Below are 144179 nucleotides of genomic sequence, written 5' to 3'. Positions count from 1 at the left end.
AACAAAAACATCCCTATGTTGCACAGTTTCCAGCACCAATCCAAAACACAGTCCCATGCTTCCTACTATGAAGAAATTAGCTCCATCCCAGCCAAAACTAGCACAGCCAGTTCTTATAAAAGCAGTGTTTTACTTAATGCTCCAGCTCCTGGAATTCGGGGAGGATCTTTTTGTTGTTGTTGTTATTGTTCTAGTCTCTCTAGCTTTTGTAGTTGCTGAGATGTGGGAAAACATGACCACTGTAGTACACAAAATGCTCATTAACCAGAGCCAAAAATATCAAATACCTACAGAAGTTTTAAGATTTCTGACTGTAAACCAAAATCAGTATTTCAGGGACATTTCTTTTCTTAGAACCATAGAAGGGTTTATTGGAACAGACCATAAAGATCATCAAATTCCAACCACCCTGCCATGGTCAGGGATGCCTTCCACTAGGCCAGATTACTCAAAGCCCCATCCAACCTTGTCTTGAACACTTCCAGGCATGGGGGATACACAACCTGTTCCAGTGACTCACCACCCTCACAGAAGAAGAATTTCTTCCTAGTATCTAATCTAAACCTACCCCCAGTTGAAAGCCATTACCCCTTGTCCTATCACTCCACCAACTTGTAAAAAGTCCCTCCCCAGCTTTCCCACAGGATACCATTAGGTACTGGAAGGCTGCTATATAACTTTTTTTAGCTGCTTTAAAACTTTATAGCCAGCAATTGTGAAAGCCACCCCAGAGAGCTTGAGCTGGCAGTCCTCACACAGTATTCAGTAACTGAAGAGGCAAGAGAAGGTCTGAAGCCCAAGCTGACAACAGGGCTACACAGGGTCAGCTTGAGTTTTGACAGCACAGTACTGGGTGTCCACAGGTCTCTTTAAAAAGAGGTTTCTCACAGGACTGCTGCTTCAGGATCCTGACAACACACATTTTACTTATCTCCAGCCATACGGAAGAAATGGTTCAGGAAAAATGTCAGTACTGATTCCACTTCACCCTTAGATGTTCACCTGAGGTTTCATTGGAGGCTTTAAAATTGGCAGGATCTGAAAGGTAGTGTTAGAACTGTTCACTCTTATTTACTGCAAACCAGCACACAGGCACCAACTGGACTTGATGAAGGAATCACTGATTACCAATGACTTCTGTTTGAGAAAGATCTCTTTTAAGGAATCCCTTCTCTGTTCATTTCCTTTTGTTTTTCTGATGCTTCTGGGCTTCTGGGATCAAGCAGCAGCTGGAAACACTAAAATGTCAGGGAAAAAAAGCTGTTTTTCTTATATATGCTGAACAGATTTGAAAAAGGAAGCCCTGGATATCTCATGAGAAAGTCTGTTAGGGTCCTACTGCTGTTGGCTTGATGTTATAGACGTGGGAGCAGAGCCAAGTAAACATTTCACAACAAATAAATCATACAATGAATGTCGCCATTTCGGTACTTATGAAATGTCCAGAGGCAGATTGGAAAACTCTCAGATGTGTTTGTTATTCACAGTTATCCATGAACTTTCCTAGTGAATAATTAGCAGTTAGCTGTTCATTCCAGTTGTGAGTGGTGCACTGTTATATTCACATTTTGCCATTCACGCCCTAAATTGCATAATAACATAGAAAAGTGGTGCAAGAGCAAACACAAGGAGATGTTCAGCAGAGTAGAGCATGTTTTGAAGGTAAATTAATGAAATTTATTATGCACTTTGAAGGTACACAGTAAAGAGTATTTGGGAAGCATAAGGAAATATTATTGTGAAGAATATTTTTTGCAAACAAAGTAAAATTCAATTTTGCCTGCCAAGCTACTTGGAAAGCAGTATGAGGAAGGCGCACCAGTCACCCTCACCCTTCTTTCCCTTTGCTGCTAATATGAATTAGTGCACTGACCCTATCATCCAAGAGTCTGGTTTTGATTTTCTGATTAATGGCATGATTAGCTGATGCTTAATCAGCAATAACCTGCCTCATCACACTTTTCTCTCCGTTCTTACAGATCCACTTCACTGCACAATCTTTGGTTGGTCTTTCTGCCTCAATTGACATCTGGCCACATCACCGATTCAAGAAAGAATACAAGCATGTAGTCCTTCCTCCTAATCTTCAGTGGATTCTTAACTAGCCAATTAGCCCAGGAGGTATGTTTAAATCAGTTTAAAGATGAAATCCTTTGATTTCATGAGGGCCAGTCTCTCATTTCACAAACAAATCTTCACAAGTTCTACATGCTCATAAGAAACCACAGTTGGAATGTTTGTTGCATTCACATCTTCTTGGCAGTCATAAGGTGGTTCCTGAAATCTTTCCACACAGTAGAGTCAGCACGAGCAGCATCAGTGAAATTATCTCCTCCTCATCCACTGCACAATGTGTTGCATTTTTAATAGCAATCAGAGGCAGTTAAGAGGTTCAGCTCTCTTCAGTGATTGCTTCTGTCCTGGCAATCTTGCAGATGGATGCCAAAGCCAGGAACAGACACAACAACAGAAGGAAATAGGAAACACCCTGCCAAGGAAGTGATAAAAGCTCATGCACTCTGTGCACACAACTTCATGTGTCACCGTACACACAGCATGGCAGAAACACTTCTCAGTGTCACCCCAATGCTCCTTAGTCTTCCCAGCAAACCTGTCACCAGGACTCATGTTTGGGACAGCACTTACATGACCCAGTTAAGCTAATGAGACCATTTAGGCTCCCTAAAGAGACCACATAGTGAGAGAGGCTTCTCCATAGGCATTGCAGAGCCTTCCAAAACAATTGACCTCTGGGAAGATTACCAGACAAGCTAAACCCTTACAAAAGATGTCCCTAGAGATGCATGAGTTCTCCTTCTTCTCCCCAGTGTATATTTTTGTGGTGCAATTTGCCACATGATTTTCTGTCTATCATTCTTGTCTCTTACAGTTCCAAGAAGCAAAGAAGTTGCTGTCACTGCCGGACTGGGCTAAACCTGAATTGTCGACCTTCAAGGTGAAAGTGTTTGTTCACTACTATTAATCAGGCCCTTGAACCATCCACTGTTATGGACAATGAACCTTTTCCATGGTCACGGCTTACAAACCCTCATTTACAGAATGACTCTCACAAAGAGCCTGACTGAAGGTTCAATAAAGAAATCTGTCAGGGCCTGCCTTCTGGGCCATGACACGTGGAATACAAAATCAGATTCATTAGCTCCCAAGCCTTTGTTAGGTTCCCTGCTACTCTCTTTAACAGCAAAAATTATGACATTACTATGTAAAAAATGTTTTAAAAATCAGTGTTGATTAATAAAAGTAATTGCAAGAATCTGTACTAAAGAGTATTCAATTTTAAATTCATTTCCCCTGCCTAATTGTCTGAGAATATCTGAGTAATGGTATGGGAATATGAATGCATTGCCCATTCAGTCCTGGGTAAGCCTGTCTTCTTTGATGGCAAAAGCCCCTCACCCACCACCACTCCACCTCTAGTTTACAGCTGCTCAAGGGCACCTGACAGGAATGATAAGAATTTTGTTGTTCCTATTTTGCCATTGTGCAGAGTTAAAGCTCACTTTTTAGGTGAAGTGCTAGGTGCAGGTATAGTTTTAAAACAGCACATGAGAAACTAATACTAAAGGACATCTGATAACTACAGAAACTGTTCTGACTTCATAGTAGCCATGAGATCCTTACAACCGAAAGCAGCAAAAACAGTGTGTTCTCTGTTTGATCACAAAGGGACCATTTTAGCAGTCCGTTTTCTCTTTAAAAAAAAAAAAAGGCAAAAAACTTCTCCAGCTTTTTCCCTAGTTTTGTTGCAGGTCCTTGCACATGATATTCTGAGTGACACTGATGGTTCTTGTCTTGTCCAAATCACACAGAGCCTTCCAGCAATGCCAAGGAGCACTGTGCCAGCAATAGCAATTATTTTCATGGGAGAGTAACCATCTGGAAATGCTCATTGTGTTTCTCAGCTTTTCTGGATATTAAACAACAGACCACCAGAAAAAGAGGAGTTACTGATGCATGTTCTGTGGACAACCACTGTGTAACAGCAGGATCCCCAGCACTGAAACTGGCTAGAAAAGGACTCCAAATGCAGCCAAACATCAAAGTTTTGGATTTCCTGACCAAAGATTCTAGTGCATTTTATCTCTAGGAACATTTGGAGTCAGAAGTGTCTTCAAAGTCAAGGTCATTTTGGCATGATCCTATCTCCAGAAATAGCTCCAGGGATGGTGGGTTTTTTTCAAGAAAAAGCTTCAAAATGCTCTATAAACTTCAAAACATAGGGGCAATTTAACCACATGAGTGAAACCCCTCAGGTAAGGAATGTTTTAGCTGTTCAATAGTTCATGAGGACAGTGTACAAGAATACAAGATAGGAAGCGCAAATACAGGGAAGAAGGAAGGAGAGAGGCACATTTTAGGGGAGCAAAGATATACAACAAAATACCTGAACTCAAGTCTAGAGTTAACCTTGAGTTTACCAATTTCCTCATTTAGTGTCACTTTTTTTATCTGGGAACAGAAATGATGGTACTATCTGCTCATATTTGCACAATAACGTGAGATCTACTCCTGAACTGTGACAGTGAGCGTAAACTCTTAGTAAGATCAAAATCAGCGAAAACAATGATAGTGAAATTGTTTGCACTTTTTTGTCAATTGTATTTTAAAAGGCATATGAGCACAGTGTAAGTGGTACCATTGCCTCAGGGCAAATATTATTTGCTAATATTTGCCACCTTTTTCCATATAGAAATTTGACTGAAGTAACCCATCCTGCAAGGTAGACGCATTTGCAGCAGACAGTTCATGATCACCGATCTTCAGAAATGGCCCCTATTTCATAAGTCTCTTCAGTAACAGGCAAAACTAGATGCCACATGCAAAAGAGAGACACCAAAACACTTTTTATATCCCTGAAGTTTTCCTAGCAGCCAGGGATTTCTTGTGTCTTTTGGGATCACATCTGACTGTTTAGTTGGGCTAAAGTGTGAATAATAAAGTGTGAAATAAGACTATTTCTCCTGTGCATAGTATGGCCCCTGGCATGCAATGGCTGAAATGTCCCTTTCAGCACAGGCAGGCAGTTTTACCTCAGGTTAGAAAATAAAAACTGTCACCTGTCACCTGCAATGTGGGTGTAGGCAAAGCACTTTGGAATTCAAAAACTCTACTGTACTCTGATTATCACTTTTAGCTCCTCTCTTCAGATGAGAAATAACTTTATTTCCTCTCCCAGCTAACAAAATATGTTGTGTGAAGGACAGAAAACACCAGAAGGAGACAGTGAGATGCAGAGACCATCTCAGATGTAAAGATACTCAAGATCAGAACAGGGAAATCCATAGCCGGGATCATATGATAACAAGGAAGGAGGAACAGAAATAGGTGGCAGTGTTTAAAAAAAAATAAAACTGAATTCAGGCAATGCAGATGGGCCTCTACAGGAGCAATTATCTAATCAAAGCTATTCTGAAAGACAAACAAGGAGCTGGGGTTTTTTAACTCCCACCAGTCAGCCTTACCTCCACTTCTGTGTAGAAAAGCAGAGCACACTTCAAACTGTGCCACCTCAGCTGTGCGTGGGAGGCTGCTGCGGAGCCAGCGTTGCTAGACCTTCTCTCAGACAGCACCACTTACCTGCTGCTCAGCACCAGTGACGTGTTCTCTGAAAGGCAGAAAGAGGAGACCATGACAAGCTAAATGTTGTGGGAAAACTGGCTGTTACTCTCACGACACTCAATGGGGGGGCTCTTGTATTCTTTGTTGAAGATGGTAAACAGTGAAACAAAGAGTGGCAATTCTCTGTGATTTTTGCAGGTATGCACAAATCACAAAGCATCAAATGTATTGCTGATCAACTTTCCTCCGTTTCTGTTCCAAGGGTCTGGTGGTTCTGAGCTTCCCATGGATAACTGCACACTCCAAAGTGTTGCTCAATCTGCAGCGAACAGATATAGTACTAATAATAATAACAACAACATATCTGATGTGGCATGACCTGTACCAGAGCAGTAGTTCAGGTTTTGCCTAGATTCAGAAGGTTTTCACAGGTGCAAATGGAAGAGATCGACTTCAACCAGAACAAAACCTCCATAAAGACACCTTGCAGAGGTGCAGAAAGAGGTTTGCACTGACTGGTTCACGTAGTAATTTAACAGTCTAAGTTGCCAATGTTTACTCCCCACAGTGTGCTAATTTTGCTCATTCTTTCAAGGTGTCTCCCATGTTTAATACAAGGGATATTAGAGATCTTAGCAGACAGAGAGGGTTACATCTTACAACTCCCTGTAAAGCATAATCAGTAACAATATTAGGCTTGAGACAGTGAAATATGTCCTGGTGGCTCAGATCCCAGAAAGCATGAGATCTTTCAATCATTTATAATTTTAAAAAGCTTTTCAATTAAGATTTCCAGGCCTGCTCTCTGCAGGGCAATATTTTTATTTTATTATTCATTAGAATTCTTTGAATAAACTGTTCAGCAGCTTTTGAGACGGAAATAAAACTAGACATCCTTAGCATGTATTCTCAGAAAAACCTGAACTGCAACATTGAAGCAAACAGTAGTGAAAATTAAGCACTGGCATGCTTCCCTCCTTTGGGAGCAAAACAATTTGTAATCCAAAAATCAGGACTGTGAACCTGAACTGTGAAGCATTTTGCGAACAGCAGAGCCGGAAGGAAAACAAAATCTGGTCACCTAGTCCAGCCTTCTCCATCACAGAGACGTTAGGGCTTTCCTGATTCATTCCTGTGAATGATCTTTGGCTTGATCTTTAGAAAACATCTAGTCTGGATGGCAGCATTTTGCTGACAGAGGTGCAAACCTCTCACTAAGCACCTGGTGCCTGTGGTAATAACCACTGCAGGTAGAAATGCCTGCTCTGTTTTCAGATCAAACCCCTGGAGGTGCCCACCTCAGTGCTGCCAGGTGTCTGCTGCTGAAGGAAAAGCATCCTTCATGCTGAACCCCTACACCAGCAAGGGCAGGCAATACACATTAAAAGCTACAAACGGGCTGGTGAATTTACTTTCAGTACCACTCAAGCCTCATCCTTCACAATAGCAGTATCAGTGTTTTGCAGTATTGGACAAATGCCTGCAGAAACATTGCAGAATCATTATATTTCATCTCCCCACATTTTCTGCTGAAGATGAAGTAGCAAGTGATATTTTTCATTTACTTTTCAGCACACATTAAGCTGCACACTATTAAACGACCGCTTTGTGTTCCCTGCAGGCAGTCTGCAAACCTCTCTGAAAGCCTCTGGGAGAAAAGGAGCTTTCCAACAAAGTTTATTCCCCTTCATTATTGATTGTTTAAAAGATTAATAAAATATGACTCCAAAATCTAGTCGTGTTAGGCAACCTGAGCAAACAAAGCTGTGAATCTGAGACTGCTCTCTTCAGAGCTGTAACAAGTTCTGATAAAAGGGCATTGAATGTTGGAGGTAATGACTCCTCTTGGAGATGTGGAGCTAAGGAAACCCTTGTGCCTGGATTTACCTATTTCATTCAAGAGAGGAGAAACATGAGAGCCCATTGTGCAACTGCTGGGTGTACATCAGGTCTTTCTTAGCTTCCCCCTGAGGTTTCAAGTGCCTGTGCCAGGTCTGAGATGCTAAGCTAGAAATATCTTTGAAGGTAAATCATTTGTTGTACAGATTTTAGCATTTCTATAAAAGACCAAGATGGTTTTCATTATACACATACCTACAATGCCTTCAATATGCACATTTTAGGGCACCAAATGGGATTAGGGATAATTCTCCTCCATCTATGTAGCATCTGGTTGTACAGCTATCCAGTGCATTACAGGAGAGTCTGTCACCTTTGAATCCCATGGGTATTTTGTCATTAATTCCGTGAGGCTGACATTTCAACACTATGTTTTTTCCTACTAGTATTTGATGCAAGTCCTAGAAAGAAGGTAGTGAGCTTGACATTAGCTTTTGCAAAATGCACCTTCTCTTTGATAGAAATGTGTCCTTGCCCTACAAAGCCCAGTGAAATAAATGAGTGGAAACACTTAACAATGTGGCTCATTTATGGGAGTGAGGGGTCAGCCCATCATTTAGAAACAGTGAATCTATAATGTCTTGCTTTGTCATTCTGAGTAATTTAGTCCCAGTAAGCACACTGAAAAGCTGCATTTACATTTGAAACACTTCTTGAGCAGGACTTCACAGAAATCATAGAACATCATTTAACAGTCCATTTTCCTGGTCTGTTTTCTTTCTCCACCCCCCAGCCCAGTGTTATTTTTCTGTAAACACATAAATCAGCATCATCTATATTCATTAGGTTACTCGATCTGTTCAGTGCAAAATTACCCGTTTTGCATGAGTCTTCCCCTTTCTGATTAATATAAATGACTTAAGTTAATTATGTTTCTCTTCATAGAAAAATATTTGTCAAACTGTAAAAGCATCAATAAATATAAAAATATAGAATTTACAAGGGGACAGATGTGTAAACAAGATCAGGATGGCTCATATCACACTCTAGTCTTATTTCAGAAGTGGCTACAATCCCATCTAATCCAATCACTGCCAAGGAGATCTTATCCTCAGTTAGCTGAGAACACAAATTTGACCTGAGACTGATGAGGTCAGCAGAAAATAATTAACCTACTCAGATCTATACTATTAATCTAGAGCAAACACGAGACCTTCTTCCTTCCTTGTGTCTGTTCTACAAGAAATTTCACCTGAAAATCCCACAAAATCTTGCATGGGTTTAATGCATCAATAAGGTCAACTTTATTTCTTTGTTCCTTATGTTCTTAAATCTGGAAGGCTTCTGAAAATGTCAGTTCTCTGTAAGTTTCCTCATCTACAGCGTCCTGCTCAGTTTTTGCTCTCAGGAACACTCTATAGCACAAACTGCTGAGCAACATTTGAGCTTTAGTTTCTTTCCTTCCTTTTTTCTAGGCATTCAGCTGTTCTTCCTCATCTTTCTGATGGAATTAAATAAATAAATAAATAGAATAAAAGAAATCAAAAAGAATAAATAAAAAAAATTCTACAGATGAGAAAAAAATAGACCAAAAAGAGAGATTTTACCATCATAGACTGGGGAGCAGGAAGTCTGACTTTCACAGGAACAAGCCAGCCACATTCAAATCCCTCTGTGTCAAGACAAGGATAGCTCTTCTCTCCTGCATACAGGTGTCACAAGAGGGCTGGCAGCTCCACAGCCTGCAAACATGACCCATCTTCCGCTGGGGCACCATTGCATTCTAAAATGAGTTATTTCCCATGGAGCAGGATGCAGAGTAAGTTGCAGATGGTAGAACCAAGCCCAAAGCCACTTTCTTTTAGTACCATTTGCAAGTGTATGTGAGGCTGCACCTGGACCCCATCCTTGCACTGCACAGCACAAAGTCTTGAAACTGTTTCTTCACTGAGGGCAGCAGCATTCCCATTAGAAACATGGATATATCCTATAGCCTCATCTGGGACAGGAAACTTCCAAGGAGCATTTCCAGAGTGAAGAAATGCAAAAGATATTTATTCATCTAAACACTTCTCTAGTCTCCAAACCATGTCAAGCCAAGCTGATTACTAAGTCTGAGGATTTGGGATGGTTTCTATTTGTTCCAACTCAGTTCTCCCATCCTTGCTTTATTCCATCTGGCCAAAGCAGCTTTAAATCTGAGCAGGCCAATGTGCCTGACATTGGATTTACTCAGCCCAAAGACAAAATGATTTTTGAAATTTAGTAAGGGAAGAAAAAAGTATTGGCTTCTGATTGACTTAATTCCCACTCAAGCAAAAAGTCCACTGACTTGTAATTGAAAATCAGTTTTACCTTTCAGGGAAACGAGGCCCAGCATGAGTTGTCAGCTGGGGTCTTAGACAGGGAACCTTTGCTCAAGAAGCCACTTTTGTGACCTTTAATTGTCACAGAAAGCTAAATGTAGAAAAAAGAAAAGCTTGCGCATCTGATAACAAATCTATGGTCACTGTTTCTAGCACAGACATAGGTTTTCCTTCCTTACTGTGAAGTGGCACTTCTCCCTCTCTGATTGAATAGCTATTCATCACAGTCAGTCGGTGTTTACTGCACACAACTCTTTACCTTGATAGGGCCAGCTGCTTTAAAAATCATATGACAGAGCTGGTTTCTTTTTTTTTTTTCAATTCCTGTCCCATTTCTTCGTGCTCTCATAAGAAAATCCAACGACATGCTCTGCCATGATTAAATAGCACACACACCCACTGCTGCCACCACAGTCAAAAGTGGAGGGTCAACATGTCCAAAAATGATTTATTTTCATCTGCACAGGTCCAGCACCACATGTGCCAGACTTGCTACATATGTGACAGAAATCAGCTATGTGCCACCACAACAATCAACCTTCCAGGATTTCTGGATAGCTGCTGCTACAGAATAATGCACATAAGGAATCTGGGATGTCTTGGGCTGTGCCAGTGGGCTGGGACATGATGTGTAGAAAAAACAATCTACTTTCCAAATCAGCATGCTCACAATTATGAGTTTAGAGAGAGAACTAGAACTGGTAAGAGGAGAGTTTCTGGTTTGGGGCCAGGAAACACCACACTGAACTAAAACACTACGAATAGGGATTTCAAACCAGATGTTGCAGGTTTTATCCCTAATCCTTGTAGACACTTTTCTCCACAGCTCCTAAAGCATGTTTTGAAGAAAGGATTTTGTAGTGGAGGAGTTCTAGGGTACAGGAATACAGGATGTGTTTTCAAAGGTACAACTGGGAGTAACACACCAAATTTGCCCCAACTTTCACCTGAAGAAACCTTCATGAATGTGGCTTGTCCAGCTGCACAAAGAATATTGGCATCACAGCTGGCAACAGGATCAGATGCTTGCTGCTCCCTGCCCAGAGATCTCTCCACAGGAATACACTCTTCCTCTGTCTGGTTTCTAACACAACCCAAAGAGTGTATCTCTGCAGGTTCTTGCATCCCTCCAGCTTCTGATATAATTGATATTAATCTCCCAGTGTTGTAGATATTTGCAATGCACCAGATGGGCCATTGTTTAATTAATAGTGCTGCTTTCATTCAGTATGAGTATGATTAAATGAAAACTCCATCTGTGAAAAACCAAAACCTGCAGGCAGAATGCAGGAGAGTGATGCTGCTACCAACTCTGATGATTTTAAGAGAAGAGATTGAATGGGGTAAGGCTATACTTCCCACCATTTTTATCCAGGAATAATGCATGTTCTCTCTCTAGGCTGACATTAAAACTTGATGTTAAAATAGACTGGGAAGGAAAGGGAAAAAGAGTGTGTGACTGGTGTTGGGAAGAGGAAAACAAGAAGGTGGGATGAGAGGGGAAACAGGAAGCTGTGCTCTGCCTGAAAGGATGAAACCCAGGGAGTAGTGGTGGACAAAGAAGGCCAGAAGTCATCTTTTTGCCTTCAATATTTGGAGCTCATAGCTGAGTGAGCATGACTTGTGGAGCCCCTGTTCCCATCCAATCTTATTCCCTTAACCTCTGCAGACCTCCCTGAAGTTAAGATCCTTTGGCCTTCCAGCGCACACCATCATCCATTTCAGACATCCCATCCTTGGGAAGCAGCAGAGCACAACCCTGTTCACTTTTGCACTCAGAAAATTAACCTGTGGCAAGTGAGAGAGTGCAGGAAGGAGAAAGGCTGTCAGAGAAACAGCTGAGTCCAGGGTGACCTGAACCAGTTGGCCTGAGAGCACCACAGCCACTCCAGCACCTGCCAGTTCCCTTGGGACTGGTCTGGAGGAATGCAGCACCTTTTTCATACCAATGAACACCAGTCACTGTTCAAGGGTGTGGAAATGGCTTAGACCTCCATGCAGCCCAGCACTGTGTAGCCAAATGTGCCAGGGGCAATTTAGCTGCCCAAGTACAGTTCTCTAAATGCCTTTGGTACCTGGGACATCCACACTAGACACCTGCCAGCCCTATGTGAATGGCTTCAGTGTGTATCAATCTTTTGCAGGGAAAACAATTTGCACTGCCTGTGGGTTTTGGGGGTAGCTTTCCCATAGTGCACACAGCCTAAGTAGCTTTCCTTCTGTTCCTGGCATACAGCTTCCTTGCTGCAATCCCTTGTTATTCTTCTGAAACCAAAACAGGTGAGCTCTGAGGCTTGATTTCAGAGGGCCAAAAATAAATAGCTTGTAAAGGGTGTGTTATTTCAGCCCCTAGCAACTGATCTGCATTGCAAATCGCAGCATGCTGCTGCTGCTGCTTCCAGCCCTTAGAGAGACTCCTTTAGTCCAAATTAAGGGGTCTGAACACTGAGGCTGATAGAAGCTTGTTCTAAGCCTCCCTGACAATTTAGAGCAAGGGTTGTTTTAAATACTGCCTTGAGCTCTTCCAGATTCAGAAGGAGTTTGAACCTTGGCGTATATAGGTGCAGAAACTACACCTCCATACGTGGAATTCATACAAAACATTGTTCACTTCCATGGAGAGATGAGATGTGATCTCAGAGCAATAAGGACCCAAAAGCCATAAACTGTGACTGACTCAGATTTTTGTACCTGCAGCAGAGCCCATGACCATGGATGGTAAACCCTGACTCTCCAAGATCAGTTCCATTCATGGTAAATTAAGACGTAAGGGATGGAAATTTCTGGATCCTTTGTTGATTCTGAAGCCATAGAGGAAGGCTTTGAACTTATAGATGAGCAGAACACAATTGGCTGCACATTCCAAATTCCAAAATTCCTGAACTGCAAAAATTCCAAATCCTGAACTGAGACTTTGCTTCACTGTATTTACTCACTGCCTCTATACCCAGCTGTTAGGTTCTAACAGCTCTAGACTGTCACCAAAAAGTCAGTCACAAAAAAAAAATTGTATTAAAAAGATTTGTTACAATTTCTAAAATTTATGTAAGTTTAAGAAGTCTGAATAGGCTGGATATCAGATTGATTTAGGGACAAACATGCTAACATACACACACTCTGTGAACAATCAGGAGAGCAGAACCAGGAAGCCAGACAGTTTGTCAGTGTAGTATTTTTCAGACTGTGCTCTGCTTCTGTAGCCCCAGAAATTTCCTTTATAAACCAAACAAGTAAATGAGCACTCGTTGAAAGGTGATAAACACAGCAGATAGTTATACTAAAGTCATGCTTCCCAGGCAAAATAGGAAACTGAACCTGCAAATTCAAATGTTCTACTCGGAACTTTCAGCCCAGCTATGGTCCTCCCCTAAGAATGTGCATGGATTTCCAAATGGTTTCAAGTTTGTATGCTCCCAGAACTGTCCCCTGGGCTTCCCATCTGGCATCATTCCCAACCCTCCTTCTGGTTGTTTTCTTTCCCCCTCCTGTGGAATTTTATTTCAAAGAATTAATTACTGTCATCTTACATTATCCTTGACTCATTACTTCCAGATTGTTCTATTATTTTTTTTTCCCCAGCTACACACAGAGTGTTGTGGCCATTACTGAAATGGAGCCAGCAACAGCAGGGTAAGCAGACCCCCCTCTGTACAATCAAGGACTTTAAAGACAGAAAAGCCTTAACAGTTTTTATCCACTTCTTCATTTTGTCTCCTGAAAGGATGTTCCTCTTTTCTGTATGTTCCCTCTTAAAACATTTCCCATTTTTCCTCTGACTGACCTTATATTCTCCAAGCATCTGATTTCAGTGTCTTCTTTGCTTCTTTGCTTCTTTACTTCAGTCTTGCACCAACAGATTTCCTCATAAGATGCTCCCTGCTATTTGGACTGACTACTCTTTTCCTTACTCTTCCCACAGTCTGGTTCATCTCTCTTAGTGGGTAACTGTAATTAACCCTCATCACACAGATGGGTTGGGGAAGGAAGAGACATGAAGCTGCAGAGAGGAGAGCAGATTCCACAGCTCCTGTCCACCAGGAGTGATACAGATGCAGCCCTGCCACGTCCCAGCACCAGCTCCTTCATTGCAGCTGTAAGTGCCATGCACAACCCATAGCCCTCTGATAGCAGGCTCCTGCTTCACTTTCCCCAGCAGTGAGGCCTCTGTCTTGCCCTCAGTCTCATGGCAGTGGTCACTCTCCCACTCCAGGGTGTCACACACCACTTGTGTGCAAGGGGAGCATTTTGCAGGACTCCTTCTGACAGATACATCGCCAGCACTGGTCTCCATCTCACAGGTTAGAAGACAAGGTGAATGAGAAGTTTGCCTTATTTGTAGTTATATCACTGATCAACCATGAATGTAGGATATGTCCTTGACCCTATTTATCTAATCTCCAGTCCTTCTGGAGCACTGCTGTGGTCTAGAATCGGACTGCATGGAGAGACTTTCCATTTTGCAGGCCTGCTGTAGTTTTTGCAAGACCTGACTGACAGGGTTAAAGAGCTTGTTTTATCCCAGCCCAGAGTTCATAGGACACCTCTACCTTTTTCTGCAAATAATGAATGAGATTATTAAGACAGATATATGATACAACTGTGTTGCAAGAAAATGCATGATCAAAAGGGCACCCGTAGTGCTACACTGCAAAGCTCTCTGAGGAGGATAAGAGGATCAGAGTCCTGCTGCGTGAAACCAATCTCCTCGCATGATCTGCCCATCAGAGCACAAAAGTCACCACTAGCCACTCATGGAAGGTGAAGTACTATTCAAAATTACACTTGCCGTGGGACTTGCAGCAGCTGCACCTCATCGGCAATCACCACATGCACCTTGAGTTCTGTTCTGTCTCAAGCAAAACAGTGGTTAAACAAAACTCATGAAAGCAAAAATTTTCCCTATTTTGCTCTGTGCGTGTGCTTGTGTTGATGAATCATTCATCAACTAGTCAAAGAGTTCAATATTTATAAGCAGGGACTGAAGATGCAAAAAATCAAGGGAAGGGAATATTCCCAAGCTCCACTCATCTTGCAGGCTCATCCTACTTATAAATTGCTTCTTGCTCCAGGTTTTCCTAGTCTTTAAAATGTGGCCGTCTCTCATACACACCTTTCCTGCAGGCTTTAATAAACAATGGAATACAAATGTTAATATTTCAGCCATCATCATTCTAAAGCTCATTAAATTTCAAATACCAGGTTCATCTGAGATGAATGAGACAATGTCTTGCAGGTACCAGGTAATTTGTGGGATCAGAATGGCATTACTGTATTGGTTATATCCTGCTCATATTTTGAAGATTTTTTTCCCAATGGCACAGACAAGAGACTAAAATTTTATGTGTTTATATATCATGTATCCTAATCGAAAATGAGATTCTTGGACAGAAGAAGAAAGCATCAGGGAAAGTACTGACTTGCTCCAAACATGGACAATTCAAGTCATGTTTATAAATCTTTGCCAGTTAGTACAGATAAATAATTTCCAAAATGTAATTTGTTCACAAATGGCTCACTTTGGTTCCCAGTCACTTGTGATATGTGAATAGTCATATGGCATAATTTTTGTTCTTGGACTCAATGTCTGAAACTTTTATGTGAGATATGCCTCCAAAAATGAGGCCAGTGAATGATAAATAGCAAATAACTCATTTCCAGAATGTATTCTTCAACCATTTAAAATTTGCAAACATTTTCATAAATTCCCAGTAGTCAGTGGGATACTGGTGACTAATGAGTTGCAGTGCCTCTGCGAATAGCCATGAATCTCATTCAGGAGGAGAGAGTCATCCAGATTTCATCATTATTCAACCAGCTGTAGCACACAATAACTCTGGAGCAACCCACTAAATTCCAGAGGAAGGTTGATCATCTCTGGCAACAAAGTGTAAAACAGTCTGGGTTAAATTATCAAATGCTGGTTCAATCTGCAAAGGTTGAGCCCAGATCCCTGTGTTTGGAAAATTAACTAGCAATGGGAAAATCAAACACCACTAGAAAAAGACATGCACATTTCTCACACCCAAGAGAAATGGAGATATCAAGACCCTTTTGAGTTTTTCAAAGACATTCTTTATCCTTTAGAAACACAGAATATATATTTTTCATTTTAGCCCTCCTACACAGGTGGGAAAAGTCCCTAATACACTCTCCTCCTGAGCAACACTAACAGAGAAAATACATACCCTTAGGAAATCATATTCCATACATCTATTCCACAAGAGGTAGAGACAGCAGAATGCTCCAAGTGTTTGGATAGCGCTTCCAGAAATTCACCAGAGGCCGATAGAACAGCAGTGTTTATTTAATAACAGAAGCACTCAACCAACAGAGCTAGGCAGGGTAATTAGCACAGGAGCAGACGTAGTCACAAGGTGGATTCATGGGAGAATGTGATGCTGTGGTTGCAGTATTCTCTGTGGGACCCCAGAAAGTGACAGGATAAGAATTAGAGCTTATGAATCTAGGAAGGAAAAAAAAAGGTGGCTGGGTCTTTATTACTTAGTACATCAAAAGTCACTTTCCTAAAGTAAGAGGAGCAGAGGGACTAACATCACCATGACGTCTTTTGGGCTCTGAAGATAGGAATGGGATGGGGAAAATGCCCTCTTCCCCCAGGTACTCCAGCTCAGTTCTGCTGTATAAAAGGCATAGGGACCGGGTTAGGATGCTGAGAGGCATTTACCTTAGGGAGGTAAAACAGAGGGCATGAGGTGTCTCTGCAGGTGAAGGTGGAAGCAGGGAAGCCCACAGGGTGACTCACACCATCTGCATTAGTCTTCAGAGAATTCCCATGTCTTTCCCAGTACACTGCATAATTCACCATTTTCTGAAGTCTCTTCACCAAGCTGGCCTTGTGGGAGCACAGAGATGATCTTGGAAATACTCCAGGCTTTTCTCTTTTCTCATCACCAGCAGAAAACACAGTCCTCCCTGCAGACCCATCTGTCTGTGTAAGCAGAGAAGTAGGAGATACCCCAGGATACCAAGCCACATAGGCACCTTTTCCAAGCCAAAATTTTCAAGGGGCTTTTATGTTCATCTTATGAACATTTTATTACAGTTATCTGAGGTCCCTCCAATGCTAAGGAGGTGTGATCTGCAAGTTCAAGGGGTGCTTGCCCTCTTGCAGATTTAGCAATACTACCCAGAGAACTGACGCAGCAGCAGCAGCAGCTTTGGGGCCAGATACCTGGCTGCTCTGAGTTGGCAGGAAGCTTTTCAAACCAATGGGAAACCCCAGTTTACACCAAGTGGAGATGCAACTTTATCAGCTTTGGTGTTGTGTGGCAAGGTTTTGGTGGCAGGGGGGACTACATGTGTGATTTCTATGAGGAGCTGCTATGTCTGCCATGTCTGACACGGTCAATGCCATCTGTCAAGACAGATCCACTTCTGGCCAAGGCTGAGCCCATCAGTGACAGTGGTAGCAGCTCCAGGATAAATACATTAAGTGGGAAGGGGGAAAAACCATTGCGCAACGGCAGCTGGAGAGAGGAGCAAGAACATGTGGGAGAAACAATGGTGCAGACACCAAGGTCTGTGAAGAAGCAGGAAGAGGTTCTCGAGGCACCAGATCAGAGATTCTCCTGCAGCCCATGGTACAGACAGTGCATGGTACAGTCCCCTGCAGCCCCTGGAGGTTCACACTGGAGCAGGTGCATCCACATGTAGACTGTGGAGGACCCCACACCAGGGCTGGTGGATGCCCAAAGGAGGCAGTGACGCTGTGGGAAACCCATGCTGGAGCAGGATCTTGTCAGGAGCTCACAGGGAAAGAATTGCACCCTGTATAAGGGACTCCCACTGAAGGAGAGGAAGAGTGTGAGGAGTTCTCTCCCTGAGGAGGAAGGAGCAGCAGAGACAACGTGTGATGAACTGACCACAACCCTCATTCCCTGTCCCCTTGTGCAATTGAGGAGGTCACAAAAATCAGGAGTAAAGTTAAGGCCAGGAAAAAGGAAGGGGTTGGGGAAAGGTGTTCTAAGATTCAGTTTTATTTCTTATTACCCTCTTCTGATCTGATTGGTAATAAATCAAACTAATTTCCCCAAGTCTGTTTTGCCCATGACAGTAATCTGTGAGTGATCTCTCCCTGCCCTTATCTTGACCCACAAGCCTTTTGTTCTATTTTTTCTCCCCTGTCCAGCTGATGAGGAGAGTGATAGAGCAGCTTTGGTGGACACCTGCCATTCAGTCAGGGTCATCCCACCACATCATTTTCTCAGGTTTTCTCCAGAAAATGCATCTATTATACTATTTAGGGGAAGCAGCTGAATACTGCTGCATGGACTGATGTTCTTTAGATGTTGGTACAGCTGCAGATCCCTCATCCTTGTAAGATCAAGCTGCTGAAAGAGGTTTTACCCTGTATCTAGATCAGCAATATGTTTCCCTGGGGGAACCCCCATTCTTCCTGCTCTTACCCACGTAACTGTTTTCACCTCCAAGAAAGAGCCACTGTTACCTCTCAGTAAGGACTGTCTTTAGTGGCCAGCTGGTCATTAGCATGGCTACGTGCCCTGCTTGTCCTCCTGCCACAGAGCTGACCTGCAGACAGCAGGTTTCATATTTAGCGTGCAAATGTGATCAAGCCCAGGGGATTATGGATTCCATTCAGCATGCAATGCGAGGATGGCCTTAAATTATGGGATAGACCTACCCACTGGGACCATGAAACTTGCACAGAATAGGGTCAGAAAGTGGCACTTATATAGCATCATATTTGGCATTTATTTAAGAGAAGACAAATTCTTTTTCCAGGAAAACCAGAGGACAGACGGAAAGAACCCACGCTGCTGTACAAAGTACAGTAGGTAATACAACAGATTCCTTCTCAGGTCTTTCCTCTAAGATGTATAGATAAGGATGCTACCATAAAATGGTATTTGTGGCTTCAAAAAGTAACCTGAATTTCCAGAGGGGTTTGGTTCTCTTTCATTTTGCATTAAAGCAGCAAGAAAAATACTGTTGCAACCGAAGTAATCTTGCTTTGAGATTAATTTAGAAGTTACTGTTTACCCCAACTCTGTGGCACTGCCTGAAGTTTCCTGTTGTGGTTCAGCCAGAGAAACAGGGACTGTGGAGAGAACAAGAACTTTATGCTGGAAGACAAAGCGATGTAAAAGCAGAAGACCCAGAGAACTCATCATGGCTCACTCTATGCTCTGTATCCAAGGGGAAAAAAAACAACAACAACAACAAAAATTTTAAAAGGCTGGGAACAGCACAGAGAAAGGAGCTGATCTGGTTGAAATAAGCCCATGTCGACGTGACAGACCACCAGGTTGTGGTACACAGTGTAGGTAGTGATGGACCCAAAAGTCCCAAACTCTCAGCACCCTACGACACTCTCAGAAAAAATTAATTCCTTCCCAAAGCACAACACCACCCAAACCAACTGGAAGCAAAGGTGCATAGATACAGGGACTAAAAATACAGCAGAGGTGTCCAGCTCTGGTGATCACTTGCTGGACAGAACACCTACCCAAAATTTCCATTGAGGCTAAAATCTGGCTTTGCACTGAGATCCTCCATTTAACAATATCTGCCAGAAACAGATAAGAAGGCATTTTGACCCCTCTAGTGTGGGCATGGTGTGGACAAAAACACTAAAAAGACATTGACAATCACTCATAAACTGTGCGCAGAACAAGAAGGGAATGGGCAAAGCAGCCAGTATTTTCTAAGAGGTGATTCATCTGTATCAGGAGAGGGCCCATCAGGAAGCTGGGGAGGAGATATTTTGAGCTGCTATTGCTCATACTGCAGAGAAAGGTGCTAATTGTCTAAGATTTTTGTACTGCTGTCTTCTGTCCCAGAAAACTGTCTGAGGTTGTCTTAAGCATTAGGTTTCTTAAAGATGAAGGGAATACTGGGGAAAGGAATGATGACTAAAAAAATTTTGCTAAGGTCCATTGAGCAAAGCAGAACTAGGAAAAAGCAGCAACAAACCTCCTCTGCCTTCTACTTTCTCACTTAATAATTCCTACATATATATATATACAGAGCGAGGAAAACTGCAGTCCAAAGAAGATTAACCTGAATTATAATCATAGAATGGGTAAGGTTTTTCATTTTCTTTTTCCCTGAAAGGAACATGTGACATAATGATTCAAAAAAAAAAAAAAAAAAAAAGCAACCAACAAAACCAACCAACAAGCTGAATCTGCTTTAGTCTGAAGAACAGAGAAGTGTCACTGCAAACTTGAGCAAGGAGGATATTATCTGGGGCACTGTAATAAAACCAGGTGACTTAATTGAAGCATAGCTTGGACCACTACAGGTATCCATGCCTGCAGCTCACCACCCAGAACTGTCACATGTCTGAACCTACCAGCTCCAAAAGGTTATTCAGCAATTCTTCCTCTCTTTTCCCTTTGGTTTTAATTTCTGTGCTCCTCAGTTTTACTTTGAGGGGCTTTCATTTCTCTCTCTATTTTTGTGTGCTGTGTGCTGCTTTGGAGGTTGTGAAAGGGCAGCTGGACTTGCCATCGCCCTTGGCAGGCAGGCAGGAAGCGCGGTACTGCTGGTGCATCGGAATTAGTTTGCTTCCTTCAGTGAGATTTCTCCTTCTCCATGGCACATGGCAGCACACCCTGGCCCTTCTGTTTTCAGACAATCCCCAGCAATACACCTCACAGGTGCAATGCCTTCGCTGCTCGTGGTCTCTGGAGTGAGCAGAGATGCATCTCCTCCTCTGAGCAAGTCATGGGGCAGTGACAGCACCAGTCTGGGCTCTTCTCCTTTTTGGTGCCCATATTGCCCACTTAAAGCCATATACATGAACTCTACAGCAATGTAAACCTACCCTTTCCTGTTTACTGGTAAAAGGATGCTCTGCCTGGTGCTCCCTGTGCTTGGATAGCCCATAGAACCTGGTAGTGAACATACACATCGCTGATCGCTCTCATCCTGGGGGAGATCACAACTGGATTTTCGGACTGAGGGCTGACTTGTTAACTTTTAAATAAGAACCACCTGCACAGACCATTTGAATTTGTATACATGTACTTCTCTTCCCAGATTGAAATGCAGGTGTTTATTCCACCTTGCAGGTGTCAGCAAAGTCTAACAACTTGCACTCAGACAACACAAGGCAGTGGCTTTCACTTTTTTCTTCCTTTGTTATTAATGAGATAGCTTTCTCTCTGCGTATTGTGAGTGACAGGAGGTAGAGACCTGCCAATCAAAATGTTAAAAGGACATTGTCAATGTCACCCTTCATCCTCAGCTCTCCATCAGTTTAAACACAGAAACAATGTGGAAATTACAGTCCCATTATTTGCAAGGTGAGAACACAAGGTCTGCCCCTGCGTGCAGAAACATGAAAAAACTCCAGCTGCTGATTTTGTCTGGAAACTTCAGAGAATACAAACTATTTATAGACTTCTCATGACAGCTTATCTTTGTAAAACTACCATCTTGAGCATCCTCAGCCAACAAAAGGCCACATTTGCTCCCAGTTAAATCAGTGTTCAACTTCTTAACTTCTTCAGTGGAAGTGTTTGCTAATACTATATAACAACTTCTGAAGCAGTAAATATTTATTTGTAGGGAGAGTAAATGGGGACTCCTCATCCCTGAACATGTAGTTCAACATGTAGTTCAGTCTTTGAGGTTTCTTATGTTTTCTACATTAATGGTTAAACAGGTCATTTCTAATGTAGCCCCTTGTGATGTGGAGTAACACCAAATCCATTTTCACAGCTTCATAGACTTGGATACATGGAGAGAAGATACTCATGAAAAGAGAGTCAAAATCCATATTCAGTGTAATGCTCTGGAAACATATCACTTACGTGGCAGGCTCTGATTTTAGAGAAACCAATACACTCAAAGGCTTGGATTTTGTCCCAAATGCAGGGACTTATTTTAGGGCCATGACGTTACAGGCCATGTCATGCCTTCACAGGGAAAAAGAATAGGGGAGGGGAAGGGGAAGGGGAAAGAGAACGGGAAGGGGAAGGGGAAAGGGAAGGGGAAGGGGAAGGGGAAGGGGAAGCGGAAGGGGAAGGGGAAAGGAAGGGGAAGGGGAAAGGAAGGGGAAGAGGAAGGGGAAGGAGCAAATGAAACAGCGGACAAAAGCCATGTGCATTCTCCTAAAAGAACAGCATCAGTAGAGGTTGACCCTGGCTGGATGGCAGGCACCCAGCAAAGCTTCTCTCTCACTCCCCTCCACAGCTGGACAGAAGAGAGAAAATATAACAAAGGGTTTATGGCTTGAGACAAGGCCAGGAGAGATCACACCCCAAATACCATCATGGGCAAAACAGACTCAAATTAAAGATACTAATTGAATTTATTCATAACAAAATCAGAGCAGGATAATGAGAACTAAATACAGACCTTAAATATACCTTCCCCTCACCCCTCCCTCCTTCTCAGCTCTACCTTCCCCATCCCACCCAGCAGCACAGGGAGATGGGAAGTAGAGTTATGCTCAGTTTATCACCTGTTTTTTCTGCCCCTGCTCAGGAAGAGGAGTCCTTCCCCTGCTCCACCATGGGGTCCCTTCCACTGGAGACAGCTCTCCGCAAACTTCTCCAATGTGAGCAATCCCACAGACGTGGGTCACTCTTCCATGGGGTGCAGTCCTTCAGACACAGCCTCCAGCATGGGTCCCCCATGGGGTCACAAGTCCTACCAGGAAACCTGCTCCAGCAGGGGCTCCTCCCTCCATGGGCCTGCAGATCCCTGCCAGGACCCTGCTCCAGCACAGGCCTCCCACAGGGTCACAGCCTCCTCTCAGGCATCCACCTGCTCCGGTGGGTCTCCTCCACAGGCTGCAGGTGGATCTCTGCGTCCCCATGGACCTCCATGGGCTGCAGGGGCACAGCTGCTCCACCATGGTCTGCACCACAGGCTGCAGGGGAATCTCTGCCCCAGAGCCTGGAGCACCTTCTCCCCCCCCTTCTGCACTGACTCCCCTTGGAGTCTGCAGAGTTGTTCCTCTCACATTCTCACTCCACTCCTCTCTGGCTGCAATTGCTTCTGCAAACAACCTTTTTTTTCCCTTCCTCTTAAATATGTTATCACTGAGGCATTACCACCATTCCTGACAGGCCCAGCCTTGGCCAGCAGAACATCCATCTTGGAGCCAGCTGGCATTGGCTCTGCTGGACACGGAGGAAGCTTCTGGCAGCTTCTCACAGAAGCCCCCCACTACAAAAACCTGGCCATACAAGCAAAATACAGCATCTCATCACATGAAGGCTTCTACAAGTATGTTCAGAAGGAGCATCCCCCTCTTGATAGCAATTGCTGTTGTCACTACGAGATTGTGGCAATAGGACTACTGAGCCTTTGATTATTCTCAAGCAGTGTGCCAGATTAGACATAGCTCCCCAGAAGGAAAGCTTGGGAGTGCCTGATTTAAGCACAGCTGAGGAGAACATTTTCTGTGCAGTTTTTGCGCAGTAAAGTAGAAAATGTGCAGCTCAACCATTATGTGTTCTGGCTCGGTCATACAGATACTCCTCTTTTTCAGGCTATGCTGAGCAGTTGCTTCCATGTTGGCATTCAGGAGACAAAATTGTCCTTGTAATGAGTCCTGGCTTTGCATAGTTGTGATGCTGCTGTGTTTCTGTGTTCAATTTACACCCCAGAGTGGGTTTTGCAGCCAGTCCTATTATTCCCATTACCTTCCAACCCAGCTGTCAGCAGGATCTACTACTTTTTGGGGCATACACAGAATTTCTCAACTGTCAGCCTGAGTTACCATGTACTATAGCCATGAGTACCCAAGATGGCTGAAGTTACCTGTGAGGTAGCAGCTTTAGTATATGAAACATTATTTAAAGTAATTTTATTTTTCTAAGCATCTACACTGTTCAGGTCCTGTGAGTCTCAGAGAAGTATAATCATGACCTTCTTCACAGCTAAGTCAAGCCCTGTTTGACTCTTGAAAACGAATTCCTCACACAAATATAGTCTTTTCTGTCCTGCTGCTGTGCACTCAAACCTGCGGAGCTAATGCCCTCCAGGACCACAGGCAGGATCCTGTCAGAATCACCCTTGTTCCTGTGGAGTTTAGTTTATTGCCTTTTTCATGAAGAAGAGGCATGGCCTTTTTTGGGGTTTTTTTACATTTTTATTCTAATTTTTTAGAGTTGCCTCTTTAAAATGGTGATTCAAGATGTCACCTTCCTGCAGGTGTGAGTTGGTAAACAGTTCATCTCTGCTTTAGCCCTGGAAAGCTCTTAAGACCATTCTTCCTTTTTCTCCCTGACCCTCATATTCCCCCTAAAGGGATTTCAGGCCATTTTCTGCTCTCTCACCAGCCAAAGGTGTTGTACAATGTGGTGCTGTTTACTGTCAGGCAGTATCTTCCCTCTGTTTGATGTCTCTTACCCGTCCAAGCTTTTATGGTTTTTTGTCTTTGATGAATGACCAGCACAAAGCATGGGCATCATTCTAAGTGAAAGCTGGAAAGAATTTGAACAAGTTATTTGGGTTGCAGCAAAGGATACAGATGCTGAAAACAAGCATCTGACCAAACATCTAGGGATTTTCACTGCTTTGCACCCTGCTTTCTGTCAGAGCCCAGCTGCACTTCCTCGAAAATAAAAAGGTGCACTGGAAAAACACAGCACCCTGACTTTCCACAATGACAAACAGAACAAATGGCATCAGCAGTTAGGTTAAATTGATCTCTATGTCAAGGACTTTCATAGCCTGTGTAAACGATATCTCCTCCAGCAGCAGGACAATGCTCCTCTGAAGAGTACTGTGGTGCTAGTATTACTGATAGCAACATTGCAGTTGATGGTCAGTCTCAGAGAATTTTCACTGGACACAGTTCCTCTGCAAGAAGCCCTTCACCAAAGAAAAAGCATGTTAGAAGAATTGTACCACCAAAGCAAACACTGTCAGCTTATTTCATGACATCTTTGTGGTTTTAGGCAGCAGCTGCTAGCTTTTATAGGATCCTGACTGGTATGGCACAATTGTCCTTTCACTCACACCATAAATGGACTCTAGAAGAATTTGGACTGAGTAAACCCAGCCTGACCACTGCATGCCCCTTCCAATCCAAACCTTTCTATGATTCTGTGATTCTTACTCTGCACAACTCAGAGAGCATTTCAAAGAGGAAATAAAGCAGGAGTGATGAAGGAAATGCAAGGATTGGGTGGTCTGGATATATCTCAGATGGAGAGAACCATAATGTTCTGAGTTTCAATTAAACTGCAATGGAGGAGATTTTCTCACATTATTTCTTCAATGAAGTCACAGGTACTCACTTCTGGGCACTGGAAACACAAGTGGAAATATGTATCATCTCATCTCCACTTCTCCTGTGCCTATCACCTTTTTGGATTCTCAAGGAGAGACACAAAAAGCAGTACATCATCCTGGCAAGACAAACAAAGCACAAAGGAATATTTTGCTCCAATACCGAGCATGGATTACTACTTTTCTTACACTGAGCTTTCATATGGTTTTTCACCTAACAGAACTTTGTGGGAGAAGCCCATGTGGACGATACATGTAGATCCAAGCCTGACCAGAATTTTGGGTCAGGGAGTCAAATTCACATTAATTTTGTTGGGAAAAGCTCTGATCCAGAGTTTCTGGCAGTTTTGGTTAGTCTATGGTGTCCACAGCCTCTTCTCCTCATATTTGCTATTTCCACTCCTGAATACGCCATGCTACAGCATATTCCTCCTCAGCTTATAGTAAAGAACAATGAACACTACCCACTTCCTCAAAAAGCATTAGAGGCACGAAGAGAAAAAGTACTTCCTTTAAAGTTAGATAGCTACAGGTTAAACAAGGTAGATATGTACATGTGATCCAGACATCCTTTACTTTTTTGGGTCAAAAGAAAACAAAACAACCCTCAAGTACTTTTAGAGCTCTGTAAAAGCTCAAAACTTTGATTTTTTCCAATTCCATCAAATGGTCTAATACAAGGTATTATCTTCTTCCTATAAATCCTGCCTTAATGTGTGGGTATCTGACACTGTGGAGATGATGTGTGGAGATCTTTACTAGGTGAGACAGGGATCCTCTGTGGAGCAGAAAAACGTAGCTCCTGGTGAATTTTCAGTGGCACCAAATAGCCTTCAAGCAGTCTGGGAACAACACAGCCCCTCCTGGTTTCCATGACAGCTCTAGCACAACCACAGAAAAAACCAAGGCCTTACACTTCTTCTAGACATTCTGGGATTAATTCTTCATTGCTTGGCACCAGAAATGGTCTTTTACAGCAATATAAAGTAAGACAGCTCCATATACACTGTGTCTGTGGTTCTGAGAGAAAGACAGTCTTGCCCTGACTTATAAAGAAAACAAGTTGAGCCTAGAGAAAATCAAGAGTGAAAACACACAGTATAGAATATGCACTGGAGGTTGATGGGCCATGTCCCTGCTCATTTATACACTGAGAAAGAAACGCAGAATGAGTTTGTGCTTTTACCATGAGTAACTACTGCTCATGGTGATGAATTTTATTGTCTCCACTCTGACCAGCCTCTTGTAAAGCTGGGGGCTCATTGTAAAAGAAACCTCGATCAAGCTGCTAAAATATGAGACAGTTTATGGGTAATTCAGAGTCTATCTAGACAATGAATATTCATGATCTAGCTGGACAATTTCACATTCATGCTTAGATAATGCAGATTTATGCTCACACACAACAATGATTTGTGAATATTTATAGGTGAACACCTGGACAGTATTTCAGACAACCCTGAATATTTATAATTACATCTGAAAGAAAGAGAAAGGCTCTACCTGAAGTCTAAACCACAGACAAAGAGAAAGGCTCTACCTGATGTCTAAACTACAGATACAATAATCTAATCCTCTATATCTATTGCACCTTAATGACAATATGTACCAGCCAAAAACAAGATAAAGGAAAACATTACAGGTAGGGACGGGATCATTCAAAGGATCAGGAAAGAGACAGGAAGCTTTTCTGAGCTGCTACAAAAATTCCCACTGGTTTAGTCTTCTGATGGAAGGTTTCTGATACAGCACCTTTTCTATATGAAAATATCCTGGCTTTTTGGGGGGTCGGGTTTGGGGTTTTTGTTGTTGTTGTAATTGTTGCTGTTGTTGTTTTTTTTCTAAAAACTTTTTAATTTGTAGTCATATAAAAAGATTAAAACACTTATTGTGAGGAAAAAATGTATGCAGCTGAATGTGTGTGCCCACAGCTGTGTCCATGTGTAAAGGGTCTTCTTTGCCAAGCTAGCCTGTGTCTTCAAGGTTCATGTTTAAGTCCATGCTGCACCAATTCAGATCCATTGCGCATGGTCCTCATGGAGACGCTTCCAAAGCCAGCTGAGATGAGTTCAAATCATCACCTGAGGCATGTACAAGTCCTAAGAACCTTGGTGTACCTTGAGACAGGATAAAGACTCAAAGCAGAGATACAGATCAGGATTCCAGGAATGAAAAGGTGGCAGCAGAGAGGCCCAGGTCTGGGGAAGGACAACTGCTAGATTCAGGTCTGCCCATTCATGTGAATTGTCCTCTTAGGAGGCGAGACGAACCTGACACTGGAGCTCTCTCTAAGGGAAGGAAGAGCTTCTTGCTGGGGATTTACCAGAGCAGGAGGAAGACAGATCGCTGTCTAGTAGGTGTGTCAGCAACCAGTTACTCTATCTCTGATCACAAGCCTCTTGCCAGTCAGAATGCCAACTTCTAAATAACTCTATATTCAAGCCCAAAAACTGATCATAATCTCCTCATTCATAAGATCACCAAAATCTTCCTCTCTGCTATTTCCACTGCTGTTCATCTCATTAATGCAGGATTAATTAAACTCTCTCTCTCTCCTTGTTCACTGGGAACAAAAGAAGCAGTGATGACCTACTTCAGCAGCTCACTATCAGCCAGAGCACAGATCCTGGGCTGGGTCCAGTCACATTTGGCCATGCTCTGTCACATTTCACCCTGCCTTAGAGAGGGACACAACATATGGGGCAGCAGAACTAAAGTAAATGACATCACCCTTTCCTTGATGCTCCTCAACAAGTGTTTTCTACAGCCTGGTATTGTCTGGGCTAAGCTGCATAGCAGGCTCTTTGACCTAAATTCATTGAGACAGCTGAAAATTATAGCAGTTGAAAATAAAAGCATCTCCAGGCCAGTAAATAGCCTGCTTCTTCCCATTTCTTCAAATTATCTCAGCATCTGGCACTTTTCTCCTGATACCACCTCCCTGTGAGAGGAAAATCCAGCTATCTGCTGGGATGATTAAATGGATGGCATGCAGCAGTCAGATGTCAACACTGGGTGCTTGTTTCTGTCCCAGGCAGAGATGAGTTGCCTCGGCTGCCCTCTGCTCCTTCCTCAGATTTGAATTCTCATGCTCCCTACTCACTCTGGTTTTGCCTCTGCTTGCAATGAAATCCAGCAGCCTGAAGAACTGCCTGTGCAAGCATCTGTTCTCAGTTCATGTTGAACAAACAGCCTTTATGAGACCTGCTCAAGGGGGTGGTGCCCCTACAGTGGGCTGTGGCTGTGGCTGTCTCTGAAGGCTAAAAGTGAACAGGTGAACAGCTCTGTCTTCCTCTGCTCCAAAATTAGTTCCTCTTGGCAGCAGCTGGAAATGAAGCAGCTCTTGGTGCTGGTGCAGCACCACATGCTGGTGCAGCTGGGTCTCTCCTGATGACACTGCACAGCCATTCCCCACAGAGCACTGATATAGGACGGACAACACCAAATTTTATCCAGAGCATAGCATGTGAACCCTAAAGGATTAAACAACTGCAAACAAATGAAGCAAAGCTTTATAATTTCAAAACTGCCTGATTTTTTTAAAGACAACCTTATGCTTACAAGGATTTGTTTCACAATGTCTGATTAATCATCTTTGGATGTAAAGGACAACTTGATGAATGTTACGTTTTCCGTCCTCTCTTGTTTTTACCTTTGTTGTACTTTGCATCATGAGAAATGGAAGAATTTCTGTATCAGACGACTGCCTTTTGCTCAGTTTCTAGCAACAACCACCCAAAACATCAGAGGAAATGTAATGTCCTTTCCCCACTCCTTAATTTCTGAATTCCCATTGGACATGCTATTCTTTTTTTTTCCAGGAAACTTTCTTTCCAAGCCCATTTTAACTTTAAAAAAGGAAAACACAAACCACAGTATAGAAAAGGTGAAATTACAGAAACATTTGGTTACCAGTAGTCTCATCCTTTCTTTCAATTCATATGTATATTTCTAATACCTTAGGGCCAGGACTGTCTCTGTGCCTCAGTATAGCATCTGCAGCAGTGAAACCTCAGATAAGAACAGAAGTTGTTCATTGATAAATGATTAATAAGCAGTGGAGGCTACCTCCAACTGAGTTTAAATCTGTCAAACAATTTTTCACTGATGTCTCTCCCCTTTGAACCCTATTGCCAGTATATCCTGAGGCTGTTAATTCCATGGGTCTGTCACATACTGTGGAATAAAAGTGGCTGCTTTCAACAACTGCTTCCATAAGTGCTGCCCTTTAGGTTTACTGTGTGTCTTCAGTGCTTCCTGCTATTGGAAGTGATTCCTGCTTACAATGGGAGGGTTTACATTGCATCTGTCAAGGTCCTTCCACTGACACCTTGCAAACACTGTCTCCACACGATGACTCAGGGACAAGCCTTCAGCTGGACACACAGTCCAGAGCTTGGTGGGAACCCCCTGTGGAAGTGCTGTGTTTGTGCAGTGCTGTGTGCCAGTCGTGAGTGTGAAACACAACATCCACCAGCTGCAAGAGTCTGCAAGTGGCAGCTCTTCCTTTTTGCTGCTCTTCTTATGTGCATCTGAAATTCAAAAAATTTGCAATAGTACTGCAATTATCTCAATATCTTTAGAAATAAGAGCAAGGGATGAGAAGGGTGAATTCTCATGCATGCTCTTCTCTTTCCAAGCCCACAACATACAAGTTTGCACCACCTCTCAGGATTCCTGAAGACCAAAGGAAGAGCTCATTATCTCCATATTTAACAGGAAAGCCTGCAGAAATAAGTGTCAACCTGCAACATAATTCTGGTCACAGCAGCTGCCAGCTTTCACAGTAGCAGCTGCATTTACCTCTGGCAGATAAAGGCATGGAGAGACAGAACCACCCTGGCTCAAAGCAGGACACACCATCCCTGCACCTGCTGCCTCTGAAAGCAGCAGCAATTCCAGCGTGCATTTGACCAAGAGTAGCAGTGTCTGTTAGCCATCAGCTACTGAGCTCCTGCCTCGATCTCCACAATCCCATTTTGTCTCAGTTCCAGCATGGCTCTGCTGGAATAGTAACCAACCACGTCACCTGAAGCAGGAGGAACTTTAGAGCATTTATCTTCCTCTGACATCTGAAATAAAACAGGCCCAAAGGCATATATTAATGAATGTCCTCACTGCATCTGTCTGGAAATGCTTCACTGCAATCGGCTTTTCAGTGGAAAACACTGGTTTGATAAAACCACTACTCTGCTTGGGACAAGCTTGAATTCAGCAAAGTACTGGGCTGGAAACATTTTTGAAATCTGGAATTACAGAGTCTCGGAGATGAAGAGAAGGAAGGATGGAGAAGGCACAATTATCATCCTATTGACTTCATGTGGCCAACTCTATCCTGTGGATGAAAGTCTTTGCCCTGGGATACTGCTAGGCCTCATTGGGGGGACAGTGGCAGTGCTGATGATGGTATTAGAACATTCTGAAAAGAGAATTCAGCCTCCAGCTCTGCCAACACACTCTTTGAGCATTAAATTCATGCACGCACCAGGAAGGAGTTAGAGCAACATATTTACTCACAGACTCTTATTAAAAATGCCACACAGGGCTTAAATAACACATTTCTTTTGGCAATATTACCCCACAGCTGCAGCAAAATCTGGTTTTCTACAGCATTCTAGGGCCAAATTCTGCAGTAGGTTACACCCAGATGCATCTGCAGGGTGTTTCATTCAGCTCAAGCCAGTATTTACAGTGACACAAAGCAGAGCAGACTATGCCCTTAAGGTTCACCAGATATCCTTTCTCTCCCAGTTTTTCTATTTAGCTTGTCAGTAACAGAGGAAAACAATAAAAGTCTCATATTGCTCCAGCCAGATGGTGATTCCATTTCCTCCTGTCTAGCTGGCTGCATGGTGAGCTGAACTTGTGCCTGAATGAGTCTGTAGCTGTGTCTTTTCTTCTCTATCTTCTACCACGCTCCTTTCTGCCCTATGTACTCTGGTACAGACAAGTGGTTTTGAAGAGGGGTTCTGGAAGCTGTAGGCACAGTGGGGCCAATGCTCTTCCCAGGGGCAGGATCCGCTGGGAGCACAGGAGGATCATGACCTGACATCTAATATTTTTAAGTTTTCTCACTGAGATACCCAGCTGGGACAGATCTCTGGTTCTTTAGCTCCTTGATCTGGTCTGCCTGGAGGACCAACAGGAATTCCGGAAGGGAAAAAAGGGATGCTAGGGAGAGAAAACAAGATGCAGGTTGATCATTTTATCCACATTGTCTGGGTACCATCAGAATACATTAACTCCTTCATTTATCACAGCACTATCATTAGAAGTCTCAATTATTTGTGAATGCCACACAGGCAAAATGTTTAATTAGCTACTTTGTTGCATTTATCACTTCTCAGAAGCAAGGAAGGACTAGAGGCACCCATGCGGGGCCCCATTATTTTTTATAGAAATGTGTGGAGAGTGAGAGAATCTGTGATAAATGTCCCCATCATTGCACAGAGATAAAGGTCAGACACCCCCACAGCATTCATATATCTTATGGCTTTCATAGGTAGCACATGCCTGCCAACTGCAGCCTTCTGTGCTAGTGACAGGAGAACATTATGTGATGCCTCGGGACCAACGTGCAGAAACAGATCAGGCATTTTCCATCTCCCCTCAGGGGCTGATGCTGGTCCAGCATGACAGGATAAGTAAGTGGGGCTGGAAAGCAGTTCAGAAGTTACCATCAGAAACCTTTTACAGACAGGTTCTCTCAGCCTTTCAGGAAATCTGTCTGACACTGCAGGTGCCATTTTACTTTACATTATAAAAATCAGTTGTGCATGGGCTGGATGATATTAGGAGTGAAAAGAGCTGTGTTTCCCTTTTGCCTTGAAGTCACACAACCTACTGCTGTAAAGCCAGTAGCCATGGATGAGCCTGACCAACATTCCCATGTGACCCAGAACAGGCGCAGCAAGGAAGACAACACGCGGATGCCACACCAGCTCCTGCAGAGGCACAGCACCATGATGCACCATGATGAGAGACAGGTTTGCTTCAATTCCAGAGCCTTTCCCCTGCTTTCCATCCAGAGGCAGCAGGCATTGCAAGCAGAAGGGATTTGTCTAACCATTTATATTACACCTGTCTGTTGAGAATAAGACACAAGGTCACTTCTCATCATGGAAACACATGTCTCTGGCTGGACTGAAGTTATCATCTCATATAAATTACAGCCATTGAGTGACTTCAGATTATGACAGATTACCTCAGGGCGAGACCAGCTGGACTACAACCCACTTTGGGTAGATATTTGGCATTCAAGGCTCAGTGAGAAGCACAGGCAACATTCTTTCCAACACTTAAAATCAATCAGCATGCTCATTTTGGATCACCAGAGCTTCCTAGTGGTCTAATTGCATGAGTTCCCTGGAGTGCCACATCCAAGGTTAACAGGTACCAAATAGTTGTTTGGATTCCCCCAGGGACCCAATTCATCAAGTGTCCTTCTCTCCAACATGCAGAGAGAGGAGAGAGAGACAGAGTTCATGTTCTATTTCTGAGACACTTCCCTACCAAGGGGGCCTTCCAAGTGTCAGACCCTTCCCCAGCACTGTTCATGCATTAATTCAAACTGGTTTTAATTAAAAAATGAATATGTCTAAGGTGATGGCATTAGAAATTCAGCTGTGGTTATTTAAGAACTGCTTAGGTTTTTCTTAAGCACTGGTCACCCACACACATCTCTGAGGTGTTTGTAAATGACTCACATTCATGTAGCACCCAAAGGCCTTTGTGGTGCCAGCAATCCTGTTTCCACTGAGGCACTGAAGTCTAAGTGTCAGGGAAAGGATTTCTGCATAGCAATGATATGCCCTGCTCAGGATGCTGCTGGGTATCTGAGAAGACTTTCTACAATGTGCTTCGCTGCCAGTCGTCCTGGCTGGTTGCTTTTATAAAGTTCTGGCATTCATAAATCTGTGTAGTATCTTCATTTCAGGAGTGGCCTTCATAAAAGTTTGCAGAGAAGAAAGGAGAGAGCTGAGGTAGCTGAGCTGAGAACACACAAAAAATAAGAAGCATTTAATGATTGTTTCAGATGGAAAAATTAGTGCAAAGCATTACAAGAACATACACAGGGCAAAATGGGTTACATTTTGACTTATCAGTCATTTCTACATTTCTTTCTTTTTCGCCCTTTTTAAACCACACACAGCCTCAGAGCAAAGCCATCAAAAGCATGTGATTTCTGTAACAATCATATTAAATGGAGGGAGATGTTCTGGCTCACAAACCCCAATTACTTCTAATATTAGACCGCCCATAAAACATACAGTCTCCCTTGCTTTCCCCAACTGATAAACATTATCAGACAGGGATATAAATATAACTCATTAGTTTGTTGACACTCAATGGCTAATCTATATATGTAATGCCATCCTGCCATTATTGGCATTTTGTTAACGGCACAGTATCATTAAGCAGTAATGTTTTACTTCTATTAATATCATTTGGGCTGGTTCTTAATAACTATGCCAGAGCGACTGCAGCATCATCTGTAGGCTATAGATCAGCACACAATATATTCCTCACCATATTTTCGGCATCCTCCATGGGCAAAATTCTTCCAACTCCAGCTGTCGCTTTAGGAGACAAACCTACCCCAAAACTTGCCTCTTTGTTTCCCAAAACCCATGATGCCAAAATCCAAATGTAGTGACAGGTTACCTCTGTTCAGTGGCTTGGTGATGTGCTGTACCACAGTCAGATGCATGCAGGAAATAGCTGAATGGCTGGACACGGTGCCACTGTACAGAGGATTTTTCACTATGGCATGGGAACAGGGCAGGAGTTCGCCATTTCTCCAAGGGTATCTTGGCTGCAACATTCTTAGTCTCTTGGTGGCCTCTGAAAAGTTTCATCAGTTTTTCCCTGACTCCTCTTTCCTGTTTGTCTCTTGGTGAATTCACATTTTCTTTTGAAATACCCCTCATTTAGGAAATCTGGGTTTTGCCCCATGTTGCGTTAATGCTCAACGAAAGTCAAAAATGCACCATACTTTGCTCCTGTCACAAGTCAGATTGCAGAAGATCAACTTCTAAGTACAAGACACTTTCCTCTCTTTAAGTGGTCCAACCCTTTATTTTCTTTGCTCCAATCCCATTATTTGTCAGCTCGGTCAGGGTAAATTTGGAGATTGCTGCAAAGGCCTGAGGAAAGTATACTTAATTGTGAATCCTCCACTAAATGCAGGAGCTGATGAAACATCCACCTGGGTTTGAACTTTCAGGAGCAAATCATAGAATCATAGAATCATAAAATCATAAAACGGTTTGGGTTGGAAGGGACACTTCACACTAGACCTGTTTGCTCAAAGTTCCATCCAAATTTACCAAGAGGCTACTTATTGCAGCCCCTGGCCTCAGGCTCATCTGTGCCCAAGTGCTGTGCCAGGGCTGTGCAGGAGCTGGGATCAGGGACAGCACAGCCAGGAAGCCCACTCTGCTGCAAACAGAGCAGTCATTTGAGATCCTTTCTCAATGTCCAGCAGGAAGATCAAATAAAAGGCTGAGAGCAAAAGAGAATCACCCCCACAGTAACACTGCAAATTATGGGAACACAGATTAAATGCAATTGCCTGCTAACCATCAGCTCTTTAATTACATGTGCTGGGTAGGGTACAAAATGCTGATATCAGTTATCACACTGAGTCCAGTGAGTAATTCCTGACCTATACCAGCCTAAATTGAACAAATTTCAGGCTTATTTTGCTTTTTTCCCTGGGGAAGAAACAGGCACCAAAAAGGAACAAATGCTTTTTTGGGCACATGAGCTTGATCAGAAAAGACTCCAGGCAGCATCTTCTCACAATGCCCATCCCTAGCCAAGTGGGGGAGAGAGAGAGAACCAAGCACTGACCACCTGACAGTGCCTGTGGGTGCTGTGGGTTTAACATCTCAGGCCCCAGCTCCAGGGATGATACTTTACTATCTCTGCCTGTCTCATGGTGACTGTTAAACCCACCAGCTCTAATGACTTTGTCAAATCTAACACATAACTGCAGTTACTGCAGCCAGTAATTACATGGTGTTCTCCAGTAATTCCCTCGCAGCAGTTCTGTAGAGGAGTAGGTTTGCATAGTATTTGTGCTCAGCAGCTGAAAAAGACATTATCCAGTCATTTAGGTCTACTTTTTCTCAATGCCGTGTGTGTGGGAGATTATAAAATAGCTTTTGTTTTTTAAAAAAGCTTCTTTTTAATCAAAATGTCATAGCTTTGTATGCCAAGCTGAAGGAATAACTCTTCAGCTCAAGCTGTAGAAAGTTGTGCTTTGGCATTTGCTTTAAAGCCCTTTGCTCTGCAAGACAGAATGGGATGCCATAAAGAAATAATTTTCTGTGCCTGAAAGCCAGATATTCTAGCTGACATGAAGCAAAAACTGCAAGAATTAAATAAAATGGCCAAAAAGCAGAGATGGTATTTTCAAAATTGGTGGCTTTTCCCACAGGAAAACATAATCCTGATGGAGACAGACCATACACAACAACAGGTTCAGTGAAGTCTAGAGTGCATCAGAAGACCCTAAAACAGTCCAGTCTGTCTATGGAAAAAAAAGATTGCCTGAAGTTGGAGGGGGTATTGTCATACAGCTCCAGCCACTGAACCTGCACAGGCTTCCTGTGAGAGCAGGGAGTGTTCTGGAGGTTTCTTCTCCAGTCTAAGACGGTCTACTCTTACTTGCCCCTCTTCCTCTGAAACAGGTCTGAAAACCTCTCTCTATAGGCAGAACAGCTGATCCTGATTATGGGAAGATCAGACATTTCTCTTCTCTGCTTTATCTCTTCAGAGCCTTTTATAAACATTAAGCAGGGAAATGAAGTGGCCAAACTAACCAACAAAAAGAGCAGTCATTATCTTTGCAGGTGTCCAAGGTGGCACAGCCCTGAAATGATTGAATGGTTAATGACATTTCTGGACTCGGTGGTTTTCTTCTCACCAATGCAAAAGCAAATGGCTTTATAGCACCCAAACACTCATTTGCATGATGCAGAGGACTTAGGAGCTCCTTTTCCTTCAGCTGGCATTGCTGCCATCTGATTGGCACACCACATCATTTATTTACTTTACTGATAGAACCTCATTAGGTATAATTGCTGAAGCATCTTAAATAATTCTAAATACAGGAATTGATTTGGGGATTAAATGGAATATGATAATTGTGTAATTGAACAAAGTAGCTGGAGTCCTCACCCAGCTAAGTGGATTTCGTGATTGTGGCTGATTGCATCAGAATATAAATCAGTCTGATTTGCATGGCTGACATCAGCTCCCCTCCTCCTCTCTAGAGCTGGCTTTAAGTAGGTCACATCCTGCAGATCAGAGAAAGGGAGCAGAGAGCTTGGAGAGAAACCCCTTGGATTTGGTGCTAGGTGATGGATCACTCCATGGTCTCTGCTCAGGGGAAACTATGTTCCTCTTGGGGGTGGGTGCTTTTCCCAGGGGTTTTGGGTGTTCTGTCACCAGCCAGGAGCTGTTCAAGTCCTGATTGGTTCTGGGGGAATTTCTGATGCTGCTTCTTTAATTCTTAAATCCCCCAGTAGTTTTGGCCATGGTTTCCTGGGAGATCTCTCTCAAGATAACCCTATCAAGGGTAATTTTCAGCAGAAGTGATGAAATTTAAGCAACTTCACCCCAAGGGAAATTGAGCAGTTATTTAAACACTTGGTGAAAGAATCTCTGTCTCTAGGATGTGCTTCTAGCCCCAGCTGAATTAATCCTCAGCTTGGATCTGTCACCCTCCTTGTTTTGTTGGAGGATTCCAATTTTCCAGTGGGAGTTGTCCAAAACAGCTGGCTGTGGCTGGAGGAGGGCTCTTCAGGAGGATTAGTTCTGTGGCCATACGCCAGTGTAATTAGGAAGGCTGGAAAGTGTGCAGTCCTTACAAGTAGCTCTACATGAGCCCTGTGGATTTTTTTTAAATTAAGACAAAACATATGTGGTTCTAAAACGGGAGCTTTACATTGTCAACATCACGATTCATATTTTATAAATAATAGCACATGCACATCAACATTTAGAAAAGCATCATTCGCAAAAGTTTTCTTTTTCATTTCATCTGTGTGTTTGTGTGTGTCTATGTGTGCAATTTAAGCTCCAGCTATTGGTTCACTACCTTTTCGTGAGAGTTTATAACATTCCACATAAATGTTTATAACCACATTACTTCATGACTGCGTTGGCTGTTAAATGTTTGTTAACATTATAAAATCAGTTATATCAGTTGTGTACCTGCATTAGAAGTACCATGAGGAATAGAATGTCACCTCTATAAATAAGTTGTTTCTAATATTAAGAATGGCACTAAATTCTACTAACATTATTAATTATGTGCATGTATATCACTTTGTTGCCAATGAAGCAAAACATTTAGAGAAAGATGGAAGTTTCTTGTGTTTGATCAGTCAATCTGAACATATCATCACTCATTCCTAAGTCTTTTTGAAGGGAATATTGTCCTTCTTTCCCACCCAAAGTGGCCTGATTGACATTGATTGCTCCAGTGCAATGAAAATGCTAATCAAAGGAAATGAAAAGAAGTCTGAGGCTTTGACATGCTCGTCTCTCCTTGAAACATTTCTGCTTCTCTTTGCATTCACACTTGTTTGCTGTCCTGCGCATGCCAAAGTTGCACTAGCAGAATGAAGACACCCTCCTGAGAACACCAGACCTGGTTTCAAATTAAAGGAAGGACCTGTTGTCCTTCAGACTGAGGCTTCTTTCTCTACACAAGGAAGGATGTTAAGTTCCCTGGGCTGCTCCCTGGCATTTGAAGCTGGAAGTCAGCAAAAGTTCAAAAATATACTCCTGCAAAACTAATAAATTACAAAATTTCAATCAGGCTGAAAACAGGGAAGTGTGTATGTGTGTAAATTAGAAAAGAAAAAAGAAATCCTTATTTTGGGGCATCTAATAGCTATTTCACTTTTTTAGGCTACACTTTATTTTTGACTTTGAAACAAAAAGAAGAGGAAATGATAGCTAATTGGAGATGTCCTGCTGAGCCAGAAGAAGGATTCGTATCAGCAGGGATTCTCACCATGTTTACCTCTGGCATGGGCACGGGTAACCTACCCATATTTACAGCATAAGCAGAGAATGAGCTTTGTGATAGGTACACAAAAAGAAAGTTGGAGTAGCTGAGGCCTCACCTTGCACTTCACAACCTGCTTACCTTCAGTGGGGATTTCTGTCAGCAAGGAGCATCAATTTACACTTAGTGAAGGCACCAGTCATTTGTTTCCAGCCATCACTAAGCTTAGAAACCATTTTGAAATTTAGGGAAAGTTTCTTCCTGCTAGGCAGGCCACCTCTCAGTGCTTCTTAACATCTTGGAACATATATATATATGCAATAGCCTGTAATGTTCCTATAGCACATTTTTATTCACATGCTGAATTCCACAGATAACCTTCTTGACTTGAAGTCTATCAAAACTAGTTTTTTTGATTATTTGTTTTGAGGGATAAAATTTAATGTCAAGAAGATCAGTATATTTAGTCCATATATTTTAGTATATTCACTGAAGGTACCATTTCTAGGTTGGTCAAGGATGAACATTTGGAAGGGAAGGCAGAACGGTAAATAAACACAGAAACATACGTCCATTGTCATATTTTCTGTGGTACCTACCCAATTAACTCCAAACATGATTTATTACCCATTTTATGTGTTGTGGGACACTGTAGAGCAGCTAGTATCACCTGTATCATACTTTCAACTCATACTGGTATGAGTGCTCACATAAAGGTATAGCAGAATAAGGTTTAAAGGCATTCCAGATTTCTCATGTCAGTCTGTGGTACACAGAACCATTGTGAGAAAAAGCTTAAGGACTGGTGAAGTTCAGCTGACTGTATACTGATGCTGATGTTATATCCAAGCCTTTGGTTACTGTAAATTCTACAGTTTGAAAATAAAAGGACAACTACTCTGGCTTACTGACAGATCTCCATGATTCCACTGGATGAGGATGAATATTTGTATCTGAAGGGCCTAACTGACCATTTGCGATTTTTGCGACATTTTCTAGGCTAAGGACCTGGACCAAAATGAGGAGCTCAGTTTCATGCTGCATTTTCTTTAGAATATGCACCAAGAATAAGGGATGATGTTTATAAAGGCTAAAAGACCAAAAGGACTTTGTTATTGTTCTCTGCCTTCAAGTAAAACTTAAATCTAATTTCCACCTTCACTTAAAACATATTGGTGGTCAGATGTTTAATATGGGCAAACCTTAGAAGTCCCTTGATGGATTAAATGCCCTATATTTAAGGCTGTTGGACTTGAAGATCCAGCAAGAAATTAGCATTTTTAACCTTTTACTTTCAAAGCCTCAGCACTAAGTCACATAGCCAAAAGAGCATTAGCAAAATGAAGATCAGTGTAGGTCCCTTCCTATCTGCTCACAGGAGCAGTTCCTGTATAGCCCTGGTAAAGGCTTTGCTAATGCATTAGACACTAGAGGCATTACAGAAGCTTTAATGATGGTTGAACTGTTGACACCAGCCTAAATGACCTAAGGATAAAATAAAACAGAGTTTAAACACCCAAATCAGGAGGCAGGTAAAACACCAAGATGCAGGAAGATTGAAACTGCATACAGAAGGTTGTACTAACTTTTCTGAAAGACATAACTTGCTTTGGTCATTTAGGGAAAGAGCAAGAAATCGTGCAGATTTCTGTTGATCCATGGGATGTAGTTTTGAGCTAACGCCTTAATGCAGCCATTCATGTGCTACATCTCAAAAAAGCAAGCATTCTCATACCTTGCCAGCTGTCATTATCGAGGTCTGTGAGCCTACAGCATGCATTCAGATTAAGGCTTTAGCCAACTGGAGTTTAAAAGGCTGGTTTATGATCACAGTCAGGTTACTGATGCAACTAGAGTACTGAAAATAAATGGCTAAAGACGTATTGTTGCTCCACCTACAAAGATCCCTGGGCTACTTTGAAGGCAGCTGAGATGTGAGCACATCTCAGAAATACACAGCAACTCCTTTCATGCTTACATATTTCCAAGGCAGCCCCATGCCACTGTTTGAGCCATTTTTAGTCTGAGAAAATGTTGTAAACAATCTATTTACGGTTCTACAACAATGGGTATAACCTCTTATGCATGAAATGTGGTACAGCAGGTCCCAAGAGGTCACGGGACATTTCTAGGCACTGGACTTTGACAGTATCTCCCAGACACAATCACTGTTGGAGAGATACCTGCTTTTTCCAAACAGAGGTGGGCCTCATAGTTTTAAGAATTACTTTTGGTAATTGGTAAGGAGGTCTTGACAGTGAAGACACCACTCCCATCTTCAATGACCAAAAACCTCATGTTATATGCCCACTGCATATTCAAAGGAATTGTTTAACAATGTGTTTTCTCTGTGCACATAAAGACTCAGGCAGACATTGTCTATATGTAAATAAAGTGGACATTCATTCGTGGTATTGTCTTTTTGCTTGATGGTTTTATATCACTCATTTCGTGCCCTAAAGAATATTTGGAGGCTGCAGAACCTAGAATGGATGCCTCACTTTCGCCACTCAGTAGAAACATATCTCTAAATTCCAGCAGGGCCAAGAATTGGAAGTATGCAGATTGCCACTGGAGTAACCTCAGTGAGAACACGCTCATTCTGCATCAATGTCTGTTCTCATTAAAACTCCCCTAAGTCTTAGGCTGAGAGGGGCTCTTAATGAGATGAGATTAGGTCTTAAGATTTTGTGACAACTCATTTTCTTGGCAAAGACAGCAACAAAAACCAAGAACGACACAGCCTTAATCTCTTTCTCTGACAACTTTAAGGCTGTAATGAGAGCAGACAACTGCAGAAAATTTTTCCCTTTGCTTCTGGAACTGGAGTAATGTGTCCCTGCTATGGAGCACTGGTAGCAAGCAAAAATGACGATAATATTAATGCCAAAACAGCCACTGGCTTAGGCCCCTCATGAAGAGTGCACTGGAGCTTCTTCATTATGTGCAGCCTCCAGCACAGGTTTAGTACTCAGTAAAGCTACAGTCCCTGCCTTCAACTGCCTTCAATTCCCAGCATCTCAGCTGATCCATGAATATCGTTCTGCCAGGAGTACTTGCCAGGTCAGAGAAGGAGCCACAAGAGGCTGCATCAGCAGAGCTACAATCCAATATTGCTTGCAGTATTGTGGCCTGTGAACATAAAATTAAGAGAGAGAGAGGCCTACAAAAAGCACACTGAAGTAGACAAGTTAATTATCTACAGCAGATGGTGTCACGCAGAATAATAAAAAGCCAAAGAACCCAAAACATTTGTTAAAATGTTCAGCAGACAGGCCAATATTCTTCCTGTGTGGAAAGAACTGTGCAGGTTAATGTCCTTATTTGGAAGCATACTTAGCCCTTGAAAAGAAGAGAGGATTCAAGAGGAAAGATTCAGTCTGGAAGGAGAAGGCTGAGATGATGTGTTGTAAGAGCACATGCACAAAGGGACTCACTGTAACAGAGCGCTTGCCTAGGATTTTTGCAGCGCACGTTTTGCAGAAGGCTTCTCTTTGGCAGATCTTCAGGGTAAGGCAGTTTGCACAGCTACACAAGCAAAAGGGACTCTACACACATATGCACAGATGAACACCTATTTATATATATTTAGATATATGTACACACATAGTATATAATAGATAATTCAATGTGACTTTCTGAAAGCCTTTTATGTAGAGTGCAGACATTTTTCCAAGCGATCCAAGGCAGCAAACAATGGGTCAAGCAGACCTCTGAAAATCAGGCAGCCTAACCTTTCTGTAGGCTGCACAAAGAGAAGCTATAACGAGAGCCCTAGCACAGGATAATGAGGTACTTGTGCATGTTTACATGAAATCCTCCAAAATGTGAAGAATAACATGGGGAAAAAAACTTACTGAGTACCTTTGCCAGCAAAAGATACAGAAGAGACTATCCTTGAGGGCTGATCAGAGGCAAGGTGAAAATTCTCACCTTGAAAGAGGAGACAAGGTCATGCTTGGTGGAAGAGAGAAGGGGAGTACCACTGCTGCCCTGCCATTCTCTGGTGATTTCTGCTGTCTGGACCCTGCTTTTTTCTCTTGTTTTACACTCAGAGTTACACTTTTTTCAGGTTTGATCTTTGCTCTTGCTGTTTTTCAGGGCTGTGATCTGTGAGCAGGTTTTCTTGTACTTCTGATGATTTTAACTTATTATTATTGCCCATTTTCCCAGATCAGACTCTGGGTTTCACCCTGCACATATGTAGACGTGATGCCATGCTGAAGGAAAGCACAGAGGCAATAAAAACAGTGCATTCTATTAAGCCTGAAGTTGCTATCTTTCCAGCATTCATGGGAATTTAATTTATGTCAGATCCCAAAATACTGAAGGAAATAGTTCCCCAGCCTCCTCCACTTTTCTCTGCAAACATGTTCAGACTCCTGCATCATTTATTAGTACTATTTGCTGTTTGCTGATCCACATAGTTTTGGCCATGTGAATTTGGGTGATTGCTGAGGTTCACTTTGAGGTTTGGGGTCTTTCCATAGGAACTGGCAGAACAAGGATGTATTTGGACTGAAAGCTTCACCCAAAAGTAATCTAAGCTGGCCTCTGATTTACCTTCAGCCAGAGGACTTCTTCAGATTCACTGTTCTTTGCATAGAGTTCCCACTGAAAGTTAAAATGCCTGGCTAGATTTTCCAATCTACAATGAGGCAGAGCTTATCATACACCTTTTACAACATTCATTGTAATAAACCTACTTTATATTTCCAGTATAAACCAGACCAGTTTTAATTCCCAGTCCTTGACTCTTTTTGTCTTGTTGACTTTAAACCTGATTGAAGATGGATCAGACCACAGATCTTCATCTGCTTCAGTCACCTTTATGGTCAGGATGAGAAATAGGCCTGTCTTCAGTGTGGTTTAGCTGTGTTCAGAGACAGACACCTGTGGGGACATTTGTACTGCAGAGTCTGTAAATTAAATTAATTCCATGATCAGACTACTAAAGCCAAACTTAAACTTCTTTTTAAAAATGTAACAGTTTAAGCTCCCAGAGGAGCTCATCTCTAATCATCCCATTAGCTCTTCTCAGAAAACTTTGCCATCTTTTATCCCTGGGTTATATTAATGTCATTCTTACAAAACACATTGATCACAGAATGCATGCTCTCAAATTTTATGCAGCCTGGTTCCTTTCCTTCTCAGCAACATAGACAGTTCACTAAGAGACAGCTTTTAAAGTTAAGGCGAACAGAAAATAGTATTGCTGTAGCAAAGTCAACTGTGGTGAGAGGTCTTGGCATGCATGAAGAAATAACATGGAAGCCAGCAAGGAACCTGAACCAGGCCCCATGTGCTCAGAGCAACTTACTGTTTTATTCTACATGATACATTCTGCATCAACAGATTTTTATTCAAAACAAATGAACAAACAAATAAAAAATCCAACAACACAAAAACAACCACCCAAAACACAATCAAACAAAAAAAAACCTAAAGCAATAAGTGCTGATAAGGTTAGAAAGACAAAATCCTTCTCGCTTTTTGCAACAAGGCCACTAAGGAGACCACCTGTCCATAAAATATACATAATGGGAAAAGCAGGGTTCAGCTTTCCTTCCAACTCTCCTGCCTCCTCTTCTGTGCTCCTTTCAGCACCATGGTCCCACTGCAAACAAAAAGAATCAAGGTAGTGAAGATCAAAGGGAAACAGACAGACTTCAAATATTGAGTTTTGCAGAGATAACAAAATTATTCTTTCATTTAAAGAAGTAAAATGTCACATCACCGAAAGCACCATGCAGATGCCCCAGAGGCCCCCTCATCTGCTTCTCTGGAAGAGCACAGGAAGAGCACTGGCCTCAGCAGCAGGGGTGAAGGATGGAGCATCAGCCATCTGGAGAGCTCCCCTGGGATCTGGCTGGTATCAGGTAATTATACAATGTAGCAGGTTTCCTCCACAAAGTATTTTACAAATACTCATTAATTAGCCCACATGGCTTCCTCTTTAGGGACAGAACTGGTTCTGTATCTGTATGTACAGAGGGGAGGAGCAGATGTAGATTAGATGATTTTCTCAAGACCTTCTGAGGAGTAGTAACAGGGCATATGTTTGCTACAGTCCTGCATTTGCTCATGTTTTAAAAGTGCCCTCAACACCACCTGTTATAATCCCTACCCTGTAATAAAAGGGACAGGCATGTTTTGCACTGCTGGCTCAGAAAACATTGTGGTTACCCCGAATCTGACTTTGCACTACAAGCAGAGCAACAGCAACAAACCTCCATGTGCACTAGCATACATTCTTTTAGTTAACAAAGCAGGAATAGTGCCACTTGCTTCACAGAGAAGTGAGCCTCATGTCCTAAAGACATCTCTTAATGTGTGTTATCATGTTGTTTCCACACAAGCAGCCCCACAGGTTGAAGTAACTGACCTGGCCAGCGTATCAGTAAGAATCCTCTGAGTGCCCTGGCTGGCAGAATGAGTCTCTATTTTGTTTATATTCTACTTAGCAGTAACAGAGAAGAGTCATTCACCAGTGAGAGTATCTCTGAGGAGGGAGCAGGACCTTGCAGGAACCTGGAAAGACGTGAATTTGGGGCTTGAAAAGAAAACCTGTTAGCCTGAGGCCTTTGGAGGCAATTTAATGGCTGGAGATCAGAGTCTCTGGGAAGGCAAATCATATTGCACCAGCTCTTGTTAACTGACAATTTTTCTATGTGTATATGTAAGAATCCTATATTTGCATTAAAATGCGGCTTCCTCAGTGTCTTTACAAGAACACCTCTATTCACTGGCACATTTTAAGAGGAAGAACTTCGGACAACATTTGTGTTTGAAACTATAGAGGGAAATTTAAGTAAGAAGACAAATTTATTAATCTGCTTGCAGCTTAAAAATATCCTGAGTTATGTACAATATTAATAAAAAATGAAATTTTGCACTCACCTAGTCACAGCTTCATTTTGCTATCGCACTTATGAGATGGCAGCACCAGTGCCACAGCAGTTTTTTCCTCCCTGAGTGTGGATACAAAAATGCTGCTAGCAAGGATTTTCTTGCTATTTTCTAAGCCCACGAGTCTCTCACAGAAGAGGTAGCAGAGTTATGTAAACAACCAAACACCTGCAGCCTTGAAAAGTCTTGTTTATAGTACAGTAGAAAAATATTTTGACAATGAATGTTTTAGGATTTTGGCCAATCACCCCAAGGGGTGGCTGATCCCTTGTCCAGTTAGACTATGAAGAAAAAAGTCTATAAAAGAGTTTGAAAAATAATTAAATAAATCAATCTTGCTGCACAATTCCTGCCTGCTGGATCTTCTCTCCTCTTCCTCTACAGCTGCGGGACACAGTGATATACCCTAGGGCCTAGGGCCGTGGTAATACCTGAGAAGATCATCAAACTTTGCAACCACTCCTGAATCCTACAACCAGCCTAGGATAGCTTTTATTTGTGAACTCACCCTGTGCCTCCTTCAGTTCATAGCACTAGTGGGACTGTCACTCTGACAGCAGTGCACATGTAGCAGAGGTTCCCCCTCTTCCCCTTGCTCCTTTGAGAGCATCTTCGTGCCTACAACTCTCTTGTTCCCAAGGTTAACTTTAAAAACCCTTTTTTCTCAAGGCTTGTCCTGTGTATGCCACTACTGTTGTAGCTAGGGACTCCCTTTTTTATTAAACCTTAGTTTTCAAGTGAAATGTCACAGGCAATTTGCAGGGTAAAAGAAGCAGCAATATCATTATGATGTTTCCAGAACCGTGACTGTCCTCTCAATTGAACCCCCCCTTGCCCTGAATTGTGAACAGTGAGGTTGTATTGTACCTGAAAGAGAAGAAAAGGTATTTCACTGACACACAAGACAGTGTTGGCTCGAAGCACTCAGACAAAATGACTGAGTGCCATTTTTTCTGTAATTCAGAATAAAACACTGGGCCCTCATCCTCCCAAGATATTTTGAACTTACACAGCACTAATAGCCTATTGTTACTAGAAGTCTGATCTACTGAACTATCCATCAGATTAAATTGGTCAAAATATACAATAGAACTGGATTTATCCCTGCCATCCAGACTCCTATTTTTTTTGCACTGGTATTATTAAGGAAAGAAAAATCAGAATTTCTTTGTCTCCTTTGTTCAAACAGAGTTGCAATCTAGTAAATATCACAGATAGTATTTAGATGTAAATAGCACATATCTGTGCTTGAATTAAATTTTTAATTATATTGAGTTTTAAAGTCCATTTGAAATCTCTCCCCACACAACATCTTTTTCAGAGGCACCTGCAAATGTTACCTCAAGAAATGTCCTAAAAGAAATTTCAGACTCACTCAATTATTGCATGTACAAACAAAAATAGCAGTGTTTACCAGTCCAGTGATGAAAGACTAACTCATGCAGACACTGTTCAGGACTGTACTTCTAATCTTAAGAAGAAAACCTCACACTCAGATGTCTTCCAAGAATCTCGAATGACAAGGTCAGATAATAACATTCTACTCTGAAATATCAATGACACTGCAGAGAACTCCCCACTTACTCCACAAACATGCTATACACACAAGTCAGTGAAAGGCAGCTTTTCAGACAATAAATTCCCTCAGCCTGCAGATGAATTGCATTCTGGTAATCCTTTCAAAGTCCTTGGAAGAAGGAAAGGCAGAGGTGCCCCGTGCTGGGATCTCTGAACTGCTTGAATAGCTGGAGTACCCCCTTCAATTAAGTGTGGGTCTGCTTCCCCTTTCCCTTACACCACTTTCATGCACCTGGTATTGAAATCACTGCAACAGTTAGTAAATTAAAATTTACATATTCAAGTTAATGCTTTGCTGCTTGTGGATCTTGACATGATATGCCTAAAACTTGAACAACCATTGCCTGGAGTTGTTTTCATTTTAAAATAATGTTTTACATTTTATTTTACATTTTCCATTCAATTTTGTTTTCACTTCAGCTGACAAGTATTTTTGCTTAATTTAATACCAAGAATACTAAGTGATCACTTGACGTCACTTCTCTCCCAAGTCCTCCTCTACTAGAAATAGTTGTTATTATCACACCTATTTCAAAAATCTTTCTCCCAGTCACATGTACAGTTGGTCATAATTTCTCCACAAGCCACTGTTGTGTGAATGGACATCATCAAATAAATACAAACACACTGGCACAGGTTCCAGTGTTTGCCACTAAGTGAAATGGTTTATTCCCAGTCATAAAGAGTGCCAGCAAGGCTTCAGCTAAAACAATGACATCTTTATGGAGCTTGCTTTGCGCCATTTTAGCCTTGCATGGTTCATGCCCTCAATAAAATTACTCCTGGTTTACACCTATATAAGCTATAGTGGAATCAAGTGTAAAATGCTTGGATTGATGTTTATTGGGAAATCTTTGAAGTGTAAATCACTTGTACCTGTTTCTTCAGCCCTGATGCCACACTCGGGTTTTCTGCAATTAACTGCAAATGTTTGCACAAAAAGCTGCTACCTTAATACAACCTTTTGCAAAATCATAGCCAGAGTTTAACCTTGAAGTGTGCCACTTTTGAAAATATATAGGTGCTATTACTAGGTGAAAAGCCAGCTTTCATGAAATATCAGGTTTAATAACCACTGCTTGTAATAGAATTTCTTTGGTCATTGCAAAGTAGAAAAAAGACTGAGTGTAGTGAGGGCCAAGAATAGGTGTCTCGGCTGGCACAAATCAAATTATCATGCCTGAGTTTGGTTTGGAGATGAGCTAATTTGTATCTGAGGTGTTCTTCTTGGGTTATGTGAGCGTGGCTTGTTTTTTGTTGGTTCTGTTGGGGTTTTTGAGGTTTTTTCCTCATCCTGTAAGAAGGTAGAAGTTGCTACGTTTGCAATGCAAAAACAACTTTCATGGAGCTCCTGGGTTAAAAAGTGAAATTGAGACCTTGTGGTTAAGACTTGGACTGGTATCTCCTATTCCTTTTTGCTTTGCCTAATGTGCTTTTGCAGAGGAATTTAGCAGCCTAGCTTGGAAGAGCACCATGACCAAAGGCTGAATAAATCTTGAGGGTGCCAGTTTCAGGAGCACAACAAATTGTAAATCAAATACCCAAGAATCACAATTGTAGAAACAATTAATTGATTACTTGAATTGATGAATTGAATTAACTTATGAATTGATGATGGTCTTCTTTTGTCTCCCTTCTGAACTGTGAGAATTAGCACACGGCTATATCAGACTTTCCAGATTACTGCTGCCACCTGAGAATTTCAAACCTCAATTTTCATTTTATTTTATCTTTGCGGAGAATAAAGACTCTCATGTGATGGCTTGTCTACAGGAGCTCTGGAGCTGCAGCTTGGAGAGGCACCTTGCTGATCACAAGACTTTAAATAAGGTCACCAGTGAGCTCCAGGGAGCAATACAGTTCCCAGATGTGATGGTTAACCTTGGCTGGACACCAGGTGCCCACCAAGCCCCTCCACCAGTCCCTTTTCTCTGCAGATCAAGGGGGAGAAAATAAGATGAAAAAACTCCTATGGGCCAAGATAAAAGCAGTTTAATACAGCAAAGGCGAGGGTCACACACAGAAGCAAAGGCAAATAAAAGATTTATTCTCTCCATCCCATCATCAGGCAATGTATAGCCACCTCCCAGTTTCTCTGAAAGATAAAAATTATAGAAAAAAAAAAATCCCCCTCTCTACTCCTTTCTCTTAGCCTTTATTAGTAAGCAGATATCAATACAGTATGGAATATTCCTCTGGTCAGTTTGGATAGCTGTTCTGGCTGCGTGCCCTCCCAGGATCTTGCCCATCCCCTGCTTACTGGTGAGGTGGGGGAATGCAGGAGAGAGAGTCTTGATCCTGTGCAAGCACTGCTCAGCAGCAGCCAAAACACTGCTTTTGTAGAAAACACCTTGCTAGGTACCAACACATAACATAGTACTATGAGGGCTGCCATGGGGAAAATCAACTCTGTCCCAGCCAGACTCAATACACTGGACAACTATCATTAATTAATTAGAAACCAGGTGGTGAGTTCTAAGGGGTTTATTAATTTAAGCTAGAAATTAGAAACAAAAATGAAGGGTCAAAATAACTACAAATCCAGAAGAGGTGTTTCCATTAATCCTTTCAGTTCAATACTATAGAAGATTAACGAGTTCAGCTCAATCTGAGATACGCATCCCGTACAAAGCCTTTCAAAATGTGTATTTCAGAGCTAGGCTGGAGAGAAACAGTTAACAGCAAAAGGGGAAAAACCTCAATTCAAACCAAAAGAAAAAAAAATTAGACCAATGCATCTTCAAATGCGCACCTGCATTTTCATGTGCATATTCAGTGATTAGCATTAAAATCACAGAAAGTGAATTCGCCTCCCCAGGACTCATCATCTTTGTGGATTATGTATACATGGAGGAAACTCTTGGGAAGTATTCCCCAAAGTACATCCATAGAATCCTCCCTTTTCTCTGATTTCTTGGCCTTGGTCTGTTTTATCACCAAAAGGTGAAATTTATCTACACGTAAGGGCTCCTTGAGAATTTTTTCAAGTAGTAGTACTTTAAAGAAATGGCAGTTGACTTAAATATGTGTACGAAAATACAGTCTTTTCCTCCTTTACTTTAAATGCGTCCCGAACAGCTCACTGTGATTCATAAAGCAAAATGTTCTTTGTCCACAGTTCACCAGCTTTGTCAGATCTAGGATATAACACACAGCTTCTGCAAGACCCGCTTGTTCAAGTGGGTTCACAAATTCAATGCAGCACAAAGAAATGAAACTTCATTTATGCTAGAGGTTCAAAAATTGGCAGTCATCACAAAAATTCATATATTATAGCAGTACAGTGGCACTCAGAGAACCTCAGCTAGACATGTGGCAAGCCACAGCTTGCCTCGCCACTTTCTTGAAGCCAGGGTAAGCTCAGCAGCCAGCTGTGGTGGTCAGGTTTGTCATAAATCCCAAAGGAGGCTCTGGATGCTCTTTCCAACCAAACTTCAAAACACTCTAGCTGGAAATGAGCAAACCTGACAATTCTATTGAGGTTCAAGGTCTTCTGTTTTGTGATCCTATCCATTAGTGACAGCACAGAGTTCCTCTTCCTCCTGCTTGTTCAGGCTGCCCATAGGGCAGCCAAGAGAGGTGACATTTTATAGGACACAAAGTCACTGTGCAAAACACTACATGATTCCAAAGGGCTTATGGTGGCTCCCTTGGAAAAAAATCTCACTGCAGCTTTGGTTTCCATGGTGGACATGTTTCCAAGAAACAAAAGATACATAGTGAGATTCATAGAATAAGAAGTAATTTACGTCTGAATCAGCTGAGACAAAGTGAAGATGGAGTAAACAGAAAGACAAAGCCGGGTATGTTTCAATGAAGTCAGGCGTTCACAAGAAGAACTTAGGTGACTTCAGGCAAAAAAATACCTGAGAGACCATCATACAAGAGGAAGATGATTTATTTGATACCATGCAGCAAACCTCTTGGCATCAAACCACGCTGTATTTGTTCCCATAGACAATACAGTTTTTCATAAAGAAGTCAGATAAAGAGCCCTTGATTGCAATTCTACTCAAGGCTCCTGCCATGTACTATCTCCATCCTTACCTTTCATACTTATTCAAGATTTAGTCATGTACACTTCTTGCACCTGCCCCTTGTTCTTTTTTCCTCACCTCCATATGTTCTCTAAGCAGCAGCTCTCTTCAAGGACAACTGTGCTCCTTCAGAGATACCTCGTGGAAGTCAGTGTTCCTACAGGAGCCAGCAGGATGGTCCTCTGAAAGACAATGTGACCAGAAAGTCCCACTGCTTGTGCCCTTTTCCTCCTTCAGTTTTTTGTTCTTCCTTCCATGTCTCCATCTCCATAACTAGAATTTCAGCTCCAATTGCTGTTATTACTGTGCAGAACTTAGAGTAGCTTCCAGCCTCTGATAATAATAGCAAATAATAACTGAGACATGCAAAGAGGACAGGTGAAAGAAAATAGAGTGATTCCAAAACCGTCCCCTGGGAGACTTCTACTCTTCCTTTGGAAATTTCTAACACTCATGGAAACCATTTAGCACACTGATCATAACACAGGCTAGACAGAGTCTGGCAACTTCTGTTTTAGCTGATGAACAGATAAGTGTGTTTGAAAAGCTCACTCACAAACACTTAATTGCTGAAGATGCCTGAATGTTTTCATCAAGATGCAGGACTCTGCCCCCATTCTCTAGCAAGGACTGAAAAGCAGAATGGGAACCACAAGTTTTCAGACTCTCCTTGCATTATAATATACTCTTCAGTGGATTCACCAGTTGACTGTCAGGTATTCTCTGAAATAAGTTAAACAAAAACTTTCTAAATCAATTCCACATATAATACATCAGCTTCAGGTACAATTTTACTTAGGGGTCACTGTATGTTTTCCTGTGTAAACTTCAAAAATATATCAATCTACCCTGGGATTTCTGGTCATTAGTGCAGTTTAATGAGCCTCTTCTTTATATAAAACCAACATAGTATGTTTTTGACAAATATTAAGCAACTGCCACTCAGAGAATAAGGAAGATGAAATGACAGACCCCTTGCCACATTCAGCTGCACTTAGAAAATTCCTGTTGAACTCTTCTGTATTTTCTGTCTTTCCTATAATTTTTTTTTGTTGTTGTTCTTCTTTCCTTTCTCCTTCCAAGGTAGATGAAGCGGATCTAACAAATTCAGTCCTTCACTGGCAAAAGAGTTTGCACCCAGCAGAACACCCAGCCCTTAGAACCTAGATGCCCATGATCCCAACTGTTACCCATCTTCTGCTGAAGGGAAGGATCTGTGAATAGGTGTTAGCAGAGTGGGTGTCTCTTCTCCCTCTACAGAAAATCACAAATTTGTTTGTTACGGAAGATTACTAATGATGACAACCTCCTGCTACTGTCAGACACTCCTTTAACTCAGGGGCAGAGGCCTACAGCTGTGCAACTGAAATGTTCCAAACCTTATCATAGCTCATACACAGTCATCTGTAGCTACATGATGGAAAACTTGTTTTGAGCAACTTTTTTTTTTAATTTAGGACACTGCACACATACATTCAGGCACACATGCACACCCACTTGCAAAGAAACTTCTTGTGGCTTCAAATTCAGCAAAAGCAAGCAAAATACATACATTTTGGAATTGAAGATGCCTATGCAACATTTTTGTGCAATTATAATATAGTCCCTGGCAGGCTAATTTAATTTGATTATTTTCAACTCCCTGAGGATTTTTACAAGATCTCTTATGCTCCTCTATTCTTGGGGTTTTTTAATCCTAGAGTCTTCTCTTTTTTTTTTTTTCAAGTTGAAGGATTTGCAGAGAATGAAGACAGTGATTGTAAACACAAAAGAGACTGAAAATTGCAAAAGCAACTAAGTCATTATTCATGTGTTTCTTCAGATACGTCATCTCGGGGTGTGGTTGGCAGAAGCACACAGAAAGCAGCTGCAGGCAACAGCGGTGGTGCTCTGTGAGCAGAGCTTGGCTCACACTACAGGGTGTTCTCAGAATCGCATACAGGCCTCTGAAACTCACAGCCTCTTTCGACTTTCTTATTCCCTCCAGTGAGTGGAAAACAGCACCCTGGTTCAATTCACCACGTCTTCTGAAGACAATTTCGAGGGGGAAGTGATAAGATACATCAGTAGCCAGCACCACAGAAAAAAACAAGTGGAAGTGATTCATGTCATCCTCAGAGCAGGGTTTGATTAGTTACCAGTAATAAGGAAAGGGGATGTGTCTTCATCAGTGATGGTAAAACAAAATATTGAGCAGCTGCTCATTAACGCTGTGTATCCTGAGCCCTGAAAGGAGGCATAAAACATATGAGATAATGTAATTAGAAACTATCAGAGCAGAGGTGCACAAAGCACAAGTTGCCTGGGCAGTGTTAATTTGGGCACTGATCCTGTTTTGAATGCCTGCTTTTATGACCCTGTTAATAATCTCCAGCCACGGGTGTGATTGCACAGAGACAAATGTATGTGTGTGGCTTTTATCAACAAATGTAGTGGTAATACTGTCTTCATGAGGTTCCTAATGACAGGTGAATTATGAAAATAGCTAAGAAACTATTTCAAAGCTTCTACCTCCAAATGGGACAATTATAATAATTTGTCAAATAAAACAGACCACAGAGTTTTACTTAAATGAATGTGATTATGTCCATTTCTGGTCGTGCCCTCATGCTTGACAAGGGGCTTTGAGTTTTCATTGCAGCAGTTCAGACGGTTTCTGGTTTACCCAGTTCATACACTGCTTGGCCCCTTTCAAAGGGAAGCAGCAGAGTCTTGTGAGACTGGAAGCCACAGGTTTAGACTTCAAAACCTTCACACACACTCTCCAGGACTGTCTTTTCCAAAGAAAAAATTCAGCTCCCCTGCCTGCTGCTGCCTAACCAGACTACCATTTCTCCAGACATTAGCTTAAATCACAAAGCACTTCCTGCTGCAGTATGAGGCTCATACTGGTACCCCATCCCATCTGCACAATCCACACAATTTCTTCTTCTCCAGCTCACTGACTCCCATCTCAGACAGGAAGAAATGAAAGCTGTCTGAATGTCAAAGTGAATTTTACACGGCTGTAACACATAGCTGAGATCCATGATGCCTCTCAGGGTTGCTTCTCTAATTAGTTGGTGGAGAGATCAGAAGAAATGACTTGAAAGAGAGCACAACTGTGAGGGCAGGTAAGGGAGTATGTCAGGAAAGGAGGGAAGATGATGCAGGAAGAAATGCAAATAAGGGGTTTTTGAATGCCATGCTTCGGTTAATTGCTAAATACTCAATTGCAAGTCATTGGGCTGTTTTATTAGGTAAGGAATTCTAATTTGACATTAAAGGAGCCCCAAACTTTGATATAACAGGGAAAGTACATTCACAACTAGCAGGTAAAAGGTAAAAAGAAATCTCACCGCACAAAGTATCACGGGTTTGCCGTTATCCAGCTTGTACCCACAGATAGCCACTTTCTGAAGTGTTAAGGACTGGGTGTCCTAATTCCAGGCCTGCACTTCATGTAGCCATTTAAGTCAGGCAGCAAATTTACAGCTCAGAGCATCACCTGACTCACACTGTGCCCGGTTTCAAATCACTGCACAACTAAGCCATGCAACTAAGTCATTTCTCAAAGCCTAACTATCAAGCCCATTGGAAAATGAGAGTCTGAATGACTCATGTCTCTTGACTCTGCATTTCACAGCCACAGAAAGATTTTGAGTTTGCTTTGTGAGCACAGTCCATCTTTAAAGAAGTTAAAGCAAATATGTTGATGACAAAGCAGGTGAGAGAGGAATTGTGCTTTGGCAGCTGGTTTGCCAGGCCCAGAGTCTTCTTACCTGCACAGCTCCTGCTGCTGCTGCTTCTGCCATGAATTGAAGAAAAGGTCAGGTTCACACCCCATTTTTCAAGCCCCTTATCCCTGGTTCCTGTCTGTATGTTCTGGTTCTCTGGAGAAGTGGCAGTGTTACAAGTTGTATACCTCAGGGCTGAAAAGAGATTGCCTTTGTGGACAAACCATAGTATGACCTGTGAAGTACGTCCCACATTTCCTGACTCACACCAACCTAAGCTGGCAACACCATAGGAGGCAGCAGCACCCAGCAGCTCTGTAGGACTGGTCACTGACATTTTAATGTATCTGGTATGCACCAGTAACGAGCCCTAGGAATGGGGGATGTTTAAAAACAAGGTTTAAAACCAAAACCACAATGGCAATAAAAAGCAACAGGAAAAACAGAAATAAGAACCAGTGCCAAGGAAGAAGGATCAGCGGTACCTGCGAAGTCAGCTTTCCCAACAGTGGAGCTACAATGTAAACATCTACTCTGAGATGTTAATTCCTGTGGGTTACACCAGTGCAAGAGACCTGAGAAACTAAAGGGCTGTTGGGACCCTCCTGCCACTCTGCAAGCAATGGCACATCTGGCTACTTCCAATATTTCACTAAAGTACACATTATCTCTCTGAGCCTCTCTTCCCCTGTTCTTGCTACAATGTGGGGAGCAGCTCACCAGGAACATGACAAGTGAGAAGTGACTCTCACTGAAATGCAACACAAAATGATGCCACGAAAGCCCAGCCCACAGATAATGAAAGCCCCTTGTGCTGACAGCCACTGCTGCAGAAGGAAATGTCGATGGGACTATTACTGCCAGCGATTTCACTGAGCTGATGGCAACCCTGGCCCTTGTGGTGCCTGCAGGCAATTTGTTTTCCTGGCTGCTGGAAAGCTGGAAAGTACCAAGAGACATTACAAAAATGATGCACGCCCTGACCCTCTCTCATCATCATTTGCTATGAGATGGCTCTCTCCCGAAGCCTGCGGCTGCCAGCAGCTGTGGCACAGCTCCTGCTGGCTCCATATGGTGACTCACGAGGTGGCATTTGGTGGGCACTGCCTCTGTTGGGCTGTCTCATGACTGAGCAAGGAGCTGGGGTGTTGCAGGCAACGAGGTTCACAGATCTCTGCTGTTTCCCTACTTCTCAGCTAACACAACTGTTCTTCAAACTCTGGGTACATTTGCAGTTACAAACAGTGAAACATCACTTCCAAACAGCAGTTTCTAGACACTTGCAGCAGAAGTAATAGCCACAGGAAACAAATTTCAGTTTCCCACAGAAATTTCTTCAACATCAAGCTGGATACACATTCAGTTTGCACATGTTCAAGATATCCATGAAAATATCTTTACAGATGATCAAGTTCAGACAGCTCAAGATCCAAGGGAATGCACAGTCCAGAAAACAGCTTCTGAAGCCTTGTTACTTTGACTACTGAAATTTTAAGGCACCTAGAAGCCAAAGCAGCTGAAGAAATGTTTGGTTAAACTTCACGGCTCCTAAAGGAAGTCTGAGTCCCATAAGCCCCTTTTAAAATGTTCCTTTTTTCCCTGATACATCGCAGATCTTGTACTCAGCTGCCAGATCTATGTCAATCCAGTCTTCCATGCTAAGTCAGCCTTCATCTCACTTACCGAGGAGAAATGCAATTCTGCTGGAATTACTTTTTAGTATTTTTGCTTATGGAAGCAGAACTCCAGCAGTATATGAACAGCAAATTTGCCTTGCAAACACTTCCTTCAGTTCTTCAGATGCCCTTCAGCCCATTTGTGACCATTACTGCTGTGTTCCAGTGCCATGTCCAGTGGCCATTACTACATTAACCTGTGTCTACACTGCACCCTCCCCAGTTCATGAGCTGGATTTCCTGATTTTGTTCCTTTTCTGTGATTGTGTTCCTTTTCTGTGTGGCCAAGGCAGCTTCTGAAATGACATCTCCAGAGAAAAGTATGTTGACCCTTCCCTTGACACTCCAGCATTATCCTACTCTTATCCTACTGTTATATTACATTCAGAGAGGACACAGGAGCATCCTTTCCCAGGAACTCAACCACATTTACACATCCTAAGAACAATGATAAGCCACTCTAGATTTACACATCTAAGAACAATAATTCCCTCAGAGACAGCAGTTAGTCCTCTGCAAATGTGAAAATAATGAACTACAGGAGAAATTGAGCCAGATCAGGACTGTTTGCTCACATCCTTCCAGTCTCTCTGGCAATGGGCTCTGTCCTGCTGAACATGTCCCACAGCTTCCTCTGACAAGGTGAAAAAGAGTCCTTCAGGGATCCTACATAGCCCTTCTTGATCCTTTCCTCACAGGAAAGTTTTCTGCCTTGTCCCTGCAGCAATCTCTCGGTCGATACCATATCCCTCCACATAGATTTGTAAGCAGGCATTAAAACTTCTCTTTTGGAGCTGAAGTGGACTTGCTGTTTCCCTATCAGGATCAGGAGCTGGAAGCTCCCCAGGATGGCACAGTCTTTTGTCATAAAACTGTCTCACTCATTTCACGGTAGATCCAGACACATCAAACACTATCTGTATTTATAGAGGACACCAGTATACCTTTAATGTCTGCTATAAAAGCCAGTTCTCTGCAGTTTTTTGGTTTTTTTCACTTATACATTGTCTGGGAAAGAACATGTTTGCCTTGAACGGGGTGCAGAAAACGGAAAAGTGTTGCATCATTTTCTCTTATTTATATTATTTTACTCAAAAAACAAAAGGTAAAAATAGGTGGTTTTTTGGTGGGACACCTTTTATTGGACCTTTATCAAATGTTAAGACTAATCTTTATGAAATTTTTTTTAAAACCTAGTCTACCACTCTTTGCTGATGATGGCCTCTTCACCTGGGAAAAGCAGGGCAGGGGAACAGGCATCCATATCAATCCACTCTGTGATTAAATACTTGAGTGTGACAGAATACAGAAACAGAAATTTGGCTGCTGTTTAATTGCCTCTGATAGTGGTGCCCACTGGGATGAGGAACACGTTAGTGAGTAATAGGTGAGAAAAGATTTATTAAATAAAAAATAATACCTGCAATATGTGCTGTGGGATACGACTCACAAAATTTGGACTTAAGCTGGAACCAGAGGAATGACCTCCTGTTCCAGTAAGAAACATTTGTTACCTTCCCATCAGGGAGATTTCTCTGCATGAATCATATTCAAGGCCACCTCTTGCTGGCCAAGCCCTGCCATGGCAATGTTCCCTGTACCACCTGGTGAAAGAATCCTGAGGGTTTCTCTGGATCAGTCTGCACTGCAGTACTGTCGAAGACACAGCTCACTCTCTGACATCGAGGCAAAGAAGTGAGACCGACAACAGAGATTTCTATGTTTCTACACGTGAAAGGGGCCACGTATCTTTACAGCATAGCTGAAGCACAGCAGAATAGTGTAGCAGCTCCTCAGTAAGCAAGGCAAGGGTGTGTCTTCAAGCCTCAGAAGGAGGACGTGCAAGCTCAGATACTCACCTCTCTACCTCCCTGCATCCAAGTGAGTCAGACCCCCACTGAATCTAACAGAAGCCTGTTATCAACATAACTTTGTTTTTCACTGACAGAACAGAGCATACCAACTAAATGTCCCTTTAAAAATGAATTAAAATATCACCAAAAAAATCAGGCCTCTGCTAGTGAGAGTTTGGCTTTCTCAGTGCTGATTTCAGTGCAACCTACATCAGAAAAGAAAAACCTCCCTCATCCAACAGCCTAAGGGCTAGTGCTTCTGCACAAGCATTTTATTCTTCCTTGGGAACAAGATTGTCACACAAGCACAACTTTCTCCTGGAAGCTCCCAGAGCTGTGAGGACACCAGTATTCAGCAAATAAACACACATCTATACATACCAAATCTGCATTTATTCATGATGAAGCCAGGCTGCTGGCTATCCACATAATACAGCATTTATGCCCACCCAAACCACTGTCATATTGTTGGCACTTCTATGTAGTCTCAGATCCATGTTTAAATCTGTACAAAACCAGATAATCTGCTCCAAAGTAAAAACACAGAAAGTGAATGCAGCTTGGTGGTGAAGGAAAAAGAAGATTGCAGGAAAAAAATGAGCAGAAAAGAAATGTAAGTATATTTGAATGCCTGTCGCATTCTTGTGGCCGTGTAGCATGAGAAAAAGGAAGAAATAACACCATCCCATTTACAGTGTCCAGCCATCTATGGTAATTTACACTGCCTGTCATCAATTTCCCTCCCCACCAATTTTCTCTTGATTAATTAAATACTGAATCAATCCCCATCAGACCTACATTAAAGTGTGACTGCTGTGCTCCCACCTTGGCAAGAGGGTTCCTGCAGTGATCTGGTTCTTTGTTTCAACACGAGCAGCCACGACAACATGGATGCCTACAGCTACAGCTCAGTTTCTCAATTTCCCAGCACCTAATTGATATGCAAGCTGTAAGTTTCTTTGGGAAAAGGGCATGGGACACTTTTTTTTGCCATCCGAGATTTATGTTTGATATATCATTTCCACCAAGAGCTTTGGACTCTCCTGAGCCAGCAGCAGGTGCAAAAATGGCTATTCCTAGTCAGGCCAAAGATTAAATTTCTGCAGTGTTTTGTCTCCAATAACTGCCAATAACTAACACTGAGGTGAACAGCATAAGAGGAGGATGAAAATAGAGTGACCCTTTCCCAATAACACTCCCCTACATTCTGGCAACCTGCTGTTCAGAAGTTTTCTGTGATGGTATCATTCTGCACTAAAAAATAGCCTGTGACAATTTCTTCTATAACTTTTTCTAACTGCATTTGATCCTTTGCACTGCAGTGCATGCAGTTCAGTGGCAGCTCAGACACACAGTGGTGGAGACAGCAGGAGGCTGTTTCTGTACTGGAGATTTTATTCTGCGTGAGCCTGGAGCAGTGCGTGACACATGCTATGCTGGCATTGGGCCTCTTGGAGAGGAGTGGATACCTGGAAACTGCTAAAACTTAAATTCAGGTGGAGTACCCAGACTGCAGACACATTCAATTAATTTCATTAGACAAGGGATCTCCCCCAGGCTAAAAGGCTTCAAAGTGGCAGAGGAGATAAATTATCCTTCCAATTCAGACTCATGGCCATCCACCACCTGGGAGCCTGCTTGGATTACTATTAATTTTCCCCCCCTCTGTAGCAGCAGAAAATACCTGTAAACAGATTCCAGAAGAGGGGACATTTCCAGAATACAAACTCCAAGCTTCCCCTTGATTGCTTTCAAACTTGACTCTTGCAACATCCTCAATTCCCCCCCTCCCTGACCAAGCCTGTCATGTTTTTCTTTATGTTTCTGAGGACTTGTTTAAAAAGACTGCCAGACATAATACTACCTCATCATTTCCTCCACGAGATGGATTACTTTTAGGGAGCCAGAGTACAGTGATTTTCACTGACCTTACAAAGAGACAGAGATAAATAGCCTTTAAGGGGAAAAGTTAGCATTCTGTCATAAGATGACATGAAAGAGCCTAGTAAAGCACAAATTGATTTGAAGTTAGGAGGACAGCATAGATGTGGAATGACAATCAGTAGCTGTAGGAGAGAATTGTTCCATTTTTCAAGACACAGAAAAATTCACCTGTGTTGATGCACAAGCTATTTCTACACATATTTCTTCTCCAGATGGTTTAAGTTCAAAATATTGGGAAGTGGGGAAATAAAAAAAAGAGAAGGAGGTGTTTATTCATAAGTTTCATAAACTTCTTCCCATGTATTTCATGATGAGACTACTGCTGGTGGAAAATAGAGTGAAATTCTCATCCTGTTCTGGCTCATCGACATAAAGAGAACAGGCCAGCCTACAATTAAGTGGTCTGACATATTTATACCTACTCCCAGCACTGCACAAGACAACAGAAGACAGTTCCTTGCAAGAGGGATGGGAAGAAAGGCCAGGAGATCAAATGAGGGCTATGTCCTTGGCCTCCATAGAGCTGCAACAACCCCAGAAAGTGCTGGAGCCCTGAAGGCAGCCCAAGACAGCAGCTGTGTTGTGCACAAAGCCACCGATACTGCGCTGCAGAGGAGTCCTGCTCCCAGATAAGCAGACAACAAAACACAAAGCGTTGACATCAGGGTTCACACTGCAGTAGAAACCCCTGAGGGGCTGGCCAGGAATGGAATGTCCTGGTGCTGTTCATATGAAGCACTGTAGGGCAGAATTTGCTCTTCAACATCCTGAAAATTAGGCAGATAAAGAGGATAAAAGGGGGTCTGTATAGACGGAGTGCTCTGGATGCAACAGAGACGTTCCACCTTTTCTGCCTCTTGCTGGGTTAAATCCAAATACATTGGACTGTCCAGATGCTGGATGGACAGGGGTGGACACACACACACATACAGAGACTTCTGATACTTGCCTCAAGAGGTGTTTAAAGACTCCAGCCCACTTAGAGGCAGGGCTGCTGCACATTCTCTCCCTACCTGAGACAAACAAAACTAAAGCATCAACCATCCCTTTTTTCAGCACTGCTGACACCTGCCTGAACTGCTGGGCAGGAGCTGCCCCACGCTATAGAGCTGCAGGAGGTGAATAGGGCAGGCTGCCTCTGGGGGGGGGCTGAGCTACCCCTCTGGGAGGAGATTAGCTACATCACTACATTCCAAATTGTTCTGGCTGGCATTCCCCCTAATCCCATATGTCCCTTTCCCTCAAAGCTGCATGCATATGATCTCCAGGGAACCCTAAATGGAGATCAATTTTTCACTAACTGCATGCATGTCATATCAATGTCTTTTGCATTACGATAGCACCACAAGAATTTAGTTTCATTTTTTAATCCTTTGAGCTAAACTGCTGCTGAGAAAGCAAGGCAGTTCCACCCTCCATTATCTGGTCAGCTCTGTGCCACTGCTTTAGACTGTGCCTGGTAGGAGGTCTAACACTTAAACCTATCGCAGAAACTGAATTATTTGGCTGTGGTCTAAAGTATAAAGACCAGGAAAGAAGAATGGGGAGCAGATCTGAAGTGAGGATGAATGACAAGAGGATACAGGAATCAGTTTCCCAAGTCACAGATGGACTCCTCTGGCAGCAGGCGAGAGTGCCACAGCACCAGAGATCAGCATCTTTCCCATCAGTCAACTTCACTCATGCTTCTGTTCCCAGGAAAGGTAGAGCCAGGCCTTTCCCTGACAGAGTCAGTGCCACTCTTGGCATAGTCCCCCCATGGGAGAAAGGGAGAGGTGACAGAGCAGTGGCTGCTGCATTCTGACAACAGATTTGATGTCTCCATCGCTGCCTCCCCCGAGCACCCACATACACTCACACATTTATACACACACGTGCTCAAAAGCCATGGAGAAGCTGCCATGCATTAATAACTCTATTAGTAATATGCAATAGAATTGTCAAAGCCACCCAACGCTGGCATATTAGGTAATTCTTCATCATTAACAAAACCTGCCAGTGGAACAGCTACCAGCAACCCACTGTTTAATTTTCAGACTGAGGAAGCTCAAAGCTCTCCGTGGGCTGCTCCTAGGGGAGGTTACCCTGTGGCCAGTATCTCTCAGGGGCTGGTATTTCTCAGAGGCAGAAAGTGTCATTGGCAAAGACAACAGCCAGCTGTTGTCAACCAAATCGGAGCTAATCACCAGACCCCAAAATGAGACTTTACTAACCTATGAAGAAGTTAAACCTGCAATAAAAATGAAAAAAATAATGAGCACTACATCTGTCTCCCCTGCCCCAGACAGGACAGAAGTATGACAGCACTGGGACACCTGCAGTGCCAGCACAGCTACCTTGACTTCTTCATGCACTTACAGCCTGGAAAAGGAGGCAGGGAGCTCCTGGAAAAGGATCCATGTTCCCTAAAGTTATTGTTAATATTTCAAATATTTCAGCTGCAACTCAGAGTGATGGCCAGGACCCCATCCTGCTCATTTCAGGAACAGCACCTCAGCCAATATGCTGGAGACCCAATCAGAACACTCAGCAACCAAAACCACCAACTGCTTCTGCCTCAGCTCATGCAAGCCCCAAGATTTTAATTTCTTCTTTTCTTAGTTCCTTGCTCTCAGATAAAGAGAATTGCTCATATTAATATGCACAGGAAAAATTAAACTCTGAATGAAAAGGGCAAAAATAAATATAAAAGACTTTTTGTAAATGCAGCTGATAGCATCACAGGGTCTGCAGGATCACAGCTTCTGGGGAAGCTGTGAAGAGGAGATAAAGAAAAAGAAGAGGGGTAAATTGTATTTTGCAGAGGGAAATCACTAAATTATATCATCAGCTAAATACTTTATATAAAGTCATTTTATAGAAAAATAGGCTCTTCTCCCCCCTTCCCCCCCCAAAAAAAAATGTCCTTTACTCTATGCTTGAAGAGTGTTATTTAAAAAGTCACCACCAACTACTGGACATTTTCCAGGACAGGAGAAGGAAGAATGAAAAACAAAAAGCAGCTGTTTTGTAACCAAAGCATTTTCAGTTTATTGGAAATCAATAAATTTCATGGCAGACACTAAAATTCTGGGGATTTTTACAACTATGTGGGAAGAACAGTCAACAGCTTTGACTCATATGATGTCTTTTAGCTACCTACAGGAACCACTTTTCCTCCCAGGACCATGCAGATGGATGCAGAAAAAGCACACTCCTGACCACTCACCTGCCCACACGTGGGTGATGGTGCCTTTCTCTGAGTTGGTAAGACAACCTGCTGGTTGGTAAGGTGAGAAAACCTAGTGGTGAGGAAAAGGAGGAGAAGCTGCTGCACGGAGGATGTGAAATGTCAGGTGAGGGAGGTGCAAGGGCAGACAGTGAGTGGCCTGCACTTGCTCAGGGAGTGCAAGCAGTAGTAAGGAAGAGTGGGAGCCCCTCGTAGGCAGAATGAAAACAGATGGAGGAGACAGAGGAGTGCACAAAACCTGACTCTAAAGTGAAAAAAAAAAAACAACAAACCAAAACCTTCCTTAAATGAAGCAAAGACAAGACTAAGGCTGACATCCATAAAAAATGCTACTGCACCCGTCTTCTCACCAAGGAGATCCTGAAGCTTGGCTTTTTTGTGTTTATAAATTACCAGAGGCAGAAAAGGGGCAGAACTCTGGCTGGCAGAAAACAACAATATTCATCTGGTATTAGAAGCATTAGAAAAGGAGTAGAGCAGGAACAGACAGCATGCCAGACTGTTCAAGTGCTCAGGGGATTTGTTTCAAACAGTGAAGGAAGATGCTGGCAGAGCAAGCCACTTTTCTAGGCTTGATTGCAATCAGTAGGTAGCTACTAGTTAAAAATCTCAGCTGGGAAGTCATTTGGGTGCAGTCATTCTGACATGCTGGCACTTCATGTTCTTTGAAAGCGAGGCAGAATTAGCAGGAGCCCAAAGAAAATAAAAACTCTCCCTCCCAGGCTCCAACAGATTCAGCAACATGGCAGATAAAGTCTCCTAAGAACAGAATTTAAGCATAGAGGAGAGCAAAGAAATTTGCCATTACTGAGATAAACCATTTTAAAGCACAATGACAACCTATCCTATTGTGATAGAAATATAGAAAGCTGAATTAAAGACCATTATAGCTGTGTCAAGTGCCCTTTAGGGACCTGAAAATCAAAAAGAAAATAGAGAAAATGTGAAAACTAGACCACAAAGCAAAGAACCAGCATAAAAATCAGAAATGCTAAAGCACAAATTTAATTACAATTAGTAATGGACCTAAAGCTGCAAGTACAAGGGTTAGGTTATCAGCAGAGGCAGAAAAAGAGAACATACAGGCTATTATTTAACAGGAAAAGAGGAGACGATGGCTGATATAGAGAAGGGTGAAGTAGCCTCATCCATCTCTGCTTCAGGCTCCATAACATACTTCAAAAATTAATTTGAACGAGGGGACAGAAATACAAGTCAGAAGGAAAAAATTCTTGAGATATGGTCAAATTATCAGTGTATTCTGAAATTCAGCCTCAAGCACTGAAGGAATCAGTTTTAAGAATATCTGATCTGTTCAGAAATCAACACTGAAATTCCTGCCTTGGAAGAGATCCCTGGAGACACAGGAAGGGCAAATATGATATCTATTTAAAATAAGGGAAAAAGGGAACATGGGAAAATGTTGACTAGTCAATCTTCCTCGAAAAACCCTAGCAGAGATTGCTACCTGATCTATACATAAAAACCCAAAGGAAAACCAGTTGACAAAGAACAGCTCAGCATAATGAATTTATCAAGTAAAAATAATTTCAGTTCTTCATTTCAACAAAAAAGACAAGTCTGCTGTTTATTCCAGAAAAATCTAATTTCATCTTTGACAAGGTAAGGAGACTAAGGAGAAAGTAGTTGAGATATATGCCGTAGCAAAGCACTCAATATTTTCCCACATGGCCATGGACAAACCAAGGAAATACAATCCAGCTTAGCAGTACTTTCAGCTGTTTGGACCCTTGAGTATAACCAGATATCAACTGCCTTGCAAACACTGTCTGTCCTCACCATCAAACTTTCAATAGGAAAATATTCATAAGGAAGAATTCTTCTTTGCAGCACCTGCAGACCACCTGCTATGGCTTTGTGCTCATCAGCATTTCACAGGTGATGGAGTAGGAGTCACTGGCCTACATGAAATTGCCTGTCAGTGCAGCCAGGGAGAAAAAACAAAAACAAACAAATGAACAAAAAAACCCCACCAACAAACAAAACAAAACAAAAAACCAACAACAACAACACAAAACACACATAAAAACACAAAACAAAGCAAACAAACAGACAACAAAAAACCAAAATCAAAACAAACTAACTAACAAAAAGGCAACACCAAACAGTAAAGTGTCAGTGATTAACTGTCAGTCTGAAATCTCATCCAGTTCCCAAAAGAATCTGACCCAGTCCTGGATCTGTTCCAGCTCTTCCTCAGTAACTGAAACAACAGCAGAGAGTGTGCATTATAAAATCTGCTGATTACTCCAGCTTAAAAGCACATTGTAGAACAGTACCTGAATTCAAAGTAGTGTCAATAAATTGGAGAAATGGTCTGAAATCAACAAGCCACAAATCAATAAAGTCTTCAACAAAATATTAGCTCATAAAAAACAATGCAAATACTGAGACATCAGACAGGGAATAATTGAGAAGTTAGAAGCATGTATTTCAGGACAGAGGGAAATGCAAGCACAAGGGGAATTTGGTTTCATTTTGGCAACTCTTGCTCCTTGTTGCCTGCCAAAATCATGAGGAAATCTCTGTGCTGTCCCACTCCCATGAGGGCTGGGCTGGTGTCTGGGATCCAAGGCTATGCACCAGATGTGAAGATTGAAGCAGGTGAAAATGTGGAAGACAGCTGCAGAAAAGACAAAATCTAAGGAAGCATGCAGCAGAGGAGACTGTGAACAACACAGAATTTTCTGATCTGGAAAACCAGAAAGGTATTTTTCAGAAAAAGCTGCTAGAAACAGGTTTCAAGCGGAAATTGACCTTGGTTTCTCTTTTGGGTATTTTGTTGTTTAAAATATAAATTTTTAAAAACTACACACTCTTTCATCATATATGCTTTAGATCTTAATACACTCCTTAATTCACTCCTCTATTATTTTCTCTTTGCTCTATTGAGGAAAAAACATAGGATAATGAAAATGAAAAAAACAGGGGAACGGGAGAGAAAAAAGTCAAGAAGTTAGAATTAAAAACTTGTTATTTTGTCAATTTTCAAAGATGGCAGTTAAGTAATAAAAGATAAAACAAAAATAATTAATGTTATTTCCTATTTCTCAATTTAAAAATATATTAAATAAATGGGAATACTCCTATTATTTTCGATGAAAGCCTAACTAGATATTTTTCCCCAATCCCTCAGCTGCCTCAGGAACTGAGATTATCTCTCTCTGCCACTGAAGAAAAGTGCAAATACCATACATCCCTTTCTATGACACTCTTCTCACCTTCCTCCCAGTGAAAAGTGAGACTTCATCGGCAGTACCACAGGCATTTTTTTTTGTCATCCTGTATTGGTTTGGCCACCCTATTAGCAACGATATAGATCCTTGTCAGAACTAATGCATCATCTTTGATCATCCTCCTAGTTTACATTTCTCATGTCTTTTATTCACATCTCACCCTCATTATTATACGAATTTCCAAGCTTTCATCTCCCAAAGGGCAGAGAGGGAATAACAGGGAAGCTGGAATGTAACAAGATTTGGCACTAAGCTTTGATTTATTGAATCAAAGGCCATGGGGAAGGAGCACAGAGAAAGGAAAGGGCAGGAGAGGAGTAATGCACAACAATAATTTGCAAAGATCTTAGGTGCCGGCGAAACCTTGATTGTTAATGACTGGCTGCTTTCTGCAGTGCTGATGGTGAAGAGAAATCCCTCCAGCCTCCTGGCCCCACAACTACTCCTGACACAGGGAGTCGGGCAAGCACCTGAGATGGAGCCCAGCCAGCAGCTCAAGAGCAGCCACCCTCCCCATGTGCAGACACAGAAACACCCTCTGGGACAGTGATCCCTGTTCAGGCTCAGTGAGGCTGGGCTATTGACTGCCTCTCTCTGCGGGTAAGAACACAGGCTCAGCTCACCTCTCTACTCAGCTGTGTAAAAAACTTCTGATCTCTTGGCTGTCCTGACATGTCCCTCCTCTGCCTAACAAAGCAGCTCTTCTGGTGAGAGAGAGCAAGGTCAGCCAGAGGAGGGGGAGCCCTGGTGCACCCCAACACCCACTGCACACCTACAGCAGAGCAGTGGGGCTGCGCAGGGGCTGCTCAGAGGGCAACAGAGAGGGGAGTTGGTCTCCATCATCCTCCCACTGCCCAGCAAGGTTGTGCTAGCCCTGAGCATGTGGAGGAAGTGTTTTTCTCCTCCAGAAGAGGAGAGTGTTTTCACTTCCAGAAGAGGAAGTGTTTTCTCCTCCAGAAGAGCGCCAGAAGAACAGCAATGTCCAATGCCTCATCAAACCTCCTGCTCCTCTCTTGGTATGAGTTTCTGCTCCCCACAAAAGCTTAAGTCCACTGTCTGTGGCTTCAGTCACCACTTCCACGGTTTTAAGGAGGAGAAAGCTGAGCCACAGCTGGAAATGCTGCCTGCTCCAGCTAAATGAAGGACAACACTGCCCAGCAGTCAGGACAAAGGGGCAGCTACTGACAGCCCACTGTGGGGTCATGGAGGAAGACAGCTCAGTTGCTCCTCGTTGAGCAACTATCTGCCATGTAAAGATAATAAGCACTCCATCTGCAAGATCCCTCTAGCTGTTGACATCTGCAGATAAAAGAAGCCCTTTGCAAAAGACAGACAGACACATTTCCTAATTTAAAAATCAGTACCCAGGACACTGGAGGTCCAGGCAACCAGCCTGCACAGTTAAAGGTGGCAGAAGTCAGCACAAATTGATCAGAAGCTTTGACATCTTCCGTACAAATATGCTAACCATGTGCAGAACAGAAAGGTTAGGCAGAGCAGAGGAGAGACAGCTGTACCACTGCTTATGCCATCCCTGTTTACTGGATAAACAAAGGACTCCTGTAGACAAACAAATATTGTAAGTCTAGCATTTTTTCCACTGCCAGAACTGCCTGATTTAGAGATAAACACACAGATGAAAAGCATTTCTTAGAATAAGCTGGAATGTTTTGGCTTTTGGCACTGGAAATGATAGAGATTCGTATCAGTGGGGCTCCAGAGTACATTAATCCTTTATAAATGTTTTTTAAATAATACATGTGCCCTGAAAGAACATGTGAGGATTGCCTTATTAAACTGAGATCTAAGATCTGAGATTTAAAGGTGTATTTGAAGAAAGGCATAATTTATTAAACTGCTGGCAGCACCTTCCAATCTCACAAAAAGCCCCCAGCACAAATGTCCCCTTCCTGCCCCGCTGGGTCATTCCCCAGCCCTGGCAAAGCCCACAGTACCCTGCTGAAGGACGAGGCAGGGAGCTGTTCAGCCCCAGGGCACTGTGATGCTCTTCCCATGACCACTGTAAGACCAGAGCAGGGCCACCAGCACAGGGAGCCCCTACAAAGCCTCCTGCCCAAGAACTTGGTGCAAAGCCCAGGAGCAAGAGACAGCAAGCAGCAACCTATGCAGACCTTGCCTCCCGCCCTTGAAAGCTCATACATGATGCAGAGTATATTAGTGTATAGCAAGAAATCCCTTTTGCCATGACTTCCTAGTGCATCAACTTTGGCTTCTGAACTTCTGAGCCAGCAAACTCTGTACATGCTGGTTTTAAGCACATGGACGATTTCCATGCTTAAGACACAGCTCCTAGTAAGTGGTTTTCTCCATCAGGAGCCTGTTGGCCTACCTTCAGAAGGAGAAACATGTCTGTCCAGAAGCAGAGTTCTCCAGACAGACCCTACCACCTATCCTGGGCCCCAGGTAGGTGCTGGGCTGGTCTCTTGTGGTTGACTCCAAAGCCACAGTTTGGCCAGCAAAGATAGCCCCGAGAATTTATCTAGATGTATATGCAGGATATATGGATCTCCTAGTCACCGTGAAGCCATACTGGTGATTCCCCTTCAGCTCTGGCACAACCAGCAGGAATACCAGCCTCCTATTCCTAGAGAAGATGCCCCTGGGCACAGGGTGCATTTGGGTATCTCCAAACACCTGGGCTTTAACTCACTGAACTACAGGAAGCATTGTTCCTGTTTTATCCTCCGGAGGAGATCAGAGCAATTAGCAACTCAGGCTCCTGCCATGAGGCCATGGCAGTGTGGGGAGCAGAGCATCAGAGACGTGGGCTGCTGACCCAAAATCCTCCTTCCTCCCCTTGGTCCTGCAGAGTCTGCCTGGCCTGGGGCTTGTTTGAGGCATCCTAGTTCACCTGCTCAGCAGCAACAGTTTTGACAATGTTTTTTATCAGGTGAACAATCTCATGTTCAGCAAAAGCATCAAAAAATAGAGACAGAAAAAAAGAAATTCCTGACATGGCTGAATTTGAGGTCTAACACCAAAGAGGTCTGCAGCAAATTGTAAATTTTCTTCACATAGTAGAGATCAATAAATGTAATTATTTGGACTTAAACCTCATGAATTCTGAAAAGCTTCTTGGATTTACTTGGAGAATAAGTGCTATTTTATATGATGTCAAAGCTGATCAGAATAACAACACCCACAGCAAAGACCCTATCAGTGGGAATGAAACCTTACAGTGTCTCGCTATGTTGTTGCTTTTCTTAAAGGAACATTACCAGGGTATGAATCAAGTTAAAAGAATTGATGTCCCCTCTCCAGAGCTATTAACAAAGCAAGCTGGGCTTGTAAACCTCTCATCATTCCAGTCTCCATATCTTATCTTAAACCTAACACATTCTTCAGATTTCATTTGTTTTCCTCAGTAACACTGGCTGTTCAGGCTTATGCTTTCTTTAGCTGAAGTTAGACTGCCTGTCAGAGATGGGGCTCAAATCCAAGCCCTATTTCCACAAATCTGCATTCTGGGATTTGAGAGAAAATAGGATTGGCATTCAAGACACACTCGATATCAGAAAATTAAAACATGAACAGCAAGCTAAGTCAGATGCAACATCCACATTGGTTTGGTCTTTTTCCAGAACCTTTACATTCACTGGTATGAATCAGGGGTAATTCCACTAAAGTCAAGGTGCTTCTCAGCTGGAAAACTGGCATTAGAAGAGAATTTCTCAGGCCCTAGGGTTGAATCACTTTCACTTTCCATTAATCCTCCCTGGTTTTCCAGCACTGCACATCATGGCTGTGTTGAGCTCACAGCAGTACAGGACTAAGTCTGAAACCAATTTGTTCCCAGCAGCAGCCTACCAACCCAGAAGTCTATGCATTTTAACCAAGGCTACATGCTGGAGCCAAAGTGCCATCCTTAGAGATCAGATCATTTAGACTGCGCTTGCCTTGGTAGCAGTAAACAGATTTTTAACCAGTTCAGATGGTGCCTCACCTTATCGAAGCAGAAAATACAGCTCAGTCTCTCCTGTGAGCCCTGTGGCTGAGCTGCCCCTTCCTGGCTGCCGAACCCACTTGTCCATCTCTGTGCACCACTCCTGGCCCCTGGCAACCACAACCTGCCTGAATACAATCCAACAGTCACTGTTAGGATGGTGGTGTAGATTGATGTATATTTCAGGTCAGAATTTGAAGCACTCCAGCAGAGGCAGATCCCAGATTGTGGCTTTTATTGTTCCTGCAAGACAAGCTTCAAGCCACACCATCTGCTGAGCTGTTCTTTCCCACTTAACTAAAACATCCAGAAAAGTGCATCCCAGCCCTTTGGCTAGAGCCCAAAGCAGCCGTCACTCCACATACCTGAAATCTGCATGTGCAGTGAAAGGGGCTGGTCAGTATATGCAGAGAGCTGTAATTATTCCAGCAAGTCTTTCTGTCAGAAACACAGCTAATCTTTGCTTCTGCCAATCTGGTTCAGAGCATTTCCCAAACTGCAATAAGCATCAAAGTTCACAAAACAACTTTTTTAAGTGGTAGAACATTGGCTTGATTTGCCAAGCTCACCCAGGCTGTCTGCAAAGACAGAACCAATAGGCAAAGAGCAAGTCACTGTGAGATGAGGAAAAAGGACAAAAATACCTGGAATTCCCCACACTTCAGGAATCAAGCTGGAAAACATCTTCAAAGCATTAATAAACTTCAAGGAGAAGTAAGCTAAGCAGTATCCTTCCTTTTCTTTTCCAGCCACTGCAGGACAGGCCACTTTGCAAGAATGCTACTAAAGGTGGACACATTGGGATGTGGATGATGCCACTTGACAGTGCCATGACAGTTTTTATGGAGGCAGGTAGATAAACCAAGTAGGATCAAGTCAGGCAGAGGACAGGGAATTGATTTACTTTGTGCCAGAGCCTTTATCTACCCCAAGATGTCCAAAAGATATCAATATAGTTGATGGTCACTCTAGCCTCCCTTCCTTGGGGCAGGACCTATCTGTGTACATGTGGTTCACTCCTTGGAGGCAGCTGAAACCTGAACGGCTCCTCTTGCCCTTGTCCCTTAGCACACTACAGCATGGACACTCTCATCACAAATAGGGACAGCCCCTCCACAGACAGACACCAGGATCGGGGATCTTAGGAAAAAAACCCTCCCAGATTCAAAAGAAATGTTAAAAGAAACTCAGAAAAGCCCAGTTTCTAAGCAGATAACCATTCTCCATAACTGACTCTGGTAAAACCATGCTGTGCCTGGTGTCTCTGCTGGTTGCACTAATTGCTCTTATAAGCCATCCGTTTATCACCTACAAGTCCATCCAATAAATCAAACAGCCTCTAAGGCCTGGTTACAAAATGCCCCCCAGGAAGCAGGAAAACAAGTAGGATAAGGGCTAAATTAGTAGAGAGGAAAAGGTTGATGATTTTATTTGTTCTCAAAACAAAGCCAAAAAATGCCACAGGTGACCAAACAAGCAACCTCCATCCTTCTGCACAGCACCAATTTCACCACACTGATCATATTCCCTACAGACATGGGCAAATGTTCCCTTCAAACAGAGAAACTGGGAAAGATGATAGATAACATGACAGCCCAAAAGGAGTCATGGTCTGTCCATGGCAGCACCAGAGAAGATGCAGAGTAAGGGCCTAACTTCACTAGCTACAACTGAGCTGAGACAGGAGTCACGTTCAAGAGCTGACAAAACCAGCAAAAATGCCAACTGCTACCTGACATCAGGATGTCAGCTGATGTTTCATGTCAAAGGAATCAGCTTTCCAAAAACCTTCAAAATGATAGGAGGGAAAAACATTCCCCTTCTTCAGCCACAGTTCTTTGCTTCTGCATTTTGGAGGCTTTCTCTTTTTTCATCTCCAAACAAGCAAATTGAGTTTTTCAGCAAATAATGACAGAGGATTGTTGGGAGATAGATGTCAGAAGCATCTCTGTATGTATGTGTCATGCTCCTGTTTCTATTATTCTTCTTCTGTGTCTTCTGTTTCAACCTGTCTGTGTTATTGACAGATATTGCATTCTGTTCTGCGGAGATCATTACACTTGTAATTGGAAACCTCGAGAAATTTTTCTTCCCTCATCCCCTCGGAGGAAGAGCTGACAATAGAAACTTGGGTGTCAAATTGTCGTTTGGATTATGGGAAAGGAGGTATAGCTATGGAAACGACCTAGAATTTTTCACTTTCTCTTTCATCCTTCAAGTACAGTTAAGACTTGATAAAGAGGATGCATAAAAAACCCTGAGTAACTGGGACCAGGGTGAGCACAACGATGGTAGGTAGAGACAGATGCTCTCATCAAGTGCAGTGCAATTTTAAGTCCTGACTGCTTTTATATGCAGTTGATTTTCTCTTCCAGTACATTATGGGCCCATTCTGCTCAAAGCTTCGACTCACAAGGAGAAATGTGCTTCCATAAGGGAGTCTCTCCTTCCTGCCATGCTGAAACCACACTGACTGTATCAGCTTCAACATGCCACCCCACTCTGTGTTGTACTGCCTAGTATAAACTGAGATTTTCTTTTTTCATCTAGAAGCAATAATTGCCATTTTGTCCTGTGCCTCTGCAAAGACTGGCCAAAGTGACCTTGGCCAGAGACAGGGTCTCCTAGATGCTCTTGTTCTATCAATAGCTATATTTCATCATCTCGAGAAATTGCAGTAAACATTCATAATAATGATGATATTTGATATTCCTTCTATTACTGGTTTCACCATCTTGTGTTACAAGGCCCTGAGGCTGTGAGCAGAAAAACACAGCAAGAGTGGAGCGTGGAGTAGATCCTAATGGAAAGGTCAGCCCAAGCAGAGGAATGGCAAATAAATTTTCCTGGGTAAAAAGAAGGAAAAGATGAAGTGGAAAGAATGGTATAGGAAAGGTTTCCACTTCTATTAAAAAAAAAAAAAAAATTAAATTGGGGCTTAAACATCTTGTTGTGTGCAAACGCAACAAAAAATCCTCAAAAACTGAGACAAAAGAGCTTTCTGTCTATCTGTGGTACAGAAATACTTAAAGGTCTTTTTCTCTATATAGTTGAAAGGCTGGATAAGGATTGTATTGAAGAAAAGAGCAAAGCATTCTGCAATTATGGCATATTTTCTAAAAGGATAAATAAGAGTTTCAGCAGGAAATGAGAGGAGATGTGAGGAAGTCTCCCTTGTTTCACTAGTCAGGTTAGAAATTTTCTGCAGTACCTTTTATATTCATAATTTCTTTTTTAAAGTTCTGTCTGTTTAAAATATAACGAGCCCTGAGCTGGCCATTTTGTCCAGTCTCTTCAAAACAGTGTGAAGCTGAAGCTGTAAACTGTCATGCTGTATGTATTTATTACATGTTTACAGTAGCCTGCCATGCATGCTGAGCAGTTTCCAGACACTGAAGAAGAATGGAGCCACATCTCAAGATCTCATACTCTGAGAGAAGATGACAGAGGTTAAGAGAACAACAATATGCAATTTAGGTTTAAAGCTCATTTTACACTCAGGCAAATTTCTATCACTTTGGCAATGTAAAGAGGATACCACATAGTAAAAAGGGTGATTTATTATTATTTTATGGCTCCTTCATACATTCAAGATAAGAAAAAGAACCCTTCTATAACTAAAAATTGATCTCCAATGTACAGATCTGTTCAGTTCAGAGTAAACAACCCAGTAGTAATGTGCCTTTAAAAGGATTCTAAAAGTAGAAAGAGAAATGCTACCATACATCCAATGTTTCCAAGTATCTTTGGCTTTTTCTGCCTTCAAGCATGCCCTGGGCAGACTTTCTATCTGTTTATCTGAGATTTCTCCTTTGCTGGCAAAGGTGAGACATTCCCTCTCTGCTCAGCAGCTGCAACACGTTGCTCTCCTTGGGATCAGCTCACTGAGAACTGAAGCCTCAGGCGGGGGAGTGATCTCCATCATCCACACAACGTTCTGTGGGGTCCCATGTGGATGATAAACTCACTGTGAGGACAAATGCACCCTGACCCGAGCAGGCAGCATGCTGACTGCTTGTACACCCTGGCAGAGAAGTGGTGGACTCAGGGCAGCACCCGGAGCCGGACAGAGGACACAGAAGTGCACCTGTGTCTGCTGGCAAGTCCACAAGGAGCCGGTTCATTTTCACACAGAAAACACTGGGCAGACACTTCTCTGTTCAATTACCTGTACATATCTGGTGATCAGGAGTTGGTATTCTCCACTACTGACCCCCTCCCACCCTGTGTAACACCAGTCCCTCCAAAATTCTTCCCACATACGTTGCTCCATCCATCCCAGGACCAGACACACAGCACCAAGCCGTTCTCTACCCCTGCAAAGATGGCACTCACTTCACGGCTTAGGAAGCTGTGCAGAGCAAGGTTTATACTGATTTATGAGGCTGTCACGCTGCAGGCCAGATTCCCATCACCCAGTTTGTAAATCTGAGTAACCAAGCCCTATCTCAGAGCATTTTTCTAGCATATGCTGTTGTAGCAGATACAGTTGTTGGCACAGTATCCTTGACAAGGAACAAAATATTTTTATTGGGTTCTCTACTGCAGTGATTCATCTTTTTTTTCAGGTTTCATGTATTATTAATTGTTATTATTATTTTTTATAATTTGTTAAGCACTTATAGCATATTTCTCCACACACATGACTAAATTATGGTCCTGATCTTTGAGAGGCTGTATTTTCAGTAGACAGATTTTTCTCACAGACTACTATAAGCTCATCATAATTTCTGCAATATTTACAGTGTGTCTTAAAAGTCTACCACCTAGATCTTCAGCTTTCATTTTATTTTTGTGGGCCTTTTTTTTCCTTCTATTTGCAATCAGATGAAAGAGACTTAGAAATCTAACAGATCTTTAAGAAAAATGCCTGTAGTTTTTTCTTATTAATCATTTGATTTCCCAGACAATCCCATGAATTTTCAAGAATTACAGAAGGCTCATGAAAAAAATGTGTGAAAGCAAGTAGTGGTAAAATTACACTCTTCAAGCACCACAGAAAGAAATACCCCATGTTTTATAATCATTATCATAATTCCTATACCATAGATTGTGCTACATGAGGGGATACAGGAGAAATGAGCTCTGATCTCTTCTGGAGATCATACATAGGGTAGTCTCTGATCTGGGGGTCTGGGCTCGATATGGTTCCTGCCCACCCTCTCCTCCTGACCACAGTTTCTCAGGGCATGTGTTTGCTCTGTGTAATACAAAGCAAAAAAGATCCAATCTTGGAGGCAAGGTTTTACTTATGGCCTTCACAGTCCTTGCACGAAGCACTGCAGTTTTTGATTTAGACTCTCTTTTCAGATATAATGAATAAAATCACAGAATTTTTTGGGTTCAAAGTGACCTTAAAGATCATTTAATCTAATCCCTCCGCCATGGACAGGGACACCTTGCACTAGACCCGTGTCCTGGTTTTCAGCCTAGGACAGAATTCATTTTCTTGCATTAGCCATGAGAGGGTAGAACCTGGAGATGTGAGGGCATGTCCAGGTTGTTATTCTTTACTCCCTCACCTCACTGCTGGAGGGTGGAAGGAAGGGATTTCTGCTTCTGGAAAGAGGCGGGCATGGCTTGCAGCAGGGGGAGAGCGTGGGCACGCAGAGGGTCTGTCCAACATTGGTTTTCATTGTCCCAGGCTTGGTGAACATTTTTGCATGTAAATCACCTTCTCTTTCGTATACTCTTGCCATTAGTATTGTTACTGTTACCATTCCTTCCCTTATCTCACTGGTGTTTCCAGTAAATTGTTCTTGCCTCAGCTCAGAATCTTTCATTACTTCCTCAGGGAAAGGAGAGCAAGCAAGCTGTGTGTGATTTGGGAGAGTCTCACAGGGCAGGGGAGAGGGCATTAAATTAGAGAGTGCCATTCCTAAACCACAACAGCCAGGTTGTCCAAAGCCCCATCCATCCTTGTCTTCAACAATGCCAGGGATGGGGCACCTGCAACTTCTCTGGGCAGATCATTCCAGTGTCTCAATACTCTCACAGTAATGAATTTCTACCTTATATCTATCTCTCTCAACCTGCTGATCATGCTGGAATAGAAGAAATAATATCCATGGCTACGGAAAGGGCCAGCAAGTGCCGGGATCTGCTGTTCTAAAATGTCTGGAGCAGGAAAAGCAGCCTGCAGCAAGGAGTAAATGACAGGTGTGAAAGCTCAGGTCAAACAGTAGTATTGCAGCTGTTCCATGCATCACCTTTGAGAAGCAGGATCTCTTTTCAGCACTTGGAGGCAGGAAAATAGTTCAGAGACATCCACAGTGCCTGATTCTGCTGGCCAAACAGCCACCTTTCACTCTCCCAGCTGATAGCAATACTATATATGAGATAGGAGAGAGACTTGTGGTTATTTATTGTTTTAAAATGAACTAGGCATATTGATTATTTTTCCCCTTTTCTTTCTGAAAACACGATTAAGCTGGTATAACAAACAGCTCCACTAATGGACTGTGTCAGTAACTGATGGCCATCTTTGGCTGAAGTTAACTGCATCCTTCTCTACTTGTTTCACCCCAGTGTTCCTTGCTCTGGCAGTGGCCACATACTGACTCATGACATCCTTACAGACCCACCAGGCATTGTTGTCATCTCAAAGTGAGTGTCATCTTCCTGTTTCTACGGGGCCATGGTGCATGAAATGAGCAGATGTAGCTCCTTCATCTGGACCTGACTCCCTATCCCATTTAAACAGCACAGGGCAGTCACTGTCAGCCAGGGGCTCAAGACAATGCTTCATGCCTTTTCAGAATCTGTCTGCTGGGGAAGCACAGGAAGGTGACAGTCCCCACACTGCTACCTCTCCCCCTCCCACACAGAAAACATGACAGGAGTGGGAGATGCTGCTCACAAAGGTAAACTGGAAAGAGGATGACTGAGGACATCCAGTCATGCAGACAGTGTCTCAGCCACTGGCTCTCTGGGACCCATCTCAGAAAAAAAGCCTCTGTTTCATGAGTCCAGAGATGAGACTAAATAGAGTGAGAATGTCCCAGCAAGGCTCCTGCAAGCAAGGAGTGGCACTCTTTTTTGTGCCGTCAGATCCTTCCAGGACCACGTCCCCAGGCTTCCATCATCAAAGCATCACAGTGCCATGACTTTGAGCCTACCTTGGGTGTAGGAGCTGTCAGGCTCATGCCAGGCCACAGGATGCCTTCTGCACTTATAGCAGTACTAGCACAACAACAGCATTTGTTGTTGGACTGGCTTTGCACAGGGTCATGCACCACAGCTGCCTGAAGGTCTTCTGTTGGTCCATAGTAAGTTTGGTGGAATCAGCCACCTCTGTGAGCTGAGCCACAGGCTGGTGGGGCTGCTTGCACACTCCAGATTTGGCACGTGATTCGAAGCACCACTGAGTCGAGGGTCTGTTAGACAGGGGAGGGCCCCAGCTGAAAGCACCCACCCCCTGTGCTGTTTCAGAGGAATGAAAGAACCTTGTGCAGAGGGCTGAGAGCATCAGTCACCTCTCTGAAAGGATGGCAGAGAGCGACCTTGCATATAAATAACTGAAACGCACAACTCGGGACTTTCTGTCTCTGTCAGACAACCCTCAATAGACAGTTGTGAGAAATACAGCAGCCACACGGTAATAAAAAACAGGCTTACATTTGTCACCTCATTGAATCCAGGTATAAAATATGATGCATCTTTCTCCAGCAGACAATGTCCTCTGTATCATCTTCAGGCCAGGTTCAGCCCCCCTGAGGCTCCTGAAGGAAGGTACAGATTACATGCACATGCATGCACAGGGGAGCTTCCACAGGCACCTAAATGGTGAATTGACCACCTGCCTGTAGGGGAGACTCCTGCACAGAAGATTAGATAGCCACCACTTCTGTCTATTTCTTTCTACTGCCTCCAGTGAGAACCATGAAGGTATACTCAAAGGCAGAGGCTGGCTTATAAGTCTTCACCTGAAGTGTCTAATAAAGCATAACTCCTGTATTTTCAAACAAGCTGACTGTCATGCTACAGTGCCTTCTCGTCACAGTAACACCTCAGATACTTGCAGAGTACTGGTGTGAAAAAAACTATACTTGTACACAGTGACTGTGCATGGACAAGATACTACCAGGGAACTTGCAACTGTTGGTAATGCTGTGCTTTTCCAGGTATTTTTCTACCAAATTATGTGAGGAGTGGGCCAGTTCTTCCAGAACTGCAGCAGGACTGCAGGGTCACAGGAGCACAACTCAATACCCCTACCCCACCCACCACTGTGGCTGCTCAAGAAAAACCTTAAAAATGCAAGTATTTTCCAATGAAGCACAGTTTCAGTCCCAAATTCATACATGATGCTCAGAAAGCATAGGTATTTCCCCCAGCTCACCACAAGAACCTTTCTCCTTCTGTCCTAGACTCTGTCAGCACTGGGGATGGCTGCAGTCATGCTTCCTGGATCGAGTTGCATGGATAGTTGAATTTCTTTACATCAGAGTGGTGTGTCTCCCTCAAATCATCTCTGGGTTATGGTTGAGAACCTCCTCTGTGTCTAAAGATGCTCTCATACAGTAGAGCTTCATTCTGTTATGTCAGTCTGATGTACGGCTCCTCTCAAAAAATACAGTGGAGATGTGAAAGTGGTTTGCAGGTGACTGGGTTGCACAGCCCACCTTGCAGTGGGCAACAGGGCTGCAAAACCTTAAGCTGAACTCTGAATTTGGCCAAAACAACTGTTATAGTATGTAATTGGGAGTTTTCTCTTTCTTTATCTTTGTTTGCTTATTTCAAAGGCAAAAAGAAGACAGAGAGGAAAGCAATCTAGGAATCAACCCACTTCCACTCACAGTCAGGGAGAAGTCCTCCACATACTCCCAGCTTGAATGAAACCAAAGATTATCAGTTTCATCACATTTTCACAGAAAATATTTTTAATTCATTGACGATCTATTTTAACCATGTAGTTGGAAATGCAACTACAGAGAATAGATTAAGTGTTAAGACAGGACTTAAGACTCTCTTTAAACAAAGATCCAAGGCTGTCCAAGAGTACCTTGAGACTGATAGATTCCATTGCATTCAACACACATTTCCCACACCACCAGGACCCTGAAAGTCCCCAGTGCTGCCATGTCCTATGATGGGACCTGTGAGTTCTGTACCTGAGCCAGGCATCCTCCAAAGGCTCTGCTGGGGAAGGAGAGAAAAGCAGTGCTCCAGGGAAGAGGGGCATCAGCACAGGTCAAGGCCAGGAAGGAAGGTAGTGCCAGGCAGGTATTCCTAGAAATTGTTCTAAAAGTCCAGCTTTCCATCTGAGCAAATATTTGTGTTGGTACTAATCATAGCTGCCTTTCTCAAGTTCTGGTAATGCCTTCATTCATATTGCTGTGTAAAGTTCTGTTTGTAGTTAAGAGCCTCCACAGACTCCTCTGTACGTAGCACTGAAATGGGGTTACTTCATGCTCTGGCAGAGAGATGGGATTGTAGTGTGTATATTTACATTTTTAAAAAAGATATTGCTAATGCATTTCAGTAATGATAATTTTAAAAAGTCTTTCTAGCCATTACAGTAATGGCTTTGAGCTAATTGCTTGCATTTGCGCTCAAATGTGGTTTTCCCCTCTCTGACTCATTTCCATTTTTATGGAAATCAGCTTGCTTGCTACACTTTTAACTCACAGCTCATGAGGACCAGCTGTTGTCTGACTTCCGAACTCAGGTAGGAACCTACTCCACTGATTGCAGTAGGACCACTTGCAGAGGAAGATGCTACTTAGCACAGGTAAAATTTCCAGAACCTGACTTACAGTCCGCAGGATGTGCTGGAAGATGCTGTGTGCTTTTTGTACCTGGTGAGTTACACCCTGAGGACTGCAGGCAAGCAGAGCCATCTCCCCTCAGAATTAGCTTTCTTGCAGTTCTGCCTATTGCCCAAAGGCATTAAAAAATAAATAAGAGAGCTCTTTCATGTCATGGGCTGAACATGCTGCTGCTCCAGAAAGACTTTACATTGTGGCAATCCCTGTCCCCTCAGCCTCCTTGCTGATCACTGGTACAATAATTTCCATGTTAATAGGCATCTGTTCTCCACGAGGGTCTATGCTGTACCTGGCACAAATCAAAAAGGAGGACCAAGGTTGCTTTAAATTCCTTTGAACTTCCTGTTTGACAAGTTATTGGAGCCACGGGTGAAGACAAAGGACTATGAGGTTGGAAATTTGCTTTGCCCAACCTAGAGATAAGAAAGCCCATTCTACAATGTATAAGCTGAGGCCATGGTCTGACAGGATCCACAACCGCTGACAGTCTTGCTCCAGCAACTACAGGATGGCTCCTTTTCTCTTGAGCACCAGAGAAGAGAAATGTGACTTAGACATGCATTTGGAGTCACCTTCAAGTATTTACTGAAGAACACAGTGACTGACTCTTGTCAAGGGTTGTTGCACATTTCACAGGAGAGCACAAAACCTGTCAGAAAGTGTCTGCTGCCTAAATGCTGCAATGCTCCCTCTGCTTGGAGCACACCCAGACTAGCTTAAAACAACTGAGAACCATGAGCAACAGACCCTGAACTCATGGGAAAAGAGCTCCAGCTCTGAAACATATTGTACACTGACTTGCAAATGAAAGGAAGGTATTCCACTGCCTTCCTGATGTTCACATGCTCTTTTTCCACATGTAATCTGGCCATGCAGAATCAGAGGGTAGGAAGGGAGAAGCACCTGAAAGAGGGATGTGTGCTGTGCCAGGGTCTTTTTTCTCCAGGGTGTTTGAGAGAATCAGTAACACCTGCTGAGCACCTTCATTTCATCTCTGCTCAGCACTGTGAAGTCCTAGTATCCAGTATGGGGAGGACAGATTTTCTTAAAATACCTGTTTGCGTTGCTGACAGACTCAAGTTTGGGCTTGGGTTCCCAGATCTAGATTACTGTACTGTACTCAGGTGCAACTCTCACAAGACTTCAGTCATGTTAGGGAAATTTCCCTAGGCACCTGTGTCAGAAGTGTAGGTTCTGGTCATCTTCCCTTTCCATTCAGCAGCTCAGCTGTTCTGAGGACCCACAATATATTCTCTCATTCCTCTTTATGCAGATCCATGTACTCAACGTTCTCCTCATCTCTTTGCATGTTATTTATCTGTTATTTTCCCCTTTTCACTCCAGACTTAGAAAACGCAATCCAGTCTTTCTTCAGGCAAAGGCATCCGTAGGTGTCCCCAGGAATTTTGTCCAAAGATTGTTGTGTCCACTTCAATGCTTGACCTAAATTATGTGTCTATACCCCTGAAAACTGAATGAAGTTACTTTATTATTTTGTCCTGCTGCATACATGTGGCTCTTTTTCCTCATTCATGAACCAGCTGAGGGAAAAATTAAATGAGTATCTTATAGATTTACATTCCCAACACAGAATTTGTTGCTTTATGTCCCTAAATCTATCTGTCAGCTTCTATTGCACATTAGGGCCCTTGCTGGAACAACGGTTCCACCATTCTTAAATTAGTTTTCCTTGTTGGTGTTTAAATGAAAAGAGACATCTAATTTGTGACTGAAAATGTTTGTCACTTCTTAGGGGGATCTAGACACACAAAATACAATTAACATCTCTGAAGAACATTGCATAGAGGTTCAGCAGCAGCTGACAGGGAAAATGAAAACAAATAAAATCAGTTGTTCTAATACCATAACTCGAGTGGCAACTGTAATCTTCTCCCTTTATCTGAGGTCGGAATTGCTTTCCTGCAACAGCTTTCATTATGAAAATGCGGCACTTCTCAGCACCAGAATATTAAGACAACACATGCCCACAGGGGCCCAGATCATTTTAACAAGGAACAAACAATCCAGAATGCAGCTTTTATGGGTTTTTTTCTGAGCTAACACCTGCTTTGCAGGAAATGAACAATGGTAATGATAAGCATGACAACTCACACGTGTCTGTGCTGAGATGTGCGTCATCGGCGTCTTTTTCTTCCTATCACCTCAAGAAGGGCCCAGTGGCCAATGTTACTTTTAGGACTGCCAGAACCTTTGCCCACTGGCTGAGGACAAGCTCTGTGATTCCTCAAGCTGTTGATATTATGGGGTGGCCCTGACATGCTCAGAAGACTGTAAGATTAGTCAGGCTACTGAAGGTCTCCCAGCCCCTTGAGAAATTTATTGAGGAGTGGATGGAAATTTACCCCAATTTTACCACTGTGGCTCAGGACTCCCAAGACATTTGCTTACAGTCACAGAGTGAATAAAATGGCCCAGGGAGAATAGAAACAGAAGGTCTGATCCCTGCTTTGTGGCAGGTCTCACAAGGGTCCCCAGCTGTGTATATTTTCAACATCAGGTTGGGAGTAGGAAGAGATGGACAAAGCAGGAAGATGCATATCTACCTGTAGTTTTCTACAAGTGATGATATCAGATACCTTTCTTAAGGCCTAACTGACATCACCATCCAGAAAAAAAAAAAAGTCTTGTAACTATACTAATTCTTAAATCCAGTTTTATTTATTCTCTAAATGAGCAGTTATCAGCTGTGTCTGTGAAACTTATGTGCCAGAACTCCTCACAGTGGAACCTCCTACCCAGACCAGATTCGATATCTTGTGGCTGAACTCTGCCAAAGTTTACACAGTGGCATGTTTCCTACCTTACTGGGAAGACCCTGTGTTTTCTGCCACTGACTCTGACTCTCAGAGAGCAGCTGCCCATGTTCTGGCTGGTGAAGGCAGAGTGATGCCTGGCTGGCACAGCCAGCCCTGGAGCCAATGCAGTGCAGCCCTCTCAGGGAGAGATAAGCCACCTGTCTGGAAGCAACCCATGGACTAATCAAGGCTATGAGTTGAGCCACTCTGTTCCATGAAATAACTTCAGAATAGTGAAATGTAACCTTGAGACTAAGATCCAACTGATATAACAGCTAGCGAAAATATTATTTAAAAATTATTTTAAAATATCTTTAATTTAAACAGGGATTTCCCAGATCTTGGAACTTAGTGCAAAACCAAAAAGTATTAGCTTCGAGAATCATATGACCTGCCTTCAGTTATTTGCCACTGTTGTTTCTCCAAAATTGTTCTTTATGTCTTGTCCTTGGCTTACTTCTACCCATTATTTTCACTACAGATTGGATGGTGGAAGAGAGATTATGCTTATTAAATTTGCTAGCACTAAGCTGCAAGGGACTACACATACAGTGGAGGACAAGGTCAGGACTCAGAATGACCTTAACAGGCTGTAGAAATGGTCTGGGGAAGGAACGTGTTAGAGAAGGGGTATGCATGAGGTCTTACACAGCTGAATAACCACCAGCACAAAAACAGTGTTGAAAGGTGTGGATTAGATAGGAGTTTACAGGAAATCAACAACACACCCTATGGTACCTTAACCTGCAGCAAGGGACATACAGGCTGCTCGTTAGAAAATACATTTAAAAAGTAAGGGAAACAGCTTGGTCATATACCAAGACTCTATGGACTCTCCCATCACTCAAGGTCTTCAAGGAGAGATGTGGACAAATGTCATTCATTAATCATTTGTGTACCAGTGATCCTGAATGAGACAATGGACCACAGGGCCACCTCTTCCACCTCTGTGCTTCCAATGAACTCTGAGGCAGACCTGTTGCAGGACAGCTCTGTTTCTGCACCAGGGATTCCAGATGGGGCACAGGAGATCGACTACCCAGTTCATCTAAGATCTGGAGATGGCCAGAGGCTTGACATCTGGAACAGCCAGGAGCACCATTAACCTTGTAACCACAACAGAATCTTTAATGCAGACCAAGACCAGTACATTTGCCAGTAACATCCGCAGAGAATCTAAGACTAGCTTGACCTAAGGATTATTTTTCCTCAGGCTTAGGACAGATTCACAGTTTCTGGTATGGCCAGTAAGATACTGTCATCACTTAGGTAGTGAGTTGCACAGGATTTGCAATGCTGTAAAGCCAAGATACTTGGAAAGAGTTCATTTCCAGAGCAAACTCATGTAACTGAGCAGCAAGCTGTGGCCTAGCTCTCCCTCTGCCTTCCCAGTCTCTAGAGCTTACAGGTCTCATAGAGACCTCTTACCTCGGGTCAGGTTATAAAAGGGGTCATGCTTTTAAGTTCTGGAAGTTCCCCAGATCAGTCCCTGGTGTTAGCTAGCATAGCAGTCATTCCAGTCACATTGCTGTTGCATTATTTTTGCTCTGTGGATAAAAAGAGGATTAAAGTCTTCAGAGCTGCCAATCCAGATTCTTTTTGTTGCAATCTGCTCATTTATGCAAACAAAACCTGCAAAGCTGGAAGGAGACTGACACATAAGATTTAGGGTGGAGTGTGGAATAGTGATGCTGCATTTTGCCAAATAGAAAATCTATGTGCATCTCACTGGGAAACCAAGCAGACACCTTAAAGAAGATGGAGGGGAGCAGAAAGGATGCCACAATTCACCCACACACACTTAAAGCAAAGGACAGGAAGACCCTCAGGACCTACAACTGACAAGAAAAAGAGAGAATGTAAATAGCTTTGACTGAGAACATGCATTGAAAACACACAAAAATGCTTCCGTACCTTCTTGTTACTTCTGTTTCCCTTAGGGATTCCACCGTAGTAGGTGGGATGGCAGCGGAAGTGACAGAGGACATAGAACACTGTCTTTCTGTTGGCAGAACTTTGTTTTTCCTCCTTCACTTTCCTTGGAACGAAATCATGATTCTTCCATTCTCCGCAGCCTGCTCCATTTCTCCTTCCTCAAAAGAAGATTTTCTGGTTATATAAAATAAATAATGGAACCCATTTCAGATGCAGGAGCTACAGATGTCAGTTCTGCCACTCCCCGTCTCCCTTTCTCTTGTTCTCATTAATAGGAGAAGCTCATCACTCCTTTCGGAAAAGGATAGAAAAATTTCTTTGCAAGACAAAGAATACATTTTTACTAGTCCTCAAAGAATTACTGCTTAAAATGTACAATCTGTTCAGGTTTACACACTGAATATCTACATGTAAAGCAGAATTTCCAGGACAATTCAGGATTTCTCAGAAGGGTTCTGAAAGGGAAATTTTAGTCAAAAGATCTACTCTTGCATAAGCTTTGTTCAGCCTGCCAAAAAATTGCTAGCTTTGTCTAATCCATCATAAGATATGACACATCAGAAAGCATGACACAGCTTAAATGAAGGGTGGTATTTTGTAAAAGCATCTGACCTCATGCCAACACCCATCTGAATTCTCAGTCTGCTCACATCCCCATTTTGTCTCTCTTGTTTACCAGGAGCTGGAGCCTGCCCAGCACACTCGACTGCACACACAGGCATCCACTAGCAGAAAGATATGATGGAAAGCACACATTTACCAGTGGCTAGTATGCTTTAACTTCTGTGTGGGCAAACTCAGTCCTGACAGAAAATGGTGAGAGTGACAGCCTTGGCTTTTGAAAGCCTCTCTGTAGCGAGACCAGGCAGCATAATGTGAAAGCAGAGGTTGTTATATATTCACAGGTTATCCTAGTGCCATTCTGTGGGGAGACAGGCCTTTAGCCTCCATTCAGGCTTATCATGCTCCTCCGAGGGTACAGCCAGGGAGCCAATTAGCACTAACGATGGCAGAGGTGATTTAGTGATATGGACATTTGTGTATAAGCAAACGATGGGTGTTTTCAGATCAGTGGAATAAAATATCACTCCTGATGCAGCCCAGTCATGCCAGTTAGCTAGAGGCATCAGGTGTCCAGAGAAATGAACTGCAGATCCTGACCTAAATATAGCCTGATGAGCAGTTTTGGTTTGGTTTTTTTTTTTTTTTATTCAGCAAAGCATTGAGGTATACGCCTAATTCAAAGCACATCCATAGCCTGTTCTTCATACACTTAAAATCACAGATGTGCTCATCTGAATTGCTAGATGAAGGACTAGGAGCACTACGTGGTTATCCCAAGCACCCAAACCTCCTCTGGTCACACATCCCACAAGATGATGACAGAAGTAGCACAGGAACTACTCATAAGCCTTAGGAACTGTAAATGATATGATGGCAACAGCACAGCCACATATATAACTGTTCTGTATATCTCTGCCTTGATAAATGCATATACAAATACTAATTCAGTAAATCCTAAATACATGCCTACATATATTGACCTCTCTATCTCTTCAGCTTTCCCTGTGTCAATTTGAATCACTGACATCTCATGGATGCAGGATTCCTGGCAGAGGGAGAGGGATGAATCAAGACTTGCAACTTTTAACTTTTGGAGTTCCTAGAACAATTAGTTTCATCTTTGTCTCTTTTCTGCCTTTCCTTTCACTTTTAAATCCTTCACCCCTCTATGAATTTTCAGTATATGCTCCAAGAGCTCATATTTTCTGCCCATGTGAGGCTGCACACAGATTTTCTGTGGAGACTGTCACTTTCTCTTCTATCTGTGATTCCAAAAAGAAACCAGTTCTTTCACAGTCCCACACTGGCACTCACAGGTACATCTACTTGCAGCATGACTCTGCAAAATTACCTCTGTGCCTCACTAAAACACCCTAGAAACCCCCACAAACAGCACTGAAGTCCGAGTCTGTAGGTTCTGAAACTGATTACGACTGTGGAAGGCATCAGACTTGTGAAGAATTTATAAAATAGAATAAGCAGAGTCTCTGCATAAAGGTCTGTGGCCAGCCCACAATCAATCTCCTTTCTAGCCCACAATTTCAAGATCAGATATCTTTCATTCACACTTGTTTCAGGACCAGGACATCAGTTAGTACATTTTCTAGGATGATTCTGTATAATTAAACACCTTACAAGATAGGGATCTTAGAAGGTATCTTATTAGATGCTCTATAGCGAGAAGTACATTCATTCATTGTGGAAGTACATTTTGCACACAACCCAACAAGAACATAATTTATCAAAACGGAGTATGCAAACAGAGTGACAAAACACAAAGGAAAACAGAAATCACTGCCGAGATCTGTATAGCTCTGCCGATTTTTTGTGAAATGCTGATTTTTTTAAAGACTGGAAATGAGTGCAGAAAGGTGTCAGAGCTTTGGGCTAGAGGAGATGAATACATGAAGGACAGTGTCTCTTTAGTTATTTAATTCCTCTGCTTCCTTTGAAGTCATTGTGAAAGATTTGGTTATACTGAGATGTAGCTGGTTTGCTCACTTTTTCCCACAGAAAAATTCATTCAGTAGACAAAGAATCATATTTTATTTTATCCTACCTGCCTACATGTTTAAAAAGACACTGTATTATAGAGCATCTGTAGTTAATAGGGCTGTGACATCTCAGCCATATCAGACAAATTTAATTCAGATATCACAATATAAATGCAACTACTTTGCTTTCAATGTGACCATCAAAGAAGCTGGGAACTGGATGTGTGGTTTTGTTTCTTCAGGCCATAAGAGGAAGACCCAGGGTTTTTATACACTACAACTTTTTAGATTAGAATTGGTTCATGTAATTTTCATTAGGCATTCAGAGTTACCAGCAATTGGCTTCCTTGTTTCCTTTCTTTACTAGAGAAATCCAGGACTGCTCTACAATAGAAGAGTTTGTATCGACTCAAATAATAGCAAAATTATGGTATTACAAGAGTCAAGAGACTGACAAAGTGAAAAGATGGAGAGTGTCAAACTGGTCTGGTTACATTCATTTAAGTCTATTCACTGCTGGGCATTGCAGATGAAAAAGAATGGGTTTGCTAAACATTCAGCATCACTGTCTTCAGAGGAGCTGCTGCAGCAGCAGCAATGTCACATTCACCAAGCACACTAAATTTCCCCCGGCAAAATCAGGAACACCAAAAACCAACACTGTGGCTGCTCCATGAATGAAAAATTTAATGAAAGAAGGGAAAGAAGGGAAAGAAAGGAAAAGGAAAAGGAAAAGGATCCAAAACCCACCAACAAGGGGGGAAAAAGGGCCTGCTTGTCTTGTTTGTATTAGTAATGGCAAATACTATCATTTTTCCAGCCTTTCTCCAAATACTCTGAAATTGATACCCAGAAAGGCTAAGAAACTGTAGTTCACAAAATCTTTCATGGGGTTACCTTTTAACAAATGCCAGCTTTGGCACAGCAGGCAATACAGACCCCAGAGCACGTACCACGCTCAGCTCTGGCGCCGCAGAGACTTCCTGCCTCATCTTCTCCTGCTGTACAAGTTCTGCCTGTCCCCCTCCTTCAGCCTGAAGGCATCAGGGATGGAGGAGCTTTATCCCAGAGCCAGAATGCAGCACACCTTCCATGCTGGGAAGTTTGTCCAGCAGTAACAAGATGGAATAACTGAGACGAGCCATCAGCTTTTACAACTGTTATATTTACAACAAGTTCCAACTTCCTTTCCTCCACCAAGAGAAAGAAAATTCTGACGAAAAGTAAGATAAGTAATCTTACTGGATTTTTTTCAACTCAGGGAAAAAAGTTGCATCCTATGTCTGTTTGCAACTCAAGATGGGGAGCAACAATGTGCCACAAGAAGCTGGGCAGCGAGGGCACAGAAACGCTGTCAGGAGCTCAAGAGGAGAATGAGCAATGCAAGTCAAGGGAGGGATGAAACAAACCTGAGTGGCAAGGATGAGCAGAGGCAGCACGATGTTTGGATGGGCAGAAAGCTAACAGTAAGGCATAGCTACAGGGACAGTTTGGGCTCAGAGGTGGCGGCCCAGATCTGAGGGAAAAGCACACAGTGAATGCCAGGGCCCTGACAGGCACCAGAAGCAAAGACCCCTCACAACACCCAAGCCTGTCATCCAGCTCACTGCTGCGGCCCCGCTGCCTACTGCAATGACAGCCTCCACACTTACTCAAGGAAGGGCACCTGCAGTCCAGGTGCACAAGTGATGCTGACACGACTCCTGAGCCGATTCCCAAGGGAAGGGGCTGATCCAGGAGCAGGGGCTGTTTCTGGCCTGCTGAACCTGAAGGGAAAGACCCATAAACTCTGCAAACCGCTGAGGATCACTGCAAAAAGGGGCGACGGCCCTGCCACAGATCCCGCAGCCCCATTCTCCCCACTGCAAGAGCGCTGGGTGCCAAGCCCACCCCTAAGGACATTTCATCCTAACTCATAATGAGCTCGACTTCTCTCACGCAGCGTTTCCATAGCAACAAAACGGAGATTCTAATCTCTAACATAAAAGACGCAGCGAAAAATGACACGGTTTGGAGTTTGGGGTTTTTGCGGGAGCGCAGAGGCTGCGGCTGCAGCGCAAGCGGCCGTCCCTGGGCTGCAGCTCCTCCCGGCCGGCAGCCCCCGCAGCGGCGAGCGGCCAGCACCACCCCGAGGCCACCGCAGCGGGCTCGGGGCGACACCCGGGAAACCCGAGGCTGCCACACAGGCACCCCAGGCTGCTGGAGCAGAGCGATCAGAGGGCTCAGGCTTCAACCTGGTGTTGGGAAATGGGAAGGGGGGATTGCTGTCCTCTGCCTCCAGGTCCTGGCAGGGAAGGGGAAATACAGCCCCGGACTGGGGACTGAGAAATCCATTCAGCAGTACAGGCTTGGGAGGACCAGCTGTGCAGGCGGACTGTGCTCAAGTACAAGGGTGATGGGAAGCACCGTGATTATTATTATTATTATTCTCTCTCTCCTGCCAAGCAGCACAGGCCACTATCCTAATTCAGGGTGTGCTATTTGCAATTGCCTAGCAGGGCTAGCAAGCATCAAACCTCTTTCCTCAGCCCTACCATGACAGAGCAGAGAGGAAAGCACACTGTGCTTCACTCACTGCAGTCTAAAGCAGTTCTCCAGAAAAAAAAAAAAAAAAAAAAAGCCGAATGTAAAATAGGTAGACCAGCACATAAAAGAGCAAAGCACACAGCTTGGAGCTGGGCTCCTAGGTAGTCTCTTAATATAAGCAGTAGAAGTATATATAAGCAGCTGCCCCAGAAACAGCACTTGCTTATGCTGGATGAATACCAATAGTAGCACTGTAGTTCTAATATCACCTCAGGGGCTCACTTGCACTGCCACCTGTGCAAAATAAGGCTTCCATTTTCCATGGCCACATCCTTGAATTACACTTCTTGTCTTCCTGGTTGTGATATTAACACTGATATATCATCCCAGTACCTTATTCAGGCCTGCAAAAGGTCTACTCCAGATCCCACGTAAGGGTAAAAAGAACCCCGAGACCAGCTTTTATGTTCACAGTCTCATTCTCCAAAACAAACCAAAGAATCCACACAACACCTTTAGGATTTTTATTTCTGAATAGTTTTATTTATTTTATTAGAAATTTCAAAGAAACTCTCTCCAGGAGAGCAAGAAAAAAAAAAATCCAACCCTGAAATATTTCCAAGTAATTTTGTTCCATATAAACACAAAGCAAAGTTACATATTTCACATGCATGTACAAAAACATCTTAAGTAAAACATCCTTCACACATAACATGTGCATTAGTCTCAGAACTGAGCACATAATCAGATTGGCCTCACCTACCCTACCTAATCTTATTTTCCTGTTTTCTTTTTAAATTGTAAATTTCTATGCAGAAAACATCTCTTTTTCTGCACAGCATTACGCATATTCAAATTAGCATGGATGGCCTTGGAATTAAATCACTAGGTAGTGTAGTCTGACATAAAGCTGTACACATATATTGTTACACAGCCATTTATACAGCGAACTTTACTGGATACCAGGCAAAACTCTTCAAAAGGAATAAAAAGGTATTGCTAGAGGGAAAAAGGAGTATGATACACAGCACTCTCTCAACTACAATCCCATATGATTCCTATGCAAAACACTTCAAAAGCCAAGTAATTTACAGATCTTGCTCTCCAAATGGGTATCAAAGTTCCTACCAATTTCAATCATGGCAAAATAAATCACTGTAAAACATCAATGCTACTGGATATGGACATGGTCAATACTCAATATTCCCATTTTTCACCCACCCACTTTTGGAAAGAGAAGGGAGAAAGATGAAAGAACTGTAAAAACTGCAGACTGTTGAAGCAGGTGGGTCAGCAGAGTGCTTTACCAGCCATCAGCAAGAAACAGCAACTGCGAGAGCAGAGCTTCATTCCAACCCACTGCATAATCTCACTGTGGTTTAAAATTTGGGGATTACATGGTCAATGAACAGACCTCACTAGTTGCCCAAGGCTGCATTAACACCTAGAAAAATCTTATTTGATTCATCAAAAGAGCATATTGTCTGTATCTGACTTTGTGAGCAAGATTTTAAATTTCACTATTTCATGCATGATGAACACCACTGCAAATCTAAGAACCATAAATGTTCAGAGGGGAAGGGCTCACCCAGAAGGTAAAGCTTCCACATGCATAAAAGGAAATGTCAAGCACACTAAGTCAGCTGCAACCCTTAGCACAGTGGGGAAACAGGAGGTACAGCTATTACTCTGCTATCATTTTTAAGTGTATAAGCAATGCTGATGGGTTTCTCACCTCTGCATAAACATGCATCCCAAAGAGAATCAATAACACTTCTCCCTTACACTGCAACAACACAGCTGACTCAAAGGACACTGAATATGCAGTGTATTTAAATACACTTGAAGTACTCAGGCTTGGCTTGTTGCAGAGTGTGTGTTACAGGGTGAAATGGGTGTGGAAAATGGATGTGAAATAAAATTCACAGAAGTTAAGACAGAACATCTGCACACGAACAATACAGAGAAAGCACTTAAGATGGACACTTAGGAGGTTTAACAAAAGCCCTGGAGAACACTAGATTTTCATTTTTAGCCCACTTGAAGTCTTGCAAATGAGCAAGTGATGCTGGCAGCAGTCACTCTGTCATTTGGGTCCCAAAAATAGTGCAATGGACTTTGCATAAGTGCCCTGGCTGCAACTTCACTACACCAGTTGGCAAAGCATCTACAGAGAAAGGCCCAATGACAGGTGTTCTCACACAGTGCCAAAGACACAAGGGGCAAATCAGGCTGAGCCTCAAGGCACCATCCTGGCACATTCTGTGTGTTGTAAAGAACCCTGGATCTGCTGGTGTAGCTCAGATGGGCAGCCTGCTCTTAGCCCTGTACAACCATTTGAACAGCAAACTCTAGTAAATGTGCAGAAAAGAAAAAGCACTGAGCCAGTAGGAGGAAGTCTCTGATTCCCACCCAGAAAGGGCTTAACTCACGTCACTTAATTCATACACTAACAGTGTGGATGTCTTCAGCTGAGGTAGTCAAGTTGAACTCACTTTATGGGCACACAAAGGAAAAACAGACATTTCTAAAAATGCCATTTAACCTGCTTTATACTTCTACCTCAAGGCCAAAAGGACAGTGACCTAAGAATGACTATTTCTCTTCAGCTGCAAGTGTGGCCCAAAGGAATACGTTTAGATGCAGACATCTAAACTGAGTGAGAACCCCAAATGCCTTCCTTGTACTTGGGCAGTTGAACAGAAGAGTTGTGCTATACTTCTTTGTTATCAGCAGTTTTGCTTAAAACCTGTGTCATATAGGACATTTCAGTGACCATCTAAGCATTCTCCAGCCAGCAACAGTCCAACTGAAATGGAATAAAAGCTCACAACTCTCACAAAACTCTCTGAAGGATTACTGTGCCTTTTTTTTTGCAGAGTAACTAAATCTCAAACACACTTCTGAACGGGAAATATTACTATTCTGTTTCTACAGCTGAAAAAATGGGGACATTCCAGCTTGGCTAATGGTGACTCAGGGGGAATCAAAATGAAGATTTCCTGGTATGCTCTTCTACTACTGAATAGGCTTAAAATAGTGAGAATTTACCCCCCAGGAGAGACCTTTAAAACTGTGATGGACAATTTTAACTCTATTGTCCATGAAAGCCTATGGTCACGCATTCTTATTAGACATTGAGGAATTTTATGTTTGGATTCCACTTCTATAAAGTGGAAGAGAAATAGTTAGGAAAAAAGAATTAAGGCCAGGCATGTTATACAGAAACAAAAATACTATGCCTGAAGCTCATTCTCACAAAAGATAAACCTGCAATTGTAAAGATAAATGGGAGGTTTGGTAAATTTCCCTCAACCATCCCAAGGGGTTACAGGTATAAAGCCAGTTTAAGTGGCTGTTCCTCTTGATTCATGTTCATTCTAGCTCTTTTGAGAGAGAGACACACTGAATCAAGTTAAAGACCGAGTTGATCAACTGAGGATTGTGCAGAACAAAAAAAATGCCATCAGTCAGCTGAGCCATAAAAGCAAGCAGCAAAATAGATTCTGTTTCAGACTAAGTTGTCAAGATAACAACCTTGAATACGAGTGCTTGGCCAGCCTGAAGTTGCTGCACTCAATCCAATGACAGCAAACGAAAAGTTTGCATTGCCAGTACGGGCTCACACCAATAGGAAAAGCTGTTTCATTCTCTCCAGAAAAGCACATCAGCATCCCTGAACAGATGATCAAGTAATCAACTAGGGAGTAAGCTCTGCTGGTCTTGTTTCTAACAAGGAAGAACTGGTGGAGAACGTGAAGGTCTTGGCTGCAGAAGACATAGAATTGTGGCATTTATAATCCTGAGAAATGTGTACAAGACAGAGTCTTGTACCTTTAGGTCAACATATTTTGGTTTATTCAAGGAATCTCTGAACAGAATTTCACAAGGGACTGTCCTGGCTGCCCAAAAGAACTCAAGTGTGCTGCTTAATCTTCAAAGACAGCCCTGTCAAAGTAAAAAATCAGTCCTTTCTGACAAGCAGAAATTACAGCAGGCATGACAGAAGGCCAGCACAGATGATTGAGGAACTCCTGACTGATCACAAACCCAAACAGAAAGGTACACGGAAGTGGAAGTGAGGATGGGCTGGCCAGCAGAGATACAGAGAGACAGCCCCTGTAGGCAGAGACCATTAGGAAAGCCAAAGCTCAGCTGGAGTTGAAACTGTAAGAAATAAGAAGAAGGGCTTCTTTAAGTACACTGGAAGCAAAAGGAAGGTTAAAGAAAATGTGGTTTACTGTTTAACAATGTAGGCAATATGGTAACAAAGGATGATCTTTGTACTTTCAGGCTCATGTGTACAACACCTTTTTTGCCAGTTTTCACTGATAAGTTCTGCCTTAAGGCCTGCCAGGTCCTTGAGCCTTCTAGCAGCATGTAGGAATAAAGCATTGCCCACAGCACAGGAAGACTGAGTTAGTGAGAACTTAAGCCCATTGAAACCAACAGGCTGAACATAAAGGCACCGAGGGAGCTGGCTAATGGCACTGTGAGACCACTCTACAGCATCTTTGCTAGGTCATCAGCAGCAGCAGAAGCTATGGTTCTCCAACTAAAATACCCTGACCTATGACTCTCTTGCTGCCCACCACAGTCAGCAAGCAGGTAGCCAGCACACTGAGGGAAATTATTATTCCTCTTTATTCAGCAATTGTGAGGTGGCGTTTGGAGGATGGCATCCACTTTTGTGCTCCCCCTAACAAGGGCACTGCAGCAATTTCAGTGGAAGGTCACAGAGCTGGTTTGAGAGCTGGAGCACAGGATGAGTAAGGAGAGCTCAGGGAACATGGTTTCTCCACACTTAAGAAGAGAAAAGGCTAAAAAGATATCTCATTGTATATAATCCCTTAATAGTCATACTCTTCTCAGAGATGAACAATGACAGAACAAGAGGCAGTGAACACCAGCTGGAACATGGGAAATTCCAACTAGATACAACTATATTTTTGTTCTTACTGTGAGAGTTGTCAAATACAGGAAAATGTTGCCCAGAGAGATTTGGCATCACCATCCTTGTAGATACTCAAAACTCAAATGGACAAAGCCCTTAGCAACCTGCTCTAACTGGCTGAGCTCTTGAGCATGAGGCTGGAGTAGAAATGCCACAAGGTCCCTTTAAACCAAACTATTCAATGGTTCTGTAACTTGGAAAATCTCCTCACAACTACTTTTCACCAACATGTTCCTCATTAATTTGCCAAAGCAAGCTATGCCACCATCAAATGTAAAGGGTGATCTTCAGTCTCATGAATCAGAATGGAGTACAGAAGCCAGGAAAGAGGGGAGCTGAAGTGCACTACACAACAAACCTCTCACAGTAATTTTATGCAGGTCCCTCACACACGGGGGCCAGCCCTGTGTTGGAATCATCACAGTACTCTTCTAGTTGCTTTCAAGTGTCTGTTGCACACCATCAGGACTAAATAAAAAGACTGCTCCTTTTCACATCTTCTTCATCTTTTTTTTGCAGCGCTGGTTGAAGACAGGTGAGGATCCCATCAGGCTGTCAGCAGAATGAGAACCGTAGCTGCTCTCAGAGCCATTGGGGCTTTGTGGCATCCCAGCTTCACTCATGCCTGACATTGGTTCCTCAAAGACATCACTGCCTAGGACCCCGTGGCCATGTACATTAGCCTCCTCATTTTCCTGCGGCTCCATTTTCACCTGTGCCAAGTTCCACAGTGGGGAAGCATTCACCTCAGCCCCTAGAGAAGGAAAAAGCACACAACAGTAACTGAGCAAAAAGATAAATCACGAACAGCACGCAGATATGAGGGACAGCAGCAAAGGTAAAGATAGAGCAAAAGCAAAGCCACAGGTTTACTATGCTGGGGGGAAACAAAACACACCAAGCACTGTGATCAATAAAAAACAGCTGTTGACTTAACAGCCCAGAAATTGCCACTCCAAAAAATATGATGGTGTCCTTTCAATGTTAGCCTCCATGTGATTTTCTCCATGAGAAACAACTTCACATCACTCTCCAGAAGGAGTGTCCCAGCAGCAATGAGTACACCCACAGCACACAGACTAGACCCTGCATAAGCAGGACTTCGAGGCAGTCCAGAAGTCATTACGAGGCCCTCGCAACTGTCAGACACACTGGGCTTCTGCAAGGGAGGCGAAGTGAGAGGGCAGAGGAGTAGGTAGATGAACAGTCCCAAATATCACTTTCAGCACTGAAATGCAGGGACATCAGAGCTGCAGTCAGCCACCTGCCTGCCTGCCTCCTTGCACTCAACACCCACAGGTCTCATCCCATCCTTCAGCAGAATGGAGAGAAATCCTTTTGGCTCAACCTCATAGTTGCCCTGCTGGGAAATAGCTCCCCCCACCTCACTTTTTTAGTAAAAAATTCTGGACTAGTGTGCAATCTGAGCACTAATTGAGGACTTTCTGAACAAGATTACGAAACCATATTCCTTGATACTAGCAAATGTTTTTCTCCCCAAGAGCAGTAATTACAGATCGCATTATTTCTGTTTATTTAAAGTTTTAAGAGAGACAAAAATCCTATTAAAAATACACTAATTGGTCTCCTTGCTGAGATGGGCATAAATAGCCCAGAACTGAACACACTGTGAAATCTCTCTCTTGTGTGGGGTTAAATTCACATGGAAAATAAAAAGAATTAAAACCAAAGCAAAACAAAAACCCAACGAACCAACCAAAAACCAAAAGCCATAACAACAAAAAAGACCCACTAAAAACCAACAAACAAAATAGGAAACCAGTTTTAATAAGTTTTCCAAACTTCATATATCAAAGAGCATGGCACAGTTTGAAAGCACAACCAAAGCTCTTGTACTGAGCCAAACCTACTACCATGCCCTATTATCAATATACTAGTAACAACAGTCCCTTATTAGTAAAAATTACAAAGAGAACAAATGTTCAAACATATCTGTGCCAAGAATTCTCCTTTATGAAGAAGTCAGGAATCTTTTCCAGATCAGCTTAGCCCAAACCAGAGTTTATGAGACCTTTATGATAACACAGCCTACATTAGCTCAGTTGCCTTAATGAAAGTCCTTCCTATGTTAATCGTAAGTAAATGTATCCCTCTCAACAACAATGGACACATCATTAAAATGCTATCGGTTCCAGAGTGACAGCTCCAGTCTACATAATAATCAAAGGTGCTCACTAAACTAAACTGTCTTTCCTTCATCAATTGCTCTTCACCGCTCAGCCTTATTCCTTTCAGCTCTGTCACCTGTCACTAAGAGTGTCACTAATGACTAGAAGTACTTAAGCATCAACACAGGATGTTTCATCTTCAAAGCCCTTTAACTTCAAAGTACTTTACAAATAAGCTAATCTTCATGTTATCCTGAGAGGCAGAGGAACAAGAAACAATATCGCCTCCATTTCTCCAACTGCAATGTCAGACATGCACAGAAACACAGGAAGAACATGAAAGGCTGTAATGAGAGCTCTGCCCTCAGACACTGAAGCCTCGATGCCCTCCCTGCAGGCCTCACACCTGCATTTTGAGATGGCGGTGTTCTAATTGCAGCAGCTTTTTCTCACTCCTTAGGATATTACACTCCCCAGACTGCCCAGGTCTACACTGGAACTTCTCAGAGATGAGATTTCCAAAGGCTCTTGTGAAGTGAAGAGGGATTTTCAGGGAGGAACAGAGCACTTGTATTCTTAATTAGAAAACATCAATTCTGTATCAGAGAAGCAAGAGGCATTTAATATACAGCTAGCACGCTAACCTCTGGGTCTCAAGTGGTAGATGCTAATACAAAGCTTTCCGGATGAATCACTCGCAACCCTGGATGGGCCAGAGGAGTCTGCTGTTCCTTCTCCCCCAAAACTGCAAACACTTCACATTTCAGAGGTGCTAATGGAAAACAGTATGAGCTTTTAGAAAAACATGAGATGGATTTATGTTTTTTAAAGCTCATCACAACGCAAAAAAACGAATGGACTCAGAGGTATACTCTAACCTCACTATGTATGCTACTTAGCTTAGGGTTAATAGGAGGACAGGCTTCATTGTTTTTTAACCAGATTTAAAGTGAAACAGTTACTATTGCAGGGACTTCCAGAGTTCACACAGTTCTATACAAAATCAAAACTGTCTCTTTTCATTCCAGGAAGTTCAGCTTCACTAAACAGTGAAGAGAATGAAACTTCTATGTAGATATAGAGCAGGCACAGCAATAGCAGATTCTCCCATGCATGCCACCAGTGTGCTTCAACGCCAACATCAAGGGATAGCACTTTGAGGAAAAGAGTGCAGTCTCCATAACCCCACTAATTCACTCACCATTTCACTTTCCATGGCCTCAGTCACGTACAGCAGGCTTTGGAGTAGAGATGCTAGGAGGGATTCCCAGGAGCCCATTTCACACAAGTCACTGATAAGCTTTCATACAACAGTGACTGTCATTACCAGGGTAACTCCTGAATATGGAGGACAGCACCAAGTACCATTTGTATTTTCAGAACTCATTCAGTGCCTAAACTATGTAAGGAACATGGCTTTCAACTTTACAGGAATATGAATCTCTGGACACAAATCCAAAACTAACCAGAAGAAACAAAATCACATGGACCTGCTGAAGGGCTCTTTACAGGAGAAGCAAGAAACCCCTACCTGAAGTCTGTGGGGAAGCTTCTACTTCCAAGTTGGCAGAGAAGCGCTCACTTTGAGCTCCAAGTACTCCAACAGGCAAAGACTGGTCACCAGAAGCCAGATCTCCTTCCAGCTCTTCACTTATGGGGAAAGTAATATCACTAACAGGTTCCTCCTTAATCTTCACAGGTTTTGTGTCTTCTGCTGCCTTTTCCGGGTTCACAATCTTCTCATATTCTTCAGAGAGCTGCTTGCTAACCTGTCAAAGATCAGTGGGTGAAAAAGAGGCCAGAAAGGTGAGAGTGACTTCAGAGGCTCTGACGGTAATTACATTGCAGTGCACTCTGTTCCCAGAACATTATTAACATCTGACCTGAACGAACAAGTAAACAACTTATCAGCTACACAAGAGAGATTTTTTTCCCCTTTAAGTGCTTCTTCTGTCCTGTAACAAGGGACTTTAATAAGAGGTTTAATCCACTAAAATCTGACTGATAAATATGAGCACCTTTATTTTACAAACAGAGGTGATGAGGCCCAGAAATTTAAACAGAGCATGAAACAAAAGCAAAGTGTCTCAGTCTTACTCGCTGGTTTTACCTATAAGACTGCCCCCATCCTCCAGTAACAAATTCACCCCAGCATTAAAAATCAAGCACCTCAGATCTTCAACAGCCCTGTAGTCACCACTGGGCAGAGCCTGAGTACATTCTGTCAGATTCAGAGCAAAAAACACAGAAGTTTTCTGCAGTTAGAGAAGTGAAACCAATACAGGAATGAGATTTAGAACTACCCTGTACTTCCACAAACTTAACAACAGTAAACAATTAAATTAAAAAATTTCAGATTTCATCTGCTTCTAACAAATGCTTGTTTATGCAACTAAATCCAAACAGCCAGTGAACTGTGGTCAGGAAAATCCCAAGACATTTTAACAGCAGAAGCAAGGAGGAAAAAGAATAGCAAAGCCAATTTACCCCTTCTAGATATACTTCCAAATAAAGGGGCTACTGTGGACTCCAGTCCTGCATAAAGAACAATTATTGTTAAGAGAATGATCAGCTGCAGGATGAGAGTGAACTGCAGTAGCAGAATGATGCAGAAAACCCAGATTCCAAAAGGACACAACATCTGAACAAAAACATTTGAACAAAAAATGAACAGAGCGGGTATTTTGAGTAGGAATGTTTCTAACAAAGACAAATCTTTATGATGTTATTTTTATATAAGAAGAAGGTAGCACCTGTGTGACAGCTCAGATCAGCAAAATACTACACTATACTCCTAAAGCTTAAGGAAGTCACTCCTTGCTTGTGAACATAAGCCACTCTACAGCCTAGAAATTTGTATCTGCTTACATGTTTTCTGAAATGTTAACCAGCCAAATATCCCACTAAAGCAGAAAATTCAGTTCATCAGTCAGTTCTGATTTTACCTCTACTTGATAATTTTGTCTGGATAATTTAAGAGCTGGGGTACTCTTCTTAAACTCAGGTAAGCCATCAGTAAAGCATCCTTAGTCTCAGTAGGGACACAAAACAGGGGCTGTCTTCCAGTCAAAAAGTTCCTGTTCTCTTTCCCTTGATGACTCCTCTCCACACCCAGGAGGTTTACCAGTCAGATTTCCCCTCAGTAAGACTCAGGACTTGCCACAGGAATAAGCAACTGTACTGGTGGTACATTTCTTGGTGCCACCAGGTCCCTACTGCTCTTCTCACCTGAAGCATGTAGCTGTGATAATCCTTAATGCGGTGCTGCCAGAACTTCTGCAGTGAGAGCACACTGCCAATGCCCACTTCGTGGAAGACCTGCTCCATGACGTCAGGGAAAGGGGTGTGCCCAAGCCGAGCTTCTCGATCCACAGCGAAGCGCAGCAGCTTGGTGAACTTGAGGCAGTACTCGTGGGCGATGTCCGTCAGGGTCTCCAGGACGCTCTCGTTGGCGCACTCAAAGCCCGTGTGTGCCAGGATGGTGGCCATTGACTGGTACAGAAGCTGCCGGCAGGAGGACCAACTCAGCTCTGTCACTGGCTCCCCTTTTCCTCTAAAAAACAGGAGAGACAAAAATAGCACACTTTCAAAAATCTGAAGGAGTGTATCAGTTGAAGAGGTACTGTCAATAATAAGGTGATGTACAAAGGGAGAGCAGAGGGTTTGGGGTTCTCCATGGCTTCTCTGTTACAAATGAACACTACCTAATAAGGGTTTATCTGCTTTTCCTTCCTCCCTCCCTCCAAATCAGGACTTCCAATTTTCATTTTCCCTTCTGATGCCACAAGATTCTTCGGGTGATTCACGAATGTGGGATGCAAATCTTCTTCACCCTTAAGCATCTCCCTTCCCACCCAAGAGCTTTTCTCCTGGAGATGTGAATTAAATGGGTCCTTGACACAAACAAAAAAAGGCATTTTAAATTACATGAATGCAAATCATTTCCCCTTTCAGTTAATTACATTGCTCTTCCTTATTATCTCTGATGTCTCAGGCCTAATAGAAACAAAGGCTTCTGGGATAGACAAGATTGGAATTTCTAAAGAAAAAGACACATATAAAAAAGCAAGAAATGGAATACACATACATTTCATAGAGGTACACTGTACCCAAAAGGACTGTTTCTCTGCCCTCATTTCCAGTAGTCACTATGCATGACACTGAAAGAAGTATCCCCATATGCAACCTAAGATGTGAACACCAGGCCCTAGGAGGAGGCCTGGAAAGTTCAGCCATAAAGCACCATTCCCTGGTCTTGGGTTTGAGACCTCCTTCCTCTGTTGCTAAGCAGGAAGGAGTGAGTACACAGGATGGAGGAGATGGAGAACAACTGACATGAGCACTTCAATCATTCACTTATAGCCACACAACCAAATTTTTCATCAACAAGATGAAATTCCACAGAGGAAACGAGGAGTTAAGGCAAGGCCTGTGATAGGTAAACATACATCTACCAGATTTCTCAAGTCACAATTAAGTGCATGTAATCTATTTGCCCATATCAGTAACATGGACTTCAAAAGCTGATATCAAAAAATCAAATTCCATTACTGCTAAGTATGATACTTATACACTTTTTTACACTCCATTCAGCACCAAGGGCAGAACTGAGCTAACAATTTCACTCTTCATTTTTCTCTGATCAATTTCTCCCAACATCTTCTACATTCCACCCAGAGATTCTCCTTGCTGTTACCCTAGATTACCTGTGTATCACCACACACTCTTTCCAGTAAAAGGACCTGATTAAACAGTACACAGACAGTATTGATGGCTTGATAAAATTCTCACTACTGTCTCCAAAAAGTCATGAGGTACCCTTCAGTCTCACTGAAAAGCTAGGCCACAGAGCCTCAGCTTCCCCTGATCCTCAGAGCTGACACATAGAAAACTACTGAAACACAGCAGTAAAAAAGTGAAGAGGATTGAAAAGGAAGGTGAAACTTAGAGCTATCAGGATGAAAATCATACATTTTTAAGAACACCGGCACAACACTTTCCTATTATTCAAATAAAAAGGGAATCACACTATATTAAGAGTGGGATATGATCATATTTCTAAGTAGATATTAAGAACACCATGTGAATCTCAGGTCACGCATTCATCCCAGTTATTAATTGATGGAAAATGACTAGCATCCCAATTTCTACTTAATTATGTAACTACTTTGCAAAGAATACAGCAGGCACCCTGACAAGATGAATTAAAAGATCATCAGTTTCTTTATAAACCAAGTGTCACCCATTTTTACATCTCCCTCACTCCCTCCTCCACCTCAGCAGCAGAATTCGGAAGTTCCCAAACAGCCATATCTCTCACACAACACCAGGACCAAGAGGTTACAACAGAAATAAACAACCACCGAAGAAAATCAACCAGAAAACAATCCTTAAAATTCATGTCTCTTCTTTTTTAGTACATATAAAGGACATACCTAGCTGTCCAGCAGCCATCAGTTGAGAGCATCTTATGCTACCAAAACCGAATGCCAGGCTACTATTAATACAGAGACGTTCACTAAAAATACTATGGGCAAACTTAAATTAGACATAGATTTCGGCAATCCCAAGCTGGATACTTAGCCACTTGCAAAGTAGAGCAAAACAACCACTCAGTAATGCATATCACTGCTCAGAAGCAGCAGAGAATATTGTGTCTCTTTTAAACTCCTAGAGGAAAAGGAGCTAATTGTGAGCATTAAAATGAAGCAAGGTCACTATGCTGAAAGACATATAAACAACTTGAAATCTAATCAATTAAAGACAGAGAAAAGACATTTCAGGCACTGTACTCAAATCCAAATCTCCACTTCTTGCTCTTGGTAAGGCCAATTTTGTTTTGTTCTTATGTTTTCTTCTCTTGTTTTCCTGTTTCTCACAATAAACAATAGGTAAATACAGTTAAAAGCTAGAACAGAGAGCAAAAACTGAAATGTTGTTGTAGATGTTAATAGAAACCAACAAATAAGAAAATAATTTTTCTTCTTCTCTTTTAAAAGAGAAGAAGGTACTTTTAAAAGAGAGTCTAGGTACTCTCTGGTAAGAACGTACATGAACAAAAACAGTCATATAGACACGTTTATGTTGAGAGCAGCTATCTAATGTCAAGCCTTCCCAAAAAGGACAAGCAAACCTCTTTTCCCTGATGATCATAGCTAAAGAGCCTCTGTCTTAGATTTCATCCAGATACTCAGCACCAAAAAAGCACCCATCCAGATATGATCATTATGCAGAATGCCACCCGCTGCAGCATTTAGTTCTTTTCCTGAAAGTCTCTCCATCCAGCAACCATCCAAAGCCAAACCTACTTAATATATTAGCAGGGTCATTATCTGCAAGTAAACACGAGTGCTTTAATCCCTGAAGTTTTGTCACCAGAGACTAACAGGACAGGCTGGGAATTAGGCCTGTGACGTGGAGGCAATCTCCTCTACAGAATGTATGGTATGATATTTATCACAAATACTGGCCAACTTGCACACTCTTCAATTTTGCATTTCTAACAGAGTGCTATGTATTTTATATATGGGTCACCAACACTAGACAATGTTCCAGAGAGAAATCTACCTGCCAAGCTACAAAGTCATTAGACCCAAAGGCCAGCCTTGTCTCACCACTACCCAAAACATGCAGAACTCCACAACAGAAGACATGAAAATAGTGTCCATTTACACCAACCAGACTTATTTTCTGATTTAGTCAGTTTTCAGAACTCACAAAAGGCCCATTTTCTGTGTCAGTCAGTTAAATGACAACAAGCCACCCCACAAAGGCAGCACAATCCAAGCTCCTTTCCTGCAAGCCTGTTTTTCTTACAGGGAAGGGAAGCTCATGGTTCCTTTCCTATGGAACTGTCTTCAGGGGACAGTGTCTGGGCTAAGTCAGCACAAGGATCAGCAGATGAGGTTCAACCAACTGCAGGAATGAAGTGCTCTGCTCCCTCCTAGGTGAGCATAAGCCAGCAGCAGATGGAGGGAGGGACTGTTTTTCCTACAAACAGGACAATTTATGAAACATTATACTGTGAAGCTGAATTTCTACCAAATGAGGTGCAACAAGGCTGCTTTAGAGCCATTTTTCCAAAGCAGTAAAATAAAGGAGAACATTGTAGAAACAAGATATACTAGTCAGAGAGAGCACCAAAGAACACAGCATACTAACTCAAACCAGAAAGTTATTTTCTTTCAGGAAAGAGCCTTTTTACTCTCATCCTGGGTAAGTCTCTTTTCACATACCTCTGCTTTGTCTACAGAAGGCTGCACAGGTATGAAAAGAAACTGCTCAACAGATAATGGCAAAAATAAATTGGGCTCCAGTGGCATAACCCAGACCAGTCAGTTTAGAAACAGGCTAAGCCAAAGCGCTTAGATCATCAGGAAAAGTGTCTTCTGCCCACTTTAATTATCACTTCTCCAAATCCTTCCCAACATTAAAACTGCTATCCCACTGACATGTGATCCTCTACCTCTGTACAAACATTTCTTCAGTACAGGTCCTTCTGCCAAGAACTGTCTTCCCATTGCAAGCTCCCAATTTTGTTTCCAGATTACCTTTCAATGCAATCCAATGTGGCCAGGAATGCAAATGACAGATAGACTGAGAAATCTGTTAAGAAACCAACCATGCACACACAAGAAGAGGCACAAGAGTAGGTCAGGCTTCTTTTGAAGATGGATCCATGCTAATCTGAGGAAGCTGAGCAGAGAAGATGGAAAAGCTAGCAGCTGTTATATGGTAAGTCTCCTGTTGAAACTGGTAATTTCAAGTCTACAATTCCTTACTAATTCTTCATCAATTACACTTTAAGCTTCTTTTCTATTTCTACACCAACCAAAACCAAATGTTAATCCCTTATTGTGACATCCAAGAACTGTAACATCATCAGGACCAGATGGTAATTCATCCAAGAACACTAAAAGAATGAAAGGATGAAATAGCTGAATAGCTGTGGTGAGTCACCTCTTGCTTTAAACCACCCATGAGGACCAGAAGGCAGAAAATGTGAAAACATTTTCCTTTAGTACCTTCAGAAGAGATGTGAAAAACTGCAGGCTGGGAAGCATGAATATATTTTGGTGCATGAGGGAAATTCAAAGAACTAGAGGACACACAAGTAAATATGTTATGCTCAGAAAGAATCCAGAGAAGGTTTTTTTAACTGTAAAACCTGCTTCATGAACCTACCAGAGTCCTCCAAATCTATCAACAAGCAAGTAGGTCAGAGATCTCCACTGTGGAGTCCAGGTCTTTCCTGGGAGATCTGTGCCAGAATCAAGATATTTTTTATCATGTTTGTTTCAACATATTTATAAACAGTCTGGAAAACTTTAGGAGAGGAATAGTGTAGTGATTATAAAACCATTGTTAGTACAGACTTTGGGGGATTGATAAGACCAAATCAACTCAAAAATAGCCATAAATTAGGCTCTGCCTCTTCCTCATCATACGAGGAGGTAGGGGTTACACATAAAGGGCAGGGCAGAGGAAAACCAAAATGAATTCGGGGATAACAAAATAAAAGACAAGGGGCCAGTGCGTCAAAGAATGAAAATGAATAACATGGAAATAGAAGAGGACATGCCTACATTAACTACACCTGTGATCAGATGCAGGCTGGCTACTCTTATCTTCCTTTCTTCCTGTGTCTAAATGTACCTATACACTACTCCTCAGACCCAGGCTACTGACAAAAAAAAATGGAATTAAAATATTAATTTATCCAAATACTGTAATTCTGACAACCGTACTTCAGAAGGCAGCATAGAATTAAGCACTCCCATGTTTTATCAGAGGTAAGAATGTTCTTCCTTTAATTTGATTTTATACACTAAGAAGCATTGGTAAATCACAGAACTTCATTTTTGCTACTGAAACAGCAGCTATAGAACATCTGCTGTTCTTAATTCATGCGTCTTAAAACAGTTAAGAACAAACACGCAACAACAAACTCAAAGCCTTCCTCCTGGAAAAGCATAAATGTGTTTGGGTTATCAAGGACACAATTAAATTCTAGAAATACTGCACCTTATTAAAAAGCCACTGTCAGCCACAAAACATTTCATTTCAAAACTGTCTCCAGTTTCCACAACGTAGTCCTTACACTCCCCCATGTGGCTAACCACTGAATAACATTTCTTTATCCGGACCCCAGAAACTCGGAAGGAACAACAAAAAGACAAAGCAGCCTTTCAAACACGGCCAGAGCCACAGAAAACTGAACTTCAAGCTGAAGCCACTGAGGAGGGCAGAACAGAACTCTTCTCAGTTCTACAAACCACAAGGCCACAGCACGGGAGTCACAGGCCATGACTACTCTCACACAACTGTATTCCCCTTCACCCCTCTCTGCTAATTACTTTGTTTCTTCTGAGAAGAATGATGGTGTTCCTCCAGAAACAGCACTAAAGAATCACTCTACTGTTCAGAGAGACTCTGTTACCAAATGCAACATCTTTCAGTAAAATGCATTTTATACAACCTCAGGCTATTAAAGATCTCAGTGGCATTTAACTGATAAATTATATTCCATTGACGCACATTTACCCATTTTAAAAACTAAAATGTGTTATTCTCTCCCTCAAAATGCTCATTAGTGCACATAGTAGCAAGGATTAATCCCTTAATTTAAACGCATATAACCTACAAAGTATCGCAAGATCCTGCCAGGAATGCAACACCTCCTTGTGAATTTAGTGCCAGTCAGAGGGATAGACAGGCGATGGTGGCAATATTACTTAATCAAAGGCTGGCAGCAGAGGTACAAGCAACACAAATTTTCTTTACATTTTCTCCAGCCCTTGGCTGGTGGAGCCAGTAGCCAAGACAAGAATTCCCTTCGTAAGACAAGTATTCACTTCCAGCTCTGACTGAAAGACCACCAAACTGGGTGGAATGTCATAGTCACTGTGTCACAGGTCCTTGGCCACTGAAATCGTACAAATACATAATCAAATCATCATTTCAGAACCTACAGCTGAACAGCCAAAACCTAGTCATGTGTTTTCTGGATTTTCAATTACAGAAACACAACTTTAGTTGTAAGTGACCTAAATAGAAGAGACTTCACATCCTGTAACTAAAACTGTCAGAATACCACTGACAAAACCATGCACACACATTTAGCATAGCAGTAGCAAGACAGAAATCAGCACTACACATCCACATCTTACAGACAGGAAGCAAAAGCAAGCAACGTGCATGTTATTCACACAGGAAAACTCCAAGTATTTCTGAAGCCTGTTTTAAACTTTACATACAGCTGCTTGACCCTTCAGCCTAAGGGAATCAACATAACTACATATATATTTTAAAACACTCAGCTTTCCTTCAGCCAGGAACTAACCTAAAGAAATACCAACACACCTGTAGAAATCACTCTCTGGATCACTGTGCCTCAGCTGAAATGGCATTTTGGGGGTTTTGCTATCCAGAGGAAGCAGGTCATCAGGGAGAGGTGGAGAGGCCGGACAAGATGGCAGAGGTTCATTCTCTTCGGTTTTTATGCCCTCTGCTTGCTGCTGGTTTTGAGCCTGGGCCGCGGCGATGAGGCTGCGCAGCCGCCGGTTGTGCTGGATGAGCTGGATGGTGTGAATGGTGAGGCTGCAGGGCTCGGAGGGGATGTCCAGCATGGTGGTCGGACGGGGTTTGTTCGCAGACGGCTGGTGCAGTGGAGGATCCTGGACTTCCACAGTACGGAACTCACGCTGCAGCAGGTCAAAGGAGCTGCGGTTGGCCTGGTTGGAAGAAACCGGGATCTCGCCCCAATATCGCAGCATTTTTACATAGGTCTCCTGTCGTGCTCAGAGCCCAGAAGAAGGCTACCAAGTACTGTGGGTACTAAGGACCCTTGTTGCAGGCAAAAGCACTTTGGGCAGCAAGAGACACTGGAGCTGGGATGACGCTCCAACTAACTCAAGTTACGGCTGCCAAGCAGGCTGTCGCTCAGTGCCTCGCTGAGCAGCGCAGTATCCTCGACGGCATGAGGTTGCCACTCTCGCACTGAACAGATCGCATCGCGCTTTTCCTGAGGGAAGAGGGGGCAGAAACAAACGCACTCGTGAGACGGAAATTGTTTCTGTGTGTAACAAGGGCTGGTGCGGGCCCACCTGGGCCTCACTGAGCGGAACCCGCGGCGTGGAGAAATTCCGGGGGCCGCACTCGGTTCACCCGCCACTCGCCCTCTTTCCCTCCCCGGACCCGCGGCTGCCCCGCACCCCAAGCCCGTGGTTGCCCGCCCCCCGTGTACCCCTCCGCTCCGCTCCCTCCCGGCCCTCCCAGCCGGAACTGCGTCCCGGTCCGCCACCGAGAGCGGCTCCCCCGCCATCCGCTCTCCTTCAGCCCAGAGGAGGGAAGCACCCGCCCGCCGCCGCCGCAGCCTCCTCGCCCGCCGCTGCCGTCCTCCCTGACTCGCCCCTACACTGCCCCGGGCCGCGCTGGGCGGCGGCGGAGCGACCCCGGGAGCTGCGCCTTACCCCCGGCACTGCAGCGCCGCGGCGCTCGTTCCCGGAGGACTCCGTTTGGGGACGGACTCGCGAAGATGGCGGAGGCCGCGGAGGACGAGTCCGCCGCCTTCAAGCGCCCGAGCCGCCCGCCGCCCGCCGCTCCCGGTGACCCGGGGCCCAGCCCGCCAGGACCCCCCCGCGCGGCCGCCGCCGCGCCGCGCTATGAGGAGCCGCCGTGGGGCAGCCGCCCGCCTGCTGGCTCCGGGTACGGGCTGGAGGTGCTGAAAGGCGGCGTGGTGCTGGGCTCGGTGCGGCTGGAGGACAGCAGCTGGTTCCTGGTGGGGCGGCTGCCCGGCTGCGCCCTGTCCCTGGAGCACCCGTCGGTGTCGCGGCACCACGCCGTGCTGCAGTACCGCGGCGCCGGCTGCTCCCCCGACGACCCCAGCGGCGCCGATGCTGCCGGGTTCTACGTGTACGACCTGGGCAGCACCCACGGCACCTTCCTCAACAAGGCGCGGGTGCCACCCCGCACCTACTGCCGGGTGCGGGTGGGCCACGGGCTGCGCTTCGGCGGCAGCCCCCGCCTCTTCCTCCTGCAGGTGGGTCGGGGCTCGGGGTCGGGCGGCTCCGGAGTGTGTGCGGGGATGGTAAAGGCTGGCCCGGATCAGGCTCAGGAATTTACCGACTCCATCGGGTGGTTGTTTTACTGGGTGAAAAGCTGTGGGTATCTGCTGCCGGCTCTGCAGCGAGGTGTGGGGTTGCGGGTTTCTGCTGATGCACAGTGAGTGTGAAAGGCATTTTTCTCCAACAGTGTGATGTGTTAGGAATGTCTTTCTGTCGCTATGATGCCCCACTAAAGTAAAGAAGTAGTATTTCTTTGTGAACAAGGGGAGCGCTTATTAGTAGGAACTTTGACAGCACATCGTGTGCTGTACACGCACTTCAGAAGCTGCTCATTCCTCAAATTCACCTGGGTAGTTCTGACCGGAATTTTTGCCTTCAGCCTTCAAATTACAGTTATATGTGAGATGGATCTGACTACAAGTACATAATAATGCTTATTTCTTCCTTCCCTGCTTTTGAAAATGCCGTTAAAACTAATATATTTTGGAATGCAAACCATAACTAATGGTCTAATAATTCCACTTTTTGAAGAGCAGTGTAATGACGTGTTTATGTTATTATATGTAATTTGCATGTGTGTTGGAAATACTTGTTTGGGGGTTTTTAAAAACACTTCTGCTAATTTTCGGTTTGGACTTAGGGACCCAAAGAGGATCAGGAGTCTGAGTCAGAACTAACTGTGACTGAGCTGAAGGCCCTGCGCAAGCAGCAGCAAGCAAAATTAGAAAAGACAATGTTGGGAGAGGATTCTGATGAGGAAGATGAGAAAGAGGAGAGAAGTGAAAGGAGTCAGAATAGTGATATGAGCTGCTCGTGGGGAATGGGTAAGTGATGATGTATCTATTGACTGATATGCATTAGAAGATCTGTAAGCCAGTTTTCTCTGAATATTAAGGTTGATATTTCAACTGGCTGCCAAGAGTCACAATCCAGTCAAAATTTTTGGGTACAAATTAATCCTTTTGCTGTTAAAAAGAAAGGTATGTGACAAGCTAACATCTGGTGAGCTCGTTTTAAACAGGAGCTCCTTTTAAACAGGAGGAGGTCATTTGCCTATGCCTATAAAAGGCCATGAAACTTAGAGTTTAATTAATGCTGTTTGGTTTGTTCTTGTGATGATGTCCACACTTTTGCCCAAGAGGTGCAATTTAACTGCTTGAGACTTCTATGCAGGATGTCTTTACATTTAAACAGGAAACCCTCATATTAAAGCTAGATAAATTGTAATTAATGAGCTTTTTGCAACAAAGTGAGTTGGTTTTTTCGAATGAAAATGTGTAAGCTCATAAACCTTTGAAAGTGCTGAAACTGACATGAATCTGAAAAACTATCATATGTTGGAATGACTAATAGCAAAAAAAGGGATCTTTTTTGATTGCATACAGAAATAATAAAGTTAAGGGAAGTAATTTTAGTAATTTTGTGACAGCTGCTACTTCTTTCAAATGAATGCTTTGAATTGTTGAAATATACTGGTGTTCTCTTTCTGATGTTCCATGCGGTTTTTTTGCACTTTGTATGTCTTCTAGGTGAGGATGCTGAGGACGATGAGGTTGAAGAAAACCCTATTGCTATTGATTTTCAGGATGTTCAAGATGCCTTTTATGTGAAAGATCCTAGGAAGGCCCTACAGGGCTTTTTTGATAGAGAAGGTAATTTATTTCTTTTTTATTATTATTAAATGTGATTCTCTTCTACTTAGCAAACTGTGATTTTGTTGCTTATTTTTGCAGGGGGATTTAAGGTGTGATGTGGGAGCAAAACCTTTCTGTTACATTGTGGGTAACATTTTTTGTTTCATCAGGTTTTGGTGGGGATTTGTAGTGGTTTGCTTTGGTTTTTTTTATTAAAACCTGGCTCACCATTGTGTATCTGAGACTTAGTTACTAATTCCTAAACTGGGAATTGCAGTGAGTACGTTGTATTCCTCTGGACTGACACTCAGACTTCACCCATGCTTTGAAACTATGTTGAAAAATTAAAACCCAATTTCCAGACTCTTTGCTTTGGAGATGGCTGTAATTGTGTATAATTGTAAAATGGGAAACTATTAAAAAGACAAAAGGCAATAACTAAGTGATCTAAAGTTTCAGTGGTTGCTAGTGAAACTTTAAAAATAGTCACTTACTTGCTGAAGTGAAAAATCAATCTTCAAGACGAACAATATCTATGAATTCAGATTGTTGCTTCAGCGTCATTTACTTTAATACATACAGAGACAAGATTGTTTTTTTCTTTGAACTATGTGTTCCTAAACAGGCCACTTAGAGATTTTTTGATCTTAAAGAGCCTTGATTTTGAAAAAAAAACCCCAAATGAGCACACCAAATGAAGATCCCATGACTTAAAAAAAAAATAAGTAAGGCAAAATCATGATATGTAACAAGAGCTTTTTATCCCTTTTGTTTACACGAAAGTTCCATGACATTCTTCTCTGCTGTAAAGATTATTCCTGCTTATTTCAAGTTTGGTTACTATGTCAACTTTCTTTTCTTCTGCAGGAGAAGAGTTAGAATATGAATATGATGATCGTGGACATAACAGCTGGCTATGCAGGATCAAGTATGTACATCTCCATTCCTTTGGTACATGGAAGTTGACTGTTGAATTTGCAAACAAAAGCTGAAGGAATTACTACTTGTGTCACACTTGGCAAGGAGGCCAGCTAGAATTAGACCTAAGCCCTGATACTGAGAAAAAAGTCCAAGGGTCAGTGCCTAGTTCAGTGTCTGCACTCCTTTCTGTTCTGACAGGATTTGGTTTTCCTAAGGGATGAAAATTGGGAAAGCAAGAGTCTAGGTTTTTTCAACTCCCCTTGTTTAGAGCAATACGTGAAAAGCAATTGAAATACAAGAGAAGAAACTAGGAAACAATCTCTTTGAATTCCTATTGGGGAAGATCAAAAAAAACCCAAACTTAATTCTGTGTGCCCAATTTCAGTTCCTGTATGGTATAAGACAGTTTTTGATGGGTTCCTGATAGAGGCCACTAATGTCATTCTTTCATAAGGCAGGAGAAGGTGAGGTGGAAATTAAGTCAACAAGCCTCAACATGGTAATGATTGTACTGCTTAAAAGTCCTTTGCTTCAGCATGGAAACTATTTGTTACTCATGTTATATGGGTACAAGATACCTGTACTTAAAATTATTCAGGGACTGACATTTAACCTTTTAACTTTCTGTATTTCCAATGGAATAAATAGAAGAAAAATTATTGTTTGGACTAGTGAAACACAAATTTACTTGCATGACTAGGAAATCATGCTTGTGTTTTGATTGGTTCTGTATGAAATGAAAAGTGGAAATATTTAACACAAAAAAAGATTAAAATGAAATGGGAAGAACAATGCCATTGTAAAATACCTGAGTAGCATCCCTAAAAAGCTCCTTGTATGTGAGCTGTTCTCTGATCCTTCAAACTGAACAGGTTGCCTGTGGATGATGCATCAGGGAAGCAGCTGGTGGCAGAGGTTCTCCATTCAGGAAAAAAGAAGGAAGCAATGATACAGTGTGCACTGGAAGCTTGCAGGCTGCTCGATGCTCGAGGAGTACTGAGGCAAGAAGCAGGTGAATAACTGTGATCCTTCTAAATGCCCTAAATTAGGGATTTGAGATTGCTATCTTGAATTTGCTTTATTACTGAGTGGTATGCAAATCATTTTGTTTCTTGCCTTCTCCCATGCCTTTCTCAGTATCCCGAAAAAGGAAATCAAAGAACTGGGAAGATGAGGATTTTTACGACAGTGATGATGACACCTTCCTCGATCGAACTGGTGCTGTGGAAAAGAAACGACTGAACAGAATGAAGAAAGCTGGTAAAATAGAAGAAAAACCAGAGACTTACGACTCCCTGGTAAGAATAATTATTATGACATGTTGGGGTTACTCTCTCATGCCTGTATTATATTATGAATAAGAAGAAATTGTAGTGGATCATGGCAGTGGGTGAATGAAATGCCAGAACAGGATACTTTTAACTTAGTTTTAAATCATCGGAAAATAATTCCAAACTTTTAAGTCCACAGGACACATCCCAAAGAAATATCTCATTCTGCTTCAAAGAATAAGAATCCTGGATTGACAGGCATATGACAACTATTAAGTCCTACAAAGACAATAGGGTGTGAGGGATAGGAGGGGTTGGAGGGTACAGTGGTGGTGTAACACTGCTGCAGAAGAATTATGCATACTTTCATGTTTCAGGAACTGTTTAAATAATTTTCTATGTCAAGGAATGAATAAGTTGTTTAGGAACAATCTAGACTTCTAATTTTTTTCAGCCCAGAAAGTCCTGGTCAAAGCTTAGAAGTAGAAAAGTGGAAGTAATTTGATGGGATATTTGAATAACTGTTAAAATGAGATTTTAACAAGATAAAGTCTTCTAAGCATGTTGTTCTCTCATAGGTCACAAAGCTAAAAGAAGCAGAAAATGAGCTTTCCGAGATAACAGAGAAGCTGAAGGTTTCAGGGAAGGGTAAGGTGTGAAGTTTATTTCATCATAGTGCTTTCCATAAAGAAAAATACAGAGCTTAAAGTTATCTTAGGGATTTCTCTTTTCAAAGGTTTGTGATTTGGGGTTTTTTTTTCAGTGTCCACTTTTCACAAAGGGATAGGAAGGTTTGGAGGTCACTGAGTTAGCTCGAGAGAATTCTTACAATCTTCATTCAATAGTTTATGTACTCTGTTTATAGTCACTTGCTAATGACTGCAGCTTTTTCCAAAGCAAGCAACATCTAAGTTAAAGTAAGGTGGCAAGTGTACAAGCTTCTGGAGTTCTAAGAGGGTGAGTATTATTACTGTTTATCTCCCCATATTGCTGAAAGTGACCCAGTTTGAGGAATGCTGTTTTTTCCACTCCTTAAAAAAACATTTATAAGGGAAGAGGAAAAAACTTTCAGAAGAGGTAATATATTTTCTTTCACTTCTCTAATTGTAAACACACTGTGAAATGGAAAAGCGGGAAGAGAGAAATGTGGAGACAAAGCAGTTGACACTTAACCCGTATGTTGAGTGTACATGCCAGTACATGCGGGTGCCATTCAGGTTCTAGGATTATGCCTTTGTTTCTAAAGGCAGAGCCTTTCCAGAGCAGTGATTGTATCTGTTGGTGAGTTAGGTTTAAAAGCAAACTATACCAATAGCTGCATTTTGCTTTCTGTTACTGATGATGTCTTGTGGAGTAAAAGGAAGGCAGTAAGGAAATGTGTTTAGGCTGGGTCTTCACAGAAAAACCTTTTTAAAAGAGTTGGCATTAATAAAGGTTGCAGCATTAGTTTGTCAGAAGTTTCTGTCCAAGAAGCCTAGCAATGTGACAGCTGGGCTATCTTCTGTGCATTATATGGTTGTGTTTCATTCTAGTTATTCAGGTCCACACCAAAACTAATTTGTATCAGCACTTTTGTTGGTGACTGATTATACCAGATCCCTGTTCAAAGAGCACTACCGTTCCACCAGGCATTCTAACTGATGTTCAGTGTGTTTGAAGCAATTGTTTTCAGCCTTATACTTTTGATAAGTAGTTGTCAATTGACTAGCAAAAGAAGCTAATGCTTAGACTGCCTGAGAGGTGTAATTCCAAGCTTTCCTATGTTCTGATACCTTTGTTTCTACTGATACTGTTTCTCAACAAGACTGTTGAATTATATTGTAGTAGAGGCTGGGTGAAGGGAGAGTCAGTCCAGTTTTATACTTCTGCTAATACCATGTAGTGCTGCAGGCCCCCTCCTCACCAAAACCTGGCCATGCAAACCCAATACACGTACTTTTGTAAGTTGCAGGTGGTTACACAACTAGTTCAGAGCTTTGAAATAAAGTGCATTCTTGGCACTTATTGAAGTACAGAATCATTCAGTATTGGATGGGAATTCCCTAGAACTAGACCAGGATAAAACAAACATAGCAAATATTGCATCAATCATCTGCTTTGTTTGGGTGTTTTCTAGATCCTTGGGTTTTCTCTTATTTGAATGCTTTAGGTTAATCACAGATGTTGAGAAAGCCAGGAGCAGGGTTATTGACCATGGAACATTCTTACCAATGTCATGAGCTATCCAGCAAAGCTGCTGCATTACATACAGTTCTGAAACCTTAATGCACTTTTGTTTGCTCTAAATGATTATTTGGAGCCTAAGGACAAGAGTGTAGAGACACCAGTGAGTGAATGACAGGCTAAATTGCTACACCTCTTACCAAACACTTGGAGGAATTAAGTAGTTGTCTAAAAAAATCTCAGTCGAAATTCACAAATTGTTCCCTGGGGTTCTTCAGAACTAATTACTGATAGACTGACTTGGTATCTCTCATTCACTGATGCTGCTGAATGCAGATCAAATATATGGAGCTCTTCAGTCTCATCTTTGGTTGCCTGTTCAGGAAAAAATACCAATAAGCTTTTTGTCACTGGGATATGAAGTATAATAGACATGATTGATTCACCTCATACTAATGTCAGATTTTACTTCAATAGTGTAGAAAACTGCTGCAACAGATCAGGAATGCTGACTAACTCTGCAAGCTGAACTAGCTGGTATTAGGCCCTGTTGGTGGAATCGAGCAGAGAATCCGATTTGCAAGAAGGGGCGATCTGACTCCCTCAGCATCACTCTCTGACCGAAGCACTTACACGGCTGTGCCGTACAGCAGTGAGCTCTGAATTGAATTGTGGAGCTGTAATTGTTCTGAATAATATGACTACTCACTAAACCACATCTTTGTAATTTGATGTTTAAATCAAATTATCATTCTGCTCCGCTCCTGCGTGCAAGGAGGTTCAGACTGATTGTTAACAATACCTTTTCATTGTTGGTTTTTATCTTGGTTCGTATTAATAGTTGTTATGAAAAACAAGAGTATTTCTATCAGAATTTCTTTTATGACATGTTTTGTCATCATTTATGCTTGCATGGAGGTGGATACTACAACTGTTTCTTATCTTTTGAAGCCTGTTAATTCTGTATATCTTTGAACAGTTACTGTTACGGCTTTCATGTCTTTTCAAGTGGTAAACTCTGTTTTGTTTTACATCAGAACTATCCTTTTCAATTGAATCAATTTATGAGCATAAATCTTATTAGACTTTCCTCTAATTATTTAAGTCTTGTAAAAGTGCTCAAATGTGTACTCTTTAGAATAACTTAGTCTGTTTTATTTTTATGAATTTAAAATTTCAAGTGCTACTTAATTAACTCAAGCTGAACTGAAAATAACTCAGTGATCAAATAATTACGCTTGTGCATTTATACAAAAACACTTATAAGGCAGAAAATACATGTTGGATTTGACACTTTTCATTTAATATTAAAAGGCAGAAAACTATCTGTCAAAAGACTTGTTAAAATTCTGGCAGGAACATTCTTCTTTGTTTGCCTCCAGGTTATCTTTGAATACCATATAACAACTTCTGAAGCACTGTTCAAGCCAAAGAAAGGCACTTTTCTGGATCTTTTTGTTTGGTTATTTTAAATCCAGGTGTTAGAAGTCTGTATTTATTTTTCTTAGTCATTAGAGATTTAGTTTTACCTCCTGAGTTTTATTTTAATTAGTCAAATATGCAAAAAATTATTAATATTTTGAAATTAATTGGAGTAGGAAGACTGTCATTATTCTTTTTCAAGTTCAAAGCAGTTTTCTTGCAGAAAATCTAGTCACAACAAAGGTAAGTTCTGTGTGATTGGCCTAATGCGTTAAATTGGTTTTGTATGCACCTTTTCAGGGGTAGAAGGTGGCGTTGATTGATTTTGAACTTTGCAAATGTTATGACTTAAATATTCCAGGAAAGTCAAAATCGGATTCCCTATGCAGTGGTGTAGGTTTTCTTATGACTGAGATTATTTAACTTTGTGACTACAAAAAAACCCCTAAGCCACCTTTTCAGGGAGAGCAGATCTAGAAGTGAGATGTACAACCAGGAATAATGCTCACAAAGAAACATTCAGTTTTAAAAGAGGCCTTGTTAGGTAAGTGAATTAAAGTTTCCTTTCAGGCTTTTGTTGGAGAAATGCTTTCATCTTTCCAGGCCTAACAACCTCCGTTATTTCACTATTCAACAGAAACTCACTGAGAGGATAGTTGTTCCTGTGTACCTTATTCTCTAAAGGCAGGACCTGATGGCTACAGTTCTTATCTCCCCACCATAACATTATGTCTCTCCCCTTTATCTTGCCTAGTCCAGTCCCATCCAGCAGCTCAAGATTCCTTGGATGAATTCATGACCGAAATAAAATCAGGAGGCACCTTAGATAGCGTGGCACGAAAGAAGCTTCACTTGCGGTCGTTTGAACTGAAGAAAGAGCAGCAGAGACTGAAAGGGTTAATAAAGCTTGTCAAGCCTGCAGAACTGCCTGAGCTGAAGCCCCAGTAAGTCTTGGTGAAAACATAAAACGATTCCTTTTCCCTTTATTGTTATCCATGGGCAGCTGTGGAAGCCCAGTAAATAGACAGCTTTCCAATCACAAAAGCAGGACAGCCTTCCAGACTACCTGGCTCATCTCTTTAAGGAACTGCTGTGCCTCTGGGCTATTGCAGCATCCATGGCTGAGGGGAATGCACAACACTGGAGTAAGACCAGCCCAAGCTGGCAGGATGACACGGGTAAGGGACTGGAAGCATAGTGTTAGCTTCTTTAACTTTTTTCCCAACCTTCATCCAAAAGGAACTGAAGAATTTTACAGGTATTATATACAACATGAAACCCACTTTCACTCTGTGAAATGTATTTGGAAGTCAAATGTAGTGGCTGTTCAACTACTGCCTAGCAGCACCACTGCAGTTTGAGAGGGTGTGTGCTGGGTTCATTATTTGCTAACGGCAGCTTGATTAGAGGTTAATTACTTAATTCGTTTAAATTGAGGTTTGGCCTCCAAATGTGGTTTTATATATAAATATGTGTGTATGTATGCATGCAGTTGAATTTAAGGGAGTCTGTGTGATACAGAGGGTTTTCTCCTTGTTTATTTTTTGCTTCCTGTTACGGCACACATCTGGATCCTACAACATATATGTAGGATGGAGGAGTCCTCTCTTGCGGCTTCCTCCTTGGATGGTGCAAGTGGAAGAGAAATAAAAAGATTTTTTGTATATCCACTTCTCATAGGCAGACTTTTTTTTCGCATTTGTCTACATAAGATTTGTTTGATACTTTGTATACTGTTTTCCTTTGTGTCTAATTCTTATTAGGGGTGGGAGTTACAGTCTGAATGCAGAGAACAAGCCTAAAAAGATGAACCTGCCTCTCTTCGGTGCAATGAAAGGGGGGAGCAAATTCAAACTGAAAACTGGAAGCCTAGGGGTAAGTTGGACTTCAAGTGTTGCAAGTCAGTGGCTGTTTGTGGGACACCTTCTCAGGCTGTGGAGGCTGTAGGTGGCAACTGTGTCTTCTCACACACATGGAAATAGCATGGAGATGCAGCCTGTGGCAGTGGGAGGTGCATGGACAACGAGCAGTGGTGTTGGAGCAGTTGCCATTCTGTGTCCTTGTACAGCCAGTTTCCTGGGGCACAGCTGTGGTCAAAAGGCAGTGGACAAATAGAGACAGTCTGAGGGCATCAGGTTGAACCAGTGCTCTACTTCAACAGCTGGTCCTTTTCTTGTTCTCTGTCTTGATAACCAGGATCACATCCACAATTGATTCAGTTTCCAGTGTCCCTCTTATGAAAAGACTGTACTTCTTGTTTATGGTCTGGATGTATTTTTTCATCTTCCATCTCTACGAATAACTTTTCCTTAAAACCTAACTATTTGTCATCCTGAGAGTGTTTCCTTACCAGCTGTCTCTGACAGTAGTGTGTGTGCTTTCTCCTGTAATGAGTATCTGTGACAGCTGCCTCTTTCTTGGCACTGATGCACAAGTCTTTGTCTTGCAGAAGTTGCCTGTTAAGCGTCCAGACATCCCTGAAAGCTTGTTAAAAACAAAAGATGATGGACCGGAGGAGGAGGAGGAAGAGGAAGAAATGGAAGAGCAGCAAGAAGCAGATGCGGTAAACAGCAGAGTATCAAACCTGGAAATTAAAATGACAACAGAGAAAGAAACAGGAAAAGAAAGTCTTGCTCCTGATGGCTCTCCTTGCAATAACAAGAATCTAGAATCCCTTCAGGATGGTAAACTGTTGTTTCTGATTTTTTCAGTAATGAAGATGAGTCTGTTACTGCTGATTTTTTAAGAGCTATGTGAATCAGATGTTTGAGTCACAGGTTCTCCAGCCTGTTTCTTTTCCATAGTTTTTTTGCCATGAGTTCAGAGTCTGTGTGGCAGCAGCTGAGTATCACATGGTTCTAGCTGAAACTCTGCTTGGCAGTCAGTGTTTCATGCTTTTTGGTAAAATAGAGTAAATCTCCTGGATGTAAGAAAGTCCTATTTTGTTAAGCCCTGTTTCCATTAAATTGATTCTCCAAATGAAAACAACTGCAATGTTTTGTTGGCAGTAAAAGTGACATAATAAGAAAACAAATGTCTGTGCAAAACTTCAGATCCATTTGTAAGGAGGTAAAACAATTTCAAAAGTGGTAATGGAAAGGTATCTTTGAGGTATCTCCAATCCCTCCTTTTCTGTATCAGCCTGATGCATTTGAAAACTGAGTAATGATGTTTCTCATTGAACAATATTTTTGATAACAGAAAGCTAGGTCTAGCTTCTTGGCTTAATGCTGGACAGGTTGCTGCTGAAAAGTGTTCTAACAGATCACAGAATTTTCTTTATTGTATTGCAATGGACTTGGTGGATGAAATAATTGGGAAGACTTTTGAGAGTTCTCCCTGAGACAAATGCAGCAAAGAGTTCCCTTCTGCACTTGGTCTCAGGGATGCAATCTGCTCATTCAAGTTACTGCAGTGCCCACCGAGCTCTTTCTTTTTTCTGTTACAGGCGTTGATTTTCTGCCTGAGCCAAAGGTACTGAGGAATGAATCTCAGACAGGACCCTCACAAGAGAAATCCCAAGGTGAACAGTACAATACAGACCATTTTGTACCATGTGGGTTTAGAAACTGACTAAAGGGCTTACTGTCTAATGTGGGTCAAAGGAAACTGAGCCTAATCTAGAGCCTAAAGAATCTAGAATTGAACTGAAAGATTGTGTTTTGCTTGGGAAGTGGTAAGTGTATGGTAAAGACAAATCACTTCCACTACAGTTCTCCTTGCTTTTCATAGTCATTAATTGCTTTGAGATCCTTTGTTTTAAAAAAAACAGTGTGAGAACAAGAATTAATTTAGGAGAATATGATGATGCTTTTTACTCCCTTATTCTTTTGCAGTAGCTCTTAACACTACAGGAGGACAGAACTTCCTTTTATAAAGTGACAAATGCTACATAACACATTAGGTAATAGTCTGCTAGTGACCTTGATGATGCCTCTGCATGTATGCACAAATATCAGAGCTTCAAAATGAAGAATGTTGGGTGTACATGGTGGAGATTTTTAAGACCTTTCTATTTTTTCATAACTCAGACTCCTAAGAATCTATCCTCATCATCTCACCCATACACTTAAGCCATGAGAGTATCAATATTTCAGAGACGAAGTGGAAGAAAACCAAAGAATTCTTCTCACCCATCAACTCTGAAGTTTGGTGTTTGTTTTGTTGGGGTTTTTTTAAAGCAAATTAGTCCTGCACATTTCCTACTCGTTCCTTTCTAAATCAATCACTGCAGGGATTACAGATAGTGTCTTTTAGAAAATAAACATCTGCCATTAACTAAAGTTAACGTTACAGAATCACTAGTAGAGGATCTTACTAAACTGCATTCAGTTACATGACTGACAGTGTATTTAACATAAGTTAAATCTAGGAAAAACAGTAAGATGTGCAGCAATATTTTTCTTAAGTATGAATTGTGGTGCAGTGAGATATCTTGGATTTCCTTATGGAAGTATTAATTTTTATGTGAACTTCCTGTAAGTTCATTTCTGTAGAATTGGTCATTTGTGCTGTGTCATAAAACAAATCTGCTTTCTTCCCAGCATCCAAGGTAGTAAATAAGGAACCTGAAGAGACATCTGAGAAAGTTAAGAAAGTCCATAGCTCAAGCAAGGTCAGTTATGACACTATGACTCCTGCAGCTTGAGAGAAAATAATTTCTAGGCCTTTTTTTTAGTGAAATAGTAACAATTTGATGGACTCTAACTTGGTGATAATAGTGATTCTCTGCTTGACTAAGACCCAAATGTAGAACTATATTCTGCTATTGAACACAGATTGTGGAGTCTTTGAAAAGGCAAAGCACAGCATTTCAGACATGCTAGAGGTTCTCTGTTCAATCACAAAAGTTATTTTTTTCACCTTTTCACTTGGCACTTACTAATTGCTGCTTCTCCGGTATCACAAGTGTTATAGCACATAGGTTCTCTCCAGGCTTTGAAATGTCAATGCAAAGTTTTCCTTGGAGAGTAGCCTGGGAAATACATATTGGCTTACACAGAACACTCTGTACTAAAGCTGCAGTTAGTCTGTATCAAACCTCATCCTTCTCTGTAAGATGGGAAAAGAGATGAGTCTAAGAGATTAATGTCTTTTGCAACCAAGTTGTCACTGAATTTGAGTGGATGTACCAGGTAATGTTTCTCCTGTGCATAAGATTTGTATTAAAATGTAAAATATATGAGCTTTGCAGATTTTGGGACTCAGTCAGTTGTCTCCTTCCTGGAGCTGGGAAGGATCTTCTCTGACAGCCTAATGATTATTGTGAGGCTCTTCTCTTTAGAGGGCATCCCACCCTTCTGCTGACTGCTATCCCACCCTTCTGCTGACTGCAATCAGAGGAGATGACTCTACTTGGTGGACCATGAGTTCTGACCACTGGGGCAGTTTCTTTGTAGGGACCATCTAATTTTAGCCCTGCAGCACTTACTGAACCTCAGTTCCCTGCATCCTGTGTGTGCTGACTGCTGCCTTGTTAGTCCTGGCAGAGGACCCAGGGATTGGGTAGGCACAGTCCTCAGAACTGTCTTTTGTTGCTGGCCTTGCTAAAGATGCTAGAGAAATCAAGAGTATATTTATAGTGGTAAAGCTCAATTTTTACCACTTTTATGAATATGGGAGGACAAGGCAGTTTTTCATGCTGAGGCAGTCAAGTCAGCACCTCTCATCAGCAGAGAGTTTGCTCTAACACTGAGCATTCTCCAAATGCCAGATGTATTAGATGTATTCCTTCTCCCATCACAAATCACTTTTTCCACATGCTGTCTCTGCCTTTGGGCTCAGATCTTGCATGGAAAGTATCAACCAGAAGTCAGCTTTTTCTTTTTTTTGTAATATTTCAATAACTTTGAATCATGTAAAACTGGAAAAACAATTTTCAAGTGATTGTTCACAAGCCAGATTTAAAAGCTGTGCAACTCTGCAGTCTCATGTTTTGGAAAACATTAGTCTTCTAAAAAAGCTGTTTTAGATGTTAATTTGGGGAAGAAAAGTTTTTGAGGGAATGAAAATTTGCTTCAACTGCATAACTTGAGACTGTGTAATGATACTACAGAGTAATGCAAATCAGTGCTGAGTAACTTGGCGTTATTCTGAGCTTTTAAGTCTTGCACTCTACAGTTGTATGATTTTTTTACCTGTAGTTGTTGAAAACAGAAGTTGTTGAGAAAATGATGCTGATGTGGCAAAACTTAAAAATCTAGGGACAAACAGATACTGCTATGTCAACAACTGCATTGCAAGTGACCTGTTTTGGTTTGCTTTAACATTTCAAGACGCCAGTGAGACCTGAAAAAATTCTTTTCTTTTTGAAAACCAAGCTGTCCTTATATAACAGCTGAACTTTTATAAATTCCAGTTTGAAAGTCACCTTAAACCCTAAGTTTTCAGTGGCATTGTGCATTGAAATCAGTAAAGCACTTATTGAAAATCCTACTCTAAAGCCTTCCCCTGCATAAAGAAATCCTATGTCAAATGATACCACCAAACATTAGGTTTATACTGTCCTGAAGTGAACAGGTTCTGTTTTGAGGGGGAAATTGGGCTGGATGACCTCCAGAGGTCCCTGCTAACCAGCATTTCTGCTAGTCTGTGACTAATAGAAATGAACTGGGTCTCTTTGAGGGTTTGATGTTTCTTTTGTATTACTGTTTTCATCCCTGACTCTTGTAGAAATAACCCTCTCAGTATTTGTCTCTGAATTAATGAGAGGTTTAGTGGCTGTGACACATTGGTGGAGGAGTGCAGCACCTTAAAAAATCTTCACTCTCTTCGCAGGTCCAACAACCTTTTTTTTCCTCACAGTACCCAGATGATGACCCAGACTACTGCATATGGATTCCTCCTGCAGGTATCAACCATTTCCTTACTGGTTTTAGTCTCATAACTCAGGAATCTTCCTAATAAGTTGTCAGGATGTCCTTGTAAACCCTTGAGAAAAAGCTAATTCAGGAATACTTCACCCAGAACCTGACGTTTTGTGGCATATTATGCCCCATGTTTGTTGTATGGTCATGCAAGTCCTGCAGTGAAATACAGACCATATCTGTAGTAGCTTCATGGCAATGGAGAGATACACCTGAAGTTTGTTTTTCAGTTTTGTAACACCTCGGAGAGCTAACTGCATTCACACATGGTGGTATGATGATCTAGTTGAAAGACAAGCTCAAACCTTCCCTAGGGATAAATGCTCCAGCAATTTTAGTATTCTCAGTTTTCACTGAAGTCTGTGAAATCCAAAAATGCTTCTTTGCAGGTTTTTTGCAAAAACATTGGAATACAAACACATTTGTTTTGGCGAAAAGTCTTGATAATGCTTTGGTGAAGGCACTGAATAATTGATGCACTCATCCAACATATGTTAAACTTGAATAATTTTTTTTTTTTTTAGTTCCAGGGTGTTTTTAGCTAGGTGAAGTTACTCTTAAACAGGGTAATGAATGTTCAGTTCCTCTAAAATAGAAAACTCATTTTCATGCATTGAGGTTTTCAGAGTAAGTTCAAAGCTTAGCCTTCACTTCATAAATTCATTACTATAATTTTTGTAAGGCTGTTGCAAGGTTATAGAAATAAGAATAAATTTCACTGAAGAAAACTGTAATTTAGTGAATCATGCTTCAATGAAAAGACTGCACATCTCTGGCATATGAATCCACAGGAACAGAATACTGGATTCAGGTCTGATCTGGGATAGTTAAGCAATCTGTGTCCATAAGAGGGAGCTCTGTTTTCTATCTCTGCCTGCTAATAAATAGTAAAATGTTCCTTCTAAGCTGTCATTATGAGGACTCCAGAAAAAAAACCCAAACAAAACAACCACAAAACCAGGAGTACCTGATGTAATCTTGACACTTAGTAAAATTGAAATGAACTGTAAGTGTAAATCAAAAGATACATTGCAATATGCAGCCTTTTTATCCTCTGTGCTTGTATGCCTGGTGCTATCTAGAGACTATTTCATACAGGGATACACGTTTCTCTTAGATGAGGGGATAAAGGAATAATGCAACTCTTCCTCTTTGTCCATTAGGTCAAAGTGGTGATGGCAAGACTCATCTCAATGAAAAATATGGCTATTAAGCGTCCAGTGCCCCAGAATACATCTGAGGCTTGAAGGAACACTTTCTGCTTTGGTCTCTTTAACTACACGTGAAGTGAGGGATAAGAGACTTGGGTTTTCAAATGCTGTTTCAAATTCAAGGGCATCAGCAGCTGCTCTGGTTCTTAGCTCTCCATGTGTGTCCTCTGTTTGTCTTCCAGATACTTTTTTAAAGTAAAAGCCCACACATTCTTCTGCCTCTTCTTTCACTTTTAGCCTTGTTTGTTGTTTTTTTTTTTGTTTGGCTTGAAACTGTAGGTTCATTTTTCCTTTTGTAAATAAAAGTAGACAAAAATGTTAAAAGAATACACATCTGTATACTTACAGGCTTGATAAAATTTATTCATGTTGGGTTTATGCAATTAAAATAAGAAACACTACGGTTTGTTTCTGTGGCTGCTGTTTGAAAATACTGTCATGGTAAACACCACTTAAAACTTGAGGGTACTTTTTTTTCCTTTCCTATGGAAAAAAGAAAAATTTCTGTTTTGCAAAGGAAATTGTTTTCATTTCTTCCTCGTGCAGCTGTTGGAATACCTGGTATGGAGTGGACAGGAAATGGTGAGTGTACAATGTTATAAAGGTCCAGCAATGCCAAAGAACTGAAGAGGCTGGCACTGCTTATCTTGAGTCAGGGAGTAACAGAAGAAACAAGATGGAAGGATATCCTGGGAAAGCCTGTAATGAAGTGTGTTCTTCTCGTGTCGCAACATGAGCAAAGTGCCATCTTGGTGCAGTTCAAGGCATGCTTGCTCTTGGCTTATCACTAATATCGTTTTGAATGTCTGTGTGATTAGGCTATGAAATTCTTTGCCATCAAAAATTGTTCGAGACACAAATGAAGTTAGGTTCAAAGAGCAAACAGGCATCTTTATAGAGAGGTGACTAGTGGAAGCTTCTTGGAAGCTCCTAGTGTTTTCCCTGTACCCCAGGGTCCATTGGTGCAGGCAGTTCCCCCCCCCAGCAAGGGCAACCTCCTCATGGGAGTGTGAATGGAAGTAATCAAACAAGCAAAGGGCAAGTCCATGTTCCCCAACCTTCTGAGCCTGCACATCAAGTCCTCTTTGGGGTGGGGGGGAGTTGAAGAGACCAAGGGAGTGTGAGTAAGCTGGAGTGTGCCCCAGGGCTATGGAGTCCTGCAAGGAGGCCAGCAAGGGACTGCCAGGACCCTGGGAGCACTGCCCGACCTTCCTGTCCTTGCCTAGCCCCTCTGGGCTCGGACAGAAAAATGAATCTTTTCTGTTTGTTGCAGTTCAAGTCCAGCTTTGAATTTCTAAGCAGCACTTGGGACCTGTAGCCTCCAGCTCAGTAACACGGCCATCACTCATCAGCTCACCTAAATAAATAATCTTTGTCTGGGAGAATCCCCTGGGTGACTCAGGATTGTCCCAGAGCCTGTGCTGTGGTAAAGGCATGGTCATGCAGGATGTCTGAGGTTTTAAATGGCTGTAGGCACAACCATACAGGGGCAAGGAAAACTGTAGAAATTGCAGTCTTGCAAATGAAGGACACACATCCTTTGGTGTGCTTCCACCAGCCAGTGGCTGCATCCTCATGGACAAATCACAGGAGGGCACGTTAGAAGCTGGGGTGAAGGGATAACCATACAACTCCTTACTTAACAAGCTCAAGCTACAAAACAGCATCTTTCTGCCTGTAATCCTCAGCATATGTAGCAGGGTTTTGTCTGCATGTGCACACCAGGCTGGGCAGCCTAAAGCTTCCTGCTTCTGGCAGAGGCATATCTTTATGTAATGCAAGGAAAGGCTGTTGCCTCTCTATTCAAAATGCCAGACCTCATGGGTTTCACAGCTGTAGCCCTTCCCCAGAACCTTGTTCAGTTCCAGGGTATACCAGGCAACTGCAAGGGACTTCTATTCATCAGCAGCAGGCCTGCCAGGTTTCAGACAGGGAAAATAATAATTTTCCATTTATGCTCATGAGAAGCACTAGGGAAAAGAGCCCATGTAAGTACACCTTTATTTTTACCAGTCTAAAGTAGGTGGTCAGTGTATCTTTTCATCAGGGGCTGCTTTGTAGTACAGACAAATGGCATTGACCTGCTGCCAGAAAACACATCTCTGGGGATAAGGGCCTGGACAGTTTGGTCCTGGATAAGACCATGAGCTCCCCATCTGTTTCTTTTCATAGCAGCTCACTTGTGCTCCCATCTGGATCTGATGGTAAACCCTGCTTTCGTTAGGCCATCCATCTTTCATTTGATTGTGTAACATGAACACCCAAAGGTCGTCCCCACTGGATGGTTCCAGTCATTTTCATAGTGGCATTCAATAAAACCATGGAAAAAGCACCCATTATATTTGAAAGTTGTTGTCCTCCCATTGCTGATCACTTTGCCACCCCAGAAGCAGTTTCTCACTTGATACCCAACAGCTGTGCAATGCATGACAGGTTTGAATATTCTCCTTTTGGGCCAGGTACGTATGTCATTTGTCAAATACCTTTTTCCTCCAATAAGAGCTATAAACCAGTACATGGACATGGGAGTAGAGGTCACCATATTACACAGAAAGGGATCTACAAAGCAATAAAGCTTCACCTTTTCATCACTTTCTTTCTCATCCACTGTGTGACAGGCCATCACCATAATCATCTCTCTGTATGATCTGCAGGCCTCCCTCCAAATTTTTACATCTTGCTGGCAATAGTAGCTCAGCTCTTCCTGCAAGTCAAAGATCTCCTGATGGTCTGTGTGCATGTCAAGAATTGCTTTTTTTTCCTTAGGCACCACACTGTGCACCCTCTAATAATCCCCTTGTGGAAGAGGGCCTATGTAACTCTGATTTTAAACAGTGCTGAAAAAAATGGAGGAAATAACTTTTGTAGCCCTTGACACCCACAACTTAGGGAAGACTGCTTAGTTTCATGACTAAAAAATGTAAAGAGTCTATGAAAATGAAAATTCTGCTTGCACATCAGTTTAATACCCTGGGTAATTAATTGCAGACGTGTTTTTTCTTTCAGAAGCTGGCTGACAGCGGAGCAGCCATTATAGCCTCTGGCCTTAGAGAAGCGCAGCCCTGAAACTTGTGTCATTAAGCAGCTGACTAAAGTCCACGTGTCTCCTTAAGCTCTCATTCACCTTCAATTTTCCTTTGGACTCCTTCATCCCATGGGGCATCTGGCACTAACTCCACGGCAAAAATGTGCGGTTTCCTGCTGGTTTGCAAGGTCATTTTTTTCTAGATGACTTGGTGACTTTGGCCCAGCACTCCTGCATTTTCTCTCCATTTCTTCCGAAAGCACAGATTACAGCAAACAACCTCCAGATGGAGCTCACGATGCACAGACCTCACCCCACCTGATGTGTCCTCCGACCCAAGGAGGAATCCCGGCTGTACCCGGGTACCTGTGGTTATGGTGCCTGAAGGATGCTTCCTCTTACTTATCTAAGGAAAACTGAAGCTACATGTAACACTCCACTTTTTAGAACAGAAAGGAGTATTCATAAGATTCTCCAAGCATTCAAAGAAGCAGAACGCCTATTTGGTTAACCCAGTCAAACTGGGTTTACAGCACTAAAAATCTCCAGGACACAGAGAGATGTCATTAACGAGCTGCCCATCCTGTAGCAGCTCGCAGGCCTTGCTCCACCATTCCCAAAGTGATTGTTTAAAGCTGCTGTCTCCTGCACAGAGGGCACGATTAGCTCGTATTTTCTTTGGAACATGTGTTTACCTCATTATCATACTTACTTTCCACTGCTACAAAACTTCCAGTTCTGTATTCACCTAATAAATACTCTCAAATTTATGAGGCATCAATGCCCTAAGGCCCTTGAGCACCTAATGTTTGGGCAGCTGGCTGCGGTTCTATGCATAAAGAGTATATATTTTTGATACCTGTGTAGCATCACATTCTGCTGTTCTGAGGTACAGAATACACAGCATAGCTGTAGACTTGATATGGGGGGACATTTTTAGGTTTATTTTTTTACATTCTGAAAATGAAACGCTGTCTTAAGAGTTCTCAGTTTCATTTTCAGTGAAGTGAATGTGAGGTAAGACGCTAAAAATGTTCTTTAAGTCAAAGAAAATACCTATATATCAGCCTGATTTGCTTAATTATGCTTTTAAATTGTGGAAGTGTTTTGTTGATTGTGCAGCTGTGTGGATGTATATGCAGGTGTATGCACACTTTCAACCATGAATATATTACTTTGTTCCTCTGCTTTGACCTGTTAAACCACTTGAAACTCAAGTTTATTCTTTTGCTGGATGCAGTCTGCTGAAACTGCAGTCTTAGGGCATTTTGAGCAGCTCACCTGTTTATGCTGAGTACCTGTTTCTAATCCAGTTTCTTGTAACACCCAGAAATGAGATATGTAGGCTAAGCATGGCATATGATATGAATCCACCTGCAGGTGACTGCTCAAGGGAAATCTAATGGAGATTAGGCTCATGGAACAGCAGATCAAAACTCACCTGTGCTGGCCCAAGTGATGAGGGTGTTTGGACGATGATGAGGGTGCTCATTAGAAGGCTCACCAGCACCCCAAGACCCAAGGCAAAGAGGTTCTCTTGTTGTATGGATCATGTTTATACCCCTGCATACAATGATAATACAAGGCTGAAGCCTTGACCTATGGCTGATAGGCAGTGTGTGCAGTACTTTGGCTTAAATGCAATGACAAAAATCGATGTTCATGTGAATCAAAACTCTTCATACACATGGAAGGTTTTAAGAGCTGGCATGTGTAATACAAGCAGAGCAGAGTTTGCTCCAAAAGGGCAGTTCCTAAAGGGAAAGATTTATCCAGTGACTTCTTAGAGTTTCTTCTGATCATTTTCTTTTCATGCAGAAGCCCGGGACTAGCAGATACCTCTTGAAGCCATCCCTTCACAATAGCTTTCCTGATTTAACTTGATCTTGTATCTTTCTCACACCAGACTGTTTGCTGCTACTGCTGCTTCTCTGTTCCGCTGTTGCTTTTCCTGTATATTGAATTCAGTTCAAGCTTAATTGTTTCCCATGGGACAGGACATCGTTGTGCTGAGCCTCTTTCTTTATTCCTCTTCATTCTCAAGCCCAACTCTACTTATCCATACAGCAAAACACCCCCTTCATACTTTTGTCCTGCTCTTGAGTTGCACAGGTGGTTCTGCTGGGAGTTGAACTTAACCAGAAACCAGCCTGAACCATTATTTTTTTCCATCCATCAAGCAGAAACTGAATCTGAATTTGTATTTCAAAGTTTTGAGAGGAGCCTCCAATCCCAGTGGAACCTGAAACAATTTTTTGGGTTTGTTTTCTTTTGGGAAAGTAGAGTGGGGCAGGGGGACACACACAGTTGTCTCCTAGCTGCTCCTTTTCTTTGGAATCTGTCACATCTTTCTTTCTGGGGGGTCCTTCTAGCACAGAACAAAGTGGACAGTATGTGTGGCTAAATCGGGTTTAGCTCCATTTTGTGCCCTTACCTCTGCCAGGAAGGGCTGGCTCCCACTGTGGCAGCTGTCCTGGGCAGGAGCTGTGTTTGCCATTCGGGCAGAACTGAGCAGGCTGCTGGGGTCTGAGCCAGCAGTATGAAGTGGCACAACACTAAACAGCTGCTGCCAAATTTCTCCCTTCTTCTTGTCCCTCATCAGAGAGGAGTCAGGGAAGAGTTGAGATTTGCTCTTATGAATTTCTTCAGGCAGGAAATGGCAGAGCTGTCAGCTTGTGATGGGGTGGGACGACACTTCTTTGCAAAAAGCCAGAGGATTATTTATCTGAAATCTCATAACTCACTCATTCATACCCTTATTCCCCAACCACAAATAATCACCCCACTCCCATTACACCTCTTCAAACAGCAATTCAGGCTGCTCCATGACAGCAAGGCAGTAACATTCTAATTGCTCTTACATGTGAGGGTAACTATAATGGGGTCTGTGGTGGAAAGATGATTTATTTTCCAGTGTTGAAAGCACAGCTGTAAGTACACAGACCTTCTCTGTGCTTTCTCCTGAAACAGCTCCCTTGGCTTCTCAGGTGTCTTGCTGCAAGACAGATGAAACTGTTTTCTCCCTCCAAATTAGCAGATTTGCCTGAGAACTGTCATCTGCTCTTGCAAAGCAGTCAGACAAGGAGACATGTTGTGAAGCACTGATGCACTGCACATTCTCCTCAACTGCTCAAAACACACAGACAAGTATTAAACATTTTAGGCTCTGGCCCAAGCAGAATCAGCTACTACGATTGCACCCTGACCCACTCCCAATCTCTGACTTCCCTATGGCATTTACCTCTTCCTGCCCGACACATCCAGCAGTAAAATGTGTCCAATTTCACAGAAATGCAGCTGTACTCAGTGAGTAAAACCCTGATCTCTCTGAAAGACACTGACAGTACATTTAGGGCCTTTGTGAAGACCTTTGTTAGCCTGGTGCAACCAAATGTCTCCTCCCCTTGGAGATGGGGTTGGTGTTTGGAGTGGGAGGGAGAGAGGGGAGGATGACTGGATCTCTCTTGTGTAGAAAATGGCAGAATTTAAGCTATGCGTCAAATTACTACACAAAAGCTGTCTATATACTTAGATAGGCCCCTGAAAGCAAATGGGCAGGAGATACAATTTTATTATGCCCAAAAAATTACGCTAGTTAGCTGTTGTGGCACTGGGGTAACTAAAATCCTCTTGGAATAAGCCCTGGTTGTTCTCCAAAGACAAATGTGATGTGGTCTTCTTAGGGTAAAGCATAATGGTGAGAGGTTACAGCTCTGACTGTATGATTGCTTCATGTTATAAAATGAGAACAGCATGAATAAAAAAACCTCTAACATCAATTAGGAAGAAAATTGGCTGGGAGCTCCACAGGTACAGATAGATTAATCTCCATTTACCTCTATCAGAAATAGATTCCATGCCTGTGAACACTAGTCATATATTTCTCTCTAATCATCCTTTCACAGGCTAGGTCACACCAGCTGTGGTGTGTTTGGGGACAGAACAACTATGAAATCCCAAGCAGCTTTCCCAGCAAGAAGATTATTTCACAATCAAGCAGCTTCATCATTTTTGCCTCTGTGCTGGGAGAGAGTTTGGCCTCATTCTTCTTAATGGCTCTAAGCCCAAGACATATGCAGCTATGCCCAAGCAAGTCCTTTGTCCAGCAGGATTTGATGATAGCTTATCTCCAGTCCTGTAGTGCTGATCTGTGGTGGCTACGTACAGAAAGAGAGGCAGAATATCTACAAACAATACTGAGTATCTAAAAACAATATTGTTATCTTGTCTTAAAATAATATAAAATCTCCAGCAAATTGGATTTCATTGTTGTATCCTGCCTCTTTATCTAGAAATTGTCAAAATGTGTCATGCATGACAGTAGCGTTAACCCAAACCAGTTGAACTCTTTTACTAATGGCTTGTCTTCCTTTCTAATAGCTGCAAAGACTTGCTTAATGTTCTGTTGTACTTTTTAACAAGCATCCAGTGTCAATGGGACTTCATTAAAGAAGGTTTTATTTAACTGTAGTTCTTGCTCCAATTTGTGTTTTGTAATAATCATGCTTAAAGAGGAAAGAAATGTCATGTCCTAAGCCATGAGGGGGGCATGTGTCTAAATAATACAAAGGAACTGGAGCTGTGCAACAGCAGGAGAAGGAAGAAAATGCCAGATCCTCCCCACAGTCACTCAGAGTTTACTAGAAACAGGAATAGCTGCACTGGGCCAGAGCAAGACTCCACTTGCTTGTTATCCCTTGGATGCACAGAGGAAGGACAAAAGAAACCTTGTGTGTGTGTTTATATGTGTACACGTGTGGGTCTGCAGATGTATTCATACGTGTGTATGTCAGACTGTCCTCAGAGGTGCACAGTGGTAGGACAGAGGCAGCAGTCACAAGGTGCAGGAAAGAAAATTCCAATCAGGAAAATTTCTTCACATCTGGAAGGGCTCAGCACTTAACTGGACAAGGGCCTGAACAACCAGGTTAGGCTGTCTTTCCAGGGATTAAATATGATCACCTCCAGAGGGGTTTTCCAGCCTGAATGATTCTAATTCATACATATGTATATACATATGTGTATGCACATTCACACATAGACTTTTAAAATATATGAAGATACATATATATGCATGTATGTGGCACATTCCTTCTTCATATTCTGCATGGAAAACTGTAACTTAACCTGTTGCACTGTTAGCTAGTCTTTTTAGGGAAAAGAGAGAAGATCTTTGGGACAGGACCCTCCAAACACATGTTCAGCAATGCTGTTCATGCAAATTACTCCTGAACTGAGTAGGGTTCCTGGCCTGGGCCATTCTCGTGAGAAGGGGTACAAGACCTGTTTTAGAACTATAATCTAAAGTCAAACCAGAGAAATCATCCTACAGAAGAGATTACCTGGCTACATGATCAGTTAAGCTACTGGATCTTTCCTTTTTGAGTCTGAGCAAGTGTTCAACCAATGGATAAGGGTGGATGCTGAGGAACTGGAAGGTCAGATACTGCGGAAAATGATGACCTTTCTTCTGTAAGGAATGATAGTGTGAAATGAGCACTGAGCATGAGGGAGTGAACGGGCTGCTGTCTCTTAAGCTCTGGTTTTAGTTCTTTCTTTGGATCTATTACCTTTTGCACAGAAACATAGTTTATTTCCACATTCTGCTTCAGCCTAAAGCAATTTATAAGTCTGGTTCTTCCCCTTTTGAGTGTGTGGGAGGCTTTTATTTCAGAATCCTTCAAATAACCAGATTCAATTTCACCCTCATAAATTTGATCTCCTACACACATCCCCTTACTAAATAAGCAAATATTTTTCCTAAAACCAGTTTGGCTTATTCCTAGGTTGACCTTTTGTCAACAAAACATGAAGATATTATCATGATTGGAAAAGCTGCTCTCAGGCCTATAAACTGTCAAAAGGAAAAGGGGAGAGAGGAGGAAGGAAAGTCTGGGGCTTAGAAACCTCATTTTGGAAATGTCAATTGGGCAACTAAATAGCATGAATCATAAAAACAGTGAAAGAGGCAAAGAGACAATGTGTGAACAGTTATTGCAGTGAAAGAGCTGGTAAATCATTATATACTTAACAATCTGTCCATTAGGCTGGGAAACGATATTTCACTTAGTCCCATGGCACAGCCAGGGGTTTTCCAAGCAGCAGGCTGGGTTCAACTGGCACAGCCTCCTCAGGCCAGGCACAGCAGGGGGATGACACTGGGCTGCCTTGCAGGAGTCGTCAGCTCATGTACCACCATGAATGGCTTATGCCAGCTTTGCCAGGAGGGACACCAGGGATGCATGGGGTCCCTCCTCCAACCCAAGTGTGGCTGCCAGCCTGGTAGGGAATTTCCATGTGCCACAGGTGAGGGAGAAGCTTCTCCCAGGTTCCTGTCACCTTCCTTTGCCAGCAAAATTAAAGCTAATGGATGTTTGCTCTTCAGTCCCCCAACAGGAATTATCCTTGTCAGGAGTGCAAGTCCTGCCGCCTCCTCCAGCAGCCTTCCAGAGGACCTCCAGACCTCTCCTACCTCTACTGGTCCCCAAAGATCCAACCATACAGGTTTGACCCATGCAGTGGCAGGATTCCCCAAAACAACCAAGGGCACAAGATGGTCTCTGTTTTTCCTTTCCTCATCCATGCCCAGGCAAGGGTGAAGTGAGGAGAGTGATTGGACACAACCTTTTCAAGCAAGCTGCTCCATAAACCTAAATAAAGACTTTTCCAGAAGCTGAGAAATGTTCTTCCCATGACTTTTAATGTAATTGAGAGGAAAGGCCTGGGGAAGCGCAGGAGAAATGGTTCAGTAAACTCCAGAGTGGCATAATCCCTGCTTGGGAAAGCTTGCTACTCATCATACAGGACCTCAGAAGCAGCAGGAAGGGATGACCTATCTCAGTGACCTTTCTTGGATTCGCTTTCCCAGCTGACTCAAGCCCCTCTCATCACAGCAGCATGGATTGGCAAGTATGTGCTGTTGGGGAACCAGAAAGGACCCACTACCAAAAGAAGTCCCTTTTCAAGGGATTGAGAGGCACTTGCATGCTGACAGAGTTTTCCTAATCAACCACTGACATCAACCTTCTGGATCAACCAGCAGCTGCTTCTCCTGTGATACTGACTGGGTAGGGAAAACCAAACACAAAGGCTTAGTGGATAGGACAGTCCAGTCCGGGCTATGACATCCCAGAGCAGTCTGGGTGTCACTCAGTTCAGGGAATCATCCTCTCCTGAGCTTTGCCTGTGAGTCATCCCCTCTCTTCTGGCAGCACAGGCTTGCACACATGAGGCATCGCTGGTCAAAGCACGGCAAGTGAAGGAGAAGAAATGTGATGAAATTCATTGTGGAGTCAGGTTAGGTCTGTTCCACTGACAGAAGTTTCTTCCTTGTAGCAAAGCACCACAAGGAAGAGGCAGCTGGGCAGCTGTGGGGTCAGGCAGGGCAGTGGCTGTTTGAGCTGAAGTTGCTCTGACCTGCTCCCATCTTTTCCTCCTTGCCTTAGACAAGCCGCATCCCAGACTAGCCCCTGTGTATCACCACCACCAGTCACGTTATCAACTTCAAAATAACACAGAAGAGTTGTTGAAGAACCAAATGGTGAGCGTACAATGCTGCACTAGAGGGTCAAGATATCACCAAAAGTACACTCAGGACTGGGTGCAGGGCAGATAGTGCCCATTATCAGCTGTGGTCAGTGAAGTGGCAGAGATCCGTCTCTGCTTTGGCGTTCCAGCTTGCCATGCTGGATGTTTCCCTGCTATCATAGAGGGTAGAGAGGATGGGGAGATGAGAACACAGTTCTTAACAGATTTAGGGAAATGCTGAAGCTGTAAATCAAGATCTTCAATGCATTTCATCTCCTTCCCTTTCAGTACTCAGCAAGAAAATAAATGCATACCCAGGAAATAAGGAACAGATGCACAGACGCATCTTGGGACACATAAATTAACACGGAAGTAAGCGGGCAGGCGAGAGTAGCAATAAAGGGTAATTAGACCACACAGGCACCACCAGTATGGGACTGTATCTCCAAATATTGCCAACACCCAGAAGGTCCACAGCAAAGTGAACTCCTCCATTTCTTGCGGTTACAGTCCAAGGCCAAGACGTTGACTATGACAACCTGATGCTTTGACGACTGGATGGGTAGTGATGCTCCCCAAGAATAAACAATCACTGAGGGAAATGAAATAGAAACAGAGAGAATGTCCTGGTTCCCTCCTTCTGGGGCGAATTCCCTCTTCCCACAGAAACTAAGCTGTGAAACAAGAAAGAAATTATGGCAGGTATTGGAAAGCCACTGTAACCTGTAGTTGCTCTTGGGTTTGAGTGTGACCAGCACGGTCATATTCCACCCTGTATGCAGAAAGGTATTTTTTTTTCTACTGAATCTATTGAGTTTGAGACATTTTTCCCTTGTCCCCACTGCTCCATAAGCCCTTAGTCAGCAGTGTCCCAAAGCACCAGCCTGCAATGCTGTGCAGAACACAATCCTACAGCACCCACAGAAATGAGTACAGCCTCAATGAACTCCTCAGAGGCCAGCAGCAGTCCTTAGGTCCCATGGAGTCTTGAATAGCAGAGCAGAGTTTGACTCTGAGCGCCTGGAATACCTCAGGACCATGTGCTTACCATGCTCCCATCCTGCTCTTCTGGTTTCTGCCTTGTAAACATTAGACTAGCATCTTGTATGTGTTTTACTCAAAGGTCTGCCCAGCCTTTCCTGAATAAACTGAAGGCATCCTATGGCACAGTCACTACAGTGATTCGTACTTAGGCCCAGGTAAAAGTGAAGCTCAGCTATGAGTGCCTGTTTATTCCTTTACATTCCCCAGGTTTGATTGCATGCACTGGACTGCGAATGCAGGAAGGTTATGGTTTGTATTGCACTTTGCACATCTGCTGAGCACTGCTGGGTGCACAGCACAGTCCTGGCAAGGACTGTGCTGTGTCACAGCACAGAGAGATGGCCTAGGGACGCCTGAGGTGCTACCACTGTCAGGAAATGAGAAGAAACAGCGACACAAATACAGCAGTACCTGCACAGCAGCACATCTGCTGGAAGGGCAGCTCTGCTCATCAAGCACTGTGGGACAGCTGACTCTCAGGTCATCATACCCCACCAGAGCTCCCAAAATGTCCTCACTGCTCTACTGGGCCATGCCAGTTTCCTCCATACTCAGCCATTCAGGCAGCTTGTTTCCCGACATGCTCAAGGACTGAGATGGCATTTCTTTATCCAGAACCATCTGCACAGTTTCCCCAAGGTGCTGTTTGACATGGGATTTTGCCCAAGGCCTCACTTGCTCCAGATAAGTGCAAGCTGCTTTCCAGTGAGACCAAAGCATTTGCTTAATATTTAATTCCTATGTTCCCCAGATAGGGCAAAGATCAGGCTCTCGGAACAAAATATCTGTGCAAGACCTCCCTCCCAAATTACAAATGACAGAAGCATGATTTTTCTTTTATGCCTTCCCTCCAACCACAACAGATATTGGTCCTCCTTTGTCTGTCATTTACCTCCCCTGGACCCTGTTTTTTCAAGTCCTAGTGGCATTCTCCTCTCCTCTCCTCTCCTCTCCTCTCCTCTCCTCTCCTCTCCTCTCCTCTCCTCTCCTCTCCTCTCCTCTCCTCTCCTCTCCTCTCCTCTCCTCTCCTCTCCTCTCCTCTCCTCTCCTCTCCTCTCCTCTCCTCTCCTCTCCTCTCCTCTCCTCTCCTCTCCTCTCCTCTCCTCTCCTCTCCTCTCCTCTCCTCTCCTCTCTCCTCTCCTCTCCTCTCCTCTCCTCTCCTCTCCTCTCCTCTCCTCTCCTCTCCTCTCCTCTCCTCTCCTCTCCTCTCCTCTCTCCTCTCCTCTCCTCTCCTCTCCTCTCCTCTCCTCTCCTCTCCTCTCCTCTCCTCTCCTCTCCTCTCCTCTCCTCTCTCCTCTCCTCTCCTCTCCTCTCCTCTCCTCTCCTCTCCTCTCCTCTCTCCTCTCCTCTCCTCTCCTCTCCTCTCCTCTCCTCTCCTCTCCTCTCCTCTCCTCTCCTCTCCTCTCCTTTTCTCTCCTCTCCTTTTCTCTCCTCTTTTCTCCTGATGTACATTGCACAAATCATCTGCCCACACAGGCAGGAGATGGTGTTCATCAGGCCTCTAGAGTTATCATGCTCTTTCATGAGCTGCCTGGAGAACATTCTGGAAGGGCATTGTAGGCCATCCTTCAGTGGTCAAGCACTTTGGTGGGGTGTTGGTATGAAAGCCTTCGCAAGTCAACAGGAGAACTTGGAAAGGAGCACCAAATCACAGAATGTCTGGGTTGGCAGGTATTAAATTTTCTGTTTTTCTTCTTTTTATCTTTCTCCGCCTCTGTTTCTTTTACTCAGAGTTCAGATTAAAACGCAGGAGACGCAGAGCTTCTCTTCGGACTCAGATGTTTATTATTTCTTATCTATAGCACAGCTGCACGGAATGTGCCTCTAAGTTAACAAGGTGGAAATGGCCCCAGAGTTCTACCTGCCAAGGTCTTTTAAAGCCCAAATTACCCAATTATGGAATGCCAACTAATTTATTTTTACTTATAATCCAGTAACTAATCATTCATGTTCTGCACTGCGGGTTTTTTGAACCATTACCAGATCACCCAGGCTTGTGAAGAAGAAGGAAGAAGAAAGAAGAAGAACTGACCTACACCCGAAGTCCTCCATCTTGTTGCATGTATATTACTATATCCCAGAAACCTAAATTCTCTGAACCCAGGGTTACAACAGGCAGGGACCTTTAAAGGTCACCTATTCTGACCCCCTTGCAGTAAGCAGGGACATCTCCAACTAGCTCAGGCTGCTCCAGAGTCTGACTTGGTGCTGCGCACGATGGCCTGATGCTGGCCGTCTTCAGCACAGTGCAGTGTGCAGGCAGGAGGGATATGGTGCTTTCCATTGTCAGAAGAGCATTTTCCTCCATGTCCTCCAGCCTTTTTCTGGGGGAAATATTTTTTGTTTCCTTCATGTCTTCATATCAAAAGGACTATCTCCCCTCCTGCCAAACAGAACATCTTAACGCACACGCATTTTGTCTGAAAAGTCACTTCCCTGAGCAGCCTGCTCTGGTGAGTCTCCCTCTTTCATCACAGGGCAAGAAGAACGGAAGAGACCTGGGCTGTATCTAGTCCTTTGCTGTCACAGGCAAAGGCCAAAACTAGGCCATAAAGTCCTCTGCAGAGACTCACCCTTAGCTCCATGGAACTGTTCTGGGGAATGTTTGGTTAGCAAGACTAATATTTATATTAAGCATGAATGAGAATCAAACATCAAGTGCAGGTTTCAGTTCTGGTTTGGCATTTCCTGAGCAAAATCCCAACAACATATGAAATCTTTGAACCTTCAGGTTTGCATTTCTCACTCTCTCTCATGTGAGTGTGTGCCTCCAACCAGGCTATCTCGGCATTCTGCAGTATGGCAATAACAAGCTTGCATTTAGCTGAAAGACCCTGCTCCCCTGTATCACCCACTGAGTGGGTCCCACAGTGCACGACAGGCTACAGAAAGGTTTCTAGAAATCACTTGGGGTCCTGCTGAGAAGCAGCCACCTCTGAACATATTGCAGCACTCACTGAATTGCTTCCAACAATGTGAGAGCTTCATTTGTGAGACTCCTAAGGAAATTGCATCCAGTTGTCATTGCAAAAGAGGGAATTTAAGGCATGCACAATGTAATTATTCCCACTGGGAACTGCCAAAAACAACAGGGTGGCACCCCATTGCTGGGAGGGCGGAGGAGCGGGGGAGAAGCTGTAGAATATCTCCTGCTGTGTGTAGCCAGGACTTTGATGTCCTATCTCCTCTGAGCACAGCCCATCCCCACAGAATCTCAGGCCCTCCCAGTGCCACAGGAGAGCACCAACTGGGCTGGAGGCAGAGGCGAGCCCTGCCAAGAAGCCACAAGCTGTTTGGCTGCCTCGTGTGGCAGCGGGGACCTGTACTCTGGCAGAAACAGATGCCTCAGGGTAAGGCCACCAGCATACGGTTTGGAAGGTCAAAATTTCATTTACAACATGTTACCAGCAGATCACCTAGATCCAAGTAGGCATTTAGGCACTGAGTTCTCAATTTAACAGGAAATTGGACGTCTAAACATTTTTGACGATCTGTATGTAAAATGAGACTAACAGCACCTCAGATGTTATGGAAGGTATTTCTGAGGTGACAGAAGCTCTGCCTGGTGAGGTGGGCAGCACTGGCAGACACAGATGGGCACTGCTCTCCTTCACCAGGTGCTCCCCAGCCAGGACTAGCGCAGGAGGCTCTGTGCCACCACCGCTGCTGCCCTGCCACCCAGAGCACTTCCTGTCAGTGCTCACAAGCCACAAGGCCTCTGCCTCAGGTGGCTCGCTGCTTCTGCAGAGGTCTTGATGCAATGAGCCCAAGACAGCCATTGCTGGGTTGTCAGGCTGGAAAGGCCAGGGAAAGCACACATCTGTAAGCTGTCCCAAGCTTCCCCACCACCCTCTGGGCTCTGCAAAACATCTTCAATTGTCACCAGAGTTTGAAAAGACCCGGGAAGCAACACCTGGATCAAATCTAGGCTTCATTAATCTGTAAAATGTCCTTTTTTCTCTACCCAAGCTCTTCTCCTCCCAGTGTACAAAGCAAAACATAGCGAAGAGCTCTGGGGGAGGCTGGGCCTGGAAGAGGCTCAAAAGAACCTAATCTCGTACTTCTGTGTATGTTTTTGCTTTGTAAAGACTTTTGTATACGTTGTTGCTCCAGATGTCAGCAGCAGAAGGGAGCAGTCAAGCTGCAGCCAACAGAGCAGCCACAGGAGAGGGATGTCATGGACACACTGCCCAGCCAGGGGCCAAACCAGCAAAGGTGGCATCGCCCTCACTGTCCCCACGGCAGCAGCCAGCTCTGTTGGTATTCACAAGCCTATTCTCAGTGCTGACCCTGCTGGTTTGAAAGACAGCCTGGACACTGTTGTTAAGGGCATCTATGTCTCATCTGCTCTCCCACAAGGAGGGGAGCTCAAGGGAAACCACTTGGTTGGGTCTGAGCAATGGCTGGAGCTGGATGTCATGGGCATGACATTGTCCTACCAGCTACCAAAATGAAGGAAGCGTAACACAAACAACCAGTTGTACAGTGAAATGGCCAAAGCCCACATTGATTAATCTCCAGCATCGGCTCTAGATTCCAGTAGTTGTTTTGATCTGTGTGTTAAATAACACCAGTGCCTTACTGAAAGTACATTTGCAGAGGTTTAACAGCAATTAAATGCATATGTATCTCTTGCATGGGAGCTGAGCTTCACTGAATATGGTTTCAATAATCAAGTGGTATTTTGTTTACATGCTGTAATTATGATATTAAAATCTGTACCTAAACCTCACTGGAGACAGATTTTTTAATGCATGGCAGCCTTTGCAATGGACAGCAGGATGCAGAGGTAAAAGGTGACAAGATGGATGTGGGGTGAGCACTCATAAGATTACCCAACACCACAAACACAGCTGAGTGGGGTTCCTGGTATCCAGCAAGATGGGCACAGTTCTCAGCTCTTCAGCTGAAAACTACTGGATGGCTAGCTGGAATCCCTGAAAGATGGGCACCAGCAGGAGACTTATTTGGGATGCTCTGTCTCCCAGCAGAGTCATAAGATGGATGAAGTATTTATCCTTATAGCTGTGGCTGTAAGATTCAGCTAGGGCTCACACTTAGCAGGAAGATTATGCTCCACTCAAGTGATAGGATGTAGGATGCCAAATCTTAGCCCTTTAAATTTGTCTAGGCCTGCTAGGTAGGGCTCAGAATTGCATGGGGGAATTTACCATTTGGAGTAAAGCTTTCTGGAGAACCAGAACCACAAATCAAACACAAGGTACTCGATACCATCTTTGGCTCAAAAGCTTTCAGCACTTTCCCTCTCTGGATTTGTATCTCCCTCCTTGTGCTGTCTTCTCAACCTGCAGTGTAAACTTTTCGAGAAAGGCGCTCAGTTGATACCGAATGCTTGACCCAGAGCTTGCCTAACAAGCCATAGCCAGTGCCCCAGTGAGGACATATCCAGCACATTTAGCCCAGGAGATAATCAGTAAGAGGTGGTGAGAAGTATTTGAGATCTTATATTTTCCCTCAGTTGTGAATGTGGACAACCCTGCCCCATTCCATGGCAAAGTCAGATCATGATGGTGGGAACAAACCTCCATTTGCCCACTGGAACTGGGAGAAAGAGCTAAATGCAGGCAAGTAAAGGTGAAAAGAAGTTGTGTTTTCATGATTTTCATCTCTCCACCTCACAGCCCATGCTTTTCCCTGCCACCTCCCACCAGCAGCCCAACTACACTGCAGAAAGGAGTGACTGGAGACTGCCTGGTTGGGATGTCCTCCTCCAGCCTCAGTCAAGGGATTTGGTGGGGAAGGTCAGTATGTAAGTAGTAAGTAAGGGCAGAAGCTCTAGACAAAGAGCTGCATGGGCCCAGGCAGTGTAGGTGCATTCTGTGCCTGCCCACAGCACCATCACGGCTAGTGCCAGGTCAGATCCTGCCAGGGACATGCCAACCTCGCCATGCCAGTAAGCTGGACACCACAGCCCAGGCTCTCTGGGCTGCGTTATATGACCAGCTGAGCAGGATCTAAATGACTGCTCTTCTCTTTAAAATCTGTGGCCACAAAGGAGAGTTAATTTCTTTGTCATGTGTTGAGTTGATGAATTTCCTCCAAGCAGAGGAGCTGCGGGAAGAGAAACAGTCAGGGGCTGAGATTAAACGGTACCTCCAGTCCTAAAAGCGAAGCAGATTTGCCTGTAGTGAGTTTTCCTTTCCAAAAGCTGCGCCTGGATAATCTCAGTTTCTACCTAAGAGATAGCAGAGCTGTCAGGACATACTGCATGCGGCCACACAAGAAAACACAGACGTGACCCCTTGGCTCTTAGGAACAAATGTAAGGGGGAGGGGAGGAAAGAACTAGCAGGGCAAAGAAAGCAACAAAACCCAAATTCATACAGCAAACAAATGTAAGAGCTTCTATTTTTACTCAGTAATCTACATGCCTGGCCACCTTCCTATTTCTTCCATTTTTAATCTACAACAAATATCTCTGAACTGTGCTGAGACAATAAATCTGGGGCCCTTTGAAGACCTTGGGCGGCAGTGCAACAACAATACACTTAATAAACTAAACATTTTAGAGATTCATTTTCCCTTTGATCTGCAGCATGGTACCCCCACTGCATGCGTGTGCACACCCCGACGCACGTGCATGTCCTGCTGAACCCACCATGCCATGGGAGGTTGTTCCCCCACCGCTGGTGGTGGACATGAGAGAGGTCATGGATGGCTGTAACACACAATGTGCACCCGCTCAGAGATGCACATGTGAGCAAAGCTCTTTTGGTAAAAGGACACCGTCGGAGCGGTGACCACTCCAACGCTGGTAAACAACAGAATTTAAGGTCACAGTGGCAGAATTAATTGTTCAATGGTAGGGGCAGGAAGTGGTTATAAGCAATAGGGTTTGTTTCTTTTTAAAGCACAGTGAGAGAAGAGGAAAGGAACTTTATTGCATGATATCTTCCTTGTACCCACAGGAACCTCAGCAGGGTCACGTCCATGAGATCTGCTTTGCAGCCTTCAGCCCTGAACTAGCAGAGTTAGTGAGGGCAATAGCTATTTGTCATCCTTTGTGTAAGCCTGCACTGGACACTTTGCCTGTGGGGTTCACAGACAACTGTTGACAGTGGAAAAATAATGAGGCACTGATCACTTCACCACTCTAGTGGCTCTATAGCTGAGTCCACTATGGCCTCCCACAGCCATTGAGCTGAAAGGATGCAGAGTGTTTATGAACTGCACGTTACTCACCAGTGCAAGACCCACTTAATTCCCAAATACAGCTCCCCTGGGACAGCAAAATTGTTGTAGATTAGCAAGAAAATGGGATCTCTAAGCACAGCAATTTGGGGCAAGAAATTAAAAAATCACAGCTCAAAGAAAGAGAGTGAAATCTGGCTGTGAGAGGCGTGCGTGGCCCAGGCTCATATTTCCTGGTCACAGAAATGTGAAGGCCCTGTTTCATCAGCTCAGTCTCCAGGGTCAGTACTCACAGAGCTCTGTCACAATAGGCTAGGGAGATCACTGAGCCAGAAAAGAGGTGGTCACATGTGGAGACAACCTGGCCTCTTCTCCGAGGACTCTCAACCAAGGGCCAACCTGGATCAAACGTTTTTGACTTACATGAACTGGCACGATCATGGTAGGAGCGAGGAGATCCATGAACGTGTCACCGATGCTGCAAACAGATCAGCTACAGCATTTGCTGTGTGATGTGTATGTTGGAGATCCTGGGGAACAGACAGAAGGTTGCTGCCTGTCATTCTTACTCATTTTCTGGATAATCCAGCCACTTACTACCCTGCCATTGTGGAAGCATCAATTCAAACTCCAGAATACCAACTTCTACTGCTTTTTTGGATTCATTCCTGACATGTATGCCCAAAATGGTTGAGCTGTCACCAGGAGGTGTCCCCTCACTTAATTGATTCTGGGGAAGAGCTGCACCAGGCACATGCAGCTGTGGGGCCAGAAGAGCAGGGCAGTAGCTGCAGCATATTGAATCAACAGCATCCTCCAGCCCCTGCACTCCAGAAACCAAAGGGAGGACAAAACCCAATCGTTTGACACAAATTAATTTCCTGCAAAGACTTCAGAGTGAGTTAAAAGCACACGCGAGTGCACACACGCAGAGCCCAGACCCTGAAACCCGACCCGGTGCAAGCTGCAGTGAGTCAGC

General features: G+C 42.9%; 2 protein-coding genes and 1 long non-coding RNA gene across 9 annotated transcripts; 1 reads left to right on the top strand and 2 right to left on the bottom strand.

Moving 5' to 3' along the window:
- Window positions 1-43177: 43177 nt before the first annotated feature.
- LOC109143775 lies at window positions 43178-85109 on the bottom strand. The gene is made up of 3 exons (XR_002044133.1): window positions 84713-85109; window positions 84227-84345; window positions 43178-43666 (listed from the first exon to the last, which is right to left on the bottom strand). It is a non-coding gene; the product is annotated as an uncharacterized LOC109143775 (long non-coding RNA).
- Window positions 85110-90331: 5222 nt separating this feature from the next.
- SUPT7L (SPT7 like, STAGA complex subunit gamma) lies at window positions 90332-108439 on the bottom strand. Of its 3 annotated transcripts, none has more exons than XM_039567929.1 (5): window positions 108372-108439; window positions 107263-107923; window positions 100129-100453; window positions 98432-98669; window positions 90332-95525 (listed from the first exon to the last, which is right to left on the bottom strand). In XM_039567929.1, exons 2-5 carry the CDS (start codon window positions 107673-107675, stop codon window positions 95263-95265), a joined length of 1239 nt encoding a protein of 412 aa, XP_039423863.1. In that variant the 5' UTR covers window positions 107676-107923; window positions 108372-108439; the 3' UTR covers window positions 90332-95262. The 3 variants fall into 3 exon arrangements, with proteins under 3 accessions (XP_039423863.1, XP_039423862.1, XP_010392033.1); XM_039567928.1 differs by lacking the exon at window positions 108372-108439 and adding an exon at window positions 108146-108332; XM_010393731.4 differs by lacking the exon at window positions 108372-108439 and having other exon boundaries at window positions 107263-108091.
- On the top strand, window positions 108422-128259 carry LOC104685758 (solute carrier family 4 member 1 adaptor protein). Of its 5 annotated transcripts, none has more exons than XM_039567923.1 (14): window positions 108422-108940; window positions 109606-109789; window positions 110495-110617; window positions 111467-111527; window positions 112393-112532; window positions 112658-112818; window positions 113370-113439; window positions 117131-117320; window positions 118140-118251; window positions 118826-119060; window positions 119825-119899; window positions 120921-120991; window positions 123154-123226; window positions 127460-128259. In XM_039567923.1, exons 1-14 carry the CDS (start codon window positions 108437-108439, stop codon window positions 127468-127470), a joined length of 2010 nt encoding a protein of 669 aa, XP_039423857.1. In that variant the 5' UTR covers window positions 108422-108436; the 3' UTR covers window positions 127471-128259. The 5 variants fall into 5 exon arrangements, with proteins under 5 accessions (XP_039423857.1, XP_039423856.1, XP_039423861.1 ...); XM_039567922.1 differs by lacking the exon at window positions 127460-128259 and adding an exon at window positions 124406-124854; XM_039567927.1 differs by lacking the exon at window positions 120921-120991.
- Window positions 128260-144179: the final 15920 nt, after the last annotated feature.

This window comes from Corvus cornix, chromosome 3, assembly GCF_000738735.6.
Source record: "Corvus cornix cornix isolate S_Up_H32 chromosome 3, ASM73873v5, whole genome shotgun sequence".
NCBI lineage: Eukaryota > Metazoa > Chordata > Aves > Passeriformes > Corvidae > Corvus > Corvus cornix.
The sequence above is the reverse complement of the archived record's forward strand: the minus strand, read 5'-3'. Positions and strand labels throughout refer to the sequence as shown.

Bases quoted from the DNA above. Each gene is read 5' to 3' on its own strand.
- LOC104685758 (XM_039567922.1), top strand. From the start codon at position 108,437: ATGGCGGAGGCCGCGGAGGACGAGTCCGCCGCCTTCAAGCGCCCGAGC. The intron at 112,533-112,657 runs GTGAATAACTGT...TGCCTTTCTCAG, and splicing joins AGTACTGAGGCAAGAAGCAG to TATCCCGAAAAAGGAAATCA. The intron at 120,992-123,153 runs GTCAGTTATGAC...CTCTCTTCGCAG, and splicing joins AAGTCCATAGCTCAAGCAAG to GTCCAACAACCTTTTTTTTC.
- SUPT7L (XM_039567929.1), bottom strand. From the start codon at position 107,675: ATGCTGCGATATTGGGGCGAGATCCCGGTTTCTTCCAACCAGGCCAAC. The intron at 100,454-107,262 runs GTGTGTTGGTAT...CCTGTTTTTTAG, and splicing joins CCAGAGAGTGATTTCTACAG to AGGAAAAGGGGAGCCAGTGA. The intron at 95,526-98,431 runs GTAGGGGTTTCT...TTCCTTCTCTAG, and splicing joins AGCTTCCCCACAGACTTCAG to GGGCTGAGGTGAATGCTTCC.